Here is a 144,179-nt window from a genome sequence, read left to right on the forward strand (position 1 = left end):
AAGGTCTCTTTTTAAACATTGACAAGACCAAATTTATGGTATTCTCCCCAAATAAAAAACTGCGAGTACACGCCGACCATTTAAATTCTTTGTGCACCGGCGAAATAACTCGTGTAACCTCTTTCAAGTACCTAGGGGTATGGATCGACGACCAATTAACCTGGACAAAGCAGATTAAATACGTCTCAAACAAAGTGAAAACTAGAATATGGCTCCTCAGACCTCTACAAAATTATCTGGATATATCTACACTGCGCCTAATCTACAATGCCTGTATAAAACCAGTTTTCGACTACGGAGATATCTTTTACCATAACTCCACCTCAAGCAATATTGCTAGACTAGAATCTCTTTATAAACTCTGTACAAAACTCATAACCAATACCCCAAAATATTCTTCCGCAACCAAGGCTAAAGAATTAGCCCAAATCACCTCCCCAACATTTAACTACAGATCAAATCTTTTAACTCTGATGTATAACATCAAAAATAAAAACGTCCCACAATAAATGCAAGAGTGGTTCCCAGACCCTAAGAAATCTCGCTACAGTAGTGCTCACAGAAATAATTTTTATGTGGAGGTTTTTGACTCTAAATTCCGCGCCAAAAGTGTTAAACATAGAGGCATCAAAGCCTGGAACGACCTACCCACCTCAATAAAAACTCTAAAATCAAAGACTAAATTTAAATCTACCATAAAAGAACTTTTAAGTGCTTGACTTTTTTTTAATTTTTCTTCCTAAATTAATTTTATCTTGACGGACACCTTTGTAAATAAGATTTTTTTCTTAATGGTTGCTCCAATAAAAGCCTTTATTATTATTATTATTATTATCATATTTCGCTCGTCCAACACAACAAAGTTCTTCGGTGGTTGTGCCTTTGCGCATTTCAACTGCCTTTTTCTTAAGTTTCCCCCATTTCTGAGTAATATCTGCGCGTGTTTTTTCCTCTTTCGATAATGTCTCAGATCGGTTCACGAGCAAAAGCACAGCTATACAGTGTTTGCAAAATCCCCCACTACCACGCACTTGGACATGAACAAAGAACAGTAAACTCTGAAAAATGCTTGTTCAACTCCAGAATTACGTGATGTGGCTCTCCAGAAAAAGCTGATGACTGCAATACAAGGGCTTCTATTTTGTGGCCTTTAAGCTTTTCAGATTCTCCAGTCACGCTGCATGAAATGACGTGATTACTCCTTAATTTTTCCTCTCCTTGTTGCAGACAATTAACTCTAGTTCCAATATAGTCTAATATATTCGTTAATGGCAGTCTGACATCAACTACTACAAAAAATAAAAGTACCATTTCCGGCATTAAATAGTTTCAAGGGCCAAGGCTTATTGCTTACCATCTTCAGTATAGAGCAATTTCTTTCCCATATACGGCAACGTCATAACACTCTATCTCTTACCTTAGTGATATCCCCCTCCCCTTCCCTTCCGGGGGCAAATAGTATTCTCTAGTACAAAGTTGCCCCTAACGTAGGGGGATACACAGTTCACTCCCCTCTCAACCGAAATTACTCTATAGAAAGTTGCGTTATTTATTTCGTTGGCCATTAACTCGCTTTACACCGGAAAGTTTACAAATTATTATCAGGTAAAAAATAAATTTTAGGATAGATTTTACTCACGTCAGACGTCACATCGAAGAGTACGCAACAGATATTTTTTGTTTCCTTTAGATCGTAGTTCTACTTTTTCGCCGCTAGGGGAGCTATAGTATCTTTTGGTTGCTAATACTGTAGTTATGTAAAGTCATTCTTCCCGGGCGAGGGAGCCCTTCTCGTTTGCTCTCCCGCTCATCAAACTTCAGATGGTCCTCTATAGCACCGTGCTATGGTGAAGTCCATAATTGTTTGGTAATAAATCCCCAACACAAACCTTGATTGTCTTGACGTGGGACATAAATAGTTAAACGCTAATAGAGTAATGATGAGGGAACTATTTATCGCGTATTTGATTCGGTTTAGTTTACTTGCTCCAAATAATCCGATGTTGGGAAGGATGACGTTACTCTTACCACGATTTGTGGTGGTACACTTCTCTCGAAGTATTATATACTTCTGATTTCATACACAACCAGGGTTCGGTTCAGGCGAAATTTTTATAATGAAAATCCCTGACTTTTCCCTGGCCATTTTAAGGACGCGTTTACCAAAGCCTACTTCATGGTCACACCTGCAGCCCATATTTATCATTGCTCAAAGCATTGTTAAATTTCCCAAACAAAATCCCTGACGCCTCCAGCTTATCCCTGACCATTTAAAGGTGATTACCAAAGCCCACTTCATGGTCACTGCTGTTTAATTTCCCAAACGAAGTCCCTGACCTTCTGTCCCATCAATGGCTTTAGAAAATCCCTGACTTAAGCCCGATTTTCCCCCATTCTACAGAAAAAAAGCGTTCACTCACCTCGCAAATCATGCACCGCTTTTTGCGCCAATCAACCTTGGTCGACTGAGATGGATCTTGAGAAATCTGTTCGGCAAAGAGGGTTTCGAATACGTGTCGAACAAGAGGAGTCGTCGTTGCCAGAGTATTGGAAGCTGGCTTCTTCGTGGGAACTTTGGGTCGCTTATTCTTACTATAACGCAAAGGGAAAAATAAATTCAAAACTAAATTCTCATGTAATAATAACAATAAAAAATTTCGACCATATCCTCCTCTACGCTATTAAGTAATCAGGGTTCATACTTCAACTTTTGGAAAACAAATTTCCCTGAGATTTCCAGGTTTTTCCCGTATATGGAGTATCCTATAAAGCAAGTGTTAACGAATGAGGGGAGGCTATAACACAATCAAAGAACATCCCCGTATCTCTAGTACAACCAGAGTTATGAGCCTCCATAGTATAGTTTAATGTTAATCCTATGGAGGGTATGTTCATGAACATTTTGTTTAATTACTCGGCCCCTTTTTACTCGAATCTCAAGTTTTTAGTATGGTTGGATGGGGGGCAAACGGTATGATTATAGTTTGTGGGTAATCAGCCATAACTGACGTAAATCGCTGAGTATTAAGTGGAAACTATTTTTACAGTATATATCAGACCTCGGGGACTTCCGGAAAATATGTCTCAAAAAAAAAGAAATAAATTTTTTTTTTTTTTTTTTGGTTATAACATTTGGGGGTGACGAGCTAGGGCTTGAGAAGCATTAGAATTCCATAGGGAGGCGATAAACAACAAAATTTTGGAAAAGGTGTAATATTATTTGGGAAGTAAATGAAGACAAACAACAAAATTTTGGAAAAGGTGTAATATTATTTGGGAAGTAGATGAAGATAAACAACAAAATTTTGGAAAAGGTGTAATATTATTTGGGAAGTAGATGAAGATAAAAACAAAATTTTGGAAAAGGTGTAATATTATTTGGGAAGTAGATGAAGATAAACAACAAAATTTTGGAAAAGGTGTAATATTATTTGGCAAGTAGATGAAGATAAAAACAAAATTTTGGAAAAGGTGTTATATTATTTGGGAAGTAGATGAAGATAAAAACAAAATTTTGGAAAAGGTGTAATATTATTTGGGAAGTAGATGAAGATAAAAACAAAATTTTGGAAAAGGTGTAATATTATTTGGTAACCCTTACCCAAAAATAGACCTCCAAGTATTGCCTAAAATTAGTCCAATATAGACCTGCTATTTATTTATATTTCACGTTGACCGTTTACGTAAAAATTACGTGACTTACACTTGATTGTCATTTGTGATAAGAGTCATATTATCACTCGTTATAAACCTGTGTGACACCTGATCACTAATTTTTCACTAGACATACGTGACACATAATCACCCGTTATTGACCCAAGAGACAGCCAACGTGAGTGAAAAATAATCACCCATTATTGACCCAAAAGACATGCGACATACGTGACACATTATCACCCGTTATTGACCCGAGATGTAAAATAATCACCCGTTATTGACCCAAAAGCCACTCGATATGAGTGACAAATAATCACCCGCTATTAACCCAAAAGACACCCGACATGAGTGATACATTATCACCCGTTATTTACTCGAGATGACAAATAATCACCCCTTATTGACCCAAAAGCCACCCGACATGAGTGAAAAATAATCACCCCTTATTGACCCAAAAGCCACCCGACATGAGTGAAAAATAATCACCCGCTATGGACCCAAAGCCACCCGACATGAGTAACAAATAATCACCCGTTATAGACCCAAAGACACCCGACATACGTGACAAATAATCACCCGTTATTGACCCGAGATGTAAAATAATCACCCGAGATTACAGATAATTAATCACCCGTTTTTGACCCTAGATGACAGATAATTAATCACCCGTTATTGACCCTAGATGACAGATAATTAATCACCCGTTATTGACCCAAAAGCCACCCGACTCGAGGTGACAAATAATCACCCGCTATTGACCCAAAAGACGCCCGACATGAGTGACACATTATCACCCGTTATTTACTCGAGATGACAAATAATCACCCGTTATTGACCCGAGATCACAAATAATCACCCGTTATTGACCCAAAAGCCACCCGAGATGAGTGACAAATAATAACTTGCCATGGACCGGAAAGACACACGACATGAATGACAAATAATCGCCCGTTATTGAACCGACGTACGTGACAAATTATCTCTTGCAACAGACCTGGGATACACCTGATAAAAGTGACAAATTTTGGCTTAAGATAGACCTGAGATACACCTTAAATAGTTGATATTATATCACTAATTTATCTGAAATACACCTAATATAAGTGACACGCGAAGGTTCTCCCCCATTCGGCTGTACCCAAAATTCAAAAGTCCCATTCAAATGAAACCCCGCATGTCGGCGGTTTTCGAAAAATATGGACGGTGTCAAGTGGCTGCACTTAACGATAATTGAACATTGCATCGATATCCACGATTGATTTAAGAATCCGAGGACGCAATGATCGATTCATTCAATTACGAGATACTGGCTTATCTATCATTATGGGAAATGTAAAATAAGGCATACTACGAAATTGGTCATCTGTTATTACGCTTAAATGATAATTACAAGTTGGGAAAACCAAAATATTACCTCTCCGAGGAGGACTACTTACAAACTTACTTACCCAGATATGGAAATGTTTCTTTTTTTAAGAACAAATACTGAAGTTAAAATTTATGAAATATTAAAGCAGTATACAAAGCATAGCATATATACTGTAAATCAGACGACATTTTACATCCAATAAGGATATACTTGTACACATTAAAATCATCCGACGGGGGAAAAACGGGAAATGAAGAGCTAAAACTTTGGAGGGATATTACCTTTACGTTTTTGTAAAGGCCCAATTTTCTACTCCTCAACTGTTTGCCCTCTATGTTCAAAGCCATATTCACAACAGGGTTGCCATGTAAACACTATCCTCTCGTTTCACCTCAACGATTTTCTTAGTTTGTCAACATGACTGTTAACGTTACATAACACCAAAGCTTATTTGTGGCTACACACACTGAAAGTAAATGCGCACCATAAAAAGCATGAAAACACGAAGCTATAATCCGATTACGATCAGACCTTTCACTGGTCTGGGCTGCGTCCAGCAGAGCTCCCCAAAATGACAGCGGATTTTGGAAAACGTTTACCGGTGAGATCTGTCGTCCTAGCTTTTCTCCGGTCATCGGTGTTTTAAAAATTACGCTAGCGCAATAAAGCGTGCAAGGTAGCAAGGCTTAACAAAAATTGTATGATAACATATTTAAAGAGATAAATAATAACAACTTTTATAATTAAAATTAGAAAGTAACATGTCTCTTAAAATTCTCGCGTGATCAACTGGTTTCACGCCAATTAAATAGCTATAGTCCCATCAGAATCAGCAAGAGCTATTTGTATTAATTCCTCCATGTTTTTTCGCCAAGCTGAGAACTACGCGTTTTACGTCACGTTTTCCAAAAACCCGACTATTTTCTTTGAAGACCGCGCTGGCTCAGCGCTAAGCACCGTGACGTCAAATTCAAAAACAAAATCCCGTCCTGTAGGACACTACTAACAGCGCTGAGCTCTGCTGAACGCGGCCCAGATATCCACCATGATTATAAAGTTTAAGCCTAATTATTTAAAAGTGTATTAACTTTCGGCTCACTCTGAACCGTTAATGTCTCTGCATTACAGAAACGAAAACCAAGCGTTTACTTTTTGGTTCACTAGGCCTATTGACAAATAAAAGTTCAATTGACCAATATCGTTGCATTCTTCTTGAAATCACTATAGAAAGGATTATGCTATAAACAGATGAAGTATAGCTTAAGTAATATATAAACATCCATTTCAAATAACAATATTAAAAAACATCCTTGGAATATCAAAATGAAACAGCTACAAATGTTCTAAATGCATCGTAATTACGAAAAAGATTTCCACATATTCACTTTATATTATGGAAAAAGTGAATATTAAGGTTCTGTAGGATTTCTTAACAAAGCGAACTGCTAACTCGGCGCACTAGTGTGACAACGGACAGACACACACAGACAAAAAAATAGACTGCCTTTTAACTCTTTCCGTTTTAATTTTGAGTTGAGAAACAAGATTATCTTAAATATTAAAATAAATATAATTAATATTAAATATTTTCTTCGTTAGTTGTTCGCCTTATTGAGCGTTACATCGTCTTGATAAAGAACAATTAAACATTCTTGAGAGACTTGACTAATATTGGCGTTTAAAATGAAGCATACGCCGGTTGCTTCACTTTATTCAAATAGGTAGTATATAAGGATTTCGAATCGCAGCTATGGATAAGAACAGCGCAATTGCGTGAACCTTTGGTGGAAGCCCCGCCATTGGGAGGCCGGACGTTTCTCGTAACCCTGGCCGATCGCCGCGTATGTCTTAACCTTGAGGATGATGATGGAGTAGAAGCCAGGTGTGCAGACTGGTGTCCATGTGGGATGGACAAAAACAATGACCAGAAGATGGTGGTGTAGAAGCCAGGTGTACAGACTGGTGTCCTTGTGGGATGGACAAAAACAAAGACCAGAAGATGGTGGTGTAAAAGCCAGGTGTACAGACTGGTGTCCATGTGGGGTGGACAAAAACAAAGACCAGAAGATGGTGGTGTAGAAGCCAGGTGTACAGACTGGTGTCCATGTGGGATGGACAAAAACAAAGACCAGAAGATGGTGGTGTTAGAAGCCAGTAAGTACAGACTGGTGTCTATGTGGGATAGACAAAAGCAACGCCCAGAAGGTGGTGGTGTTAGAAACCAGTGAATACAGATTGGTGTTCATGTGGAATGGACAATTGACGAGTCAGATGAAATAATAGTGGCCTGTTGAATTGTGGATAGCCTCAAGTTTTGAATTTTCCGGGAACTGTGAATGCGGTCCGGAAATGGCGAACACATTTGCTTCGATTCGGAAACTGCGAACGCGGTCCCCTGGGGTGTAAGTCAATAACAACAGCCTGACACACACACACACACACAGACATGCCTGTCGATTTTAGAACCTCTCCGTGACATACGTCACTCGGAGAGGTAAAAATGAAAAAAATATATTTATTTCTCAGCTAACAAACTTAATGAAAAAGACTTCTGATCTTATCTTTCATTTTTATTCAAAATCTTTATTATAATACGAATTAAAGGAAGCACTATCATACCAAGATAGGGCCGAATAAATGACACAAATGATATCACCTGTTATTGATCTGAGATAAACCTGAGATAAATGATAATGTATCACTCGCTATTGATCTAAGTGAGATCACTCGTTAGTGATCTAAGATACACCCGACATAAATGAAAATTTGTCACTCGTTAGTGATCTGAGATACACCCGACATAAATGAAAATTTGTCTCTCGTTAGTGATCTGAGATACACCCGACATAAATGAAAATTTGTCACTCGTTAGTGATCTGAGATACACCCGACATTTGTCACTCGTTAGTGATCTGAGATACACCCGACATAAATGAAAATTTGTCACTCGTTAGTGATCTGAGATACACCCGACATAAATGAAAATTTGTCACTCGTTAGTGATCTGAGATACACCCGACATTTGTCACTCGTTAGTGATCTGAGATACACCCGACATAAATGAAAATTTGTCACTCGTTAGTGATCTGAGATACACCCGACATAAATGAAAATTTGTCACTCGTTAGTGATCTGAGATACACCCGACATAAATGAAAATTTGTCACTCGTTAGTGATCTGAGATACACCCGACATAAATGAAAATTTGCCACTCGTTAGTGATCTAAGATACACCCGACATAAATGAAAATTTGTCACTCGTTAGTGATCTGAGATACACCCGACATAAATGAAAATTTGTCACTCGTTAGTGATCTAAGATACACCCGACATAAATGAAAATTTGTCACTCGTTAGTGATCTAAGATACACCCGACATAAACAGGGGCGTTCCGAAGGCCCTAGGTTTTGGGGGGGAGCCCACCTAATTTTGCCAACTACAAACCAAAAATTTCCCAAGCGACACGTAGTAATGTAGTATCATGTTACTCTGTTTCGTAAAATAGTTTTGAAATGAAAATCACTGACTAAATTTATGAAATTTCCCCGACCAAATTTTTAAATTTCCTTGACTAAATTTATCAACTTTCCCTGACTAAATTTATCAAATTTTCCCGACTAAATTCATCAAATTTCCCCGACTAAATTTATCAAATATCCCCGACTAAAATTTATCAAATATCCCCGACTAAAATTTATCAAATATCCCCGACTAAAATTTATCAAATATCCCCGACTAAAATTTATCAAATATCCCCGACTAAAATTTATCAAATATCCCCGACTAAAATTTATCAAAATTTCCCTGACTAAATTCATCAAGTTTCCCTGATCAAATTCATCAAGTTTCCCTGATCAAATTCATCAAGTTTCCCTGATCAAATTCATCAAGTTTCCCTGATCAAATTCATCAAGTTTCCCTGATCAAATTCATCAAGTTTCCCTGATCAAATTCATCAAGTTTCCCTGATCAAATTCATCAAGTTTCCCTGACCATTTGCAATAACTCACATGGCGAACATATACTTTGAAACTAGTTATTATATAAAATTGTTGAAAATATAGGATAATAATTTACTAGTAAGTGAAAAAGTGACTAATTATTTTGAAAATAGTGAACTGAAAGTAACTAAAAGTTACTAAATGAAGGTACATAAAAGAGCTGGGTCGTGTAAAATCTTACTATGCTTCCAACACTCATTCAAAGCAAATCACTTCACTGATTCCTTAATTCGAACTTCTGTTTGTAATTAAAGACGTTAAAAAAGTGTGTCTTGTAATGAACCACCGTCTATAAGTTGATATAATGAGATCAAATGCTCCCTCGTACAATGAATATTGTAAAATGACTTGAATCATTTTGACAAGAGTCATTATTGTTATAGATATAAGAATTCTATTTTGTTTGAATAAAATCCCATTAAAGTTATATTCGGAGCGAGCGAAGCGAGCTCCGTGATTTTTGGGCTCTGCTCAAATCTCTGATTCCGGTCACTCTGATACTGTTTTCCAGAATTTCAATTTCACTCCAAAATATTTTTCCCTGACATTTCCCTGGCCTTTTAGGTCCATTTTCAATTTCCCTGAGCTTCATTTTGCCAAGTGAGCGTCAATTTGCCAACTCGACAAAATTTTAGGGGGGAGAGCCTCCCCCCCTGTCCCCCCCATGGGATCGCCCCTGGACATAAATGAAAATTTGTCACTCGATAGTGATCTGTGATACACCTGTCAAAACTGATGTTTCACTCCTTATTGATCTGAGATACATCTGACATAATAGATAATTTATCACTCGCTATTCAACTGAGTAACACCAAAGGTTACACCAAACATAAATGTTAAAACATTAATTCGTTTAAGTGTGTGACATAAATCAGTTACTGAATTTCGGGTGAATATCGAATCTCCAATATCCACTATGGTTTATATATGTTGGTGATTCTTGGATGAATCGCGGACCTCACATTAATTCTTGAATGTTTCTGACGAGCGCAGCTAGTATATCTCTGGTGAAAATTGAATGTGTAATATTCACCAACCTCAGTACATAAATGGTAATTTATGAGTCGCTATTGATCTGAAATACACCTGGCATGAATGATAATTGGTCACCCATTATTGATCTGAGATACACCTGACATATATGATAATTTGTCACCCATTATTGATCTGAGATACACCTGACATATATGATAATTTGTCACCCATTATTGAACTGAGATAAACCTGGCATAAATGATAATTTGTCACCCATTATTTATCTGAGATGCACTTGACATAAATGATAATTTGTCACCCATTATTTATCTGAGATGCACTTGACATAAATGATATTTTGTCACCCATTATTTATCTGAGATGAACTTGACATAAATGAAAATGTATCACTTTCTATTAATATGAGATACAAGTGATAATTTATCACTCGCTGTAGATCTGAGATACACCAGACATAAATGATAAACCATTAATCCACGTATATGCAGTTGGTGAATTTCGGGTGAATATCGAATCTTCAATATTCGCTACGTTTCATAAGTTACTGTTGGTGGTCCTTGGATGAATGGCGGACTGTACATTAATTCATGAATGTTTGTGATGTGCGCGGCTGGTGTAATTCGGGTAATTATTGAATGTCCAATATTCAACAAGGTGTACATAAACCCAGTGAAGTGTTACTTGTTGTCAGATATTCATCCGACACGCGCTCACTGAGTTCTTAACAAACAGTATCGACAGAGCCCCGAAGTGATTTCTGGATGTTATTCACCTGATATTGCTATCAGGAACCCTCATTTCATAAAGACTTTGCCTTGAACGTGACCGATATCCATGGGTGTATATTAGTGATGCGAGTGTCACCCATGAATCACCTTGAGTATGAAAAGTCATCTAACGTGACACTTTAATGAGCTGGTATTCACTAATGAAATACTTCTCAAACACAAGTGATAATCATTGACACGTTGTGTCACGACATATTCACTTGTACTTGGGAACAATCACGTGAAATTCATGTAATATCTACCTATTTATCATGCAATATTAGTAAGGGGCTTCTTAATCTCTTTAATACACTTACTAATTAGGCTCAATTCACATGAAATCCTTCGCTCGAGGTTCGAAACTTAGAGCAGACAGATGGTCATGTGAGGTTTACGTAATTTTTCTAGACTTAAACGCGCCTCTAGAGGAAAATCGTGGCGATTTAGAAGGTCCAGAAAAAAAATTGGGGCCCGCATGGGCCTTGTGTATCTCGTTGGTAGTGATCTTACTATTATTATTAGGCTGTATTACTAAGCCTTTGATAGTGCCTCACCAGGCATCGCTTAACCCTGAATCTATAACGTACCTCGCTCACTTTATGACAAGCTCCAGTTTGTAACCAGTGACAAACTTATGGAATGAACATATCTTATAAACTTATGATATAATCCTATTCATTTCTTACAGGTCCTAGAACTTCTATTTCTGTTAAGCAAATCGAAGGGGGACTCCGTGACAGTTAAAACAACTATTATGAATTTACTACCCCTATTGTAAGTATATGTGAAGATTGGGTCTTAGGGATTCTTGGGGGTTCTGATACCAAGAAGTGATATCTAGTTTATTAGGGAGAAGGTATGAGATGCCTAAGTATTCGCGCGTCATAGTCCCAGTCCCACTTTCAAAATACCAAGGGGGGGGGGCTATACGTAAAAGGAGGCCGGGCTATTTCGCCAACCTCTCCTCAGTCGGAAAATACGTAATATTCGTCATCGCGTCGCGCTAATAAAATAGATATCACTTCTTGCTGATACTAAATATGCCTAAAAGTTGAAAATGTGAAAATGAAATAATCATTAAAAAATTTAATTTTGGCATCAGCCGCTAAATATATAATTAAAGCAAGTCGCGGTTGAGGTTTAGTTTAAAGAAATGCCACTAGGTGGCTCTCACTCTTTTATAGTCGAGGATTGGAGGTCAGTTAGCTCGCGCGGGTAGCGTAGCGGTCCTATAATTCCTATAAAATTCTATATTTTTGAACCTGTCGTCTATTATTCTGTAATTTTATGAAAGGTCCTATAATTTTTACTTTGTCTGTGCTAAGCATTTGACAGCCCGTCACTAGGCGTCGCTTTACCCTGAATCTATCACCTACGTCATTTCATGACAAGCTCCAGTTTGTAGCCAGTTACAAACTTTTGGAATGAACATAACTTAAGTTGTTAATAATTGGTACCCTAGAAGGAGCAATTTAGGAAATACTCTTGTATTTCTAATTATTTTGCAGACACGCGAGTTCCTTCTGCGCATCTTAAAAAAATGCACTCGTACGTTTTTGGAACAATTTTTAAATGTTACTTATCGAGACGCCAACTTCAAAGTCTTAAAAACGTGGCTGCTAAAAGGTTTAACGGAAGCCTTTGATGACAAGTTGCCACTCCTCGCTATTCAAGTTATTAATAAAGTTATTAAGGTATTTATAACATACAGAATAGCATTCTCAAATTAAAAATAAATAAATAAATAGCCCAAATGGCATTTATAAGGGTTTCAGGAGGGGTTTTTACCCAGATTAACTTGAAACTAATATAGTAAACGCGAAATTGGATTTTCTTCAATTTTTGGATTACTTGAATTTATTTCGCTTTTAAAATTTCCCGAAATGTGTCAAATTACTCATTAACTTTAGATATATTTTTCACTTTTAAACACTTAGAAATAAGTTTAGAATTCAATTCATTATTTGAACAACTTATAAGGCCATCTTTCAATATAAGTTTTTTTTTAAAATACTATTTGTAAAAATCTATCAGCTGACATTTCGTAAGTTTTATGATACCCTAATTTAAATGTTCGCAAGTTGATATTGCTTCTTTTTTTAGAGAATTCACGCATTGGAGAGCACTAACGAGGAAAGGGATTTTGCATTTCCCTAGCATAACTTGTATTACTATGGGTTTTTTTAGGCAGAATAATTAGTATGTGATTTTCAGAATATTAAAAAATAAAAACCATAAATCCATCAAAACTACTTAGTAATTTATTTATACTTATTTCTTTTCAAAATAAACTTCAAAACAAAGTGGCGTAGTGAAATAAAATGATTTTTTTTTTGATATTCATATATATATTTATTTATATATGTGTATGCATTGCTTTGTTTGGTTAACCACCTTTTATAGGCCTCTGTGGTTGTCAGTAACTTTGGATACGAGATAATTATTATTAACAAAACCGCCTCGTAATACCCAAATTCCTGATTGGGTATACATAAAACAAGAGCTACCGTGATATTTTTGAAGTTTGAAATGCAGTCTGTGCAGACGAATTTTAATTTGAAGTTGCTATTGGTCATGGCATTAACCAATAACAGGCTGATACCCATATAAATCCCGCCTTTCAAGATTTTTGGGTAGAGCCATCTAGTGAGCGAAAATCGAGTTACGGGTGGCCCGCGCTTTGCTTTAAATTGAAAATTTCAGGTAACAAAAAAATATACCTTAAATGAACGGCCTTTTTCTGAATATAAATGGAATTAAGTATAATAAGTTAAAAACAGGAAATATATGATCTCTTATTACAAAATAATTAGCATTTAATGCTTGATTTTTTTAAGACTAATTAAATGCTAATTATTTTGCAATGAGAGATATTTAGTTTTCATTTTATATTTAAAAAAGGCCGTACTTTTAAAGGTATAATGTTATGTTACCTGAACTTTTCCTTTAAATGCGATGTTAATTATTTTATTGCATTTAATAGAATAATGGCGTCACCAATGAGATCCTTACCACTATTAAGAAAGTGGGTCTTCTTGAAGTAATCAACGAGATTTTTCTCAACAATAAAATTAACAGTTCAGCGACTGGTGTCTTAAATGTTCAAGTAGAATGTTTAAATTTAGTCGCGGGTAAATATTGAGTTTTATATTTATTTGTACTTTTCATACTATTAAAGGGAGGGTGAAATGAAAAATCAAGTCGGGTGCAAATATCATATCTTCAGACGAGCCCTATATGTGCCCGACCTGCTCTCTACCAGCCTTAAGTGACTCGTTTTTTGCTATTCAAGAACCTACATCTCCGGATCATTCCGCCTTATCGACACAGCCCCCTCGACGTTCGAATTGCATCACTTTCTTCCATGCCAATGTTCGAAGCCTGCGTAACAAGCTGAACGATCTAGCACTTTTGAACTCCTCGCGCTATGATATCATTGGCCACACGGAAACTTGGCTGGACTCTTCGGTTATGGATTCGGAGTTACTACCCCCGGAATACATAACTTTCCGGAAGGATCGTCCTACCAGAGGTGGCGGTGTTTTATTATCGTTGCATGAATCATTACATCCTGTTCCTGTCGAGCTCCCATGCGCATTCCAAACCTCTGACGATGGGATTCCAATCGAAGCGGTATTTGTGACCTTTACTTGCGGCTTTCATTCGGCTGTGGTCGGTTGTGTCTATCGTCCACCAAGACCAAGTTCTTCCCTGGCTTACCTGGTTACGCTTTGCGACCTTTTTGGACACCTCCATGAGACCCTGCCGCCACATGATGTGTTTCATTTGATGGGCGACTTGAACCCGATTTAGCGTTTTTGTCTGTCATTTAATAAAAGATTAAAAATGTGTTTAAGGGCTAAGCGAGGTTAAGTAAAATACAGTTGAAACTGAAAGTGACAGTCTTGTTTGTAATAAATTGTTCAAGAACGCAGACGGTATTTCCTGGATGTTTCACTATGCAAAATGGTCTTATAATTAGAAGAAGAATCGATAAAAAATAACTTTATTTTCCTCTTTATCCTCCCTTTAAGGGCTAGGGTATGTTCAATAAAATATCAAGCAAAAATTCAAGCTGAAAGTGACTGTCCTGTTTGTATAAAATAGTTCAATAAAGCACACGAGCATTCTTCAGTTTGAAACTCGAAGGAAGTCTTGTTATTTGAAAATTTTCCTCCAAATTTTATAAAAAAATTTCAAATTTTAACTAGTTATCAATAATGATATTAATAGTTATCCAAAATTTCTTTAAAAAGGATAATTTTCTTTCCTACACAATAAAAGTCTTAAAACACAAAATGGCCTAATATCCCAATACCTCCCAAAGTTAGTATTTTTGCCATAGAAAATAAACGAAAGGAGTAGCAGACCAGCAGCGCAGAGAGACCAACTTCAAGTGCTTACCGTTCGGGTTCGTTTTAGCTGTTAGCTGTTATTTTCAGTTGTGATCATTGTTACCGGCATTAATTTTTTTTTCCTCATTTATTTGTTAGGGTTTTCCATCGGTAACTTTGAACGTCAGTTGTGAAATACGCCTTTGCCCATGCTTTGGTTGCGGTCGGCTTTATTATTAAGCCTCAACAGAGATAGATTTAATTTTAGTAGTAGGATTGGAGAACGGTTAGTGTTTAATTCAGTCCGACTCATAGCCCAGTATAGAGCCCTCCCTCTAACGAGTGATGAAAAGTTAAAATTTTCTGATTGCTCACTTAAGCTACGTTTTGCTGACGTAGTTGACGGGATCGGCGAAAAATACGTTATTCCTTTTTACCTTTGTTGCTTTGACACGCCTCTCCTTTCATACCCTTCCTTTCCGTGGAATTTGAATTCTCTATTCCCACTTCTAAAACTAAATCTATCCCTGGTCTCACATTTGCAGTAAACGCGGGAGGCTATAGCCCAACCTCAGGCTCCGTTTAGAGAAGCTCAATCGCGTAGCGAAAATTCCTAGCATAGAAGCCATCTCCTCTGAAGTTGTTTCTTATATGGAATAGTCGAATATGTCTATTTGAAGGGATCTCGTGAAGCGCATATGCCATCATGAATGAGTTTTTCACTGGGCTGCAATGAGTCGGGCTGAAGGCCCAAACGTAATTAATGTGAGTTCTAAATATTATGATATCATGGCCCAAATAACAAAATTTTCAAATCGATTCTCTCCTTCAAAAGACGCAGGTTTTCTCTTAAAGGGAGGGGAAAAGGAAATTTAAGTGATTTATTATTGATTCTTCTACTAATCCTGAGACCAGTATGCATAATGAAAAATTCAGGAAATACCTCCCATTTATTTTAATATTCAAATTAGGCTAAGATTTTAAGAATAGTTTCAAAAAAGGAACACCGACCAATCGCGTAACGCCGTGCCTTTTTGTTAACAAAATTCTCGTGGCACGCTCCATGTCTCGCGCCACAATTGTCACATCGCGCAAATTTTTTCAAGTCTCGCGATAAATTTATTCAACACGCAGCGTGCCAAGAGAAAATTGTTCATAAAAAGGCAGGGCGCTACGCGATTGGTCGGAGGTCCTTATTTAAAATTATTCATGAAATTTCAAACTAATCGTAGTTTAAAAATCGTTCGGTGTTATTTCTTGGATGTTTCACTGTCTTATGGAAAAATCAATAAAAAATTACTTTATTTTCCACTTCACCATCCCTTTAATCAACGTCTGATTTGTTTCGAAGTATTGCGCCACAAGACCAATCATATATATACGCATAAGGTGCCATAACATATAACAAGCATTATTACGACAAAGATACGATACTCGATTATGAATTATCGCCAATCTAACCAAAGTTGCCAGATTTTGAATAAAGGCTGATTACTCGTGACCTATTCATCCGAATTGAATTTGGTGAAAACTTTTCAAATATGAATCGACCCCAAGGAATCCGAAAATCGCATTTATATCCTCGAGAATCCAATATTGATAAGTTTGAGATTTCTGGTTTCCGGTATAAGTATGCAAAGGACAACTGTGGTACGGGTAAAATATGAAAGAGGAATGCAAAACTTTTATAACGCGCTTTATTCCAGAGCGCTAGCTCTAATAGTTTTTGAAATATAGTAAAATATGTGCGAAAAACGCAACGCGCAAAGACTTCTTTAACAGTCTGTACTTGAACTTGAAAGGGTTTGGTGAAAAGGAGGTCGTCGACCAAATCGCGCGACTCCGGTTCTTTGGTGACGAAGGTAATTTCGTCGTAGGCGTACGGGAAGGAAAAGTCCACGAAGCGACCGCGTTCCGGAGTCGGGGTCACCGTTGAAATGCCCACGTCAACCTCCTATTCAGCGTTTAAAGCGATATGCGTGGTCATAAAGGGAGGTGGGGGACATCTATCTAAGTCATCTTACGTTTCGGGCCACCATTCCTATCAGTCCCGAGCACTGGTTTCCCGGCATGTTTTGGTCGCAGAAACCCCACTGTCCGTTGGACGACGTTGAAAGCCGGTACCTGCGTTATAAACATAAGTTTTCGTTAAGTGTTCAAAGTTAGCGAGTGAGCGACTAGTCAAATGCTCTGAAATTGCGTCCGTCCACCTATTACGCGGAATGACTAGTCCCTCGGATAACGGAGCTTATATCCTCACTGGAATCGCAATTTTCGCGACAGAGCTTCGAGGATTTGAAAATCTCTCCCTTTCAGGCCGACTACCGTCGAATTGCCTTCCGTTGAAAGGACGTGGCGCAGTTTGAAGGCGTTGTGCTTCATTCGGGGATAGTACTGTAACGGCCAGATTTTGTCCATTCTCTGTCAACATATTTATCACATATGTATCCTTGCTGTACCCCTTTTTACTTTTCGACCAAGCCTCTATATAAGGCGGGCTGGCGCTGTTGGTGGCCAAGAGACCCCAAAACCTGTTTGTAAAAAGGGAAATCCCCTTAAAGTAGAGGGGCTAGTTTTTCTCGCTTGAGAAAGGCAGTTCTTGTTTAGTAAAGAAGCAGTGCAGTTCGCTTCTTCTTTAACTCCTCAATGGAGATACTTTAAATTCAATCTTTTGCCAATAAACTTAAGTTTTGTTTTATTTTACAAACGAGGACTCATTTTTGTAGTTAGTACCTATAACCCCCATGTCCGCGACAGTTAACCACGCGCACGGCTACAGTACCTAATTATAGTCTTACCTTGCGAGAAATTGGACAGATTCGATTACTTAATTGACTTACATCGATAGCGGCTACCGACAGAGTCAGATTGTGACATCGACCCTTCATTTGTTAAAACCTAAGTTTGATTCGACAATCGGAGCTACTGCTTTATTATCGGAATAAAGTTTACTCTGTAGGCACGCGTTAAGTAGCATGACGTGCCACTTAAAGCACTCACAGAAACAATAAGCCAAACGATTAAAAATAACCTGAATCGTCGAAAAGCTTTTAGTCGTTTGCCAGAGGATTAACGTTTCTAGCTATAAACTCTAGTTTAAAGGAGGGCGAACTTTGTATTTGTAGGCGGATCTAGAGGAGCGCACCTTGCCTTTTTCAAGTGGGATGCAGCGTAGTAAACAGAAAAATACATTTCTATTAAATTTTCCAATCAATTTTTTATTCTTTTCGAGATGTTTTCCAGCATTTACAACACGCGATTATCGCGCAAGTTTTGTCCCAAAATATTTTTATCGGAAAACGACCCTTCCCCCCCCCCATAGGAATTTTGAGGCAAACAAATACGAAAGCCTCCTTTTATTAAGAAGGCTGCAATTTAAACGCTGTTATAGTCTTTGTAAGTTTCTTCTTCGCATCTGCCATGATATAAATCCACGCTTAAGTTGTTCGGTCTATTTATGGGCGTGCCCGATATTAAAATTAACTTACTCGCAAGTATCGGTGTTGAATAGGGAACCGCTGGAACATTCTTTGTTGTTTTTTGCAGTCGCATCTGCATTCTCGGTAATTCGGTCTCATTTTCGGTCCACACATGCACTCTTAAAATCAAAGGTGTGATTTAGCACCTTTTGTCTTAATTTTGACGGGTCCAAAAACAGCACCATTAATGTGGTTAAATAACGCCTCTGAAAGCTTTAAATGGCCCATTTTCAACACTTTGCGTCTTAAAAATATTTCCCCCGACACATTTATTACACCTTTTAAAGCTTAATCTTACACCTTTTAATTACCATATTTTTAAAATATCTTCTTAAAGTGTCTGTATGTTATTCTAATATTCTTCAAAAGGCGTCAATTTTTTCTTGAAGTGAGAAATAGTGCAGAAAAGGTGTGATTTAGCACCTTTCGTCTTAATTTAAAGTTGTTAAACAACACCTCTGAAAGTGTTAAATGGACCATTTTTAGCACTGCATCTTAAAAATATTTCCCACTGACACATTTATTACACCTCATTGAGATATTTCTTACACCTTTTAAAACAATATTTTTAAAAATTGTTCTTGAAGTGCTTGTACTTTGTATGTTCTTCCAAAATTCTTCAAATGGCGTGAATTTGAACTACCGAAGTGGGAAATAATGCAGAAAAGGCGTGTAATATTGTAAGGAAGGCTGTATTACACAGCGTGATTTTAATACCGTTTGACACCTTTACCACATCGTGCTACTCTCAGTAAAGATGCTATATATACTTTTCACTGTACACACACAATATTTTAGTGTTTTTACCACCTATAAAAGTAGTTTTTATGGGTAAACATTTCACACAGACCGAAACCAAAATTGGGAGTTCTCATTCGAAAACACTCCCGCAATTTAGGCGGTTTCGAAAAGTGGTAAATAGTCTCAAACGAAAGTGTTCATGGCTAAAATTTCTCTGTTAACAACAGAGTTGCAACGTGCCACATTATCTAACGATTTGAAGTCTTATCTAAATATAAGAGAAAGGTGAAATAAGCCATAATCCATAACATATCCGTTGTTATTATTGTAACATGATGTTTAAAAAGAAAAATTTATATTTAAATTATGGTAAATAAACATGTTCCAGTAAATTGTTGAGATATTTATGGATTTTTAATGAAAAATTTGTCTGTAGTTCAAATTTACATCCGCAGAATCACGAAATTTTAGTGCAGAAGAAACTTTGTTATTATATGGGTTTTCTAAACTATTAATTCAACCGATAACCAATACGCAGAGTGTGGGCGTTGTGAACACTTAACGATAAATTAGCCTTGTTTGATTGAATTAAAAATGTTAAACCCGGGACGCAATGCGTCAAAACAATTAATGATTATAGAACTTTAATTATGGGTAATGTCAAATAAGGTGGACTTCGAAACTCTTCATTAGATATTAAGCTGAAAGGATTTAAACACACTTATTTGAACAATGGGTGTCGAAAATAAGAATGGAAATTGTTCAACAGAGGTGCAGTTTAACACCTTTTCAACTCGTCTTTCGTACTAAAAGATAATTGTTACTCTTTTATGTGTGTTGTGCAATTCCTTACAGGATGTGTCTCAGCACCTTGGCGAGCTTAAAATAACACTTTTAAGCGTGTCGCATAACAACTTTAAGAGTGTCGCGTAACGCCTTAAAGAGTGTCGCATAACGCCTTAAAGAGTGTCGCGTAACGCCTTAAAGAGTGTCGCGTAACGCCTTAAAGAGTGTCGCGTAACGCCTTAAAGAGTGTCGCGTAACGCCTTAAAGAGTGTCGCGTAACGCCTTAAAGAGTGTCGCGTGACGCCTTAAAGAGTGTCGCGTGACGCCTTAAAGAGTGTCGCGTGACGCCTTAAAGAGTGTCGCGTGACGCCTTAAAGAGTGTCGCGTGACGCCTTAAAGAGTGTCGCGTGACGCCTTAAAGAGTGTCGCGTGACGCCTTAAAGAGTGTCGCGTGACGCCTTAAAGAGTGTCGCGTGACGCCTTAAAGAGTGTCGCGTGACGCTTTTAAGAGTGTCGCTTGACGCTCTTAAGAGTGTCACGTGACGCTTTTAAGAGTGTCGCGTAATGCTTTTAAAAGTGTCACATAACACATTTAGCAGGTTTTATAAAGCTAATACCACCTGATCACCAATTCCTTTTCCTTAGCTACTTTTTACTCAGGGATAAAAATATTTTCTTAAGAAAATATCATCTTTAAAAAATGCTGTTATATTTACTTTAATACGAACAATTACGTCTTTTTCCTTGCATTTATAATCTTTGGATTGACTTCAAAATTAAAAGATATATAGAAACGGAAGACCTCATATAAAAAACAAGTTATTGATTTTCAATCCCGCAGTATTATTATTTAATTTCCATGTTTAATTTCAAACGGTGTTTTAAAGGTTTTTATTACCGAATTTACACCAAATTATCTGGAAAAACTCAAGGTGATGAAACTCTATTTTGGGTGTTTTTAATTTGCAAAACATTTGTTTTCTTAAATTACACTCTTTTGAAACTTCCATTTCGCTAAATATTAATTATCCACAAAACTATTTCATAATCATAAGTCAATGAAAAAATGCGAAATTGTTCTCTCGCCGCTCCCGCGTTATTGTATGGTACTGTATGAGACAGTTTAACTATAGCAATTAAAAATTTACAGAATTGTGCTAAAAAATACCAGTTTATAAAATTTAAAGTCTGAGATCTACCCTTATAACACCCTTTCCGAAGAAAAAGGAGTAATTCCAGATAGATTTTACACCTTTATTAACTAAGCTTTTTTTCGTAGATAATGGTCACCTTTAAAATACCAATATAACACCGTTTTTGTTATTCATGTGAAAATGTTAGGTGTTATATAGGTGTTTTTAAAAAGTACACCATTTTCACTCCAAAGAAACACTCAATTTTTTTTGTGTGTGCTAGGATTAATCTTGCAGGCGCATTTACAAGTGTTCTTGTTAAAAATCTGAGAGAGACGACAACGGGAACTAATTAGCTAAAATACTCGCGAGAAAAGGTTAGGACTAGACCAATTACTTCGAACTCTTTACAGTTGGCTTCGCTGAGAGCGCAAACGCAATCGCATTTCTTGTGTTTTTCTACTTCGATGACACTGCATTCGTCTTGCATGTTTTGGGTGGGACTTATCCCACCCAAAACATGCAAGACGAAGTTGAAAAACACAAGAAAAGCGATTGCGTTTGCGCTCTCAGCGAAGCCAACTGTAAAGAGTTCGAAGTAATTGGTCTAGTCCTAACCTTTTCTCGCGAGTATTTTAGCTAATTAGTTCCCGGTGTCGTCTCTCTCAGATTTTTAACAAGAACACTTGTAAATGCGCCTGCAAGATTAATCCTAGCATGTGCGGAACGAAAATGAGACCGAATTACCGAGAATGCAGATGCGACTGCAAAAACAACAAAGAATGTTCCAGCGGTTCCCTATTCAACACCGATACTTGCGAGTAAGTTAATTTTAATATCGGGCACGCCCATAAATAGACCGAACAACTTAAGCGTGGATTTATATCATGGCAGATGCGAAGAAGAAACTTACAAAGACTATAACAGCGTTTAAATTGCAGCCTTCTTAATAAAAGGAGGCTTTCGTATTTGTTTGCCTCAAAATTCCTATGGGGGGGGGGAAGGGTCCTTTTCCGATAAAAATATTTTGGGACAAAACTTGCGCGAGAATCGCGTGTTGTAAATGCTGGAAAACGTCTCGAAAAGAATAAAAAATTGATTGGAAAATTTAATAGAAATGTATTTTTCTGTTTACTACGCTGCATCCCACGGGAAAAAGGCAAGGTGCGCTCCTCTAGATCCGCCTACAAATACAAAGTTCGCCCTCCTTTAAACTAGAGTTTATAGCTAGAAACGTTAATCCTCTGGCAAACGACTTAAAGCTTTTTGACGATTCAGGTTATTTTTAATCGTTTGGCTTATTGTTTCTGTGAGTGCTTTAAGTGGCACGTCAGGCTACTTAACGCGTGCCTACAGAGTAAACCTTATTCCGATAATAAAGCAGTAGCTCCGATTGTCGAATCAAACTTAGGTTTTAACAAATGAAGGGTCGATGTCACAATCTGACTCTGTCGGTAGCCGCTATCGATGTAAGTCAATTAAGTAATCGAATCTGTCCAATTTCTCGCATGGTAAGACTATAATTAGGTACTGTAGCCGTGCGCGTGGTTAACTGTCGCGGACATGGGGGTTATAGGTACTAACTACAAAAATGAGTCCTCGTTTGTAAAATAAAACAAAACTTAAGTTTATTGGCAAAAGATTGAATTTAAAGTATCTCCATTGAGGAGTTAAAGAAGAAGCGAACTGCACTGCTTCTTTACTAAACAAGAACTGCCTTTCTCAAGCGAGAAAAACTAGCCCCTCTACTTTAAGGGGATTTCCCTTTTTACAAACAGGTTTTGGGGTCTCTTGGCCACCAACAGCGCCAGCCCGCCTTATATAGAGGCTTGGTCGAAAAGTAAAAAGGGGTACAGCAAGGATACATATGTGATAAATATGTTGACAGAGAATGGACAAATTCTGGCCGTTACAGTACTATCCCCGAATGAAGCACAACGCCTTCAAACTGCGCCACGTCCTTTCAACGGAAGGCAATTCGACGGTAGTCGGCCTGAAAGGGAGAGATTTTCAAATCCTCGAAGCTCTGTCGCGAAAATTGCGATTCCAGTGAGGATATAAGCTCCGTTATCCGAGGGACTAGTCATTCCGCGTAATAGGTGGACGGACGCAATTTTAGAGCATTTGACTAGTCGCTCACTCGCTAACTTTGAACACTTAACGAAAACTTATGTTTATAACGCAGGTACCGGCTTTCAACGTCGTCCAACGGACAGTGGGGTTTCTGCGACCAAAACATGCCGGGAAACCAGTGCTCGGGACTGATAGGAATGGTGGCCCGAAACGTAAGATGACTTAGATAGATGTCCCCCACCTCCCTTTATGACCACGCATATCGCTTTAAACGCTGAATAGGAGGTTGACGTGGGCATTTCAACGGTGACCCCGACTCCGGAACGCGGTCGCTTCGTGGACTTTTCCTTCCCGTACGCCTACGACGAAATTACCTTCGTCACCAAAGAACCGGAGTCGCGCGATTTGGTCGACGACCTCCTTTTCACCAAACCCTTTCAAGTTCAAGTACAGACTGTTAAAGAAGTCTTTGCGCGTTGCGTTTTTCGCACATATTTTACTATATTTCAAAAACTATTAGAGCTAGCGCTCTGGAATAAAGCGCGTTATAAAAGTTTTGCATTCCTCTTTCATATTTTACCCGTACCACAGTTGTCCTTTGCATACTTATACCGGAAACCAGAAATCTCAAACTTATCAATATTGGATTCTCGAGGATATAAATGCGATTTTCGGATTCCTTGGGGTCGATTCATATTTGAAAAGTTTTCACCAAATTCAATTCGGATGAATAGGTCACGAGTAATCAGCCTTTATTCAAAATCTGGCAACTTTGGTTAGATTGGCGATAATTCATAATCGAGTATCGTATCTTTGTCGTAATAATGCTTGTTATATGTTATGGCACCTTATGCGTATATATATGATTGGTCTTGTGGCGCAATACTTCGAAACAAATCAGACGTTGATTAATGGGATGGTGAAGTGGAAAATAAAGTAATTTTTTATTGATTTTTCCATAAGACAGTGAAACATCCAAGAAATAACACCGAACGATTTTTAAACTACGATTAGTTTGAAATTTCATGAATAATTTTAAATAAGGACCTCCGACCAATCGCGTAGCGCCCTGCCTTTTTATGAACAATTTTCTCTTGGCACGCTGCGTGTTGAATAAATTTATCGCGAGACTTGAAAAAATTTGCGCGATGTGACAATTGTGGCGCGAGACATGGAGCGTGCCACGAGAATTTTGTTAACAAAAAGGCACGGCGTTACGCGATTGGTCGGTGTTCCTTTTTTGAAACTATTCTTAAAATCTTAGCCTAATTTGAATATTAAAATAAATGGGAGGTATTTCCTGAATTTTTCATTATGCATACTGGTCTCAGGATTAGTAGAAGAATCAATAATAAATCACTTAAATTTCCTTTTCCCCTCCCTTTAAGAGAAAACCTGCGTCTTTTGAAGGAGAGAATCGATTTGAAAATTTTGTTATTTGGGCCATGATATCATAATATTTAGAACTCACATTAATTACGTTTGGGCCTTCAGCCCGACTCATTGCAGCCCAGTGAAAAACTCATTCATGATGGCATATGCGCTTCACGAGATCCCTTCAAATAGACATATTCGACTATTCCATATAAGAAACAACTTCAGAGGAGATGGCTTCTATGCTAGGAATTTTCGCTACGCGATTGAGCTTCTCTAAACGGAGCCTGAGGTTGGGCTATAGCCTCCCGCGTTTACTGCAAATGTGAGACCAGGGATAGATTTAGTTTTAGAAGTGGGAATAGAGAATTCAAATTCCACGGAAAGGAAGGGTATGAAAGGAGAGGCGTGTCAAAGCAACAAAGGTAAAAAGGAATAACGTATTTTTCGCCGATCCCGTCAACAACGTCAGCAAAACGTAGCTTAAGTGAGCAATCAGAAAATTTTAACTTTTCATCACTCGTTAGAGGGAGGGCTCTATACTGGGCTATGAGTCGGACTCAGTGGCGGATTACCCAACAGGCGCATGAGGCTCGTGCCTAGGGCCTCGAAATCGTTGGGGGCCTCGAAATCGTTGGGTTAATTATACTCAAAAACCAAAATATAATTTTTATTGTCTCTAAATAAGTGAATTATAAAATAACCACTGTTACACTGAAGGCAAATTTTAAAAACATATAAAAAATCCTATTTTGATCCTGGAGACAGCGTTCGGCGGGGTCTGTTCGTTACCGCTTCTTTCCAGCTCCAAGCTGAGCAAGCTCGCGTCATAGCCGACTTCGGCAGTCTGCTAGTATAGTAGTATTTAAAGGCGCGTTTGTTCACTTAGTTCAGTTCTCGTACAGATTGTACGCCCTGGTCCCTGGACTGTATTTTAGCAAAATTTGAATTGGACATAAGATGACAAGAACATTTCAGTCGGGTGCTGAGAAACGAAAACGGATTAGAGAGAGAGAGAAATGTGCAATGCAACAAAAACATTCTTTAGCTACATTTCTAACACCTCGATCTCTAAATCCAAATTCCGAAGACAGCTCTTGTCGAACACAATCAAATTGTGATCGTGTAGACAGCGTCAAAAGAACTGCTGTGAACTTCAAGGAGAGCAAAATGAGCAGGAAGGGCAAGAAACAATTAGTCAAATTTTATTCACGGACTTCATTCTTGTACACGATGTCAAAAAAATCTTTGAGATGACCCCAAAGACTTTTTAGCAAACCACCGTTTATTGTTTACGTTTGTGAATAAAAAACAATGCTGACAGTCATGACGCAAACGTAAAAACTAAACGGTGGTTTGCTATAAAGTAACGCGATGTTGTTGATAACGTCACAGTATCACTTCGAACGAACGTGTGGTAGTACAGTATGGCGTATACCAATGCAGAATTTGCAGACATGCATCTCATGTATGGACTGGCGCAGGGCAATTCAGTGGAAGCACAGCGGCGATACCAGGAACAATTTCCGCAACGACGCATACCAAATCGTCGTACGTTCGAGGCTGTTGACAGGCGCTTGAGGGACATCGGACAAGTACAACCCAACAACGTTCGAGAGCGAGACATTCCAGAAGACATGGAGGAAGTCGAGGAAGACGTCCTTGCCATGTTCGATGAGGACCCCTCGACAAGTACCAGACAAGTTGGACGACAATTACACACTCTTAAAATCAAAGGTGTGATTTAGCACCTTTTGTCTTAATTTTGACGGGTCCAAAAACAGCACCATTAATGTGGTTAAATAACGCCTCTGAAAGCTTTAAATGGCCCATTTTCAACACTTTGCGTCTTAAAAATATTTCCCCCGACACATTTATTACACCTTTTAAAGCTTAATCTTACACCTTTTAATTACCATATTTTTAAAATATCTTCTTAAAGTGTCTGTATGTTATTCTAATATTCTTCAAAAGGCGTCAATTTTTTCTTGAAGTGAGAAATAGTGCAGAAAAGGTGTGATTTAGCACCTTTCGTCTTAATTTAAAGTTGTTAAACAACACCTCTGAAAGTGTTAAATGGACCATTTTTAGCACTGCATCTTAAAAATATTTCCCACTGACACATTTATTACACCTCATTGAGATATTTCTTACACCTTTTAAAACAATATTTTTAAAAATTGTTCTTGAAGTGCTTGTACTTTGTATGTTCTTCCAAAATTCTTCAAATGGCGTGAATTTGAACTACCGAAGTGGGAAATAATGCAGAAAAGGCGTGTAATATTGTAAGGAAGGCTGTATTACACAGCGTGATTTTAATACCGTTTGACACCTTTACCACATCGTGCTACTCTCAGTAAAGATGCTATATATACTTTTCACTGTACACACACAATATTTTAGTGTTTTTACCACCTATAAAAGTAGTTTTTATGGGTAAACATTTCACACAGACCGAAACCAAAATTGGGAGTTCTCATTCGAAAACACTCCCGCAATTTAGGCGGTTTCGAAAAGTGGTAAATAGTCTCAAACGAAAGTGTTCATGGCTAAAATTTCTCTGTTAACAACAGAGTTGCAACGTGCCACATTATCTAACGATTTGAAGTCTTATCTAAATATAAGAGAAAGGTGAAATAAGCCATAATCCATAACATATCCGTTGTTATTATTGTAACATGATGTTTAAAAAGAAAAATTTATATTTAAATTATGGTAAATAAACATGTTCCAGTAAATTGTTGAGATATTTATGGATTTTTAATGAAAAATTTGTCTGTAGTTCAAATTTACATCCGCAGAATCACGAAATTTTAGTGCAGAAGAAACTTTGTTATTATATGGGTTTTCTAAACTATTAATTCAACCGATAACCAATACGCAGAGTGTGGGCGTTGTGAACACTTAACGATAAATTAGCCTTGTTTGATTGAATTAAAAATGTTAAACCCGGGACGCAATGCGTCAAAACAATTAATGATTATAGAACTTTAATTATGGGTAATGTCAAATAAGGTGGACTTCGAAACTCTTCATTAGATATTAAGCTGAAAGGATTTAAACACACTTATTTGAACAATGGGTGTCGAAAATAAGAATGGAAATTGTTCAACAGTTTAACACCTTTTCAACTCGTCTTTCGTACTAAAAGATAATTGTTACTCTTTTATGTGTGTTGTGCAATTCCTTACAGGATGTGTCTCAGCACCTTGGCGAGCTTAAAATAACACTTTTAAGCGTGTCGCATAACAACTTTAAGAGTGTCGCGTAACGCCTTAAAGAGTGTCGCGTAACGCCTTAAAGAGTGTCGCGTAACGCCTTAAAGAGTGTCGCGTAACGCCTTAAAGAGTGTCGCGTAACGCCTTAAAGAGTGTCGCGTAACGCCTTAAAGAGTGTCGCGTAACGCCTTAAAGAGTGTCGCGTGACGCCTTAAAGAGTGTCGCGTGACGCCTTAAAGAGTGTCGCGTGACGCCTTAAAGAGTGTCGCGTGACGCCTTAAAGAGTGTCGCGTGACGCCTTAAAGAGTGTCGCGTGACGCCTTAAAGAGTGTCGCGTGACGCCTTAAAGAGTGTCGCGTGACGCCTTAAAGAGTGTCGCGTGACGCCTTAAAGAGTGTCGCGTGACGCTTTTAAGAGTGTCGCTTGACGCTCTTAAGAGTGTCACGTGACGCTTTTAAGAGTGTCGCGTAATGCTTTTAAAAGTGTCACATAACACATTTAGCAGGTTTTATAAAGCTAATACCACCTGATCACCAATTCCTTTTCCTTAGCTACTTTTTACTCAGGGATAAAAATATTTTCTTAAGAAAATATCATCTTTAAACAAGTTGGGAAAACCAAAATATTACCTCTCCGTGTCAAGAAGATTATATAAACTTAAAGTATCCAATGAAAACGTTATTATGTTTCTGAGTTGGGGTTTCCCATTTTTGTTGTTGTTTTGAAAAATATATCGCAATGCACGGGCCTTGATAGATATAGGAGGCAATGAATGAAATATATCACAATGCACGGGCCTTGATAGATATAAGAGGCAATGAAGGAAATATATCGCATGCACGGGCCTTGGTAGATATAGGAGGCAATGATAATCTCTCTCTTTGCACCAGAGGTTTATCTTTAATATTTAAATAAATATAATTATTTTTAATTATTTTAATCTTCAATAATTAACATTAATAATAGTTAAATCGTTTAAAATAAAGTTATACCTATTATCTTCTCAAACTTTGCTAATATTGACGTTTAAAGTTAAGGGTACCCCTCTTGCCCGCTTTTTTCAAATTTGGGGTATATATACGATTCGTTTCCATTATAATAGTAAGGAAAAAGCGCAATTGCGAAAACCTTTGGTGGCGATCCCACCTTAGGGAGGCTAGACGTTTCTCGTAACCCTAGCTGATCGCCGCGTATATCCTAAAACCAAACGATGATAATGGAGTAGAAGCCAATGATACAGATTGGTGTCTATGTGGAATAGACGGAAGACCAGTGGATGGTGGTGTTAGAAGGCAGTGTAAGTGCAGACGGGTGTCAATGTGGGATTGACAAAGAACAGAAGATGGTGGTGATTAGAAGCCAGTATGTACAGACTGGTGTCCACGTGGAATGGACGAAGACCAGAAGATGGTGGTAATTAGCAGCCAGTAAGAACAGACTAGTGTCCGTGTGGTATGGACAAAGACCAGAAGATTGGTGGTGTGAGAACTCAAGTAGAGGAGCCATTTCGGTGACTGTGAAAGCAGTTCGGAAATGGCGAACACGTTTGCTCCGATACGCAAACTGCGAACGCGGTCACGTGGGTGTAACAACGGACAGACAGACAGACACACAGACAGACACACACACAGACAGACACACACACAGACACGGCCGTTACAGAACCTCTCCTGGACTACGTCACACGGAGAGGTAAAAATGCTGTTATATTTACTTTAATACGAACAATTACGTCTTTTTCCTTGCATTTATAATCTTTGGATTGACTTCAAAATTAAAAGATATATAGAAACGGAAGACCTCATATAAAAAACAAGTTATTGATTTTCAATCCCGCAGTATTATTATTTAATTTCCATGTTTAATTTCAAACGGTGTTTTAAAGGTTTTTATTACCGAATTTACACCAAATTATCTGGAAAAACTCAAGGTGATGAAACTCTATTGTGGGTGTTTTTAATTTGCAAAACATTTGTTTTCTTAAATTACACTCTTTTGAAACTTCCATTTCGCTAAATATTAATTATCCACAAAACTATTTCATAATCATAAGTCAATGAAAAAATGCGAAATTGTTCTCTCGCCGCTCCCGCGTTATTGTATGGTACTGTATGAGACAGTTTAACTATAGCAATTAAAAATTTACAGAATTGTGCTAAAAAATACCAGTTTATAAAATTTAAAGTCTGAGATCTACCCTTATAACACCCTTTCCGAAGAAAAAGGAGTAATTCCAGATAGATTTTACACCTTTATTAACTAAGCTTTTTTTCGTAGATAATGGTCACCTTTAAAATACCAATATAACACCGTTTTTGTTATTCATGTGAAAATGTTAGGTGTTATATAGGTGTTTTTAAAAAGTACACCATTTTCACTCCAAAGAAACACTCAATTTTTTTTGTGTGCATGTTAATCACGTTTTGGTCTGGCGAATTCTCCGCGGACATCAGTTTCACCCGTATTATATTCAAAACGTGCAAGCTCTTAACCCGGCAGATTATCCAAGACGCATCGACTTTTGCGAGTGGTTTTTGGCCAGAGTAGAGGACAATCAATTTCCACGGGTCCTTTTAGTAACCGACGAGGCACATTTTTCCCGGGATGGAATTCTGAACTATCACAACCACCACGAATGGCGCCAATTAAACCCACACGCAACTAGTGTTAGAAGTCACCAACAGCAAATTTCTTTAAACGTATGGTGCGGCATTGTCGGTAATCATTTACTAGGTCCGCATTTTCTTCCACCCAGACTAAATGGTGAAGCATATCTCACGTTCTTAAGAGACACTTTACCTGAACTACTCGAGGACATACCGTTAGCATTACTTCGTGACATGTGGTTTATGCACGACGGGGCACCCCCACATTTCAGCCGTGCAGTTAGAGAACATCTTAATGCTACGTTTAATTTGAGGTGGATTGGGCGTGGAGGACCAGTTGCGTGGCCAGCCAGATCTCCGGATTTAAATCCGTGCGATTTCTATCTTTGGGGTCATCTCAAAGACATCGTGTACAAGAATGAAGTCCGTGATGAGGAAGACTTGCGAAGACGAATTATTGAAGGTTGTCAAACAATCAGGAACATGCCAGGAATCTTCCAACATGTCCAAGAATCTTTCGAAAGACGGGTTCATGTTTGTCTTAACGCCGGTGGTGGACATTTTGAACAATACCTGTAACGTCCATGTTAACTTGTTAAGAATAAAAGTAATACCAACCGAAAGGTACCATGATACTTTGAATTTACTTTACTAGAGTAGGCATACTTCTACTCATTTAATACACTTCTGCCAGGTGAAAGTTCAATAACGATGTTAGAGGGAAACTATTGAAATTGTCTCATTATTTCTAAACAAGTTGATAAGGCTGAATTTGTTTTAGTCTACATTTTCGAATATTTTCTTGTTTTAAGGGCCAATGTTTGGGGGGCCATATCTTCGTTGCAAATTCTTGTACACCCCATGTTCTTTGACACTTTCCACTCAGTTTGACCCAAAGAACACGCCCCTTGATTTATGGCAGACTTATCAGAAACACCCTGTATGTGTATTTTTCTTCATCCACTCGACGATGGAATATTCTGATAGATAGTTTTCCGGATACGAATACCAAAAATAAGAATGTGAAGAGAGTAAGCGACACTAGATGGTCAGCTAGAGCAGACGCCGTTTCAGCCTTAAGATTAAATTATAAAAAATAAAGGAATCATTAATTAAAATTAGCACAAGCGAAACAGAGAAACCAATTGGTAAATTAGAGGCCAAAAAGTTAGCCAAAATATTTGATGAATATGAAATAGCCTTAAAAACTGTGTTGTGGGACAAACTGTTGCAGCGAATAAATACTGCAAGCAAATCTTTACAAGACGTGCAGTCGAATTTACTCCATGGGGCAAATCTACACAAATCTCTATCTGATTTTATAAAGGATGTAAGAGACAAATTTAAAGATATTGAGAATGAAGCAAATTTACTAACAGAAAATAGAAACTACAAAGATAGTGATGGCAGAATAAGGAAAAGAAAATTACAGTTTGGAGAAACATCCACTAATGACACGCGTTTAGTTGGTAGGCAATCTTTTAGAGTTAAAATTCATAATGTAATTTGTGATGTACTTATATCTGAGATTATCAGGAGAACCACAGTTTACAGTGATGTTTTGAATGATTTTCAAGTCTTTTTCAATGAGAAAATGAATAGAGATGAAGTTAATGAATGTGTCGATAGGCTATCGTTGAAATACAGCAATGATATCGACATTAAATATTTTAAAGATGAAGTCCTACATTTCATCAAATATGCTAAGGAAGCAAACGTATCCGATCCTGTCGAAATGTATAAATTATTAATTGACGGACTTCAGTCTACATTTCCTAACGTAGAAACTATTTTGAGAATATTTTTGACAATGCCTATCTGCAATGCAAGCGGTGAACGGTCATTCTCCGTACTTAAACGGGTTAAGAATTATTTACGAAATTCATTAAGTCAGTTACGTTTGAACAATTTGTCAATCATGTTCATAGAAAATGATGCTGTTCAACTTTTAGATTATGAATCTCTTATTGATAAGTTCGCAAGAATGAAGGCAAGAAAAGTTCCACTTTAAACGAGCACCACTCATTTAAAGTGGGGCAATGTACATAAAACATTACTAAAATTATAATGCAGAAATTGTACTTGAGTTTTTTTTCTTTTCAGTAGGAATTGTATTTTTTTCTAATACCTGAAAATATTTTTTGCATTTCCTTATTCTAATTTTCTGTTCATTTCAAAAATAAAAAAAAAAACGTTGTGATACATCGTTTCTTTTAATATACTATCCCATTCTTAGCAAAAGTAAATAGATATCAAAAAATTAATAGCTTTAAGTCAATCATACCTTCCCGCCTGCATGCTATGTAAAATGAGTATCGAGTATCACGTGGCTTGCTTGTAACCAATAGGATGTTCGCATGACGTCATAGAAGCGACAAGAGATATTGGAAAGCAGTACAAATTACTGAGCATCATGGGAGTAAATTTAGGGCAATATCATTGGTAGCCGCGCTTACGTGATGGAAAATTGCGCCGTAGTAGTGCGGGTAATTGCTGAATTATGGTAAATTATATTAAAATACTAAAGTCTAAAACTGTAATTAGTTTCATAATGCCGCGTAATAAACGATTTTAGTTTCGCCTTCGGTATCGACCCAGTGCAATTTTTATCTGAAACCTACGAATAATACCGCATACTCTTCCATCATGTTGCAAACAAAAGTTTTCAAACGTCCTTGGCTCTCCCAACATTGTAGTATTGTTTTACGTTCATCTTTTTGTTTCACGAATTCGTCATAATCATATTCCTTATCCATTTTTCATTTTACTATTTTATCACATTCATAGGCAATCACATGTAGTCTTCACAGATTTTGTACTAGGCCTAGGCTATACTGTTACAGTCTCACAGCAGACAGCTGATTGAAATTACCTTTAGAACGCATGCGCGTCGATTAAACCTTCAACAACCCGCACTACTTTGTCTGAGCGGCGCGACACTTGATACGTTAGGTACATGTCAAGTGGTTCGCTAGGTGCTATGCCATTTGTGCGCTGCCGCGGAATAGGAGCGGGAATCTCAACTTTCATAACGCGCCCATGCCGGGGAGATATTAACTTCTTGTTTATAATCTATTTACTTCTGTTCTTAGCCAATTGGGGGCCTCAAGATCAGGTTGCGCCTGGGGCCACACAAAATCATGATCCGCCACTGGTCGGACTGAATTAAACACTAACCGTTCTCCAATCCTACTACTAAAATTAAATCTATCTCTGTTGAGGCTTAATAATAAAGCCGACCGCAACCAAAGCATGGGCAAAGGCGTATTTCACAACTGACGTTCAAAGTTACCGATGGAAAACCCTAACAAATAAATGAGGAAAAAAAATGAATGCCGGTAAGAATGATCACAACTGAAAATAACAGCTAACAGCTAAAACGAACCCGAACGGTAAGCACTTGAAGTTGGTCTCTCTGCGCTGCTGGTCTGCTACTCCTTTCGTTTATTTTCTATGGTAAAAATACTAACTTTGGGAGGTATTGGGATATTAGGCCATTTTGTGTTTTAAGACTTTTATTGTGTAGGAAAGAAAATTATCCTTTTTAAAGAAATTTTGGATAACCATTAATATCATTATTGATAACTAGTTAAAAGTTGAAAAATATTTATAAAATTTGGAGGAAAATTTTCAAATAACAAGACTTCCTTCGAGTTTCAAACTGAAGAATGCTCGTGTGCTTTATTGAACTATTTTATACAAACAGGACAGTCACTTTCAGCTTGAATTTTTGCTTGATATTTTATTGAACATACCCTAGCCCTTAAAGGGAGGATAAAGAGGAAAATAAAGTTATTTTTTATCGATTCTTCTTCTAATTATAAGACCATTTTGCATAGTGAAACATCCAGGAAATACCGTCTGCGTTCTTGAACAATTTATTACAAACAAGACTGTCACTTTCAGTTTCAATTGTATTTTACTTAACCTCGCTTAGCCCTTAAACACATTTTTAATCTTTTATTAAATGACAGACAAAAACGCTAAATCGGGTTCAAGTCGCCCATCAAAAGAAACACATCATGTGGCGTAACCAGGTAAGCCAGGGAAGAACTTGGTGGACGATAGACACAACCGACCACGGCCGAACGAAAGCCGCAAGTAAAGGTCACAAATACCGCTTCGATTGGAATCCCATCGTCAGAGGTTTGGAATGCGCATGGGAGCTCGACAGGAACAGGATGTAATGATTCATGTAACGATAATAAAACACCGCCACCTCTGGTAGGACGATCCTTCCGGAAAGTTATGTATTCCGGGGGTAGTAACTCCGAATCCATAACCGAAGAGTCCAGCCAAGTTTCCGTGTGGCCAATGATATCATAGCGCGAGGAGTTCAAAAGTGCTAGATCGTTCAGCTTGTTACGCAGGCTTCGAACATTGGCATGGAAGAAAGTGATGCAATTCGAACGTCGAGGGGGCTGTGTCGATAAGGCGGAATGATCCGGAGATGTAGGTTCTTGAATAGCAAAAAACGAGTCACTTAAGGCTGGTAGAGAGCAGGTCGGGCACATATAGGGCTCGTCTGAAGATATGATATTTGCACCCGACTTGATTTTTCATTTCACCCTCCCTTTAATAGTATGAAAAGTACAAATAAATATAAAACTCAATATTTACCCGCGACTAAATTTAAACATTCTACTTGAACATTTAAGACACCAGTCGCTGAACTGTTAATTTTATTGTTGAGAAAAATCTCGTTGATTACTTCAAGAAGACCCACTTTCTTAATAGTGGTAAGGATCTCATTGGTGACGCCATTATTCTATTAAATGCAATAAAATAATTAACATCGCATTTAAAGGAAAAGTTCAGGTAACATAACATTATACCTTTAAAAGTACGGCCTTTTTTAAATATAAAATGAAAACTAAATATCTCTCATTGCAAAATAATTAGCATTTAATTAGTCTTAAAAAAATCAAGCATTAAATGCTAATTATTTTGTAATAAGAGATCATATATTTCCTGTTTTTAACTTATTATACTTAATTCCATTTATATTCAGAAAAAGGCCGTTCATTTAAGGTATATTGTTTTGTTACCTGAAATTTTCAATTTAAAGCAAAGCGCGGGCCACCCGTAACTCGATTTTCGCTCACTAGATGGCTCTACCCAAAAATCTTGAAAGGCGGGATTTATATGGGTATCAGCCTGTTATTGGTTAATGCCATGACCAATAGCAACTTCAAATTAAAATTCGTCTGCACAGACTGCATTTCAAACTTCAAAAATATCGCGGTAGCTCTTGTTTTATGTATACCCAATCTGGAATTTGGGTATTCCCTTACAAAAAAGTGTAAGGAATTTAGGTAACTTTCTGGTAACAAATAGGTAACAATTAGGTAACCGTGGATTTTTGTAGAAACTTTTAGGTAACTGAAGTCAACACAAATTGTTACCCATTTTTCGGGTAACTATGAGATAACAAACAGGAAACCAAATGTTACTATGGGTAAAAGAGAGCCACTTTTAGGCAACAACTTGTTGACCTTCATACCGAAGGTCGAAATGAGGAAACTATTAAGTCACAATATGTTTTGTAATTTTCATGGGCCGAAAACAGCAAACTATGAGGACACAAGTTGTTTACTACTTTTCATTGGTCAAAAAACCGAGAACTCTGTGGTCACAATTTGTTTACTTAATTTATTTTAAAAACTATCAGTAAACTTTTGAGCTAGCTGACTCGTCTACTTTTTGAGGGAACCGAAAGACAAAATCAAAATTAAACATATTTCCGTATCTTATTTAATAAAAAAAATTGCCGAACCCTTTCACCTAACATGCAAACTAACGCATTGCACCGTGTTCTAAGGCTAATTACGCAGACGAGGTAGGCCTAGTTACCCGAAAGATAACTAGTGGGTAACATCTTGAAAACAAGTTTTAAGCAAATGTTACCTAATAGGGAACGTGTAGGTAACTCTCATTTAAAAAGTTCGGTAACTTTCAGTCAACATGGCGAAAAAATGTTAGCTAACGGTTCGGTACGTGTTACGCAGCAGTTTAGCGAACATGACCTTCGAAAAAGTATATCATAAAATGGGCAACAATCAGGTAACGTTTGAGGAACTATTTGTGACCTAAATTTTTGTAAGGGTTATTACGAGGCGGTTTTGTTGTGTTTATACTGATTTAATTAGTAGTATTATAAGAGATATTGGTATCCTTACGAAGGCAAGTTTGGGCTGTTAGAAAAATTTACAACTGTTTTCAAAGATGTGTGAGTAAACTATACGTATTTAATAATTATCTCGTATCCAAAGTTACTGACAACCACAGAGGCCTATAAAAGGTGGTTAACCAAACAAAGCAATGCATACACATATATAAATAAATATATATATAAATATCAAAAAAAAAATCATTTTATTTCACTACGCCACTTTGTTTTGAAGTTTATTTTGAAAAGAAATAAGTATAAATAAATTACTAAGTAGTTTTGATGGATTTATGGTTTTTATTTTTTAATATTCTGAAAATCACATACTAATTATTCTGCCTAAAAAACCCATAGTAATACAAGTTATGCTAGGGAAATGCAAAATCCCTTTCCTCGTTAGTGTTCTCCAACGCGTGAATTCTCTAAAAAAAGAAGCAATATCAACTTGCGAACATTTAAATTAGGGTATCATAAAACTTACGAAATGTCAGCTGATAGATTTTTGCAAATAGTATTTTAAAAAAAAAACTTATATTGAAAGATGGCCTTATAAGTTGTTCAAATAATGAATTGAATTCTAAACTTATTTCTAAGTGTTTAAAAGTGAAAAATATATCTAAAGTTAATGAGTAATTTGACACATTTCCGGAAATTTTAAAAGCGAAATAAATTCAAGTAATCCAAAAATTGAAGAAAATCCAATTTCGCGTTTACTATATTAGTTTCAAGTTAATCTGGGTAAAAACCCCTCCTGAAACCCTTATAAATGCCATTTGGGCTATTTATTTATTTATTTATTTTTAATTTGAGAATGTTATTCTGTATGTTATAAATACCTTAATAACTTCATTAGTAACTTGAATAGCGAGGAGTGGCAACTTGTCATCAAAGGCTTCCGTTAAACCTTTTAGCAGCCACGTTTTTAAGACTTTGAAGTTGGCGTCTCGATAAGTAACATTTAAAAATTGTTCCAAAAACGTACGAGTGCATTTTTTTAAGATGCGCAGAAGGAACTCGCGTGTCTGCAAAATAATTAGAAATACAAGAGTATTTCCTAAATTGCTCCTTCTAGGGTACCAATTATTAACAACATAAGTTCATAAGTTACGTTCATTCCATAAGTTTGTAACTGGCTACAAACTGGAGCTTGTCATGAAATGACGTAGGTGATAGATTCAGGGTAAAGCGACGCCTAGTGACGGGCTGTCAAATGCTTAGCACAGACAAAATAATAAGATGGAAGTCTGCAAAATTAACCACCGAGTGTAGTTAATCAATTCTCTCGAATTAGCTCCAGCTGTGAGTGTCTCTGTAGCATTACGAACTTGTTTTGTATAGGAAGTGTAATACTTATGGAACATATCTTATAAACTTAGTGTTGAACACCCTCCCTTTAGCATTCTGTAATTAAACTTACAGCAGTTGCATTGCAATCTGATTCATCGAGCTTCGCTGTTAAACTGAATATTTTATCCAATGAGAAACTATAAAATTCAAATTTGTAATTAGCATTAACCAGGCTTTTAAGGGGAATTTGACGAAATGGCCAGACAACCATTTTCGTAATTGATTTAAACTATTAAAATCACACAAGAAAACTTGAAAAATGCATCCGTTAATTATGTATAAAATTTATTAAGTTTAAGACGTGCTAAAGCAAATTTTGGCTGTGGTTTAGTTTAAACAAATGCGACTAGATGCTACCATAGTCAAGGGGTGGAGTTAACAGGCTCGCTATGGTTAGGAAAGGATAGTTTTAGCTCCGCCCTCGACATTAACGAGTTTTGATTGGTTCCTGCCTTTGGCATGTAGAAGATTAGTTAACGTGTTTCGGTTAAGACTATTTAACAATAAACAGAGATGGACTACAATGGAGAACCCTCTTATTAAGCTTATATGATACTTCTTTGAGCTTGTTAGCTATAAAACATTCGAAAACCTATGCAATATACAAAATTTACCGTAAACCCCCCCCCCCCCCAAAAAGTCAAAAACCCCTATGTGTTTAAATAAAAAAATTGAAACCTTCCCCTTGTTTGTTTCATATTGAAAATTTTTCGACTCAAAGCATAGCCATAACATAAGGCTTATGAGTGGAATAGTTTCGGGGAGTGGAATAGTAGGGGCGACGACAGGCGATGCCATTAGAAGAACCTGGGTTTTACCTTATAATTTTTCCAGGACATCTGTGCTTAATGGTCCTGGGTTACGGGCGCCAAAGGAGGGGACATTTGCTTAAAGCCTAACGCGCATTATTGATTAAAAGTAGTTGAGAGTTCTGTAGAATTCTCTTTCAGGGTTCGTACGAAATTTTGACATTGAAAATCCCTGATTTTTCCAGCTTATCCCTGACCATTTTAAGTATGTGTTTACCAGAGCCCACTTCATCACACCCGCCTCATATTGCTCGAAGCATGGTTTGATATACCGAATGAAATCCCTGACTTTTTAGGAAAACATTTTAAACTTTCCCAGGCTCCGTACGAACCCTGTCTTTATAAAGAATAAATTTATCTTATGTTTTGGGTCATTTACAATAAAGGCTAAAGGGAAACTAGATTTGCCACATTAGTGGTGAAAAAGAATTCTATATAGCCATATGAGAGCATCCTGACGTCAGCATGATGTGATTGGGACTAAGGAACTTTTAATAAGTTAACAATCTTGCAAATAAATTAAATATTTTGTATTACTAATCTACTAGCTGTTCCATTTAAATAGTAATAGCAAAAATGGCCAGCACATTTCCTAGTTAATCATAATACTTTAAGTTATACTCACACTTTTTCATCAATTCCATTCCTTAACTCGTTATTTTCAAGGAAATATTTACAGAAAAACAAACGAGCTTCCTTAATCTCAGCATTCCTGACGCCAATTGTTTTTTCCAGCAATGTTAAACTTGTTTGAAAGAATTCACTTTTTATCGGCAAAGCCCGCGATATGAACTAAATACCACAAAACTTGTTGTAGTAGAGTAAGTGAACAGTCTAAACTGTCACGTGGTAATAGTAATACCATAAGATATGTTCCATAAGTATGACCAGAAGTAAGATAAGGGACTAGAAGTATCGAGTTTACTAAAATTCTTCACTCGGCGAAAGTGAATATTCTTGATAACACACCAAGGGTTGGCCCTCTGGTAGCGGTTTCGGAATTTTCCCTCTCCAAAACGTGAGACGCTCGCGCGGCGGAAGACGGCCGAACTAGATTCAAGCACCCGCGTCCGTGTTCCGCGGCTTAAGGTTGAGGGGAAGGGGGTAGGAAATTTTGTTGAAACTCGACCCAATTTCTTTTCTCTCTAATGTAGGCGCTATGAAAGCGGCATAAACTCCTCAAATTTGTTCATTAGTGCTATTACCAATGCTACTTTAGCAATTTACTTCTAGTCCCTTATCTTACTTCTGGTATGACACTACCTATACTTCGTAATGCTACTGAGAGACTTACAGCTTGAGCTAGTTCGAGAATTGATTAACTACACTCGGTGCTTAATTTTGCAGCATATCTTATTATTATTGAGTCTGTACTAAGCCTTTGACAGCGCCTCGCCAGGCGGCGCTCTACCCTGAATCTATGACCTACGTCACTCACTTCATGACAAGCTCCAATTTCATCAAACGTATTATTTTTCCTACAAAATTTTTTATCTAAATTTAAATTCCTTATAGGATTTTAAAATTTTACTATAATTAAGTAAAAATTATAGGACCTTTCATAAAATTACAGAATAATAGACGACAGGTTCAAAAATATAGAATTTTATGGCAATTATAGGACCGCTACGCTCAAGGTCTGTATACCGCTTCGCATTATTAGGTCGGAGCATCCTTCAGGGGTGGTAAGCGGGAGATTCTCCTTTTTGTAGTAGGGGGGCTCTAGTAATTTTTTCCCTTACTATGACGTCTTACGTGGGCGAGAAACAAGTATCTGCGGTAGCTGCGTCCAGAGAGAAAACGTCTCTCTTGTCTCTACTTTGAAAATTGTATACCCCTTTCTTCTTCACCCCTACCGAACTTTCAACGGTTTAGGTAGGGCGAGGCCGATTATCCGTTATAAATTCAAATCTTAGGCGGTAACGGCGCGTTGCGCTTCGCCTTTAGTGGCTTTCAGACTAATTATTTCTGAAAGGTAAATATTATTTACGTCATGAACTTTTAATAGTAAGGTTTAACAAATCTACAAACTATTATAAGAATGAATTATTGCCATCACCTTTCAAAACAAACCAAAGCTGACGATGATAAAATTAAAATTAAAAAGTTACTACTTAATTGAAATAAAATTTGTTACAATTTTAAATGTAGGTCTATTATGGGTACATTATAATTATTCTAAATAACGGTAAACATTATTAAATATAGCAATTTTGAATGCAAAAAGACCCTCGTGTTTACACGTATATAAAAGCCTTTAACGCCGTTCTCCTTTTTCCGGACATACAAACTTTATATCTCATATAAGACAGCTCGCGTATTCTTTGGCGCCCACGTATGACATCAATGAAAAAAGCTAGACGAGAGAGGTAGCTAGAACGGTAAACCGTAAAATCCCAACACCGAATACGCCCGCCTTGCGCTACGCTACCCGCGCGAGCTAACTGACCTCCAATCCTCGACTATAAAAGAGTGAGAGCCACCTAGTGGCATTTCTTTAAACTAAACCTCAACCGCGACTTGCTTTAATTATATATTTAGCGGCTGATGCCAAAATTAAATTTTTTAATGATAATTGCATTTTCACATTTTCAACTTTTAGGCAAGTTTAGTATCAGCAAGAAGTGATATCTATTTTCTTAGCGCGACGCGATGACGAATATTACGTATTTTCCGACTGAGGAGAGGTTGGCGAAATAGCCCGGCCTCCTTTTACGTATAGCCCCCCCCCCCTTGGTATTTTGAAAGTGGGACTGGGACTATGACGCGCGAATACTTAGGCATCTTATACCTTCTCCCTAATAAACTAGATATCACTTCTTGGTATCAGAACCCCCAAGAATCCCTAAGACCCAATCTTCACATATACTTACAATAGGGGTAGTAAATTCATAATAGTTGTTTTAACTGTCACGGAGTCCCCCTTCGATTTGCTTAACAGAAATAGAAGTTCTAGGACCTGTAAGAAATGAATAGGATTATAGGATAAGTTTATAAGATATGTTCATCCATAAGTTTGTCACTGGTTACAAACTGGAGCTTGTCATAAAGTGAGCGAGGTAGGTTATAGATTCAGGGTTAAGCGACGCCTGGTGAGGCACTATCAAAGGCTTAGTAATACAGACTAAATAATAGTAAGATCACTACCAACGAGATACACAAGGCCCATGCGGGCCCCAATTTTTTTTTCTGGACCTTCTAAATCGCCACGATTTTCCTCTAGAGGCGCGTTTAAGTCTAGAAAAATTACGTAAACCTCACATGACCATCTGTCTGCTCTAAGTTTCGAACCTCGAGCGAAGGATTTCATGTGAATTGAGCCTAATTAGTAAGTGTATTAAAGAGATTAAGAAGCGCGCCATCTATCAACCACACGAGTCAAATATATATGGGTGAGTGACTCCCCCTTCGAAGTGAGCGTGCATGGGCCTTGTATATTTCGTTGGTAGTGGTAAGATGGACTGCAAAATTAACCGAGTTTAGTCTGCAATTCTCGCTTGTCGTTCTCGAACTAGCTCGAGCCGAAAGTCTCTAGCATTAAGAGACTTATGGATGGAACATATCTTATAAACTTATGTTACATACAATATTCTCGATTACAGAGAAAACAGTAAACATTGACTTAGGAAGTTAGGAACTATATATAGAAAAAAGTCAAAACTAACAGGCACTTTCGCCAAGGAATCCTCCTTTTTAACATTGGCATTGAAGTAGGCGCAGATTGGTGGAAGAATTTTATACGTTTCAGTCAAATCTTCCAGTAAAAACGGGTTTTGTGCTGAAATGAAACATTCGATCATATCACAAATTGTCTTAAGAGATAGTTTGCAAACAATTTGAAAATAATCGGATTTTAAGAGTCTGTCTAAAATACCAGAAGAGAAAATTGCAACCTGAAAGCCTCATACTAAGAGATAGTCAAATCTGGGACTCTTAAAGGGTCAGTAAACTAGACGGCGGACCATTGAAATTTTTTTTAAGTCGTTATTGACGTCACAACCCCAGGGGCTAAGAAAAACGAAAGCCCTTAAGGCATTTTCCTATTTTGGTGTTATTCAACCTTATCCGGCAGGTGATACAATTCAGGGTTCATACAACTTTTGGAAAAAAAATTTCCCTGAATTTTCCAGTATATGAAGTATCCCATGGAGCAAATGTTAACGAAGGAGGGGGGGGAAATAGGACTATTACATAATCAAAGGACATTCCCGTATCTCTTATATAACCAGAGTTATGAGCCTCCAAAAATGAGTGTAATGTTAATCCTATGGAACATTTATTATTCGGCCCCTGTTTGACGCAAATTTCCCTGATTTCCCTGAATTTTTCCAAAAATTGGAAATTTCCCTGAGGTTTTTGTCAACTATTTATTTCCCTGATTTTTCCAGGTTTGTATAAACCCTGACAATTGGGCCTATGATATTGCTACCAACGCCGATTATAGGAACCGCAGCGGGGGTCTCGGACTCTCGGGAGTGGGGAAGGACTGGGAAAACGCCGGAGCTCACAACCAATCGCGAGAGAGATTAGCCGGATGTGAGGAACCCCTTTACAATCACAAAATCATTCCTGTTTGACATGTTTTACATCAATGATTGTTGAGATTGGGGAAATCGTTTGCCTTTTTCCAAAAGATTCAAACAATTCGCTGACTGCTTTACAATACCAAACATTTCCTATATTAAAATATCCTGACAGGTCTTGGGCTGAATATTATTTATTCAGCATATTAAGAATTACAAGACGGCTCAAGGGCTCGTAATAGTAGCCATATCGTACGAGTGAATAGCCCCTCTATACCCTACCCTAATGAGTAGATAACCCCTCTATACGTTACCCTAATGAGTGAATAGCGCTATCTTTTTCAATGCTTAAATGATTTACCGTGCATAAAATCAGAGTGAATAGCCCCTCGATTCCCTACTCTAAACAGTGATTAAATTATAACCGTATAAATTTACTTATGCTGTAATTCTAATATTCCGGCGAATCGAAGAACAGATAGTTTTTAGTGATAATCCCCTCGATCAGTTTGCAACATAGACTTATGCCGATGCACACTTATCGCATCTTATAAATTTCTAACAAGGACTTATGCCCAGAAACTTTTGAAAGCGAAAGTTTAGTTATAGTGATTACGCATTTTAGTGATTATCCCCTCGAATTGCCTTTAGCAATGCTAAAATGATCAAACGCATAACGCTCATTTAAAACTATGTTAGCTCTATCTAAACCCACATTTGAATTAACCGCCAAAACGTTCCAGTCAAACATAACATAGATGACGATAGCTACCGAACGAGAACGAAACACATGAGGAGCGCGGTAGGAAACGGGGAAAATCGTTATCTATTTAATTAGCACATACATAAAAAGAAAATAAATATAAAAACCCCAAACATACAAATTCATAACTCATAAGTATCCGACCCCACAGATAAAAATTCAAAAGCTTCCGACCCCACAGATTAAGAGGTACCCCACCCCACATCAACCCGACATTTTAGAGATAAGAATAAATAATAAAAAACTCGAGGTTTCTATCAACTCTCTATGGTTCAGTTGGTAGAATGTCTGCTTATTGCGCCAGCGACCCGGGTTCGATTCCCGGGTCTGACCTGGGACCCTATTCTCTAACTACATTTGGATCGTTCCTAATCCAAATGATTTGGATTTGGGGTCGGCTCATCCCCAAATGACACTAATCCGTATTCTGTAACTCCAAATCCCTTTTCATTTGGTTCAAACCCTATCCAAACATTTGGCAAGCCAAATGGCCGGCCAAATCGTCATTTGGATAGCTCTTTTCCCCATTTTCACCCCGTTTGCGGCCGCCATTTTTTTTAAAGGGGAAAAAATTTGAGAGTGGGTTCTTTTTCGTGGTCATTTTCATATTTTTTGAGGATTTGTTTATGGATGGATTTTAAATATAATATAAAGTAGGTTTCAAGCTTTAATATGAGCCTAATATCATAATTTTCCACCTTTTTATTGTCCCACAATCTATTTCTAAACTTGGCCCTTTTTTTAAGGCGGTGAAATTGCGCTAAGCCTTGGCTTACTGTTAATTTTTGCCATTTAAATGTTTGCCTCTCGTTGCCCGTTACTTCGCCTTCTCTTATCGTCGTGTTTTTAAAGTTTAGACTTTGAAAGTAGTGCTTTGTTTTCTTAAATTTAACTTAATTGTATAAGATTTCAATATTATAATTGCGTTAAACGTCGGTATTTACGAATTCAAGGGACGCGCCTTGCATTTGAATTTCGTTCCCTCGAAACCACCCCCTTTAAGGGGCCGGACTCCGAAGGCTTTTTCTTTATCGTCTGTCAGCCCCCAAAACAGCTGTAGTGAATGTTATTTACTAAAAAAATGTATGCGGTCAGTGTGTTGTTTTTGCATTTTAATGCTTCTAATCGTGGTACGCGTCGAGGTTTACGAATCCAACGTGTGTTGCTAAATGAAAATCAAGGGTGGATACTATATGATCTATGCTTTAAAAGGAATTTGACGGCGAAAGTCAAGCAAAACGGTATTAGGCCTTGCCAAAAGTTGACAGCTATAGCGAGCCTTCCTCCGATAATCACTATCACATGTCAATGATGTAAGAAATTGACCCTCGGATATCCTGTGACTAGGAGATGGTTATAAAGTTACCAACTCTCGATTTTGGAGGTAGATACTGTCTAGTGACACTTAAAGTAACGATTTAATCTTAGAAACAGACTACCATCATAAGCCCAATATCGTAAATTAACCGATGTTGATATCAAAGCTTAACTCAATGAATCTTAAATATCAACATCAAAAATTATCTACTGAAAGAGATATCTACTTATATTCCATTCAAATTTCTCGCAACATTTCAAATTAACGAATAGAAATGTGCAAATGAAGTTCAAACTGATTAATTGGGCAAATTGCTATATTGGTCACCATTACAGATCACAGATAGATTTGCGCCCTTCAGTAGTGTTTATTATGCTTGTGAAATGGTAAGCGAAATCTGTGATTAAAGTTTAAAATAGACATGAGCAAAAACGGCTTTATTCATATCAACTCGATTACCGAATATCTAAATATGACCAAAATTAACAAAATATTCTCTTCATGATTAAAAATCTTGTTTGAAGCAGCAAGCCATCTAATCCTTATTTACCTTCCTCTTTCAGTAGATGATTGATTGATATTTCAGTTTCATTGAGTTTAAAAAAAATTGCTTCCACCATTGGTTAATTTACAATATTGACCAATCGACAATCACAAATTTTACTAACTAAATTAAAAAAAAACCGGTTCAAAACTTTATTAGTTTTGAAACGAGTTAAATTCTAATGTTAAACATATGTACTAGTTAATTCCTCGTAGGTAATTAATTTATTGCCTTAGTGAAATTAATTTTGAATTTTATATACACAAAATAAATGTTTACTTGTAAAATTTAAATGTAAAATGTGTGCATTATTTCCCAATTAATAAAAGATATCCACCTATTTTTCATTCAAATTAATTTCCCACTTAATATTAATTAGGCCTAATAAGCTTAAACTATCAAATTAATTTCCCACTTAATATTAATTAGGCCTAATAAGCTTAAACTATCAAATTAATTTCCCACTTAATATTAATTAGGCCTAATAAGCTTAAACTATCAAATTAAGAGGTTTCTTAATTGTACAAAATTATTACAATCTAACATGCAAAAATCCAAGGCTTAAAAACATTTTACTTTTATATTAAACGCTGCAAAAGAATTGACCAATAAACGCTAAGTAAAATTACGTAATGAAAGAGGAAGTGACGTACATTTGGTTTGGATAAAGGTTTGGCGGGAGATCCAAATGTCGATTTGGATTTGGGTTAGAGAATACGGTTTTAAGCGCCCTATCCAAATGGAGCCGATCCAAACGTTTAGATTTGGATCATCGTCCAAATGATTTAGATTTTTAGAGAATAGGCTCCCAGGTATTTACTGCTATTTTTACATTTAGCATTGAATTTTTTATTTTAAAACATTAGCTATAGTTCGGCCTAGTATTCGCGAATAGTTCGGCCTAGTATTCGCGAATAGTTCGGCCTAGTATTCGCGAATAGTTCGGCCTAGTATTCGCGAATAGTTCGGCCTAGTATTCGCGAATAGTTCGGCCTAGTATTCGCGAATAGTTCGGCCTAGTATTCGCGAATAGTTCGGCCTAGTATTCGCGAATAGTTCGGCCTAGTATTCGCGAATAGTTCGGCCTAGTATTCGCGAATAGTTCGGCCTAGTATTCGCGAATAGTTCGGCCTAGTATTCGCGAATAGTTCGGCCTAGTATTCGCGAATAGTTCGGCCTAGTATTCGCGAATAGTTCGGACTAGTATTCGCGAATAGTTCGGGCTAGTATTCGCGAACACTTAATATTAACTAATAGTACAGTCATTTTAGCCCAAAAATAGAGGGAACCCTGAACAAATTGAAACAAAGCTGAAAATTTCAGATTTTATAGATTTTTGGGCGCTCTTTAACGTGGTGTGGTCTCCCACACTCTCCCATTGGAGGAATGTCCGCCATATTGGAAAATGGCGGACAAAATCGAGAAAAAGTTTAATAACTCCGGTTCTACTTAACCGATTAACACGTAATTAGGCTTCAATTGTAGATCACCTTTAAACACATAATTCACCTCTTAAGATATTTTGTCCTAGAACTAACCGGAAGTTCACAATCTGACTCTGAAGATTAGCCTCATATAAAAATGGGAATTTAAAGCATTTTATGGTTTCTATATTCAGAATACATTTCCAAAATCGAGAAAAAGTTTAATAACTCTGGTTCTACTAACCCGATTAACAAGTTATTAGGCTTCAATTGTAGATTACTTTCAAACACATAATTCATCTTAAGATATGTTGTCCTACAACTAACCGGAAGTTCACAATCCAGCCGGAAAGGTAAGGCAAATTTAATATTTGAGTATTTCGAAACGGTTTCAAGCGAAATAAAGGCAAAGAGGGTTTTAAACCTAAAATATATTATTCCCACTATATTTTTACATCTTTAAGTGACGATGACGTCACGGAAAGGTATTATACTGGACGTGTGTGCGGGGGGTGTCTGTCTGTCTGTGTGTCGGTCACCGCGTCCGCAGTTGGCAATTCGGAGCAAACGTTTTGCTTCTACTCCCAACGTTAGGATCAAGAAGTGCGTGGCGATCGGCTAGGGTTACGAGAAACCTCCAGCCTCCCAGTTGCAGGGCTTCAACCAAAGGTTCATGCAATTGCGGATTTCTTATCATTTATTGTGAATCAATCGCCTTATATACCCTAAATTTCCAAAAATTGTTAAAGAGGCATACTCTAGAATTCAAACGTCAACAATAGCTATGTTTAAAATTATTTTAGGAATTATGTTTCTTAAAACGACTTCAGTAGAATTACGTTAAACTACTGACGACTAAAGTAATTAATATCAATTATATTTTCTTAATTATTTTCTTAATATTATCAGAAGGGGATAATAGAAGAAGGATGACACTCTGTGTCCTCTTAATGCTTTAGTTATGTAACGTCATTCTTCCCAGGCTCACCCTTTTAGTTTGCTTTCCCACTGATCAAACTACAAATGGGCATCGCACCGTAAGGTGAATTCTATAATTGTTTTGCACTAAATCCCCAGCAATCACCCCACAAACCTCGTCTTGACGTGGGACAAAAATGCACAAGTGCGTCTTGCCAAATAATTAAATGCTAATAGAGTAATGATGAGGGAACTATTTATCGCGTATGTGATTCGTTTTAGTAACCTTGCTCTAAATGTTCCGATGTTGGGAAGAGTGATGTTACACTTACCCAGCTTTGTGGTACACTTCTCTCGAAGAGAAGTATTATATACTTCTGATATTATTAATTGCGTCTCGTATCGGAGAGGTTTATTTTGGTTTACCAACTTGTATATTAGTATATTTATCAATATTGGTTAAGCTTAAGTTTAATCATAGTCCTCTACTTGAGGTTGAGCCTCAAAATCTCTATGTTCATTTGAACAAGATACTCCCTTGCATTGTCTACAAATTGAAGAACAGACTGGACCAGTTTTACCGCATTCACATTTCAAATCACTGACTTCCTTGCATTTACGAGGGATCATATGCAGAAGCTCAGCTGGAGCAGGTTGTAGAGTGGTAACGATTGGTTTGAGTTCAGATACTACCTGTCCCCAACCCCATTCTCTAGCATTTAGGCTGCTTCCAAGCCACGTTTGAACTTGGTGATAAACTCTATTTGAATGTTGCTTTGCTGCCGCACTTGTTGGTGGAAGAGAAGCTAATTCAAAAGCTCAATTCCATAATCTTCATTTAAAGTATACACTTGGTTATGTCAACTTTGTTTCACACGATTTAACTCAACTTTAGCCGTATTGACAAGTGTGGGCGAACAATGGTATATATTAAAACATTAAGTTTTATGATGGTAAAAAGGCTGTTTTACCCTCTCCCGTACTATACATTATAGCTCTTGTCAGATAAAAAAACAAAATTTGTCAGTAATAGAAACTATATGTTTAATTTTTGAAACTTATTCTGAAAATAGAAACCATAAATGCTATAAATCCCCATTTTTTATATGAGGCTAATCTTCAGGGTCAGATTGGGAACTTCCGGTTAGTTGTAGGACAAAATATCTTAAGAGGTGAATTATGTGTTTGAATGCGATCTACAATTGAAGCCTAATTACGTGTTCATCGGTTAAGTAGAACCGGAGTTATTAAACGTTCTCTCGATTTTGTCCGCCATTTTCCAATATGGCGGAAATTCCTCCAATGGGAGAGTGTGGGAGACCACACCACGTTAAAGAGCGCCCAAAAATCTATAAAATCTGAAATTTTCAGCTTTGTTTCAATTTGTTCAGGGTTAAAACCTATTTTTCCTGTACTATAAGGAGAAAAACATTTAGAAGCTCCTATATTTCAAAATACCCCTCCTCATTGTTCGCTGAGCATTTCTTTCGTTACCTATGCTTGTTTCATGCAATATGTCGTTATTCGAGAAACAAGATGACCCAGTCATATAGTTTTTACCGCCTTCTAGTGACAAGAATTAGTATTACTATATGCATTATAAGATGACCCCAGCTAATTTAGCATTTCGGGTTTTTTTTTTCATTGTTTGTAAAATAGCATTCCTATTATGAATAAAATCAATCTAGTAATAAACTACAGTAACTTACTCATTAGGTTCATTTTAAACTTAACCTACAGAACTTTATCTTAATTAAATTACAGAATAATATTTTTTAAACTAGGGTCGGTACTGGTAAATGTGAACGATTCTATTTTTTCTTTAACATTTTGTAGCTAATTTTTGGGCGGCTTAAATTCCTTTTAAAAGGGCTCTATTTGTAGATTGAATATTGAGGATTACGATAAAAATGGTATGAACATTGTAGGAATACGTGGATGAAAGATACGAACCTATATACACACCAACTCGGACTAATCAACTTAAGTTGATGCCAATTTTAGGTGTTGCTTAATACAATACCATCGGGGAATAAGCTCTAGGAAGAGTTAAAATAATCCCACGATAACAAACCTTTAATCGTTAGATAGATCACGTTTTTCACTATAAAATTGATATTAATATCTGTGGTTTCGATTCGGAATTCGATTTTAGAGTTGGAAAAAACCAGGTAAAAATTCAATTGTTTCAAGGTTAATTAGAATCCTTTTTAAGCTATTTTACTAAAAAATAAAAGTAAAAGTTATAATATTAACTTTAAAATACATCATTGACCCAAAAAAGACTCAAATTTCGCGCCATTAGTAAGTTTATCAATTTAGCGGTAAGAGGGCGGTAGCTACGACTACTTATTGGGCGGGAAAGCGAGAAAATGAGACAGCTGTTATGCGACGTATCGAAATAAATAGGACTTCTCAACAAATTATTGAACATTTTGACTCGGGTATTGATTTAACTATATTATCCTATTATCACTTATCACATCTGCGTAAACTTTAATCTAGGTGCATGGATTTAGGCCCTACGTAATGGTAGCTCCTTCAGGGTTGCCACGGAATTTTCAGAACCAAATTCCCTGACCTTTTTCTCAGATTTTCCCTGACCTTTTAGGCCGAAAAAGTGAATGTTTACTGCACGTTTCAAGTGGTTATAATTAAATAAACTCTCAACATTAAATTTTCCCATGTATTTGTTGCACCAATACAAATAAGAAACATTTTAACTATAAATAACAGTCTAAGAGAGCATTTACTTTACAAAAACAATTCTAGACATTTTTAAGGATTAATCTAGAGTTTTCTGTGTTGAGAGAGCATGAGGAGAAACTTTCATTACTCTTTCAATAAAGACTTATTCCCAGAAGTTTTACCCACTAAAATCAAATTCCCTGACTTTTCCCTGACCTTTTCGGCCCATTTTTAAATTCCCTGACTTTTCCAGATTTTCCAGGATTTCCAGGTACTGTGGCAACCCTGTCCTTTCCTAGGGCCTTTTTTATTCCTCCCATTTGATTATCATTGTTGTTCACATTTGGGTCCAGTGTTCATTCACTACCTCCTTCAGTATTTAGGGTCAGGGTGTTTACATTTACCAGCGATTGTTCACAATTGGGGTCCTCCGAGGGGATTGGGAAATAGGATATTGTGCAAAATTTAAGAGAGTTAAAAAGCTGAAAACAGCGAATTGTGTATAAAGAATCATATTTCATATCCTGAAAGTTTCTGGTGTCTAACGTTAGCTCCACGGAAGTTATTCAAAGATTTGCAAAAAGTGTCCATAATTACCAGTACCAACCCTATAGTAACTTCCTCAATCGGTTAGTTTTAAACTTAACTAAACTACATCATTATTTGTAAAGTTATCATAAACTATAGTATCATGATAATATTAATTAAAGTATAATATTAATTAAATTAAAGTATAATATTAATTAAATTAAAGTATAATATTAATTAAATTAAAGTAAATTCCTCAATTAACTTACTTGAAACATCATTATTTATAATTATCATTAATCTCACTCGTGAATTTATATTTATTTTAATCTTAATTAAATTACAGAATAATATATATTGAACTATTGTAACTTCCTCAATTTTAATTAAATTAAAGTATAATATTAATTAAATTAAAGTATAATATTTATTAAATTAAAGTATAATATTAATTAATCTACAGTGAATTCCTCAATTAACTTACTTGAAACATCATTATCTACCATTATGATCATTAATCTCACTCGTGAATATATATTTATTTTAATCTTAATTAAATTACAGAATAATATATATTGAACTATTGTAACTTCCTCAATCGGTTAATTTTAAACATCATTATTTATAAAGTTATCATTAATCTCACTTGTAAACGTGGACTGCTCGCTTAACTAAGTAGAGTAGCAGACGAGTTTTCAAGAGACGATATCATTGGTTAACTCATGGTGAACTTTGCCTGCTAATTCGTTTCTCTCTACATTCAAGACTGATAAGGTTTTAGGAAAAGAACTCTAAGCTTCAGACGTGACTTTGAGGCCGACTTAACGTCATATTAACGTGGTAGTGGGCGATTATTTAATTTCTCTCTCTTAGCGCGAAACGCCGCAAACGCGCCTAGACTCGAGATGGATTTCTATCCCAGCTTATATCTCATGAAAGCAAAGGTTTATATAAGCATTCTGTGGCGCAGTTCTAGCGTACCGGGTTTCCGAACCGTAGCGTTGACGTTGGAGCGTTCGAGTCCCGTTGGGGATTTGGAAATTTACGAAATAAAATAATATGAAGCTTAGCTACCCTAGGTCCATCTGTTAGCGTTTTAGAGCATTATTTATGAATTATGAATAAATTTGAATAAATTAACGCGAAAAGGCGGGGTTAAGACGCCCAACCAGCCGTAACATAGGATATAATGGGGGAAAAAAGGGGGTAATATAGGGGGGAAAGGCACTAAAAAAAGGGGGAAATGGGGGGAAAAGAGGGGGGAAAGGGGGAAAAAGTGGGGGTGAAAGGGGTAAAAGTGGGGGTAGTAAATTTTCGGTATAAATGCATTAGTTTTTAGCCATCAATAGATGGCGCTAAAAACTAAAAAAATAAAGAAATATTGCTAATATGGTGTGTTACCACGAACTTTGTTGTGACGTCACATGCTCTTATCTCTTACCAAAAATAAATAGGGGAAAGTGTCGGACTCTCTCCTTCGTCTGTGACATGCATTTGGAGGGGTGAATGCATACTCGCGAAATCTGTTTCATCCCCCTCGCCTATTCACCATGTACCTAAGATAATTTGTGATATTGCGCGTGAAGAAATAGTGCGGTTTTATTTTACATTAGTTGCTTTTGACTGAGGCTAACCGTGACCACAATTTAATTTGATGATGTACATGATTGTATTAATTTAGTTTGCTAATATTGATGTTATTTACTAATATTAAAACCATTTAGCTTATAATGACAACCCAGGGCCTAAGTTCGAACGAAATTCTGAAGGATTTTACCCATGAGTTTTTTGAAATAAATGATGATTTGCGGCATTTTCAATTTATTTTTGGCGTGCTAACGTTTTAAACAAATTTTAACCTCGTTCAAACCCGAAAATAACACTAAAGAAAATAGAACAGAGCGCTAAGGTCCGAGGTTGTGACTCTTCCTTGAGATACGCCTATGCCAAATTGTCCAGTTTGGTGGCGTTCAAATTTGAATGGTTAAACACCTCTCGCGCGCTTGAGCGTCTCGAAATGCATGTCAAGCTAAGGCAAAGCAAAGAGGGTAGAAAGAGGGGAGTAGAAGCTAGCGGCTTTGGCAAGGCATTTTGGGTGTTCTCGCTTTTCCTTTTTATTTATTTGTTATATTTTCCTCCTAATATCCGGTTCACCGTATTTCAACCAATAAGAGGGTAGAGAAAGATGCGCGGGCACACCGGAAGCTTAGAGGTAAACTTTCAAAGCGAGAACACTCCAGCCAAGCCTTCTACTCCCCCTCTTTCTACCCTCTTTGGGCAGAGACAGGAAAATATGGCAGTCCGACACTTTCCCCTATTTATTTTTGCTCTTACCTTATTTTCAGGCGACCATATTGGCAGTCGCGAGACGTCGTCAGCTTGGGTAATACAAATTCGGGACCCAATATTGACGTCACAGTTTTCCCCCCTAGCTTCGTGGTAGCACACTATAACTGTTGTTCTTTTAATTTTCTTATTTTTTTGCTTTGAAGCCACGGAGAAAGGTCTAAAAATGTAGAAACTAAATTTACCGTATTGCCAGGTTTCATTAGCAGCGTTCAGCTTGGTGTACCATAAAGGCGCCTTAGGTTACCGGTTCCGTATAAAAATTAAAATCCGACACTGAACCGAGAACTCGGTAGTGGTTGCTGAACGCACTTACACTTTTCAAACTTTGTCAAGAAAACAAGTAAGCGAATTCAGTTTTGTACTTATTGTCATGGAATATGATTTTAAATGGAAAATTTATTAACGAATAGGATTTTATTTTGCGCTTAAATACTTTTTAGTAGCATTAAAGCACTAACAGCTTATAGTTTCACTTTGAAATATTTTTATAACGTCTTTTTCAAAATATAGAACTTAAGCCTCGGTTAATGAGAGCTGCTTTCTTTGAATCTTTCAAGTTTCAAGGCTGCAGCTAAGGCTTAAGGGAAGTAAAAATAGGGCGGGTTCGCTACTTCGCTGGGGGGAAAAAATTATTAAAAGTACGGTACAGACCCGTAATTAAGATAACCAGGGTTTCAAGAAACTAAGTTCGATTAATTCAAGAAATTAATGTTTAAAGATTATTCCAATGCACCTCTTTTCTTCAGTCTGTTTTTCAGTCCCTTGGATATTTTTTACTATTAAAATAAGCTTCCGTTAATCATTAATGTGAAAATAGTCCTTGAGTAAAACATAGGTTAGTACCATAATAATAAATGTCTTTATTTCAAAATCTAGTTTCCAATATGCATCGCCAATTTACGTTTACCTAAAATACAACGGTAAGAGTTCAACTCTTTTATGGGGATGAAGCTTATCGCGCAAGAGGCCGCCGAGGTGCTAATAGGGCCATAGGGCGACCCGCCCGAGGCCGTGGGGCGGCGATCGGTCGACGACCTGGAAGGCCCTGGGCCGATAGCTCCACCTGAAAGGCCCTGGGCCGATCCCTCCACCTGGAAGGCGACCTGGTAGGCCCAGAGGCCGTGGTATTGGAAGGCCCCGAGGCCGTGGTATCGGGCGTGGTATCATACCACCCCGAGGCCGTGGTATCGGCCGTGCTAGAGGATGTCGGTACGGCCAATCTGTACAATGGAACGGAAGACGAGTCCGTGGTATAAAAATTCATTTATTGCTTAAAGGTTAAAATTTACAATTATATTATACAATTCCGATTAAAGGGGGATCGTTGGAGGCTGCGCAATCTCAAGGCGATGAAATTGAAGGAGAACGAGCTCCAAATTAAAGTAATATTTCCAAATAGAGTGGTAAGACCGAAGTACAATGGTTGTGTTTATGGGGAATTTTTCAGTCTTAAATGTTCTTTGACATTTTGCCATCCAGGTCAGAATAAAAGTCGTTGACGGATGACCCCTTAAATAAATGAATAAATAGGCGTAAATAAATACAGTGGCAAAACTTTCATGGAACATTTTCCACTCACGCACATAGCCCACTGTACTTTGGTTCTACCACCCTTTGGATGGGAGGGGGAAGAAATACTGTAAGTTTCTTAGCAAGTTATCGTGATTGATAACTATGGGTTTGTGTCCATCTCATGTGTTAAATAACTTTATATTCATCTATGTACAGGGTGTTTTTGAAAAGTCTGGCCAAATTTAGGTAGCGTGTTCTTGGAGTCACTCCGAGTGAAAAATTCCAAAGAACCATGTACCTCAATTACGCCATTTCAGAGTTATGAGCTTTCAAAAGTAGCCCAAAAATCAACAAAATTGTGAAACTTGTCATATGGCTTGCTCATCTTGTTTTCGATTAAACGCTCAATTGCATAAGCCAACCGAAAGAAATGAGAGACTAAAGGTTTGGAAACAGAAGGGGGCGATTGTGTGTAGAAGTGTGCTATCGCTAAGAAACATGTTTACATTTCATTAACACAGGTTGTTTTAATGGTCATTAGCACAGGTACTTTTAATTGTTATTAACACAGTACAAGTTAAAAGTCATAATCAATATTTAGCACACCGAAAATAATTTCACCACAAAACAAATCAGTTGTTGTAGCATTCAATCATATACTGGGTACTGAAGATATTTATCCATAGTTTTTGATGTCTTGGCTGGTTAAGTCACGCTATAGGATAGGCAACTCCCTATTTCATGGTTCTTTGGAACACGCTACCTAAATTTGGCCAGACTTTTCAAAAACACCCTGTATATCTCTCGCTGCCATAACATCGTGTGTTAACATCTGCAATAACTAGCTAAAAAGTTACAGAATTTCCCGCAGGTCATGATTCTAATTTTAAATCATTTCCTTACAGGAGCGCCATTTAGATTTGATCATTTTAATTGTTCTTTATCTTAAATATTTATTTAATTTATATCCAATTTTTCTTTCAATAATAAATTTCTTTTTTTTTTGCAAATATTATAAATTGTTTTTAAATATAAAATCTCTCTTATTATCAAAATGTGTCAGACCTTTTCATTCACCCTTTACTGAAACGTGTATCTATTTTACATCATGACTTAAAAGGAAACACCCAAACTTTCAACATCACATCTACAAGAAGTCTGGGAATGTCAAAAGGGATATTTTTTCAGGATATTATTGAGCTATAAACAAGTCAACTCTTCATTTGAACCGTTATCTTTTAAACACAAATTTATCGCGCAATTTTGCATTTTTCGTAAACCCAAGAACTGTTGTTTCCCACTAAAATCAAATTGCCTCGCTAAATTTTTTCAAATTTCGAGGTATTTTTTGGAGTTCAATAACAAAACTCAATGCATATTCCAGGGATTCAATGATACGCGGCAGTCTAATACGCGCACCATGAAACAACCATGAGTCTTCAGCCTCTCTAAACTCCGTCAAGGTCATTTTCCAGGTAATTTCACATCATCTCTAAGGAATGCATACAGCCCCATATCCGTCATTAATTTCTATGAGTGATTTGTGGGCTGGGCTTGAACACTTCCCGTCACGATTAACTAACTGTCATTTCAATGGTCGATGCAACAGCTAGGCAGCGAGATGGATTATTCGCATCATAAATTTCGTCATACATAATGATGAGTCTAGCTATTCCCACAAAATCTCCCTTTTGATGACGTTGCTGACGGAGACGGCGAAAAATACGTTAATCCTTTTTACCTCTGTCGCTATGACCCGTCTCTTCTTTCATGCCCCCCCCTAGGGAAGGGGGTCGTGGACTTTGACGTGCGCCCAATACACCCTGTTCTCTATTCCTGCTTTGAGCGTCGAAAGTTTTGCACGCGCATCCTTCATCCATGGTACTCATTTTGATAAAGACAAAGGACACGGTGGCATAACTTACTTTCCCGGTGAGTCGGTGACTGATATAATTGATCTTCAATCATAATAAACAATCCGAAATTTCACCATACAATTTATTTAAAAACTAAGACCTACAAAGAAGTTTTCTTTCTTTCAAAGCGTTAGTTCTCCGTTTATCTCAAGTTGTAGTGGCCAAAAGAGCCCCATGAAAGTAAATTAGCCAAATTGTTTAAAGGTGGCAATAAACAAGCCTATTTGGAAAAGGTAGCAAATCTTTACAGTTCAAACCTATCCAATTTAGTGGAATTTAGTAATATTTTGTAAAAGCGGTTAATGTTTTCCGTTGATAATAACAAAATCATGGTGATACTATGGGACTAACTAACGCTTAGAAATTCATTTTATCCCTAACCTGGATACATAATTTATTTAAGAACTAAGTATTTAACACTTTAAAGGTTGTACCGTTGTTTTTAACATAATCATAAATAAGGTGAGACCTAAGAAGATCTGTGTGTGTAGTGGTTGTAGAAGTGACAATCGCCAAGCGCAGAAACAGTACATGAAAGATGTAGAGTTTATCGCCTTTTCACAACCTAAGTGTAATTATGAAATTTGGACAGAATTGATAGGTTGGAAAGAATACCCAGTCTCAATTGGAAATATATATATATATATATGACTGCTTTTAAGGCTTTTTGCTAACCCCCCCCCCTTCCCCTTTTAAAAATTGAATCACTTTTCCGGTTCGCATCAAATTCTCGCTAGGGTGCGTTGTCACCAAACATTTCTCAGATATTCAGGCTTGCGTTAGTTAGTTCCATGGTTTCAGAGAAAAGACTGGTGGCGCCCCTACACGCGGCGAAGGTAATCTAAAAATACGTTTTCAAAAATGCAGAAATTGCAACTTGGATTTCCCGCGCTTTATTTAATAACTCCTTCGCTCGTCAACAGAAGGCGCCACCCCATCACATACGCCAAGGAGAAGAAGCGAAAAATCCCTCACAAAAACGTTCAAGCGCCGCCTTCCCCAATAGTTTAGGCTTAAATAGTATGTTATAATGTCTATGGTTTTGGAGCGTTTTCATAAAATCAATCAAGCGAGAAGTTATGGAAACAAGTTAGATCATTTATTGTTTGGAAAAATAAAACCAATATTAATTTTTACAAAAGTTTAAAATTTAATTAAAAATGGAACTGTAAATTTAAGGCCTTCCTGAACTGGCCTATAACTAGGTTCTTGGAGGAAAGCGTGGGCCAATGTTTGAAATAACTCAAAAATTTTGGCTTTAGGAATTTTAATTTAAAATCTAATTTATCATTTTGGCTTTAAGAGTTTTAATTTAAAATCTAATTTAACATTTTGGCTTTAAGAGTTTTAATTTAAAATCTAATTTAACATTTTGGCTTTAAGAGTTTTAATTTAAAATCTAATTTAACATTTTGGCTTTAAGAGTTTTAATTTAAAATTCAATTTAAAATCTAATTTAAAATCTAATCTAAAATCTAAATTTAAAATCTAAATTTAAAATCTAAATTTAAAATCTAATTTAAAATCTAATTTAAAATCTAATTTAAAATCTAATTTAAAATCTAATTTAAAATCTAATTTAAAATCTAATTTAAAATCTAATTTAAAATCTAATTTAAAATCTAATTTAAAATCGTTCCGTGCATTCCGTTGAACACAGAGTTGACCACGTCTTTGCGCAACTCGTTATAAACGTCCAAATTGCTTTCCACGTCGGAGAAGACGCGATCTGACAGAGTTTTATTGTCAAAAACGAGTCCCTCCCTCGCTTACCATCCAAGCCACGCTTACCAAAAACATACTGCGTCCTGGGAATGAGGCAATCGTTGGAATCCAGTTGATAAATCTCATTGCGCGGATTTACTTTCCAATCAACGGAAACGTTGCTGTTTTCTCCCTACGCAAACTTTAATAGTTAAAGGGGGGTTCCACGATCTAACTAGGTCGGACTGTTAGGAGTTGACGCTTAAAACATGAATGGCTGAATGCGCGACTCTCATTTGGTTAGAAAGAAACTAAAATAACAAAATTGGGAGCTTTCAGTTGGAGGAGGAGCAGAGTCTCGTGACAAAATTTACGCTGCCATATTGGTGGGTTTAAAGCGAGAACGAAGCTGAGATCACCCAATATGGCTACCAGAACAGCGGTAAGACTTGGGAGTGTGTGACGTACTACCAACGCCTACGTTATCAGGGTAAAAACGGCTAAATTTTAGCTCGCACATTCAAAATACAGTTTTATCAATAAATATCATTTATTCAAGGTTAATTATAGGATAATTTGTTAAAGCTATGATGCGTAAATTAATTAAAATATATATTTTCCATGTTTTTCTATATTTTACCCTTCATATTATAGGTTAGTTTAGGTTGGGTTATGTTATATTTTTAGATATATCGTGGCTAGGAAGAAGGAACTGGTGGGGTTTTTATGGCTATGAAAATATCGATTAAAATAGTTTCCGCGACTTAAATGTAATTAATTATCATATAATTAACATCAAGAAATTAATTGGAAAAACTGTATTTTGATTAGTGGTCTGAGATAAAACTTGATAATAACAAAAACAGGCGCGCATTTAGCAGCACATCATAAAACCTTTCTGAATTTAGCACGCGTTGTATTGAAGACGAAGAACACTAACTTACCTTTCTATTATCAAGACAGGATTGCGGTCGTCCTTCTACCAAGGCTTCTACTCGCTATTAAACTCATGCAGAGGCTGCAGCAGAGCACCCAAAATAAATCTTCGCTTTGACGACGCCATAATTAAACTTAACTTTATTAATTAAATATTCGGCAAAAATATTTTTATAGTAAATTTCACACGTCAAATCGATAACTAAACTCTATCACGACCGGTTTGCCGTTTTTATATTCAATCGCCTCCGAATGCGCGTGGCTTCAAAGAGAGTATAGGGGAGGAGTGGAAAGAGGGGCAAAACTTGTCTCGCTTTTCTACCGCGCATCTTCAATGCGCAGTACCGAGGCATTTCCGTTTGAGACATTAAATGGTATCGTAGGTGGCGCTATTGAGCCGGAAACTCCCTCGTACCGCTAGCCTTGCCGCTAGTATAATTTAAGCGAGACATAACTATTTACGCTTGTGGAGCGGGGGAGCTTCCACTCCTCCCTTATATTCTCTGTGGTGGCTTTCGCGAATCTTATTGGTCAACAAATTTTCAATCTTTATAAATGCAGGGATGGAAATAACCTGCGAGGGAAATAAGGCCGTGGTGCAGGGCAAATGATTAATGATCAGTGGCCAATGTCCCGTGTATTGTGCTTATTTCCGGTCCGGAAGCTGCGTGATCGAGTGGACCGTGCCGGTGTACAGTCTGTCTGCTTCTATCATTTTTCCTTGAAGGAGAGAGACTCCCTTATTGCCGGGAGTGTGGCGCACTCCTGTAAGCCAAGCTACTGGGCGGCAAAGTTTGAGGGAATACGACACATGTCGGCGATCCTACCCTGTAGGTGCCGACTGCCCCGTGTCCGCCGGAGGTGACTTGACCCCCACACCCCGCCCGTCACCTCCCAAGTAAACCTCATTTCCTTCCCCTGCTTACACTCCTACTGAAACCTGAATAATCACATCCTTGCCGCGGTCCATAGACCCTATCGCATTGAAACCTCAAAAAAAAAAAAAAAAAAAAGACTCCCTTATCCCTGATTTTTCTGTTTTCATTTTCTCTCTTTTTTGGCAGTCTGAGTCTGAGCACGTGGTCCGAGTCTGCCGTCTGCATCTGTCAGTGACAGTCACCAGCGCAACTTCATTTTTCAGCGAATTATCGTTTGACATTTTTGATTATTACTTCTTTTTTGCGCGTGTATTTATTAATTTTCAGACACAATTTTAGTAGCCATCGGTTTCTTTAAAAATTTAAATCAAGAATAAAATCTTGATCAGATTTTTCAAAAACTTTTACACTAAGCCTTGGATTTCTTGAAGTTCTTTAAACTTAGTTCTAGTTGCAGTTTGTACGCCAGTGTTTCCGACTTTGAAAACATGGCAGTTAAAGGCGCTACCCTTCGTGGATTCTATGGAGATTTTGGATTTTGTTGGCTGCAAACGTCATAAAGTAAAAACCAGACCTTTTTTGCGAAACTGAACTCAATCTCATAGCGCTTTTAATATTTGCAGACGATACATGATTTTAGAACAGCTTATTCTATTAAATTTGCTCCTGGTTTGTTCAAAATTCGAGCTCAGCTATATTTAATATTTTTACTAAAATTAAACGTGTAATTTAGATTATTACGTTTATCGAGGGAAAGTTTTGGAGCCACTTTTATTTGAAAATCCTAACCCAAACCACCCCATGTATAAAGAATGGGTGAAGTCTGTGGGTTTAGAGTAAGAAAATAATCCTTTTACTATTGAAAATAAACGTAATAACTCGTCTTATTTGTAAAATTCTTTGATTTAGCGACAGTTTAAATTTTGATGACCTAATTAGTTTTGTAAACTTCTTCAAACTAGTGGCAAAAGCGATTGGTCCAATTTTATTGGTAAGAAGGGAAAATTTTTATAATTTAATATTAATTGCAAATCTGGGGAAATTCTATTTAAGTTGTTTAAATGCGCGTCCACCGAGTGCGAGAAAGTAGAGACTCGGTGGGTCGAGCTTATTTCGAAATGCCAAAGCGTAAAGAAGTTTCATTTGGACAAAGCCTCGCAATTAATTAGAGATGACGCTTTATATGGGATCACAAGGTAAGGCGCAAAGTATCATAATTATAAATAATTGTGATTAAAGCTAAGGTTTTAAAGGAAATATTCAACAATATCCCGTGAAAAAGAGATTGAAACAGCCTATATCCTCTGCACTCGCGTTTGTAAGTTCATTTCTCCCAATGTTTCGTTTAATTTTTTATGTATCATGAACATTTTTCAGTTTTTGATGAAAATTTAAAATGTAGCGATTTAACACCGCAACAAATGGTAATTATAATACGCTTTTTGTTTTTTTTTAAATAATGGCGTAACAATTTTACATTTGGTATTAGACATTGAAAGAGCGAGGTAATAATTCTTTCAAGGCGAGAAATTATGATACGGCTATTAAAACTTACTCAAAACTCATTGGAGAAAAGTAAGCGAGCGGTCCTATTCTATACTAATACAGGGTTGCCACGGGTCAGGGAAAAGTCAGGAAATTTGAAAATGGGCTAAAAAGGTCACGGAAAAGTCAGGGAATTTTAAAAAATTCAGCAAAGTCAGGAATTTGATTTTAGTTGGTAAAATTTCTGGGGATAAGTCTATTGAAAATGTAATGAAATTTGGTTCTGAAAATTCCGTGGCAACCCTGTAATAGAGCTAATCAATAACTGACTAATTAAGTGTTAAATGTTTTTAGCCAATATTGCGATATAATTGATAGCAATCGAGCTGAAGCTTATCTTCGACTAGGGAAATATGGGGAAGCCGAACTGGATGCTACGAGGGCCATTATTTTAAATCCACACATGTGCAAGGTAAATCGAGTGTCGATGGGCACAAACTAATGTTTAGGTGCGCGAGTCCAATTGCGAATATTGGGAAACTGGACCCGCCGAGTCCTCGAAAAATTGTTAATCGGGTCCTATACGAGCTCAATTTTTTTTTAATTAGTCTAATTTAAAAATAATCCCTTCGAAAAGGTGGCAAAATATTTAGAACTATCATAAGTCAGTGTGTAGAAGCCTACGATTCTAGTTCTAGGTTTAGTTAAAGTACCAACGTGGAATAGAACGCGTACGGCGCGTGACAATTGAAGCCTTTGCTAACATAGTGTAACTGCGCCTGCACTGATAAGCGACAACGCAGCCACGGACTGTTATCGCGCGTGTCAACTAAAGCGTTGCGTAGTGACATAGCTTACTAGATCATGCCTGCTAAATGCATGATCGAGTGGTCTATGGTACTTACTGAAAGACGTCGTAATCGTATAGCTTGCTTTGGTTGACCCCTCGCGAAGAAATTATGTGTCCGACAAAAATTAAGCTAGGCCTAGTTTAAAGAAAAAAGAAGACTCGCATAGGGGAAAAATGAACTCGTTGAGTAGTGTTACTGAGCTACTACTAAGTACTCAGACTCGGACTCGCGTGTGAATGATGCGAGTACTCGCGCAAGCCTAGTACAAACCAATCTGAGATTGGTATCAGTCACCGATATTACAATTTTGGGGCGAGAAAGGCATAACCTGATTGGCTTGATTTTGCCATGCTCAGAACCTGTTTTACCCCAATAGTCAGACTAATCCAACGACAGAGGGTACTACAGTCAACTTTGTTAATCAGGTGATCCTATCCCTCAGATGGAGACTAAATCAAGCCAACTTGTTTATTTGTTGGTTGGGTCTATTGGTTCGAGCTTAATATCAGATTTTTACGTTGCAGTGACATCTGCTGGTAATCGTCATTATTTTTTTTTTCTTTCTTTAGGCTTACAAAAAACTAGCATTAGCCTATGAAGGGCAAAGAAAGTTGGATCAGGTCTTTGTCACTGTGGGAGAAAGTGAAGAACTTTGTCCCGATTTAGAAACATGCCCTTATCATGTGGATATTCTTCTTTATTCACGTACTCTTCGCGAAAAATGTAATTTTGGTTTCTTTATTAGAACTGTTCACGAGCCGCCAGGTTCTACTTAAATTTGGATATTTAAAATTTTTCAGTCATGTCTTCCGGTAGAAGTTTCCCCGAGAACGATGAAGTATCTAAAAATATCCCGTCTTCCATGCCTGAATTAATAGACGATTCGGACGAACATGAAGGAAAGCCAGCGCTTCCCGGAGATAAATCGCTAGCACTTCTTAAGCTAGCTCTGGAAGATATCTCGAAAGATAAATCCCAAGCGGTCCTGGAAGATAAAGCCCAAGCGGTCGTGGAAGATAAAGCCCAAGCGGTCGCGGAAGATAAAGCCCAAGCGGTTCAAGAAGATAAAGCCCAAGCGGTTCAAGAAGATAAAGCCCAAGAGGTTCTAGAACATAAAGCCCAAGCGCTTCAAGAAGATAAAGCCCAAGCGCTTCAAGAAGATAAAGCCCAAGCGCTTCAAGAAGATAAAGCCCAAGCGGTTCTAGAAGATAAAGCCCAAGAGGTTCTAGAACATAAAGCCCAAGCGGTTTTAGAAGATAAAGCCCAATCGCTTCAAGAAGATAAATCCCAAGCGCTTCAAGAAGATAAATCCCAAGCGCTTCAAGAAGATAAAGCCCAAGCGGTCCTGGAAGATAAATGCCGAGCGGTCCTGGAAGATAAATCCCAAGCGGTCCTGAAAGGTGAATCCCAAGCGGTCCTGGAAGATAAAGCCCGAGCGGTCCTGAAAGGTGAATCCCGAGCGGTCCTGGAAGATAAAGCCCGAGCGGTCCTGGAAGATAAAGCCCGAGCGGTCCTGGAAGATAAAGCCCAAGCGGTCCTGGAAGATAAAGCCCAAGCGGTCCTGAAAGGTGAATACCAAGCGGTCCTGAAAGGTGAATCCCAAGCGGTCCTGGAAGGTGAAGCCCAAGCGGTCCTGAAAGAAAAGTCATTAGAAAATGCCCAACCACTTGAAGCTTTGTTGCTAAAGAATGTCCAAGCGTTTGAAAAAGCCCAAATTGTTCTTGAAGTGGGAGAGTGTAAAGAAGATGAAGAACAAGATGTTCCTTGCAATAACAATGCAGTGACGTTATTGAAATCATTCAGAAACAAAACTAAACGAGGATCAGAGTTCTTATTGGCTAATAACGAATGTAGCGCCGTGGAAGAGTACGAAGAAGCTCTAATTATCGCAGACTCATTGGTTAGTTAAACTTCTTATTTATTTAAGTTAATTTCTTTAAATTAAACCTTAAAGGAATAGCGACGTGATTTAAAAATTATCTCAAATCTAAAGAAAACCTTTCTTTTTTGAGAGTTTAAACTCTTCTGATTCCAAAAATATGCTTGATTAATATTTAAATATGAAGGAAAACACAGAAAAAACACTTTGAAAACTTGAAATTTGGGGGGTAAAAGCAAATTTGCGGAGAAGATTTTTGGCGGGTTTTTCTCCTTGCTACGTCACTCACGGCATCTCACGGAAAAGCCAAGAGCGCGCGCCCGAGACTCCCGAGTCTACTAATGCTGCGCGAATCTGAATAAAATAGGCTTAACACTTAGGCTGAGACACTTATAGGCGTCACGTGAGCGACATCTAGAGTGAAAGTTTCTCCTTACTACGTCATCAAGCGAAACAAAATTTTAACTAGGCCTTTTCCAAATACTCTACTTTGATTGCAATTTTATAAATTGCTACGAAACCAAATAAAAAAGTAAACATATCATAATAAACTAGATTTTTCAAGGATTTTTTTCGTATTTTAAGTTTGTGGGTGACGAAAATTATGTCACTAACACTTTAATTTATTTTTTGAAACTTAGGAATATTTTCTTTACGAAAAAGATTTGCTTACTTTAAAATATGCCCTTGGAATTTCTCACGCTGCTGGAGATTTTCAAGTAATAAACTTAATTAGCCTTATTCCTGATCAGCGCCATCTACCCATAGCGGTGACTTTGAGAACTACAGTAATCGGCAAGCCAACCAGATGCCGCTAAAATCTGGTGATGTCACTGACGGGCACTCTCGGCCGGGGTCTTACCAAAAATGACGTCACCAGATTTTAGCGACATCTGATTGGCTTGCCGCTTACAGTAGTTCTCAAAGTCACCGCTATGGGTAGATGGCGCTGATCAGGAATAAGGCTAATTAATTTAATTCTTATATTATTAATAATTATTAATATAGAGTTTAGAAAAAGCTCTTCATTACTTTGAAGATATTGAAAAAAACCATAATCACCATGAATTTCCAGCTGTATTTTACGCCACCGGATTGGTTCTTATCAAATTGTTTCGGTAAGTATTTTAAAAATATTTATTAGGTCAAGGGGGGGGGGAAGGGTAATTTAAGAAAATTGGCCAAAAGGGAAAAATGTGAGGGGGGGGGGAAGGGTAATTTAAGAAAATTGGCCAAAAGGGAAGAATGTGAGGGGGGGGAGGGTAATTTAAAAAAATTGGCCAAAAGGGAAAAATGTGAGGGGGGGAGGGTAATTTAAAAAAATTGGCCAAAAGGGAAAAATGTGAGGGGGGGAGGGTAATTTAAGAAAATTGGCCAAAAGGGAAAAATGTGAGGGGGGGAAGGGTAATTTAAGAAAATTGGCCAAAAGGGAAGAATGTGAGGGGGGGGAGGGTAATTTAAAAAAATTGGCCAAAAGGGAAAAATGTGAGGGGGGGAGGGTAATTTAAAAAAATTGGCCAAAAGGGAAAAATGTGAGGGGGGGAGGGTAATTTAAGAAAATTGGCCAAAAGGGAAAAATGTGAGGGGGGAAGGGTAATTTAAGAAAATTGGCCAAAAGGGAAAAATGTGAGGGGGGGGAGGGTAATTTAAAAAAATTGGCCAAAAGGGAAAAATGTGAGGGGGGGAGGGTAATTTAAGAAAATTGGCCAAAAGGGAAAAATGTGGGGGGGGAGGGTAATTTAAGAAAATTGGCCAAAAGGGAAAAATGTGAGGGGGGGAGGGTAATTTAAAAAAATTGGCCAAAAGGGAAAAATGTGAGGGGGGGAGGGTAATTTAAAAAAATTGGCCAAAAGGGAAAAATGTGAGGGGGGGAGGGTAATTTAAAAAAATTGGCCAAAAGGGAAAAATGTGAGGGGGGGAGGGTAATTTAAGAAAATTGGCCAAAAGGGAAAAATGTGAGGGGGGGAGGGTAATTTAAAAAAATTGGCCAAAAGGGAAAAATGTGAGGGGGGGGAGGGTAATTTAAAAAAATTGGCCAAAAGGGAAAAATGTGAGGGGGGGAGGGTAATTTAAGAAAATTGGCCAAAAGGGAAAAATGTGGGGGGGGGGGAGGGTAATTTAAAAAAATTGGCCAAAAGGGAAAAATGTGAGGGGGGGAGGGTAATTTAAAAAAATTGGCCAAAAGGGAAAAATGTGAGGGGGGGAGGGTAATTTAAGAAAATTGGCCAAAAGGGAAAAATGTGAGGGGGGGAGGGTAATTTAAAAAAATTGGCCAAAAGGGAAAAATGTGAGGGGGGGAGGGTAATTTAAAAAAATTGGCCAAAAGGGAAAAATGTGAGGGGGGGAGGGTAATTTAAAAAAATTGGCCAAAAGGGAAAAATGTGAGGGGGGGAGGGTAATTTAAAAAAATTGGCCAAAAGGGAAAAATGTGAGGGGGGAAGGGTAATTTAAGAAAATTGGCCAAAAGGGAAAAATGTGAGGGGGGAGGGTAATTTAAAAAAATTGGCCAAAAGGGAAAAATGTGAGGGGGGGAGGGTAATTTAAAAAAATTGGCCAAAAGGGAAAAATGTGAGGGGGGGGAGGGTAATTTAAAAAAATTGGCCAAAAGGGAAAAATGTGAGGGGGGGGAGGGTAATTTAAAAAAATTGGCCAAAAGGGAAAAATGTGAGGGGGGGGAGGGTAATTTAAAAAAATTGGCCAAAAGGGAAAAATGTGAGGGGGGGAGGGTAATTTAAGAAAATTGGCCAAAAGGGAAAAATGTGAGGGGGGGAGGGTAATTTAAAAAAATTGGCCAAAAGGGAAAAATGTGAGGGGGGAGGGTAATTTAAAAAAATTGGCCAAAAGGGAAAAATGTGAGGGGGGGAGGGTAATTTAAGAAAATTGGCCAAAAGGGAAAAATGTGGGGGGGGGGGAGGGTAATTTAAAAAAATTGGCCAAAAGGGAAAAATGTGAGGGGGGGAGGGTAATTTAAAAAAATTGGCCAAAAGGGAAAAATGTGAGGGGGGGAGGGTAATTTAAGAAAATTGGCCAAAAGGGAAAAATGTGAGGGGGGGAGGGTAATTTAAAAAAATTGGCCAAAAGGGAAAAATGTGAGGGGGGGAGGGTAATTTAAAAAAATTGGCCAAAAGGGAAAAATGTGAGGGGGGGAGGGTAATTTAAAAAAATTGGCCAAAAGGGAAAAATGTGAGGGGGGGGGGGAGGGTAATTTAAAAAAATTGGCCAAAAGGGAAAAATGTGAGGGGGGAAGGGTAATTTAAGAAAATTGGCCAAAAGGGAAAAATGTGAGGGGGGAGGGTAATTTAAAAAAATTGGCCAAAAGGGAAAAATGTGAGGGGGGGAGGGTAATTTAAAAAAATTGGCCAAAAGGGAAAAATGTGAGGGGGGGGAGGGTAATTTAAAAAAATTGGCCAAAAGGGAAAAATGTGAGGGGGGGGAGGGTAATTTAAAAAAATTGGCCAAAAGGGAAAAATGTGAGGGGGGGAGGGTAATTTAAAAAAATTGGCCAAAAGGGAAAAATGTGAAGGAATTTCAAAACAGGAAGAAAACGTTATAGAGTTATCTCAAATCCTTTGTGTGACGTCACCCATGCTATTTGCTTTTAAAACCAAAGCGGTACTAAACATGGCCGCCCACTGCTAAAGCTAAGCCTGTGACGTTTAACCTTGGAACTGACGTCACGAATGAGATAGCTCTATTGAATTTAATAGACAAAAATTAATGATTTTAAAAATAGGCGTAATTTTTTCAGATTTTAGAAATGGCCTATTGTCTTAGGGATTTTAAAAATGGCCTAATTTGTTTGGGATTTTAAAAATGCCCTAATTTGTTTGGGATTTTAAAAATGGCGTAATTTTTTTCAGATTTTAGAAATGGCCTAATATGTAAGGGATTTTAAAAGTTGGCCTGATATGTAAGGGATTTTAAAAGTTGGCCTGATATGTAAGGGATTTTAAAAGTTGGCCTGATATGTAAGGGATTTTAAAAGTTGGCCTGATATGCAAGGGATTTTAAAAGTTGGCCTGATATGCAAGGGATTTTAAAAGTTGGCCTGATATGTAAGGCATTTTAAAAGTTGGCCTGATATGTAAGGGATTTTAAAAGTTGGCCTGATATGTAAGGGATTTTAAAAGTTGGCCTGATATGTAAGGGATTTTAAAAGTTGGCCTGATATGTAAGGGATTTTAAAAGTTGGCCTGATATGTAAGGGATTTTAAAAGTTGGCCTGATATGCAAGGGATTTTAAAAGTTGGCCTGATATGCAAGGGATTTTAAAAGTTGGCCTGATATGCAAGGGATTTTAAAAGTTGGCCTGATATGTAAGGGATTTTAAAAGTTGGCCTGATATGTAAGGGATTTTAAAAGTTGGCCTGATATGTAAGGGATTTTAAAAGTTGGCCTGATATGTAAGGGATTTTAAAAGTTGGCCTGATATGTAAGGGATTTTAAAAGTTGGCCTGATATGTAAGGGATTTTAAAAGTTGGCCTGATATGTAAGGGATTTTAAAAATGGCCTATCGTGTTAGGGATTTTAAAAGTAGGCCTATCGTGTTAGGGATTTTAAAAGTAGGCCTATCGTGTTAGGGATTTTAAAAGTAGGCCTATCGTGTTAGGGATTTTAAAAGTAGGCCTATCGTGTTAGGGATTTTAAAAGTAGGCCTATCGTGTTAGGGATTTTAAAAGTAGGCCTATCGTGTTAGGGATTTTAAAAGTAGGCCTATCAAGTTTATTTTCCCCAGCAATAGACGAAGTCGCCCATCCGTTAGATATTTTAAAAGTAGGCCAAAGATGTTACCAGATTTTAAAAATAGGCCTAAAATTATAAGGGATTTTTAAAACAGGGCAAATAGGTAAGGAATGATAAAAGTGGGCCTTGAATGTCTGGGGATTATTAAAGGGAATGCGAATTTACAATTTCCAATCAAATATTTTACCACGAAAGTGGTATTATGTTACACTTTCAAGTCTCTACTTTCATAGTATCAAGTTTTTAATATAATTGAACCAAAGTTTCTATTTTTAAAATCCATTTAAAAATCTCGAAAACTCTTTTTCGATAAATCAACAATTTGGTCTTGTCGAGCTTGTTCGCCAGTTTTATGACATCACTATGACGCGAGGAAAAAAAGCGCGGGAAACCTATACGCGTCTCGATCTTCTCGCCAGTCTAAACTCTGGGTCTGAGAGTGGCACCATCTCACGTGAAAAATATATCCGTGACGTCAGCCTACGGGAAACGTTTTAGCCTTTCTTAAAAAGAGGATTTCAAATCATTTGATACGAAGCATTTTCAAATGCATATTGCCAAATAACCAGAAATCGGAGAATTAAAAGCTTGATATTTTTGAATTCACAGAAATTAATTCTATCTTTTGTTGCATAAATCGGAGGTTTTTCAAACAAAGCTTCTCATTCGCTTTAAAATGGCCCATGACATTAACATCATTTGGTGTATGTAAAACGAGGGGGTAATTACTTATTTAATCTGGTGTACACTCGTTGAGTAATCCCGAATAAAATTCAGTAATCCAAGATAATTTTAATAATCTCAAGAAAAATCTGCAATTTCAAAATAATCTCCTTAATACTAAAAATTTAGGTTAATACCGTATTAATCTCCCTTAATACTTGAAAATTGCCGTTAATCCCAAGAAAAACCACAATATTTCGTGAATCCCAGAAAAATTTTGATAATCCTTACTATTTTTATAATCATAAATTAATAGCAAATAATCCCCCTTAATCCATGAAAAATGTCGTTAATCCCAAATAAAACCGATGGATTCTTATTTTAATACCAGTGAATCCCTCCCAAAAATCGTAATACCGGTCAATCCCTCCCAAAAAACGTAATACCGGTGAATCCCTCCCAAAAATCGTAATACCGGTCAATCCCTCCCAAAAAACGTAATACCGGTGAATCCCTCCCAAAAAACGTAATACCTGTGAATCGCTGTGAATCTCTCTTTAAAAACGTAATAAACCCGTGAATCCCTCCCAAAAAACGTAATACCTGTGAATCGCTGTGAATCTCTCTTTAAAAACGTAATAAACCCCTGAATCCCTCCCAAAAAAGCGTAATATCAGTGAATCCCTCCCAAAAAGCGTAATACCAGTCAATCCCTCCCAAAAAACGTAATACCGGTGAATCCCTCCCAAAAAACGTAATACCTGTGAATCGCTGTGAATCTCTCTTTAAAAACGTAATAAACCCGTGAATCCCTCCCAAAAAACGTAATACCTGTGAATCGCTGTGAATCTCTCTTTAAAAACGTAATAAACCCGTGAATCCCTCCCAAAAAACGTAATACCTGTGAATCGCTGTGAATCTCTCTTTAAAAACGTAATAAACCCATGAATCCCTCCCAAAAAAGCGTAATACCAGTGAATCCCTCCCAAAAAGCGTAATACCGGTCAATCCCTCCCAAAAAACGTAATACCGGTGAATCCCTCCCAAAAAACGTAATACCTGTGAATCGCTGTGAATCTCTCTTTAAAAACGTAATAAACCCGTGAATCCCTCCCAAAAAACGTAATACCTGTGAATCGCTGTGAATCTCTCTTTAAAAACGTAATAAACCCATGAATCCCTCCCAAAAAAGCGTAATACCAGTGAATCCCTCCCAAAAAGCGTAATACCAGTGAATCCCAGCTTGAAAATTTAATCCGATTTAATCTTACATAAACCTTATTAATCCTAATGAATATTCGAATTAAAAGTGTAATCCCATTTAATCTTGCCTAATATCAAATTAACCGCCAAGAGATTACTTCGTCATTATTAATCCCACTTTTTGTTGAATAATCCCAATATTTTTTTTAATACTTTGAAATATTTAATCTGGTGTACACCTTTTCAGGGAGTTATTTCCCCCTCGATGTAAAATGTCTCTGTCTGGGAAAACCTTGAAAAAGCAGCTAGGAATTTGAAAGTGGAATTATCAGGAAACCCTCTAATCTAATTTTTAACGTGTATTTTTAATTTCTCAGTTTTGACGAAGCGCTTCTACCTCTAAAACATTGCCAGGAACTGATTAAAAACGTTTCAGTCTTAAAGCAATACGATTGGCCTGGAACGGAAAAAGTTCTTGACGAAACAATCAAGGAGAGACTCGAGGTTAGTTCTCATTTCTAGGTATAAATATATTTCTACGCTTGCTTGGAATAGTTATAATGGTATTTGGCACGCTTTAGGAAAAAAACGAATCAATAAATAAACCATTATAGTATTCTATCGTAAAAATAAACACGGGGAAAAGTTAAATAGAAAGTCGCGCGTTACCACCAAACAAACATTTTATAGCTTCGTTTTCAAATATGGCCACAGGAATGAGTAAGACTTTGACATTAGCCAGGGTTAGTTTCAATTTAATTATTTATTATCATTTTAATTAGGGTTTTAGGTAATGCACGTCGCGTCTTAGGGGAAGGGCAAATTGCTGCACTTACCAAGTAAAAGGCACATTCCAATTAGCCTTATTCCTGATCAGCGCCACCTACCCATAGTGGCGACTTTGAGAACTACTGTAAACGGCAAGCCAATCAGATGTCGCTAAAATCTGGTGACGTCATTTTTGGTAAGACCCCGAGAGTGCCCGTCAGTGACATCACCAGATTTTAGCGACATCTGATTGGCTTGCCGCTTACAGTAGTTCTCAAAGTCGCCGCTATGGGTAGGTGGCGCTGATCAGGAATAAGGCTAATTAAGGCATTGTTATTATTCTATGATTTATTTAGGTTATTCTAATTTTAGTTTCACAATTCATTGTTTGTATTGTATGTTCATGTACGTTGTGGGAGTTAATTAGTGCCTGAATTCTAGTTTATTAAGGTCACTTGAAATATCAATTTGAAGCACTGTTTTAATTAGAGTTGCTACGCGTCAGGGAATTTGAAAATTGACCAAAAGGTCGGGGAATATTAAGAATTTCAACAAAGTCAGGGAATTTGATTAAAGTTTGTTAAAATGTCCGCGTTTATGTGACGTTTTAAACGCCGTTTTAGCGAGATCACATTTGACCAGACACTGAAATCGAGGAGTGTGAAATCTGCTGTGTTTTACGTTAAATATTAATATTCGATTTAATCGAATTTGTTGAAGTGTTCTCTTTTTCTTATTGTAACCTTCCGTAGTAATTAGGGAACCTCCTGAGTTTCTACTCCAGGGGTGTAAGGTTACATGGAGGATTAACACCCTGTGTTACCTCTGACCTTTCCCCGTACTATATAAGCATCGACTGCTTATCATATTAAGTCAGTCATTCTCCACTACTAGAATGTAGTAATATGCTCGAGCGTAGGACGTCTTGCCCTGGTATTGGACTTCATCCATTAATAGTAATTATGTTAAATTCTTTAGTTGTATAATGCAAGTTGGCATTTAATTATTATTTAATTAGTTAGTTTAATAAAGTATGATTGAAGCTAAGGAACAGTGTAGTTTATTCTTAGTTATAGCCAAGGCTTTTATGGCCACGTGCGAATGGTGCGACTTTAGTAATATCGCAAGCGTGGTTACATTATATTTAGAGCAATAACAATTTGGCCTAAAAATATCAGGGAAAATCTTATAAAAGGGTTAGGGAAAAGCTGGAAAGTCAGGGAATTTGAATGTGAAAATATCAATTCAAAGTGCTGTTTAATGGTATGGTCGAGTGCGTTGGGGTCGATGAATAGAGTCTGTATTTTATCTGGTGTATCAAGGTCTTGAAGTGCTTTATAAACTGGACTTTGTATCTGGTAGTATTTAGATACGCAAAGGCCACAATCGAGATAGGTTAGATTAGGTTTCATTTAAAGGAATACCGAACTGATTTAAAATTATCTCAAATCTAAAGCAAACCTTACTTTTTTGAGAGTTTAAACTCTTCTGGTTCCAAAAATATACTTAATAAATATTTAAATATGAGGGAAAACACAGAAAAACACTTCGAAAACTTAAAATTTGGGGGCAAAAGCAAATTTGCGGAGAAGATTTTTGGCGGGTTTTTCTCCTTGCTACGTCACTCAAGGCATCTCGCGGAAAAGCCAAGCGCGAGCGCCCGAGACTCTCTAGTCTACTAATGCCGCGCGAATCTGAATAAAATAGGCTTAACGCGGCGCTGAGACACTAACAAGTATCACGTGAGCGACATCTAAAGTTAAAATTTCTCCTTACTACGTCATCAAACGAAACAAAATTTAGCAATTTTATAAACCAAATACAAAAGTAAACATATCATAATAAACTAGATTTTTCAAGGATTTTTTCCCATTTTAAGTTTGTGGATGACGAAAATTATGGCAGTAACTCTTTAATGCGTAATTTCATTGCGGTCATAGTGCCTTAATTTTTATAAATTCGATTTGTGGTGAGCCCTAATTTGTATAATTTAGCGGCTAATGTAACTTTATCTAAAACTGTTAATACTATCTAAAGTATGTAGATATAAAAACGAAAAGTACACTTCGCGTTAATTGAAATTTGCTCGCGCCATGTAATATGAGAAGCCCTCCTTTATCCCAGAATAGTGTTGACCCCCTCAGCCGCGTATGATTACCTTCCAGACCTACCATAGGGAAAAAGCAGTGAATATAACAATAATAATCTAGGCTTTGTCTATGAAGGGATTTCCACACTAAGCCTGTGGCTTGTTTACAGGTGGGTCCCTTTACATTGCATAGAGGGGTGGTGGCTAGCCCCTATGCCACAGCTAACCTACAGCGCCCTATACTAACTATTACCGTTAACCTCTGCAACTTTTTGATGGAAAGGAGAAACCGGGTGAGACCGCGGAGGAAAACTCCTTTTAACAAGCGGGGAGAGAACTTGCAAACTCTACGCGGAAGGATTTCTTCCCAGATTCTCACCCGGTGCCACAGTCTGGGATCGAACCCGGGATCCTCTTGCTGCGAGGCGAAAGAGCTAACCGCTACGCCACCCCCACTATAGGCTCGTAAAATAGCAGATGCTAGCTATAGTACCAAAAATTATCGTTTGGATCGCTAACTTCTATAAATCTATGACATAAAGGTCTTCCCTAATTGGTTAATTCCTGTAGGCGGTTGAGCGGAGGGTAGTTTGCTTCTCAGTTTACATATCGTCTACAGTCAAAGGCAGGGAATTGTTAATGAGTTGTACTTTTTGTTTTTATATCTATATACTTTTGATACTATTGGGCCAGGCAATCTGGTTTCCGTTTTAAAGGGATGTACAATCCGTTATGTATGGGCGGGGCCTATATCAAACTTATCTTCCATCAAATATAGCTCTACTGAGCATGCGTGAAGTTCGTAGCATTATCAGTGCATTATCTACCGTAGAAACAGACGTTCAAGCAGACGACAGCCTAATCACTACTCCAGGAAATAGTAACACTACTACTAAAAAATATACATAACGGATTGTACATCCCTTTAACCCAAAAAATCTTTTTGTCGCGTCGACTCGATTGCCATTCAATAATCCTAAATAATTTCTTTATAGGAAGAGCTTTCCGAGCTAATATATAAGTGTCGTTACGCTCCGAAACCTGACGCGGTTTGTCGTTTAAATTCTTGTCCCTACACTAGAAACATCTATTACACTGAGCCCAATATCAGAGGTTGCTACCAATTGTTTTGCACTGGAAATTGCCACGTGGAATATCATTTTCAATGTTGGAGGCGTGTTCGAGACGAAATGGGCAAAACTGAAAAAGTAAGGGAAACGTCAGACGATGTCGACCAACATCAAACTTTTCTCTTTTAAAAAAACAAAATATTAATTTTCGCAGGATTTTTTGGATAATTCTTGCCCTACACCCGACTGCGAAAACGTAGTTTACCTAATCCAAATTATTTCCAAAAATGGCGAAATTCAAAATACCGTAATTAATCTATATCTAACCACAAACTTCACCAAGGCTTAACTGGCAAGGCCTAGTGACGTTTCATTTAAAATATGATCTCTAACGAGATATTTGCATATATAAATCGAGGGGCTAGCCACTTACAAAATATGGTGTACAAGCCTTAAGAAATATATTTCAATATTTCGAGAAATATCGTAATATTGAGAAATATCGGAAATACTGGGAAATAATGAGAAATATCGGAAATATTAGTAAATAATGAGAAATATCGGAAATATTAAGAAATAATGAGAAATATCGGAAATATTGGAAATACGAAGGAATAATGGAAATATTGGAAATTTAAGGGAAATATCGTGAAAATATTGGAAATTTAAGGGAAATATCGTGAAAATACTGGAAATTTTAGGAGAAATATCGGCAAATAAAGAAATACAAAAATAATAGAAATAAATCGGAAATATTAGAAATACGAAGGAATAATCGAAATATTGGAAATTTAAGGGAAATATAGTGAAAATATTGGATATTTTAGGAGAAATATCGGGAAATAAAGAAATACAAAAATAATAGAAATAAATCGGAAATATTTGGAAATAAGAAATCTGGTGTACATTTTTTGGGGAAGTGAATAGCCCCTCGATATAAATGGTCTAACCACTAACTTCACCAAGGCTTAACTGGCAAGGCCTAGTGACGTTTCATTTAAAATACGATCTCTAACGAGATATTTGTATATATAAATGGTCTAACCACTAACTTCACCAAGGCTTAACTGGCAAGGCCTAGTGACGTTTCATTTAAAATATGATTTCTTACGAGATATATATTTATATACTCGAACCTTTTCGAGCACTCTCACATGGTTAATATTATCTAAGGCTTAGTGACATATTTCATATTTGTTTTTTTTTTTAGTTTGAAAGCGCTATTCATGGTAAGCATAAACAGAAAGTAGCCAAGCATCGCAAATCAAAGTTGGAGAGGAAGACGGAGACTCGAAGTATTAAGAAGCGTAAAAAACTCGAGAAAGTAAAAAAGCCGTTGAAGGATGGTGAGAAAGAAGCTCAATATGATCCCGAAGATGAGGATGAAGATGATCAACATAACCCTAACGACACTGAGTGGAAAGATGTTCCAACGGAGACCACTGCTGAAAAGGAAAATATTCCCCTTAACAGCGAACAACCAAATCAAATCATTTATGATTGTAAGTTTACTATTTTTCGTTTTTACCTTGCTGTGCGGGCTCACCTCAATTTCATAAGCCTGCGAGCTCGATTTGAGGTTCTGCCTAAAAGTGTGCGTAAGTTTGAGCCCGAGCTGAGCTCGGTTAATATTTGTAAAATAAAATGTGTGTGAGCTGAGCCCGTGTCAAAGTAATCGTGAGCCCGAGCCGGCGTGAGCTGAGCCCGTGTCAAAATAATCGTGAGCCCGAGCCGGCGTGAGCTGAGCCCGTGTCAAAATAATCGTGAGCCCGAGCCGGCGTGAGATGAGCCCGTGTCAAAGTAATCGTGAGCCCGAGCCGGCGTGAGCTGAGCCCGTGTCAAAGTAATCGTGAGCCCGAGCCGGCGTGAGCTGAGCCCGTGTCAAAATAATCGTGAGCCCGAGCCGGCGTGAGCTGAGCCCGTGTCAAAATAATCGTGAGCCCGAGCCGGCGTAGCTGAGCCCGTGTCAAAGTAATCGTGAGCCCGAGCCGGCGTGAGCTGAGCCCGTGTCAAAGTAATCGTGAGCCCGAGCCGGCGTGAGCTGAGCCCGTGTCAAAGTAATCGTGAGCCCGAGCCGGCGTGAGCTGAGCCCGTGTCAAAGTAATCGTGAGCCCGAGCCGGCGTGAGCTGAGCCCGTGTCAAAGTAATCGTGAGCCCGAGCCGGCGTGAGCTGAGCCCGTGTCAAAGTAATCGTGAGCCCGAGCCGGCGTGAGCTGAGCCCGTGTCAAAGTAATCGTGAGCCCGAGCCGGCGTGAGCTGAGCCCGTGTCAAAATAATCGTGAGCCCGAGCCGGCGTGAGCTGAGCCCGTGTCAAAATAATCGTGAGCCCGAGCCGGCGTGAGCTGAGCCCGTGTCAAAGTAATCGTGAGCCCGAGCCGGCGTGAGCTGAGCCCGTGTCAAAGTAATCGTGAGCCCGAGCCGGCGTGAGCTGAGCCCGTGTCAAAGTAATCGTGAGCCCGAGCCGGCGTGAGCTGAGCCCGTGTCAAAGTAATTGTGAGCCCGAGCCGGCGTGAGCTGAGCCCGTGTCAAAGTAATCGTGAGCCCGAGCCGGCGTGAGCTGAGCCCGTGTCAAAGTAATCGTGAGCCCGAGCCGGCGTGAGCTGAGCCCGTGTCAAAGTAATCGTGAGCCCGAGCCGGCGTGAGCTGAGCCCGTGTCAAAGTAATCGTGAGCCCGAGCCGGCGTGAGCTGAGCCCGTGTCAAAGTAATCGTGAGCCCGAGCCGGCGTGAGCTGAGCCCGTGTCAAAGTAATCGTGAGCCCGAGCCGGCGTGAGCTGAGCCCGTGTCAAAGTAATCGTGAGCCCGAGCCGGCGTGAGCTGAGCCCGTGTCAAAGTAATCGTGAGCCCGAGCCGGCGTGAGCTGAGCCCGTGTCAAAGTAATCGTGAGCCCGAGCCGGCGTGAGCTGAGCCCGTGTCAAAGTAATCGTGAGCCCGAGCCGGCGTGAGCTGAGCCCGTGTCAAAGTAATCGTGAGCCCGAGCCGGCGTGAGCTGAGCCCGTGTCAAAGTAATCGTGAGCCCGAGCCGGCGTGAGCTGAGCCCGTGTCAAAGTAATCGTGAGCCCGAGCCGGCGTGAGCTGAGCCCGTGTCAAAGTAATCGTGAGCCCGAGCCGGCGTGAGCTGAGCCCGTGTCAAAGTAATCGTGAGCCCGAGCCGGCGTGAGCTGAGCCCGTGTCAAAATAATCGTGAGCTCGGGCTCGCAAAATATCCATAATCTGTTGATCCCGTGACCGGTTTCACGAAATTTTCGTTATCTGTTGAGACAGAGCCTGGGCTCACTAAAACTTGTATTATTAAATTAGAGGCGTGCGGTTAACCGTTTCAATCGAATACCGAACCGAATTATTCGATCCGGTATTCGATAAGCCCATTTTCACTATTCGATACGAATATCGAATGCCGACCTGACTTTTCGGTTAAAATTGGACCAAATTTCACGTGTCCTATGACGTCAAAAATTGAAATCCCGCCTAAAATTGGGCGCCGCCATCTTTAAAATCCGCAAAACCGATTTATGTTGCCTAGAGATGGCGCTATATCTACATCCGTTTTGGTCCAATAAATTGGGGGAATGAAGAGGGGGATAAAGGAATAATTCGGAAAATGTAGTTGGCGACAGTACTACATGGGAAACACGGTTAGTGAACAATCCCTAGCGTTAGTTAATCCATGCTCTTCATAAAGAAACGCAAGCTGAGCTGAGCTTTATCCTTGGCGCTCAGCTATGCGCAGCCCACTGATGAAATATGTTAGCTAATTCCTGAAATTAGCGCCCAATTTAGATGCATTAGTATTACCGTAAGTTTATAAGATAATAATTCCGGGTTCGTACGGAACCTGGATAAGTTAGGGATATGGAAAATAGGGAATAAGTCGGGGATTTGAAACTTTTCCCTAAAACGTCAGGGATATGTCAGGGATTTCGTTTTGTATATTAACAGGGTTCATACAAACCTGGAAAAATCAGGGAAATTTAGAATTTTTAGTAAAAATCGGGGAAATTTAGAATTTTTAGTAAAAATCGGGGAAATTTAGAATTTTTAGTAAAATTCAGGGAAATTTAGAATTTTTAGTAAAATTCAGGGAAATTTGCGTGAAACAGGGGCCGAGTAATTAAACAAAATGTTCATAAAAATACCCTCCATAGGGTTAACATTACACCGAACTTTGGAGGCTCATAACTCTGGTTATATTTGAGGTACGGGGATGTTCTTTGATTATGTAATAGTTAAATTTGCCCCCCCCCTCCTTCGTTAATATTGGCTCCATAGGATACTCCATATACGGGAAAAACCTGGAAAATTCAGGGAAGTATATGGGGGAAAAACTTGGAAATTTCAGGGAAGTTTGTTTTCTAAAAGTTGTATGAACCCTGATTAAGCTATGCTTCGAGCAATACTAAATATGAGACATTTGTGATGAAGTGGCTCTGGCAAACACCTTAAAATAGTCTCATAACCCGGAAAAGTCGGGGATTTTCAATGTAAAAATTTCGTACGAACTCTGGATATGTTCCTTCCACAAGTATTTTTCAAGGTTTTCCCAAACATTTTCCTGTACTTTCCCCTGATACACCAAATGATGTTAAAGCAAAGCGCGGGTCTAGTGGATCCCCTACCAGTTGACTTTCCTCCTGAACTCCGCGTTTAGCTTGGCGAAGGCATTTGTGGGCGGGATTTATAAGTGCACTTATAAGTCCCGCCTACAAATGACTCGTGCCTTCACCAAGCCATAACTGGAGCTCGTAAGGAAAGTCACCTTGTAGGGGATCCACTGGACACGCACTTTGCTTTGAAGCAAGTTTTTGCTGTGGTTTAGTTTAAACAAATGCCATTATGCTCCCATAGTCGAGGGGTGGAGTTGACTGCCATGCATGCTTAAAGCAAAGCGCGGGTCGAGTGGATCCCCTACAAGTTGACTTTCCTTACGAACTCCAGTTTTGGCTTGGCGAAGGCAGGAGGCATTTGTGGGCGGGATTTATAAGTGCCCATATAAATCCCGCCCACTAGCCTTTGCCAAGCCAAAACGGGAGTACGGGAGGAAAGTCGCCTTGTAGGGGACCCGATGGACCCGCGCTTTGCTTTAAGCATGGATTAACTAACGCTTAGGGATTGTTCATTCACTGCGTTTCCTATGTAATACCAAAAGCAGGGTTCATACAAACCTGGAAAACAGGGAAAACCTGGAAAAATCAGGGAAATAAATAGCTGACAAAAACCTCAGGGAAATTTATAATTTTTAGTAAAATTCAGGGAAATCAGGGAAATTTGCGTCAAACAGGAGCAGAGTTATTAAAGGAAAGCGCGGATCCAGCGGATCCCCTACAAGTTGACTTTCCTTACGAACTCCAATTTTGGCTTGGCAAAGGCAGGAGGCATTTGTTGCGGGATTTATAAGTGCACTTACAAATCCCGCCAACTAGCCTTTGCCAAGCCAAAACTGGAGTACAGGGGGAAAGTGGCCTTGTAGGGGACCCGCTGGACCCGCGCTTTGGTTTAAAGGGCTCCTTCGGACCCTTAGACACATGGCCCCGCGGATTTCCGAGCCCCCCTACCTAGCCAGAGAGAGGGAGAGTACTGAGGAAGATCGTCTATGAAGAGGGGATGGAAATCCGCGGGGCCATGTGTCTAAGGGTCCGAAGGAGCCCTTTAAGCAAAATGTTCATAAACAGTCCCTCCATAGGATTAACATTACACTAAACTTTGGAGACTCATAACTGTACGGTTCTACTAGAGATACCTGAATATACTTTGATTATGTAGTAGTCCTATTTGCCCCCCCCCCTCACTCCTTCGTTAACATTTGCTCCATAGGATACTCCATATACGGGAAAAACCTGGAAAACTCGGGGAAGTATATGGGGAAAACCTGGAAAACTCGGGGAAGTATATGGGGAAAAACCTGGAAAACTCGGGGAAGTATATGGGGAAAAAACCTGGAAATCTCAGCGAAATTTGTTTTCCAAAAATTGTATGAGCCCTGCAAAAGTATATAGTGTCGACCCCCTGAGCTGCGTATGATTACCTTCCCGACTGTGGCATAGGGAACAAGCCGTGAGTAGGCGTAGCACATGCTAGCTCTAGTACTAATAAATAACGTTTGGATCGCGAGCATCATGTACTCTTCTATAAACCTATGACGTCAAGAAGCTCTTCCCTATATGGTTAGTTCGTGTAGGCTGTTGAGCAGAGGGTAAATTGCTGTTCAGTACATGTCGTCTACAGCCAAAGGCAGGGAATTGTTATTGAAGTGTACAATTTAACTAAATTAACTCTAGTTCACGGAACTCTAGGCCTTAGTTTCAAATACTTGTGAAATTGATAGGCTACAGCCTACTACGCGTATTTGAAACTAAAGAACTAAAGCCAAGAGGTCCGTGTACTCGATCTAAAAAACTCGCGTATATTTTAAACCCTGAAAGTTTTTCGTCTCTTGCCAACTGATGCAGTAAAAGAGTATATACAGAATAAGCTGTCGTTCGGGATAGGGAGTTGCCTATCCTATAGCTTGAAATCAAATCTCCTAACGGCCCAACGGGCATTCTTTATCCATGGGCAAAGGTTAAGGTTTTCTCAGTCGAATGTCTCATTTGTCTGTATTTTGTTCGGGACTCAATATGTTAGAACTAGAAAATGAAGAGCTCGTTCGTTTAGCCTAACGATTAGCGGAGTTTAAACTTAACTTTGACGCGAGACCGTGGATGAAGGATGCGCGTGAAAAACATTCGTCGCTCTACAGGATGTGCAACTCCCTATACTAAAAAGTAGACAAGTCGATACTAGCGCCGCCTGGCTACCAGCGCTGGAAACTAGCCTCGCGTGAAAAATAAAAAGTACTGGACATAAGTAAAATAAAAAAAAACACGGGCTACGGTAGATTTTTCCTTCACGTCGTCTGTCGTCTGCAAGAAGCAAATGGTGGTTTTATTTTCTTATGTCCAATAAATTTTAGTTTTCACGCGAGGGTAGCCAGGCGGCGCTAGTATCGACTTGTCTAAATTTTAGTACAGGGAGTTGCACATCCTATAGAGCGTCGAATGTTTTTAACGCGTATCCTTCATCCATGCCGCGACTAGATTACTCTGTTCTCCATTCCTACCTCTAAAATTACATCTATCCCTGATAATACAAAGACCAAATGTGGATGAGAGGGAAAGTATGACAATGGCCATAGAGCCTGTGTTAAAAAACGCGGACATCAAAGTTTCGCCAATAACTATTTAGTTTACTAGTGCCTGATGGACTTGCAAACTCGCGACTGAAAGTAGTTCCGACATTTATGCTCCTTGGTCTAACCATAGCCCACTCGATCACGCGCATCACGACGCAAGCTGCTCGCGCTATAGCTAAATTACCGAGATTTGTTTTAAACGTATCTAGTTTTATGTGCTCTTCTATTGCTTCGATAACCTTACTTAAATCCATATTATACCTTCAAATACCTTTTGAAACATTACCAGCTACTCTGTCCTGACTACAAACACAAATCGAGTTAGTTCTAGCATACACAATAGCAGACGACGGTAACCGCGTAACCGCGAATTAACACAAGACCTATTTTAAGGGAGTGAACAGGGCAACAGGCCCAGTATAGCTACGCCAATAAAACGGTCAACTACGGCGAAACTCTGATGACTCGCCACTTTTGACCATTTTCATCCACTTTTGGTGACAAGTATGTTTAGAACGATTTTTTTTTTCGAAACTCAAGATAAAAATTTCGTTTCCGCATAAACACAACCTATTTCCAATTTTTTTTTGGAATAGAATTATTCGTTTTAAGTTTTAAGCTTTGTACGATAATTTAAAACCCTTAAACACTTCTCACTAAAATTTCAAGAGATTCAAACCAGTGAAACCGATGAAAACATACTCATGGCTACATTACGTTTTAAAATTTTGTAACTTTGGAAAAACTTAAAATGCCTATTTTGCACATCTCTTAAAAATTTCAAGAAATATTTTAGAATTTGGGGAAAAAAAGGAGTCTTAAATTAATATTGATTTTTGGCGTGATCGAGTGGACCGCGGGTAGACTGTAGTAAACCATGGCTAACTCGATCACGCGCACCACGACACTAGATGCTAGCGTGGTCGAGTGGGCTATGAGTTAGAGTTTCAGTTTGTGTTTCAAATTCAAATGGGCTTCGAGCCATGCGTTGAGCATGAATTTTTGTATCTGTTGGGCTTCATTAATGTTACAGTACAGCACATAACGTATTAAGATGGATATAAATATTTAAAAAGTGGCTTATATTTTCGAAATTAACGTAAGTTTATCAAGAAATGCATGCGTGCCTAAATTATAAATCAGTTAATCAGCGCAAAGGCCTAATAGGAAGGCAAACGTACGTTATATGAAACGTATTTACGCGTATTTCCTTGGAATTTTCTTTGTTTCGTGATATTTTAGTAAACGCCGAGCCCACGTACGTCTTCAAGAAAGAAGATATTGTAGAGGGTGATAGTGTACGTACGAAACCATAATTATATTTATTCGTCGCCAAGGCTTAAGGTAAAGTTTGTTGTCTTTACTTATTACTTTTAGGCGAGTAGTAAACAAGCGCCAAAAACTCGCGAAAAGAAGTGTAAACCAAGGAAAGCTGTCCTAAGCATTGACGAATTTTGTAAAGACGCCATTTTATGTAGTGCCCCGTAAGCTTTATCGTCATTACTTAATTTACCTCGCGTTAAATTACTCGCGTATCGTAGAAACCCTTACTTGGAACGCATTCAACATTTACAAATTACTAATGAACTAATGGAGAATATTGACATTATATCGGAGAATAATGGTTCTGAAAACCATACGACTCGTCAAAAGCTAAATAATGATCATCCAGTTCATATTGAAAATAATGACTCGCAAATGACTTTAAACAACTCGTCTATTTCTAAGGATGAAGCTATTGAAACTGTTCCTACCTTTGAAAATACAAAAACTGATCTTTGTAAAAATATGTACAACGATTCATGGAAGCCAAAACCTAACGAAGCTTCGCCAACTCTTGTTTTGCCAACCGAGCCAAGCAGCGAATATGAAACTATAAGACAATTATCGGAAAATATGGACGATCAGGGTATAAGTTCGACTAACTCTCTCATTGCACGAAAGATTCGATTACTAGAAATAATTAGAGAAAAAACATCCGAATTAACTTACAATTTTAACGCCGCAGCGTTCCAACTTCAAGTGACTCTCTTTGCGTTGCCCGAAGAGTTACAACTGAATTTGGTGGCCGGAATCTTTAATAATTTCTCGAATAATTCGAAATTCTGGGAAAAATTGAGTGAGATTGTGGATTTCAATCAAATACTACAATCGGTGAGTTAGTTAATCCATTATTAGAAACAGTTCCCACAGGTCAGGGAAAATTTTTGTAATGCTCCAAAAAGGTCAGGGATTTTTTAATAGTTTTAAGTTTCTAACAATCTTGGGGATTTTTTTTTTTTTTTTTTTTACTGGATAAATTTTCTTGGGTTTAATTTTTTGCAATTTTGAATGTTCCAGCTAGGGATGTCAACTTTCTAGGAAAAAAACGGTTTTCGGTTAACCGATTAATTTTAATGGCCGGTTTAACCAATCCTAATAACTGAAAAAAATAAAAACCGGGTTTTTCAAAACCTTTAAATATCTTTAATTATAGAAAATAATTACGAAAGTTCCGCTACCTCTGAAAACATTTTGTTCGATCTCGCCCTTTTTAATAGCTTAATTTAGTCGCTTTTTGCTAACTATTTTTATATAAATTAGTCACTAATTCAACTAAAATTGAGCCCTGATAAATACATTTAAGGTAGGGCTGTGCGGGTACTCGAAAATGACGGGTACTCGACTTCTGGTTTTCCTAGGACTCGAACGGGTACCCGGGTCCTGGTCCAAGGCCTAAAATTACCCGTTTAGGGCTTTTCGAGTCCATTTTTTTTTACCAACTTAATAGGCAACTTTATCAGCTACTGATAAAAATGTTTTCATATTTAAAAAAGTTAAAATTACTATTAATGTTTAGTTTTGAAACAGTTAGAAAAAAAACAGAATGTTTTAAGAGTAAATTTGACGAATTTTGGGCTCGGGTTAAGAATTTTGGACTCGAAACCATGTTTTTTTGGACTCGAAAATGGACTCGAAACCATGTTTTAAGGACTCGATGGACTCGACGAGTCCTGCAAAATTGGACTCGAGGGCTCGACGAGTCCACTTTTCCAGGACTCGGACTCGAAACCAAAAAATGAGGACTCGCACACCTCTAATTTAAGGTCCTCTTAACATTGACAACTTTTGAGTCTTTACTTGTCCAAAAAGATTAGGAAAAACCTGGCAAACTCAGCTAGGAATATAAATGATTTCAAATTGTGGCTGACAAGTTAACCCTGTTGTATTTATTTAAGAGTTTTCTCTGATAGGGTTCGCGAGATCCGGAAACCTCCGATATTTTCTCTTTAAGAAGGGTGATTAAAAATCTCAATGATGACATGAAGAACCTAAGGGACGCTAACGTTAAGCAGAAATATACTTTTTCTCTCGATAAAAATAAAATGGAAGAAGAAATTCAAGACTGGCAATTGAAATTTAACGTTAGTTAATCGTACGGGGTGAGATTTTTGTCGGGTCGGGCTCCGGGTCGGGTTGCGAAAAAAAAACCCGGAAAATCGGGTCGGGTCGGGTCGGGGTTTTCCTTTTTAATAATGTAAATGTAATTAACATATTTTAAAGAATTATACATGATAGTAGCTATGTACTATGTAATGTAAGGACTAAGGAATTTATTTTCAGTAATTTAGTTCCAAGTTATCACTGCTTTAGTGAATCTAATAGTAGGCGAATCTGCCATATCATTGCTATCTGATAGAACGTCGTGGAAGGGATTGGGATTGGGGTAACGAATTGTCCCAGAACAGGCGCATCTTCCATCTGCAAAGTTTCCAAATTGTCTTTGTCCTATGTCTTGGGCAGTGGCTGAAAGGGTTTCTGGTACTCGTGAAACTCTTCTACCTTTTTTTCAATTTTGAAATCAATTTCTCGCAACTTAACACACAATTAATACATTGACGTTTGACGGACGACCATGAAATTGCCGAACTATATCAGTTTTCTAATGAAAAAAATTAAATATTCAAGCTCGCTCTAATCAGATTCGAGTTCCTATCTAATGCATCACAAAGCGCGACCGTCAATAATAACTTACCCTCTACTACGGACCCACCCCGATTTTCTTAAAACCCGACTTCAAAATTGAATGGCCGGGTCGGGTCGGGTCGGGTTGGGAAAAAACCGGGGATCCCCGACATCCCGGGTCGGGTTCGGGTTCCCCGTACGATCACTATAATAAAAAAAAGCAATTTAGCTTATCTGTTTTATGATTTTATAATCCTTAATTTGATTTTAATTAGAACTTGGTGCTTGAAATGAAAGGCTTGAAAATAAGCCATGATTCGGAGTTGAAACGCTTGAACCACGAAAAACAGATGATGCAAGAACAAATCAACAATTTAATGAAAGAAAATGAGGGCGTTAATGAAGTTCAAAACACGTATGCGTGATTTAAATTTATTTTAATATGGTTAGTTTAATTTAATTTAATTTAATTTAATTTAATTTCAACAGGGTTGAAAAGTTATTAGAGAAGATGAGCGAAACCGAGAAAGAATTGATCGAACTAAGGAGAGCCAATGAAAACGCTGGTTTAACGAACGAAACTCTTCTAGAACAAGTGATTGGTTGCGAAGAGACGATTAAGAAAGTTTCAGTAAGAATAGGAACTTAGTTTAATCATTTCTTAAGTAGAAAAATTAATATCAAAATTAACTCGCAGGAAAGTCTTATTAACGAACGCAAAAACATGGAAATCTTGATTTTTAAAATTGCGGAAGAAAGAATATCGGAAAATATCCAGAGGATTACGAAACAAATGGAACATTGTGCCAAATCTGCCAATAGCCTCGAGTAAGTCTTCGTTAATTAGCCTTATTCCTGATCAGCGCCACCTACCCATAGCGGTGACTTTGAGAACTACTGTAAGCGGCAAGCCAATCAGATGTCGCTAAAATCTGGTGACGTCACTGACTGGCACTCTCGGCCGGGGTCTTACCAAAAATGACGAGTCACCAGATTTTAGCGACATCTGATTGGCTTGCCGCTTACAGTAGTTCTCAAAGTCGCCGCTATGGGTAGATGGCGCTGATCAGGAATAAGACCGCTAATTTAGACACTTTTGCGAATGGTTATTTAACACTTAACTTTGTCGTAGTTACTTTCGACTTGATAATATGAAAAAGTTACAATTGGAACATTTGAAAAGAATTGAGTCGCAGCGTAACAGCTTTTTGGTTTGTAATTCAACTTTGTTTTTTTTTTTGCTAAAGCCGTCACTGATTGCTAAGTGGCAAATAAAAGCCGCGTCAAACTTGATTAATTTTAATTTTAATTAGGATAAAATGAACGAATGTTTAAACAAATTAAACCTAGACGAACGTAACTTTAAGATCGATGACATCCCCGCAATTCCAATTGTGCCTCCGATACTCTATTCTAAGCCACCGGGATTTCATAATGTAAGTTAAGTTTTAACGTTATTTATTAATAAGTTTCGGTTATTTTATCAGTTTTGTGTTTTTTAGACTAATATTAATACAGGGGCAATGCAAGGTCTACTGCCATGCATGATGAATAATCGACCACCGTTATTTCCTGATCCTCCCCCCATTGTCAATCGATTCACGTTTCCAACATTACCGCCACCGAAGGGAAATGGCGCTTTTGCTAATAATACGATGCCTCTTCCTCATTTTGAACCGCCTGGAATTCGGCCATCTCAGTTGTCATCTTCATCGTCAGCATCATCAACGTCTTTGTCAGTTAGTCCAGGACCTTCGAGACCTAGTTCTTCCACTTCCAGTTTGTACGATCAATTGTCCCCCATACATTTGCCTTCGCAATTCGTCGCGAGTGTAAGTTCTCGCGTTTAAATATTCTCACTCTCGGCGGAGTCTAGTGGCCCTATTCCCAGGGTTCATACAAACCTGGAAAACCCAGGGAAATAAATAGTTGCAGGGCCCCCACAGGTCCTATAATTCCTATAAAATCCTATATTTTTAAAACTGTCGTATAAAATCCTATAATTTTGGTTAAAATCCCCAAAAAATCCTATAAAATCCTATAATTTTGAAATTTGGGCGAATTCTAAGCAAACTATCGGTTAAACCAGGATTCGGGTCTAAAAAATATCATGAAATGGGGATGGTTTCCCTCGTATTGTAGCTTAACTAGTTAAAAATAGCTGGGTATATTATGGTTCTGATAACAAAACGTTCAGTGTGCACCACCATTTTGTCACAGCCCTAAGTTTTTAGTATGGTTGGATGGGGGGCAAATAGGACTATAACATACTCAAAGGGCATACCCGTATCTCTCGTTGAACTAGAGTTGTGAGCCTCCAAAGTTTAGTGTAATGCTATCCTATTACTCGGCCTTTGTTTGCAGTACTGGTTCTTTAAAAAAAAAAGAAAAATTAATATTTTAGTGTCCTATATAATCCTATAATTTTGGAGAAACGTCCTATAAAATCCTATATTTTCATGAAAAAAGTCCTATAATTCCTATAAATATTTTCAAAATTCGGCTGGGGGCCCTGATAGTTGACAAAAAACTCGGAAATTTAGAATATTTAGTAAAATTCAGGGAAATTTGTGATGCGTGTGTTCTTTAACTTCGGAGGCTCATAACCCTGGTTCTATTAGAGGTACGGGGATATCCTTCGAGTGTTTTATAGTTCTATTTGACCCCTTTTCAAGGTTACTAAAAATTTCGAGGCCGGGTAATTAAGCAAAATGTTGGTTAACATAACCTCCCTAGGATTAACATGGGCTTATATGCATTATGACACTTACGGTAGTGTCTCACTTGTTGTTATTATGTTACTTAATATTGGTTCTATTTTAGTTTATTGAAAGTCCTTTGAGTATTTTATAGTCCTATTTGTCCCCTTTCCAACGATACTAAAAGCTTGGCGTTACAACAAACAGGGTCTAAATAACTCAGACCACATGAAATTCCAGGAAAAACCTGGCAATCTCAGGGAAATGGCTTTTCCAAAAGTTGTATGGACCCTGATTCCTGTAGTTTTGGATCTATTAATCAATAATTTCTTGTATAATCCACTCTTTTATGTCTTTAGCCTAAACATGTAGCGTCTAAATGCGAAACATCTTCCAAAGCTCAATCCCAAAGTGCCAAGGGCAAAAGTAGCTTTGATAAAATAGTACAAATGATTAAACATAAGCTGCCATATTTGAGCGAGTAAGTGAAATGAGCCAGACGATAAAGGCGTGGCGCGATAAAGGCGTGGCGTTGCTAATTAACATTTTTCTAACGATTGACAGGAACGAAATTAACGCGTACATTAAGGAGTATCGCGCTACAGGAGAAAGATTTACGGGTAAACTGAATGAGGATATAGCCAAGACGTTGACGGAGTATATTTTAAGTGTTGAAAGCGCTGTAAGCCTTGGTTTAACTTTAATTAGAGTTAGCTTAGTAACGGGAGAATTAATCGAACATTTTTGAATTAAAGAGTCCACTAGGTTTTGACGCCAAGCACAAGACCAAACCCATTCTAAAAGATATGTCGAGTGTGATTCCGCCAGTATGTTCCTCCGAACCAACTTTCGCGAAAATGTGGAAAATCAACGATAAACCCAGAGGAAACTTTAAGACCAAAGACTGTACCATATGTTTTGAACCTATAACGAAAGGTAGCGCTTATCAAGCCGAGTGCGGTCATAATTGTTTTCACGAAACGGTAAACTTTGACTTGATTTTAAACCTCTTAACGTTAATATTAATTTCTTGGTCAATTTATGAAAGTGTGTTCGCCCTTGGTTGATGGAAAACAGTTCCTGCCCGATTTGCAGAAAATATCTGCTTTTGCCTGAAGAATTTCCTAAACTTTAAATGTTAACAGTTACGCTTAAGCAACTTGTAAAGGGAAATTATTTTTCAAACAATAAAAATATTAAATGTTCCAGTTATGTGTCTTACGGTCTTTTTTTAATAAATTAACTTCAAGGATACGACTTTACATGTTGGGTAGAGATTTTGAAACTTGAGGCCTGTTAATTTGGAAAGTAACAACGCGATTTACTATGCTCATGCGATCTTATAGGGTTTTCCATTGTGGTATTCCGAGTGCTCCGATAAAATATTGGTCTTTCAATGGGAAAAAACCGGGGCTCTAAGACGGACACGCGTCGCCCCCCCCCCCCGTTTGCTCCCGTATCCCGCGTATTTTCACACCTGGTGAATTGAGGAGCGAACGGAGGAGCGAATAGCCCGTCATGAGCAGTTCGCTCATCCGTTCGCCTAGTCTGACATAGTTTTGGCCATTCGCTCACCCCGTTCGCCCGGAATAGTTTCCAAACTATTTTTACGAGCGAATAGGTCAGCTTTTCCCGTATAAAATGTGGGTGGGTAGGAGGCCTTTTTATTCGCTGCTCAGCTCTTACCTATTATCGCCCAAATATCTATTTTCTAGCGACCAAAGAAGATTTTTTTTGTTCTTTCATCCTACTTGGCCTTATCTTTAAGCAAGACCAAGACGTTCACCTGGCGGAATGCTTTCTCTCGAAATTGTGTCGTTCTTCTGAATATAAGGACCCACCATTTGCAATAAACTCTCAAATGTTGTCGGAGTCATTCTCAACCACTTCTTATAATTGGCTCTATCATTCATTCGTAATTTCTGCAATAGGTTATAAATACTGAATTGGTTACGACGTTTAATCAAATCCCATACAGTCCTTTTGATTTTTTTCTTGGCTTGTGGATTAAGTTCATCCTCTAGCTACAAAAATCCTACCCAATGTATTGCAAGCACCTTCTTTCTATCATTCTATCATCCATTGGAAATGATGAAAAAAGACAAACCAGCCAAAATGTCTGATTTTCCCGCCAATATAGCACCCCCTACAGCTATCATTTTTGAGAGTTCGCCCCTCAATTTGCCTAGTGTGACAGCTCTTCGCTCCTTCATTCGCTTGGACCTATTCGCTTACTTATTCGCGCCTTCAGTTCGCTCCTCCGTTCGCTCCAGTGGCGCCGCTAGAAACTTTTGCGGGGTAAGCGGTATTTTGTGAATGGGCCCCTACCCTATAATAAAAGGCGTTGCTACCACATAAATTTAATCGTTATTATTTATTTAAAGTAATATTTGTGATTAAATCGGTTTAATACATAAATGATAATATTCAATTTTTAGATTTGGCAAATTCATCAACAACAGTTGTGGGATTGTTCCTTAAAATCTTACAGATTTCTCTGTTCATTGATAGCAGAGCTAGATTTGATAGCCTACTTTCCTTCATTGCAGTTCGCGAGTAGACTTTTATTCGGTTTAGTGCACTGAAACTTCTTTCACAAGAGGCACTCGACACCGGAATATACAAAACTAGATCGAAGTATTTCAATAAGTTTAAAAACTGGTCCTTTGTTTTAATTAAGTAATTGTAGCATTCGTCAAGAGAAGATAGTTGATGATTCTTAACAATGTTTTTAACTAAAAGTAGTTCAGATTTTAAAGAAATCAAATCAAATTCAAATCTTTCAAAAACCTTGCAAAAATTATTCACGTCTTCATCTCTTAGAAAATTGGCATTCTTAGGCTCAGAGGCCGATAAAAACTTGTATAGACTAGCATTATTTGTTAACCTTCTCATTAATTCATGGTTAAATTTATCCAAAACTTCATAGAATATTAATTTTAATTTTTCTTTTACTGTTAAATAATCATCTGACCTATTTCCTAGAGTACTGTAAACTAAACTGCCCGCAAAGAAGGTTTATTTTCCAACGAAATTAGTTAAGAATTTTAGAGATGAATTTCAAAGGGCCAGATATATTGCAATTATGCTTTACATATAATTATCTCAAAATATTTTTACCCAAATTGTTTAGCTAAAGTTTTCATAGATAGATATCAACTTGATGGTTAAAAAAATTAAAAACGTTTCACGAAGGCTTGTCCCGTAGCTGAGGCTCAGCAAGCGCTGAAATGGAATGTTATATTTACCTATTTTTTTATTTTTATTTATTTTTTTTTTGCTTTCAATAATCCGTGAGGTGTTTATGTAAAGGATAAAATAGATTAAAAGTAAAATAAAAGTAATTAAAATCGTTATGTTTAGATTTACAGGGAATCTAAGCTGGCAGTCGGAATTTTTGCTTAATTCTCTTATGGCATGTTTTATCTTTATTTCGAGCGTAATTAGAGTCCAAAATAAATATTTTTGAAAAAACATTGTAGAGGAAATTAGGTTAAACGCGTTTCTGATACCCGAAAAACTCTCAGTGAATATACATTATTAAATTTAACAACGACGTCTGTATCTACTGCTTGGCCGTTAAAGCCTCCAAAACCCACTTAGTACCCCATACAATTGCACAAGGTTTAAAACTTTCTGCCGTTTACGGATGTTTTTAAGTCGATTAAATGTCTGACTTTTAAAGCAATTTCACACTGCGTGCGAGAACTTCCCTCTCTATAAGGGGTGTAGTTCAGCATATAAGAACTACACTTCCTGTATTGGGATATGGTTCTGCATGTAAGGACTATCCTCGTTTCAAGTGGCTAAATTAATTTACCCACTTCTCTATATATTTCCCACGAAAATTCCAAAGATGTTTCCCAAGAACATTCCAAAGATATTTCCCAAGAAAATTCCAAAGATATTTCTCAAGAAAATTGCAATGATATTTCCCAAGAAAATTCCAAAGATATTTCCCAAGAAAATTCCAAAGATATTTCCCAAGAAAATTCCAAAGATATTTCCCAAGAAACTTCCAAAGACATTTCCCAAGAAAATTCCAAAGATATTTCCAAAGAAAATTCCAAAGATATTTCCAAAGTAATTTCCAAAGAAAAAGAGGCCAATATTCCCCAATTTCCTAAAGAACGCCGTAAGGATTTCCAAAGAAAAAGAGGCCAATATTCCCCAATTTCCCAAAGAACGCCGTAAGGATTTCCAAAGAAAAAGAGGCCAATATTCCCCAATTTCCTAAAGAACGCCGTAAGGATTTCCAAAGAAATTTCCCAAGGAATTTTCTTAAGAGTTCTTAAGAAGATTTTTGTAAGGGATTACTTCGACGTGAGTTTTCAACACTTCTCTGTTTCTATTCACGCGATCACGGTGATGGTCATCAATTTTGCATGCAATTGAACCGTTATTTTTCGCTTGAACGTAATCTAAATGTTTTTCACGAGCTTCTTGGTGAACCGATTTTTCGGACAGAAAGTGATCTTTTAACACTTTGCTAAAATTCCCCCAATCACTGAATCCTGAGTCTAGCATTGTATCAGCAGATTTAAAGAAATGACGACAGCAAAAGCAATATGCTTTGTTCAATTTCACGGAATACTCCAACATATCATATTTATACCAAAAGGTACTGAAGCTTCTATTTTCTGCGTTTCTTGGGTAATCTGATAAAACAGGTCGAACAGGCAGAGAATCTTGGTCCAAGCTTATGTCCAAGTTTTCTTTTGTACTAGTTGATGCCCTCAGCGTGTTATGATCCGAAGTTATTTGGTTTTTGATTGTACTTGAAAGCTCTTCCGTCAAAATGATTTCGTTGCTGGAGCAAGCGGCTGCGGCAGCCTCAGGCTCCGCTAATTCTACTTCAGATGCCGCGGCAACATTTTGCTTCTCAGTCGATGAACTTATGTCTTGCAAAGCAGCGGCCGAATGGCACAAGAAACGATTCATCGACTGTTTCTGGTTCTCTATAAGTTTTCTATTTTTCTTAATTTTTTCCCGTTTTTTGGCACCCGATTCATGTTTTTTCTTTAAAACCACGTTCATTTTTCAATAAGTTAAATTTTAGACGTATTAAGTTAGAAAATAACTTTATAACAAATTTATCAGCGAAAGATTCAGAAGACCTACTGTCCCGTTTGAAAAACACTTACGAACTGACCCACTCAATGGGCATTGCCTCATTGGTATTTTCAATTTCGAAATAAGAAGTAACAGTAGAGAGTTTAAGTTGCAATACGTGTACGCTTCTACAGTGCATTGGACAAATGCACTGTAGAAGCCTACAAGTAGTGCAGCATAAACTCTCTAATAATAATCCTCGAGTCAGCGCCGTCAGGTTAACGATCCTTATCAGTACACAAAAAAGTAACACAATAGAGCTGGTCGAAGTGAGAAGTGCTCGGTTTAGTTACCTCTTTCGCTTCCAAAAAATTCCTACAAGTGAAAGTATTTTCGCCTCTCACTTCTAGGTCCCCATCCCCTAAGCGCATTCTTTACTAACCTAACCCCATCCCATTATGATAGCGATGGTCTACAAAAGTAACAAAAGCCGGCCAAACCTGTAATAGCCACCGCGGTATTCCACCTGCGACTCAGGACTAAATTTTTGAATATTTTCAGTAAAATCGTATTTTTGTAAATGAGGCCCTTCCTCCAAAATTAGGCCCCCTTCAAAATTTGAAGTAAGCAGTCGCTTACCGCGATTACCTCTGGCCGCGCCACTGGTTCGCTCCTCAATTCGCCAGGTGTGAACCAGGCTTTAGGGCTGACACTGGTTTTTCTTTTTATAAGTAATAGGCCTAACTTAAACCGGACCCTCTTTTAGCCCTAGAGGTATTAGTTACGAATTAGAGGCTCGGTACGAAAATACCTTAGTAAGGAATCAATGGCCGAAAGATTAGATTAGAATTAGATCCACTTCAATTAAATATGATGATGCCTCGTTTGATGATACTGCTATCTGGTGGAGTGACACTAAAAATAAATTACATTGTCAATGTTTTATTTTAAAATAAGTTTAGATTATTCTAAATATTGTATTAGTAATTATACTAAAATTTATTTATTTAATTGTATTTAGTTTTAAATATTATAGATGGCAGTATTAAAGGTCGGCATAATGATCTTAATAGAGTCAACAGTCAACACAAGTTGTTTACACTCAAGTACAAGTTCACTCGCGCACACTTCTGTTGCGTGATTAACACGGCACGCACTAAATTAAAGGGAATATAAGTTAAATGAAAAACTATTTTTTTACAATAGGGCTCTATAATGGGAAAAATAAAACAAATAGAAAATTTTATCGGCCAGGGCCCTACAAACTTAAAGGGAGTATAAAGTAAATCGAAAAGTCTTAGAATTAGAAAATATTTTCCAAAACTGTGCATTTTTTAAAAGTAAATAAAAAGATATATGGACCTTTTCCATGCCTAACAAGAGCAGGAGTATGCGAACGATGTGGATTTATTATATGCTTGAGCACCTTGTTGTTCCCACTCCCTGTTTAAACCTCCTTGATTTTATACGACATCCATATTGTAAACCATCCATACTTGTTGGAAAACTTTATTCTAGAACACTCACTCTGATTTTCAACACTCCTTGCTTATTTTCAAAAGTACCAAGTGAAAATACTTAGACCGCGATATAGAAGTACGCGTGTTTGTAACAAATGTCCTTTCAAAGCGTACATTTTATTTATACTTATTATATTACCCTACGATCAAGTGGGGAGTATTAGGCTAAACTTCACATTGACGTGTCCGAGACACTTAAGCATTCGCTCAACGCCAAGAAGTGTTTCCGCACCTGTTTCTTTGTTAGAAATTCTCTAAAGAACCTTTTGACTTAAAACCGATACTTTTGCGATTAATATTGTATTACCATTGTCCAGCCCTGGCCTTAAAAAAAGAAACACTTACCATAGTTACTTTGAAAACACAGTATTCTACTCAAATCGGGAACGTTAGAAGCTAAGCTTACAAGATATCCGGAACATGAAGAAGACTTAACAATTGTTCAAATTATTTTGGCCCCGTAGTTTTGATTTTAATTATAGCAACTGCGTAATGCTGTTTTGCAGCGAGAAAGCCATCAGAGTTGCCACAAAAGTATAATTTCATAGTTTGATTATAATTACCGAGTGAAATAATTGTTCAATTCTTTTCAGAACAATTGGAGTTCGGACTTTGAAATTGACGTTTACAATCGACCAGTTATACTGTCTGATTTGGATTTTATTCTATTGAAAACTAGCGCTGCAATTTTGAACTTCAGGTAATTAGGCGATCTTAAAGGGGCTAACCGGAGCTGTTGGGGTGAGGGGGCAGTGCCGTCTTATCCATTGGGCCCGTTGGGCACTGGCCCAGGGGCCCCTTAAGAACAGGGGCCCCATAATTGCCAAATAATACTCATTTTACATTTCTTGTCATAAGAAAACCACTAGAAAATGTAAACTACTTTCCATCGGTCATTCAGTCTTTTCAATGAAAAATTTGGCCTTCGAACTTGAAAAATGTAAAACTAAAAATCTGAGACCTATAAGGTAGTCACCCATTGCCTAGGCTTTTACATTATCCCCCCTCCCCATGGCCTCACTTCACAACCGCATATTGGCTTATTTACTTAGTTTGAATTCTTCACCCTAAAACAGATTCAGTCTATACTGTAATTTTGCCCATGCGCAGAGAGAAAACCTGGAATTTTCTCGCTCATTCCGGCTGTTAGGTGGCGCGTGAGGTACAAGTCTATTTCTTTCTCTGCTGAAAGAAGACAACTCTGTTTAAAATATAATGCCTGTCATGAATAAAATTATGGCTGAGATGTTAGACAAACTATAAATAGAGATTATTAGTGATCAATTCAAAAATGAAACTTAATACTTTGAGCGGTGCCCAGAAGATAAAACGAGCTGTGCAGGAGAAAGAGAAAGCTAACAAATTTCCCAAGGTAACATCATGGTTCCATTAATATATTATGAGAAGTGCTGAGCCTGGTAAAATTACTCTTTCAACAATATCACCGACGCCCTCAACGACTACCACAGTTCCAACCGACATTGCAATGGAGTCATCACTTGTTCCTACAACTGATCTAGATGAGGATATTCCACCAGTGGAAGTGCCTAAATGTGAAACGAAAACATCTTCCTTCCAGGAAACAGATGCAGGGCTATGGGTAATCAGCAATCCTAACACAGTTGAGTGCTGGATTCGAAATGGGCCGACATCTTGTCAGAACCATGAAAGCGACCTTTCACACGCATACAGTTGGAGAAAGTATTAGAATTCCAAGACAAGATATTTGTCAATAATGTGATCAAACGTAAATTACGTAATGGCGATCCAAAAAATGATCGACTTCGATCCAATTGTTAAGGAATTTTCAAGGAAGAAAGTGCGCAAATGTTTCTGACTTCGCGTTGACTATTAAATTTGTAGACTTTTGTTTCAAGGAAAAAAATAATATTTTTATTTCTCGATTAATTTTATTTGTATAGGGGATTAGGGGGCCCAATATACTGCACTGCCCAGGGGCCCATATAACACTGAAGACGGCCCTGTGAGGGGGGGGGGGTCAAACTGTTGGTTAGCATAGTGCTTACCCGCCCACCGCGACGGTGGCGCCATTCCTTATGGCCAAAGAGCTGGGTGTTTTCCCCCTGAACTAAGGGCAGACTGCCTCGGGAGAGGTCCGGTTAGCCCCTTTAACTAACTCTTGTAATAAGAGTACATTTGTTTATTGATTTATTTTGACAGCGTTGTACTATCTTCACCATCGGACAGAGAACATGGCCAAGTTTCGAATGGTTTGTGGACAGGATTGATTGGAATGCTTGTTAGAAATGTAAGTCTATAATCGTTTATAACTAAATATAACGTTCACAGAAAGCCCCGCCCATAACGGTCATCGCATTATGATCGTTTTATAGGAATCGGACATAGCAATTGACACCATGATGATAAGTCCATCGAGGTATTCGGTTGTGCCATTTTCCAGCGCTTACCTTCACGACTCCATCGCGTTTGCTCTTGGTGAGCACAACCAGACTAGCTCGAATGGATGGTTCTTTGTCAATAGTTTATCAGTTGGGGTGAGTACTTCCTCTGAGAAATGTATTTCCTCGCTTCGGTAGAAGGCTCACTTCCTTTCCAGGAATGGCTCGTGACTCTCCTGGCTGTTTCGATTTTCTTTTCGACGTTCATCTTGGCTTTAAAGTATCTTTCCATAACCGAACCACGTCCTGGAAAAATTTTCGCGTACTTGTGTAGAGTTATTCTGAAACAAGGTAAGTGATTTGGTTTGAGTGTTATAAATGGGGGTAGGCAACCCTCAGTGTCGAGACATACAAGGGGGTTGATCCATAGCCGTCTCCGCGCGCTCTCTGGACCTAAAGCGCTTAGAGCGCAATGCCGAAAAAGCGATATGGTAGGCAGAGTTTTACCCCCGTGTCTATCCCCCTTAGTTACATCAAAGAGGCTTATTAGTAGCTACAGGAAAACATAGAAACGACACAGCGAAAACTAGGGGATAAATGGTAAAGGACACTTGGACTACCTGTTCTTAGATCTCCAGTTTCGACCAAGGTGGGCCGTTAACGCGCATCAAGTTACCATAGTTACGAGCATCACGTGACCATGCGATTTGCAAACAACAACAAGTGCACCACCTAGAACCAGAGGGAATGAGAGCTAGCATAGAAGGAAATGAAACCGCAAGCGCAATGAGGCAGTTCCTACTAGTCATTCTCCTAGACTTATATAAAGATTTCCAGTTTCTCGTCTATTTTTTTTTTCTTTCTTTTTAGCCATATCGTAGTATACGATAGGCTCTTAGTTTGACCCGAGCCGTCCGTAGTAGTAGTAGTGGCCGGGGTTGTCGCTTCGTTATCGTCAGATTTTAGCTTAAAAGGAACTTTATATTACCACAACCCACCCATAGGGGTTACAGGGCTCGGTTAGAGATTTAATTTTAATTAAAATCTTTTCAGGTCAGACCCGGGAATCGAACCCGGGTCGCTGGCGTAGTAAACATCCACTCTACCAACGAACCATAGAGACTTGATTGAAACTCCGAGTTTTTTATTATTTATTCTTATCTCTAAAATGTCGGGGTGATGTGGGGTGGGGTACCCATAGATATATTAAAAGGGTAGATACACAATTCAATGGGAGGTCGACGCGGAAGGGGCAACGAGCAGACAGCCGCTATTTTCTGGGGGTAGCCGTATAAAACGCCATCTATCGGGGACAAATTAGCGGCCAAAATTGGAACTATCATAAGGATGAGTGGCACTCTATGTTAACTCCCTATAGGGCATAATAAGTCAAACCATAGCCCACTTGATCACGCTGGCTGCACGCGCTATAGAAGCCCGCTCAATCGACCCTAAAAATGAGAATAACATAGGTTCGGTCTAAAATTCAAACCCGTCTGGTTTTAACATGGGCCTCTATGGGAGGGAACCAGTTTTTTCAACGTTTTTGACAATATTAGTGCATCTACTGGTTCAAATCTCTTGAATTTTTAATGAGACGTGTATTGAAAGGTTTGATATTATCCTGTAAAATTTAAAGTCTTCAGCTATAATAGTTTTTTTATAAAAAATGAAAATCATCACATAGTAGAGAAATAAATCCTTCAATTTCTCTACAATGTGATGATTTTTATTTTTTATAAAAAAAACTATTATAGCTGAAGACTTTAAATTTTACAGGATAATATCAAACCTTTCAATACACATCAAGAGATTTGAACCAGTAGATGCACTAATATTGTCAAAAACGTTGAAAAAATTGGTCCCCTCCCATAGAGGCCCATGTTAAAACCAGACGGGTTTGAAAGTTTAGACCGAACCTATGTGACGCGCCGTATTCGCGAGTTAACATGTAAAAAAATCGTTTGGACGGGCTTCTAGAGCGCGTGCAGCCAGCGTGCGTGATCTAGTGGGCTATGGTTTTACTATATCTATGGGGGTACCTCTTAATCTGTGGGGTCGGAAACTTTTGAATTTTTATCTGTGGAGTCGGATACTTATGAATTTGTATGTTTGGGGTTTTTATATTTATTTTCTTTTTATGTATGTGCTAATTAAATAGATAACGATTTTCCCCGTTTTTCGTTCTCGTTCGGTAGCTATCGTCATCTATGTTATGTTTGACTGGAACGTTTTGGCGGTTAATTCAAAAATGGGTTTAGATAGAGCTAACATAGTGTTAAATGAGCGTTATGCGTTTGATCATTTTAGCATTGCTAAAGGTAATTCGAGGGGATAATCACTAAAATGCGTAATCACTATAACTAAACTTTCTCTTTCAAACGTTTCTGGGCATAAGTCCTTGTTAGAAACTTATAAGATGCGATAAGTGTGCATCGGCATAAGTCTATGTCGTAAACTCATCGAGGGGATTATCACTAAAAACTTATAAGATGCGATAAGTGTGCATCGGCATAAGTCTATGTCGTAAACTCATCGAGGGGATTATCACTAAAAACTATCTGTTCTTCGATTCGCCGGAATATTAGAATTACAGCATAAGTAAATTTATACGGTTATAATTTAATCACTGTTTAGAGTAGGGAATCGAGGGGCTATTCACTCTGATTTTATGCACGGTAAATCATTTAAGCATTGAAAAAGGTAGCGCTATTCACTCATTAGGGTAACGTATAGAGGGGTTATCTACTCATTAGGGTAGGGTATAGAGGGGCTATTCACTCGTACGATATGGCTACTATTACGAGCCCTTGGGCCGTCTTGTTTGATGGTTACAATCACAAGAGGAGTTTTTCTCAACAGATTTCAATTTGGAAGGCCTTCGACGTTGTAATAGTTCAAACGCGTTTGCGATGTCCTTAGTAGACATGGTGTTTCTTTCGTGGATAATCTGTTTCATGTTTTGGAATATCATTTACGGATGCGTTCTGCAAGCCGTCACAAGCGTTTCGTCAAACGACAGACCAATAAACACACTAAATGAACTAATTGACGCGGTGTTCCAGGGCCATTATGTTCTAGGTGCCCGTAAAGGCTCGGCGGAAGAGTCCATCATTCGTGTCATTTTGAGAAAGGTGATATTAGTAATAAAACAAGTTGGGAAAACCAAAATATTACCTCTCCGTGTCAAGAAGTCAATGCGCTCCATAACAAGAATAAAACTTCAAAGCTATAACCCGATTACGATTAGCCCTTTCTTTGTGATCTAATTTCTACCATGATGCTTTCTTCTATTATAAAATTTAAACCTGATTATTTAAACGTGTATTTAACTTTCGGCTCACTCTGAACCGTTAATGTCCTTCATTACAGACACGAACATCAAAACCCAAAGTTTACTACACCTCAGGTCACAATTATTTACTCTTTGGTTCACTACGCCTATAGCGGATAATACTTGATTTACCCGACAGAGTCCAGACCTTAGCCTTCTTCACGAAATCATTAGATCAAGGATTATTCTATATACAGATGTAGTATAGCTCAAGTAATATATAAACAGCCATTTCAAATAATAATATTAAAAACTATCCTTGGAATATCTAAATGAAACAGAGCTTTAAAGCTACAAAACTACAAAATGCATCATAATTACGAAAAATATTTCCACATATTCACTTTATATTATGGATAAAGGGAATATTATAGTTCTGTAGGATGACTTTACACATCAAAACAAAACGAACGTATTACTCCTACGTAAAATATTAATAGACAGGCAAGGATTCATACCATTAAAGAAGGAGCGCAATATTATCCATATTTTCAATTCATATACAGAGAAAAGAAATTATTATGTTTCTGAGAGGAGCTTCCCATTTTGGTTGTTGTTTTGAAAAATATATCGCAATGCACGGGCCTTGATAAATATAGGAGGCAATGAAGGAAATATATCGCATTCACGGGCCTTGGTAGATATTGGAGGCAATGATTTAATCTCTCTCTCTTTGCACGAGAGGTTTATCTTTAATATTTAAATAAATATAATTATTTTTAATTATTTTAATCTTCAATAATTAACATTAATAATAGTTACATCGTTTAAAATAAAGTTATACCTATTATTATCTCATACTTTGCTAATATTGACGTTTAAAGTGAAAAGTACCCCTCCTGCCCGCTTCCTTCAGATTTTGGGGTATATATACTATTCGTTTCCATTATAATAGTAAGGAAAAAGCGCAATTGCGAAAACCTTTGGTGGCGATCCCACCTTAGGGAGGCTAGACGTTTCTCGTAACCCTAGCTGATCGCCGCGTATATCCTAAAACCAAACGATGATAATGGAGTAGAAGCCAATGATACAGATTGGTGTCTATGTGGAATAGACGGAAGACCAGTGGATGGTGGTGTTAGTAGCCAGTGTAAGTGCAGACTGGTGTCAATGTGGGATTGACAAAGAACAGAAGATGGTGGTGATTAGAAGCCAGTATGTACAGACTGGTGCCCAAGTCGAATGGACGAAGACCAAGAAGATGGTGGTGATTAGAAGCCAGTAAGAACAGACTGGTGTCCAAGTGGAATGGACAAAGACCAGAAGATGGTGGTATGAGAACTCAAGTAGAGGAGCCATTTCCGTGACTGTGAAAGCAGTTCGGAAATGGCGAACACGTTTGCTCCGATACGCAAACTGCGAACGCGGTCACGTGGGTGTAACAACAGACAGACACACAGACACACAGACACACAGACACACAGACACACAGACAGACACACAGACAGACACACAGACACGGCCGTTACAGAACCTCTCCTGGACTACGTCACACGGAGAGGTAATAGTTCCGCTTGAGTCCTGTGTTGAGATATCATACCCCAAATGTTCTCCCATCCAATTAATACTAAATACTTGAGCTTTTTTCTTTGCAGAAGTTATCATCACTTCGAAACTCAGTGCAGTCGTTAGATTTAGACGTTGATGTATTTCACAAGATTTTGAACGAGAAATTGGCTTTCGCTACTACGGAAAAGCTTATCCGGGTAGCAATTCTAGAAAGGAACTTAATTGGTCAAGTCCGAGTCCTGCCCGAAAAGATATTACAGAAAATGACCGCTGTTGCTTTTAAGCCTGGTTTTTCATCAACTTGCATTTCATCTTTTAACAAATTGTAAGTGCGTGTTTATTATGAACTCCTGGTATAATCTATACTCTATACCAAAAGTACATAGATAGAAAAAGAAAGTATACTTCATTGAAGCTTTCTCGCGCCCCCCCCCCGGTTACCCATAGAATAGTGTTCACCCCCTCTGCGTATGATGACCTTCACGGCCGTAACACGCGTGAACAGGCTTAATATAATAGCCGATGCCAGTTCTAGTTATCGATTATCCGTATCATCTATAGGATTGCAAATCTTCGTTCGTCGGGGCTACTTTCGAAATGGGAGTCGGACATGATGCAGAGCTACTCGAATATAGAAAACACGTTGAAATCAGAATTTGATTCGTCTTTAAGTTTGATTACCATTAAAGAACTTCAAGATATATTTCTCATTTTAGTCATCGTATCCGCCGTGGCTTGTTTTATTCTGGCGCTTGAGAAACTTTACAAATACACGGAGACGATCTTCGAAGAGAGTATGAATGACTTTTTACACTCTATTAAATTTTAATTTCCAATTACTAGAAAACAATTAATAATTTCTAGTACTGGGTATTGCAAAAACGGTTTCAGGAACGAAGTAGAGGGCGATTTTGACTCGAAAATGTTCTAAGATATTTTGCCCTAAGGGCCACCCTAAAAGACAAGTCAAAACACTCCAATCATAATATGTAAACGGTGTTCCTTAGGGTAAAAGTCATCTTAGAACATTTTCAACTCAAAATTGCTCATAGAACAAACTGTACTTCGGTTCTACCACCCTTTGAGGAACACCCTGTATAATAAAACTCACTCTGATCATAAATTCTCCTTGTTTATGTATTTTTTTAAAACTATCACCGATATTTAAAGCCCTCTAGCAGACCCACACTTATGCATTATAGGGTTATGGTGTAACTATTGTAAGAACTTGATCAATAAAGTTACCAAAGTGCTTTATCAATTAAACATGTTTATTTCATTATCAAAAAAATTTCAAAATACTGATTCGAATAATGACACCAGTACATAATGAAAGATATTTTTAATTTCGGCAAAAGCCAGCTTTACACTGAAGTTCAGCGGAGCATGGGCAAATTGCGCGGTATGCTCCAATAACATTCAATTTATCGTTGGTTCCCGGTCGGATTGCCAATTGGATGTCCTCGGGTTTAGCACCAGGACGACAAGGGGAGTTCAGTTGTCCTTCTTTTTGGCAAGTTGGTAGAACGTATCTATAACAAAACAAAAGCAAAAACCATTTTTCAATGTGCTAAGGTTGTACGGCACCCAACAATGATCTAAAGCTATATAGTGTACAATTTAAGGTGCTATTTCTGGTTTAGCACACATTTTTATCTTTTCTTAAATCGTAGAAAATAGTAAAAACATAAAGAAAATGTGTCTTTAGCCTTTATTCTTTACCAAAGTAATTATCGCGATTGAAAGGCTAACAGTAATTAAGTTTGAAGTTTGAATCAGTACTTGATCAACTTGACTCACAGAGGGCCTTACAACATTGTAAGCTGTAGTTTAAGCTGAGAGAGGGGGGTTAGTAATTTTCTGCAACCCCAATAGTGAAAAGTATCTATAGCTTTACTGGGATGCTGCGACTAGTTTAGCTGGGACGTTTATTTCTAATAACCGACTTATAATGGGCAAATATTTAATTAATACGAGTATTTTATTGTAAATATTAGTTGTAGGATATTTGTGAAAATCGCAACAAGAACGGTGTATTGTTTTAAAACGCACCTGGTCTGAGTATAAACGCAGCATTCTCCTTCGTGGCAATCACCAGGGACGCTACAGGTTCCATTGTTATGGTGACAAGTGACAACCTACACAATTTTCAAAATAAAGCCAATTTTAATTTTTACATCCTCAACAGATTATTTTGGAATTTAAACAAAGTTAAATATTGTCCAAGTCAAAAGAATGCTTTAGAATGCCTTGATACGTGACGCAAAAGGTCATCATCCGAGGGGTAACTCAATATCTCTAGGTTTTCCTAGTTGCACTTTGCGCGATTCCTTTTCGGCATCGTTCTAAATGATTTTAACTTTTTAAGTGACTTTGTGAGTTATTTGCCTCTCATGCCTGGCTAATCACCACTTCAATTCAAGTTACTTCATCTAAAATTGCATTCGGAGGGTTTTCAACCCGAATTTGTCAAACGAGTGATTTCGGGACAAATTTGCAAATCCCACCTTGCAGTCAACAATGAACCAAAGACCATATTGGTCCGTGATTCTAAAGCATTCAGGACGAACGTTTGTTTGCAAGCCTCAGACATTCGGTATCCAGAGAGTACCTAGCTATTCCTAATGGCGAGTATCAGGTTTGAAGGGGAGCACGCAACAGTTTAGCGCTCGCCATTCCTCCTTAACGCAACTGAATCAAAGTAATAAACAAAACCTCTGTGGCAATAAAACCATTTTAGGAACCAGCTTCCTCCAGGATAAAACGATACCTCGTCGCCAAAGTTATTAAACAACAATCGGTAGCCCATTGCTCGCCATAGAGCGGAAGAGCCGGACTTGACAAATAGCAAATGTCTGGCGCCGAATTGAAACCGATAAATATAGAAAAACACATACCTGAAGAGCTACGAGAACAGCGAAAACGAATAGACACGACTTCATTGTATTTGGAGTTAAAGGTTTATGATGCATTTTCAACGCGAAGTAGTTGCTTTTATATCAAACTTGTATCACAACCTGTTTTTCAATTATACGCCTGTCAAGAAGCTGCCAGAAAAATTTATTTTATTTTTATATTATAATTTCGGGAATTGCGATTGTATAATGAAGCGTCACTTCATCTCTAAAGCTTTTTGTTGAACAAATTTTTAACGCGCTTCGCTTTTGTCTGAGTGGCACTTACAAAAACCTGTCTAGCCTTTCGTGCAAGTGATTTTCGGCAGGATATAACAAGAGGTAGCTGGTGCAACATTTTAAAAACCCAGCACCTATGGGTCAGTAGAGCGCACAAGGTGCAAGGCGCAGCGAGATAGATCATTCGCTTAATGATTAGTCTACACTGAGGTCTACCTTTTCCCACAAAATCCGTCTAGGCCCTCATGTACTGATAGTCATATCTTATTCAGAAAGTTGTTTATTTGGATGATTATTCTTCATGCACAGTCACAAATAACTCGCAATTCGTTAATTTCCGAATTTAACCAAACTGCCTGGTTGAATCAGTAACACTAAGAGAAGGTTGATCAGAAGTAGTTTGTTCACGAGTTCATCTCAAGGTTGACAACAAGGTTTGAAATAAAACGAACTTTGACCCACGAATGTACCTTGGCCACATGTCTTTGACCCACGAATCTACCTGGGCCACATGCCTGTGACCTATTTCAAATAGCTGCCTTCTTTGAAGTCCCGAAAATTGTTATCGACATCCATCAAATTAGAAACTGTAAGCCATTTTCGATTTGTGGTTTAATTACAATAAATTGCGTAATATTACGAGAGAGTGAATATTTGCAAAATTTTCCTTATGAGATTCTATAGCAAACACTTCGACTAAATTCTCAGTATAGTGAGAGTGGTTCTTATTATTATTATTATCAAGTTATCAACCATGACCTTCATACGCGTAGTTTCAGAATAAGAGGATAGATATCATTTACACCAGGAGGCCATAGGCTACTTGGCGGGCAAAGCGAAGTACCAAGTAGCCTGGCGTCCTGGTGTAAAGGGTATCAATCCTTCGCCGGTTTTCGGGGTCGGGGTCACTAATTATCAGTCAGACAGTCAGAACTTTTCCTTATGCTCGCTTAAAGGCCGACTTCCAGCGTAGATCTCGAGCGAGCTGAAAACCGAGCATCGAGACTAACTTTGCTAGAAACACATTGTACGGCTTTCAGTTTGCTAGAACGCTTCCAACTGTTACCACAGCGGGGATTCGAAAATCGGCACGGTCGCTCCATTGTTAGTCTCAATGCTCGGTTTTCAGTTCGCTCGAGATCTACGCTGGAAGTCGGCCTTTAATATAGATATAGATATCACCAGCTTGTAATACGCGTCTTTCTTGCTCAGGCTATTATAGTTACGAGATCATAACATCTTCGAAGAAAATCTTCTCGCGTGCTAGAAGACATCAATAGATAGTTCAGGCGCCTCTACCGCTTCATGAGTCGCGCCCATTCCTTCAATAATATTCAATTGCAGTTTAGAGATTTATCAATTATGGACAAATGGGTCGGTCATTGATAAAAAGTTAGATTTACGGAAATGTTAACGGTTCATAGTGTTCAGATTCGGAGGTTAAGTAATTTGGGCTGGTTTATTAGCCCAGCTTATCAGTCAGTCAGGCTGGACTTTTACTTATATAGGTAAGTCCAAGCAAATAATACTATGTTAGATTTTTAGCCACATCGTATAATGTATATCTACCATGGGGCTCTTAGTTTGTCACGCGATGGAAGACGGCGCCGACGTCGTGCTGGTCGTCGTAGTGGCTGCTTCGCCATTTGGGTTGTGGTTTGGGAACAGAATGTCATAAGAATCTGGCGTTTGTGGTATTTGCGCGCATACTCTCAAGTATGGGACGTACCCGGATTGATTTCCTCGTGTTGGGAAATTAGAGCCCGCTCGTTTATATACACGCAATTACAAACGCGCTTATAAAATATGTAACAAGAGCGTGGGAATGACGCCGCTTTATTATGGGAGTGACCATCTTGTTAAGTTAGCTATATTCGCAGAAATCATGAACAGATTCAGTCTTCACCATTTCAAAAACACGATTAGTGTTATACCTTTACCCGTTAGCCGCTACCTGTTCGCTCTAATTTCAACTAGGATACGTTTCATCCTCAGCTTCGTTCAGGGAGTTTTGAGTAAATACTTGATAAAGCCCCGCTAACGACGTAAAAAACATACTACGAAGAAGTATGTCGTAAAGTTGCAACACGAAAATTTCTCTTAAAGGCTGACTTCCATCGAAAAGAGTTCTAGCGAACTGAAAACCGGGCATCGAGTTTAACAATGGAGCGACCGTGCCGATTTTCGAAGCCCCGCAATAGAGGGGAAAGCAAAAATTCGAGTGGAAATAAATTTAAAAGGATTTCTATTGTTCATCTTCAGTTCGCTAGAACCACATTGCAGGGCTTTCCGTTAGCGAGAACCCTTCCAACTTGTGACCCAGCAGGGCTTCGAAAATCGGCACGGTCGCTCATTGTTAGTATCGATGCTCGGTTTTCAGTTCGCTAGAACCAGAAAGACACTACCAGTAGGATAAACAATAGCAGACGAACCTTCGAAGAAAATAGTTTCTTGTATTCATCCGCGGTTTCCCGCCAAAAAAAGCGGATATTCAGTGGCGCGAAAAAACCGATAAAGTGACGTCTCGCGAAATAGCTAAGAATACGTACTTCCCCTATTTTCTTCTGCCTATATTTTATAAAGTGCCCTACAATTTCACAAATCGTCCAATAAAGTCCTATATTTTTGTGATTTCAAAGTAATTGTTTATGATCCCAGCTGTATGATGTTTTAAACGCAGAATTAGTGATATCTCATTTCGTGAGACCAAAAAATCGCGGACCTCGCTTCGCTCGCTCAGGAAGTTTTATCTTCAATTCTCAAAATTTGAATTTATACGATTTTTAAGGTTTTTATGTGAAATGATAAGAATTACTTTGCATTCTGAGCTGAACTCCAAATTAACGCAATTGAATTTCGTGTCTGACCTTTCATTTAAATATCTAAGCCCAAAGATTGAAGTCAATTATAGCACAGACCTTTAAAATATATTCAATTATAAAAAAGAGTTTTGAAAATCTGTCATCTCTCAAAACATCTCTTCCTACCCGACCCTTTTAAATTGCTTGATTTAGTCATTATCATTCACTTTTAAGTCTCTTTTTGCTTACAGTTTCATTTAATTAATAGTCACTGCAAATCTAAATCTGTCTGCGTGAGACCTTCAGTATTTGTTTAGATCTAGGTGCGATGTAACGCTTATTTATAGTGTTTTACGCTCTCAATAAAATAAAATTATCCACACTCTAAATCAAATCATTTATGAGTCCTGTATAACCCTATAATTTGATTAATCTGGTCCTGTATAATCCTATAATTTGATTAATCTGGTGTTGTATAATAGTATAATTTGATTAATCTGGTCCGAATAATCCATTAATTTGATTAATCTGGTGTTGTATAATAGTATAATTTGATTAATCTGGTGTTGTGTAATACTATAATTTAATTAATCTGGTCCTGTATAATCCTATAATTTGATTAATCTGGTCCGAATAATCCTTTAATTTGATTAATCTGGTGTTGTATAATACTATAATTTGATTAATCTGGTCCTGTATAATCCTATAATTTGATTAATCTGGTTCTGTATAATACTATAATTTGATTAATCTGGTCCTGTATAATCCTATAATTTGATTAATCTGGTCCTGTATAATCCTTTAATTTGATTAATCTGGTCTTTATAATATTATAATTTGATTAATCTGGTCCTGTATAATCCTACAATTTGATTAATCTTGTCCTGTATAATCCTATGATTTGATTAAGCTGGTCCTGTATAATCCTAAAATTTGATTAATCTGGTCCTGCAGTATCCTACAATTTGATTAATCTGGTCCTGTATAATCCTTTAATTTGATTAATCTGGTCTTTATAATATTATAATTTGATTAATATGGTCCTGTATAATCCTACAATTTGATTAATCTTGTCCTGTATAATCCTATGATTTGATTAAGCTGGTCCTGTATAATCCTAAAATTTGATTAATCTGGTCCTGCAGTATCCTACAATTTGATTAATCTGGTCCTATATAATGCTATAATTTTGCGAAGAGAATCCTATGGTATTAAAAATTTTCTAAAAGAGTTGAGGGCCTGCATTGCAGTTTAGTATGTGCGAGAAATCTTAGTCGAGACCGCGGCGACAAGGCGCATTGCTATAAATTATGAAAGGGGAAAGTAGTAACGTTCGTGATGCTCTCATACTCTTTAAAGCTCGACACTTAAGAAGGGGCCCTTATTGTGGGGCCTCGGGCGGGCCCAACAAACGCCGTTACGCCACTGTTCCCTTACAAAAATCTTCTTAAGAGTTCTAAAGGAATTTCTTTGGAACCCTACGGAGCCCTTGGGATAATTTTCTAAAGAAACTATTTCCAAAGACTTCCTTGGAATTTCCTAAAGAATTCTTGAGACAAATTTCGAAAGAATGTCTTGGGATTATTTTCTAAAGAAATTCATTAGAAATTCTAAAGATAAATTTCCAAAGAATGTCGTGGGATTATTTTCTAAAGAAATTCTTTAGGCATTCTAGAGATAAATTTCCAAAGAACTTCTTGGGATTATTTTCCAATGAAATTCTTTAGGAATTCTTGAGATCAATTTCCAAACAAAGTCTAGGGTTAATTTCCCAAAGAAATTCGTTATGAATTATTGAGATAAATGTCCAATGAAGCTCTAGGGTTTATTTTCCTAAGAAATTCTTTAAGAATTCTAGAGATAAATTTCCAAAGAAGATCTAGGGTTTATTTTCCAATGAAATTCGTTTGGAATTCAAGAGATAAATTTCAAAAGAAGGTCTAGGGTTTATTTTCCAACGAAATTAGTTTAGAATTTTAGAGATGAATTTCAAAGGGCCAGATATATTGCAATTATGCTTTACATATAATTATCTCAAAACATTTTTACCCAAATTGTTTAGCTTAAGTTTTCCTAGATAGACATTAACTTGATGGTTAAAAAATTTAAAAACGTTTCACGAAGGCTTGTCCCGTAGCTATAAGACTCAGCAAGCGCTGAAATGGAATGTTATATTTACCTATTGTTTTCTTTTTCTATCTTTTTTTGCCTTTAATAATCCGTGAGGTGTTTTTGTAAAGGATGAAATAGATTAAAAGTAAAATAAGAGTAATTAAAATCGTTATGTTTAGATTTACAGGGAATCTAAGCTGTCAGTCGGAATTTTTGCTTAATTCTCTTATGGCATGTTTTATCTTTATTTCGAGCGTAATTAGAGTCCAAAATAAATGTTTTTTAAAAAACATTGTAGAGAAAATTAGGTTAAACGCGTTTCTGATACTCGAAAAACTCTCAGTGAATATACATTATTAAATTTAACAACAACGTCTGTATCTACTGCTTGGCCATTAAAGCCTCCAAAACCCACTTAGTACCCCATACAATTGGACAGGTTTAAAGCTTCCTGCCGTTTACGGATGTTTTTAAGTCGATTAAATGTCTGACTTTATAAGCAATTTCACACTGCATGCGAGAACTTCCCTCGCTATAAGGGGTGTAGTTCAGCATATAAGAACTACACTCCCTGTATTGGGATATGGTTTTCCATGTGAGAACTATCCTCGTTTCAAGTGACTAAATGAATTAACCCATAATCTTCCCTATATATTTCTCAAGAAAATTCCATAGACATTTCCCACGAAAATTCCAAAGACATTTCCCAAGTAAATTCCAAAGACATTTCCCAAGAAAATTTCAAAGATATTTCCCAAGTAAATTCCAAAGACATTTCCCAAGTAAATTCCAAAGATATTTCCCAAGAAAATTCCAAAGATATTTCCCAAGAAAATTCCAAAGATATTTCCCAAGAAAACTCCAAAGATATTTCCCAAGAAAATTACAAAGATATTTCCCAAGAAAATTCCAAAGATATTTCCAAAGTAATTTCCAAAGAAAAAGGGGCCAATATTCCCCAATTTTCTAAAGAACGCCTTAAGGATTTCCAAAGAAATTTCCCAAGGAATTTTCTTAAGAGTTCTTAAGAAGATTTTTGTAAGGGTTTATAACCAGGATTGTAATCTTTCTTAATTTTTTTCAATCTGTCCTTCAAAAATGCCCCAACAGCTTCCGCCGCCTTTTGTATAGTCTTTTGAAACTTGCGAAAAAACGGATAAAGAATAGGCGAAAAGTCTCCGGGGGAAATGGTCATACTCTCGTGGAAAAGATCAAACTCTTTCATCGTTATTTGACGCTCTGCTTCGGTTAACTCGTCCAATCTAAAGTTTTAGTAATAATAGATTAAACCCACGATATTCGGCAAGTTTCGTTTCCTGGTTTTACCAAAAAGCAGTTTGAGATATGATGTTAAAGATGAAATTCTGCAATCTAGGCTTTGGATTAAAGGCGACTTTTTCGGACAACATATCAGCTATCATTTCTTCAGCATTCCGTTGAACTATAGTAGCTAAGACCTCAAGAGTCCGCGAACTTTCTATAAAAATTTACTTCGTAAGATCGGAGCCTCCGAGATGCGTGTGGCGTAGCGAGAATATTTTTTTAACCAATTTAGTTCGCCGTGGTTCTACGCTTGGGGGCGCTTATATTACTGTAAAATAAACAAAGTTCAACCCCGTGACCCTGTCGGCTGCTTAGGTATTGAGCCAAGGTCGCGAATTTTAAGTATACGTTTTTATTACTCTTACTGAATTATTTTAATTAAAAAAATTTATTTTTGTTGTCATCAATACAATCTAACCGAAAGATTCAATAAAAAGTGAATGGCCCCAAAAACATTTAAGTTAATTTAAGGATGAAACTTTTCTCTATTATGAAAATTTTATGACTGACCCCTGAAATATCAACGATAATTTAAGGAAGACCCCTGTCACAACGGTAATATAAGCGCCACCTCGTACACATATATGGTGAAAATATTTTCCTTAACATAAAATTTGACATGCATGGGCCTAGTTCATCTCGGAGGCTCCGGTAAGATTCGCGCCTGTAACGATGGATAAATGTATACCGTACCTAACAGCGGTGTGTCCAACCTTTCTGCAAACTTCCCATTGTTTCGTATTCCCTTGAAACGATATTGCAACAGTGTGGTACTTGTTGTGACGCACTTAATATGAAAATATGTAAACTCGTTTTAGCGTATATGAGTTGATCAGCACCGAGAAATTATAGAGATGACGCGGGGAATTATATTAAGGTCTCCGCGGCTTCAAGATCAAAGTTAGGGATATGGGCGGTACTTTAGTAAGCTCGCCACGCTTGGGCCATGTCAATAAAAGCAAAGGTTTATAAGATATGTTCTACAGTATAAGAAACGTGAGATAGATTTTCGTAAAGCCACGCCTGGTTTTGGCGCTGCCAAAGGTTTATTACAGACTAAATAGGAAGATGGAGTGCAAAATTAACCGAGTGCAGTCAATTCTCGCTTGTCGTTCTCGAACTAGCTCGAGCTGCAAGTCTCTAGCATTACCAGAAGTAAGATGAGACTAGAAGTAAAGAGCTCTAGCATTGGTAGTAGATCCTGGCACTAGTGAACAAATTTGAGGATTCTATGCCGCTTCCATCGCGCCTACACTAGAGAGAAAAAAATTGGTCGAGTTCCAAAAAATTTCCTACCCCTTCCCCTCAACCTAAAGCCGCGGAACACGGACGCGGGTGCTTGAATCTAGTTCGGCCGTCTACCGCCACGAGCGTCTCACGTTTTGAAGGGAAATTTCAGAAACCGCTACCAGAGGGCCAACCGTTGGTGTGTTATCAAGAATATTCACTTTCGCCAAGTGAAGAATTTGGTTAGCTCAGTACTTCTAGTCTCATCTTACTTCTGATGACGAATTTTACATCACAAATAATTTCGAAAAGGTACAGACCAGGTCAATCTAATGATCCACGCAATTAATAGACGGTGAGACTAAAAATAACTCACCCCTTCTTCCGCATTTCAAGGCATACCGGAAATAGTCGGCTTCTATTGCGTCTGTTTATGGAATGCAGCGTCCTTGTGAAACCCCCCTGAAGGTCGTTCCTCAAATTTCAACCCGTCTATCACCAGAGGAATGCACGTAGTATCGCCTCTATCGCATCGGCTTCTTTTAAGTCTAGGAAGCCTCGATCTGGCAAACCGCATCCAGAAGCGCCCTTTCACGACTTCAAAGGGTCAAAGGAGCCGCGCATTCCCTTCTAACAAAAAGCACTGCAAAAAGTTAGAAACCCCATGGAGAATACTTATTATCGTATTTCTGTCTCAGTTGACCGCAAAACTCTATTTGAAGATAGGAAATTAGCCTTACGCTTAGAGACAAATGTGTCGGGACTTTTTTTAAATGCATACCCTATATATTTTTAATATAAATATAATATAAGATACATTTTTGAATGTCTGACTGACTAATAATCAATGTGCAGCCCAAACCGCTGTAAGTAGAAGGCTGAAATTTTGCAGAGACGTTACTCCCCTTACAAAAATCTTCTTAAGAACTCTTAAGAAAATTCCTTGGGAAATTTCTTTGGAAATCCTTAAGGCGTTCTTTAGGAAATTGGGGAATATTGGCCTCTTTTTCTTTGGAAATTACTTTGGAAATATCTTTGGAATTTTCTTGGGAAATATCTTTGGAATTTTCTTGGGAAATATCTTTGGAATTTTCTTGGGAAATATCTTTGGAATTTTCTTGGGAAATATTTTTGGAACTTTCTTGGGAAATATCTTTGGAATTTTCTTGGGAAATATCTTTGGAATGTTCTTGAGAAATATCTTTGGAATTTTCTTGGGAAACATCTTTGCAATTTTCTTGGGAAATATCTTTGGAATTTTCTTGGGAAATATCTTTGGAATTTTCTTGGGAAATATCTTTGGAATTTTCTTGGGAAATATCTTTGGAATTTTCTTGGGAAATATCTTTGGAATTTTCTTGGGAAATATCTTTGGAATTCTCTTGGGAAATATCTTTTGAATGTTCTTGGGAAATATCTTTGGAATTTTATTGGGAAATATATAGAGAAGTTGGTAAATTAATTTAGCCACTTGAAACGAGGATAGTCCTTACATGCAGAACCATATCCCAATACAGGAAGTGTAGTTCTTATATGCTGAACTACACCCCTTATAGAGAGGGAAGTTCTCGCACGCAGTGTGAAATTGCTTTAAAAGTCAGACATTTAATCGACTTAAAAACATCCGTAAACGGCAGAAAGTTTTAAACCTTGTGCAATTGTATGGGGTACTAAGTGGGTTTTGGAGGCTTTAACGGCCAAGCAGTAGATACAGACGTCGTTGTTAAATTTAATAATGTATATTCACTGAGAGTTTTTCGAGTATCAGAAACGCGTTTAACCTAATTTCCTCTACAATGTTTTTTGAAAAATATTTATTTTGGACTCTAATTACGCTCGAAATAAAGATAAAACATGCCATAAGAGAATTAAGCAAAAATTCCGACTGCCAGCTTAGATTCCCTGTAAATCTAAACATAACGATTTTAATTACTCTTACTTTACTTTACTTTTAATCTATTTTATCCTTTACATAAACACCTCACGGATTATTGAAGGCAAAAAAAATATAATAAAAAAATAGGTAAATATAACATTCCATTTCAGCGCTTGCCTAGCCTTAGCTACGGGACAAGCCTTCGTGAAACGTTTTTAATTTTTTTAACCATCAAGTTAATGTCTATCTAGGAAAACTTTAGCTAAACAATTTGGGTAAAAATATTTTGAGATAATTATATGTAAAGCATAATTGCAATATATCTGGCCCTTTGAAATTCATCTCTAAAATTCTTAACTAATTTCGTTGGAAAATAAACCTTCTTTGGAAATTAATCTCTTGAGTTCCAAACGAATTTCGTTGGAAAATAAACCTTCTTTGGAAATTAATCTCTTGAATTCCAAACGAATTTCGTTGGAAGATAAACCCTAGATCTTCTCTGGAAAACCAACCCTAGAGCTTCATTGGACATTTATCTCAATAATTCATAACGAATTTCTTTTGGAAATAAACCATGGACCTTCTTTGGAAATTGATCTCAAGAATTCTAAAGAATTTCGTTGGAAAATATTCCCTAGACATTCTTTGGAAATTTATCTCAAGAATTTCTAAAGAACTTCTTTGGAAAACAACCCTAGACCTACTTTGGAAATTTATCCCTAGAATTCCTAAAGAATTTCTTTAGAAAATAATACCAAGAAATTCTTTGGAAATTTATCTCTAGAATTCCTAAAGAATTTCTTTAGAAAGTAATCCCAAGACATTCTTTGGAAATTTATCTCTAGAATTCCTAAAGAATTTCTTTCGAAAAAAATCCCAAGACCCTCTTAGGAAATTTATCTCTAGAATTCCTAAAGAATTTCTTTAGAAATTAATCCCAAGACATTCTTTGGAAATTTATCTCTAGAATTCCTAAAGAATTTCTTTAGAAAATAGTCCCTAGACCTTCTTAGGAAATTCATCTTTAGAATTCCTAAAGAATTTCTTTAGAAAATAGTCCCAAGACATTCTTTGGAAATTTATCTCCAGAATTCCTTAAGAATTTCTTTAGAAAATAATCCCTAGACCTTCTTAGGAAATTTATCTCTAGAATACCTAAAGAATTTCTTTAGAAAATAATCCCAAGACATTCTTTGGAAATTTATCTCTAGAATTCCTAAAGAACGTCTTCAGAAAATAATCCCAAGACATTCTTTGGAAATTTATCTCTAGAATTCCAAAAGAATTTCTTTAGAATATAATCCCAAGAGATTCTTTGGAAATTTATCTCAAGAATTCTTTAGGAAATTCCATGGAAGTCTTTGGAAATAGTTTCTTTAGAAAATGATCCCAAGGGCTCCGTAGGGTTCCAAAGAAATTCCTTTAGAACTCTTAAGAAGATTTTTGTAAGGGTCTAAATTAAAGGTTTTTCTAATCCGCGGCCATCTTAAAAAATGGCGGACAGAAATGTAAAATCACATTCTTGAGGGAAACGGTGGACCTTAGGGCAAAATTTCATAGTACATTTTCGACTATAAATCGCCCCATAATTTCTTACAAACCTTTGAGATGCGCCCAGAATAATTTTGTGGGTTCATAAAATGGCCATGGTTTAATTTTTGTAAACACGTACAGTATGCCAAGGACAAACTAACGAGCCATCGTGGCTAAATTGAGAAAGGAATTTCAATTATTAGGTATGAAGTCTTAATTAAATGAAACCATGAATTTAAGGTCAACTACACTTGTCAAATGAATAATGTTCACGTAAATTCGTTTTTATACAAATGTTCAGGGTTAAAAACGTCCAATAACGCTTTCAGATCTAAAACAACACTATACTTTTCCACCCACCTATATAACCTTATAATAGTCAATATAATTACTAATAATTTTCAATCGTATCATCTAACTTTGGTTACGTGGGCTTATACTTTTTTAACGTGGGCTGAAGTATATAATTTTGGATAAAAAGGGGGCATTCGGATCTATTACGTTTTGAGTGTAATTTACTCCAGTTCTTCGAACATGCACTTTAAAAGATTGGATGATAATTTGATAAAGTAGATCTGGAAGATCTTGTTAAAATATATCACCCCATTTCTCGGTAAACATTACGAATGAAACGAAGAAGTATTAGGAGATGACAACGTCCAGTATAAAATGCATAATGCATGTATACTTTTGGTGGGTTAAATCGTACGCGGCGTGCCCGTTTTCTTGGCACGTTAAGTCTGTGGGTGCTCTTCGTTAGACTGTGTAGGCGTGGGCGCCTGCCTATAGGGTTGTCTCGTTCCGCATAGAGGAAATATAACAGAGGTGTCTCAAGTTTTTAAAAGTCTCTTACCAAAATTTTGGTTTTATTAAAGGTAAGAATATGATTTGAACCAAGTGGCACAGTTAAATTTTATAAACAGAACAATAGATGAAGGTATCAACTTTGGCATGTGCCCAATAAGAAAACTGTACTATCCCGAACGTTTGGTTTTCACCCTCAATTGCCTGATTTATTATTAAATTTAAAGGGACTGAAATGAAGGCATCGGAAGGTGGGTGAAAATTATTTGAAATTCGTCATAATCACGTGATTAAGGACATACGTGGTTCAAAGAAACATGCTTCGTTTAATCGGGGAATTCTCGAGAAAAACCAGGACTAAGTCCCACTCCACGTGGAGTCTGAATATCGGTGTCACGAGGGGCCTGTGACGTATCTCTAATAATTTCTCCCCATCCGCCGATGCCTTCTTTTACAGTCCCTTTAATTACGAGCTTTGTCAATTTCGATCAGAGAAAAGAGTTATTTCAAAAAGACTAATGTGACGTCACTCATGCTCATACTACTCGTTCACAGAGAAAAAACTGTACCAAACATGACTGCCAACTACCAAAGCAATGCCTACGTAATTATTATTGATTACGTAGGCATTGACCAAAGACAGACCCATTATGTTTGGCATAGGCGGTGACGTCACATCTGATAGCATCTCTATAGCGCTTTCGTTTTCTAAAAATACCATATAAGAGAGCGGTGCTTGTCCACAAAATCCGTTCCCTCGTCATTCCTCTATGTTCACCCCATCTTTTTGCCTCTTTTACTTATTCCTTCGATCCGTTTCTGTCGCTAGTTCGACCCCCTCATTCTACGGCCCTTAAAGGCCGACTTCCATCGAAAAGAGTTCTAGCGAACTGAAAACCAAGCGACCGTGCCGATTTTCGAAGCCCCGCTGGGTCAAAAGTTGGAAGGGTTCTAGCTAACTGAAAGCCGTGCAATGTGGTTCTAACGAACTGAAGATGAACAATAGAAATCCTTTTAAATTTATTTCCCCTCGAATTTTTGCTTTCCCCTGAAGGAAATTCTCTATCGCGTATCTTCAGTTCGCTAGAACCACATTGCACGGCTTTCAGTTAGTTTAGCTAGAACCCTTCAAAAAGACTAATGTGACGTCACTCATGCTCATACTACTCGTTCACAGAGAAAAAACTGTACCAAACATGACTGCCAACTACCAAAGCAATGCCTACGTAATTATTATTGATTACGTAGGCATTGACCAAAGACAGACCCATTATGTTTGGCATAGGCGGTGACGTCACATCTGATAGCATCTCTATAGCGCTTTCGTTTTCTAAAAATACCATATAAGAGAGCGGTGCTTGTCCACAAAATCCGTTCCCTCGTCATTCCTCTATGTTCACCCCATCTTTTTGCCTCTTTTACTTATTCCTTCGATCCGTTTCTGTCGCTAGTTCGACCCCCTCATTCTACGGCCCTTAAAGGCCGACTTCCATCGAAAAGAGTTCTAGCGAACTGAAAACCAAGCGACCGTGCCGATTTTCGAAGCCCCGCTGGGTCAAAAGTTGGAAGGGTTCTAGCTAACTGAAAGCCGTGCAATGTGGTTCTAACGAACTGAAGATGAACAATAGAAATCCTTTTAAATTTATTTCCCCTCGAATTTTTGCTTTCCCCTGAAGGAAATTCTCTATCGCGTATCTTCAGTTCGCTAGAACCACATTGCACGGCTTTCAGTTAGTTTAGCTAGAACCCTTCCATCTTTTTCCCCAGCGGGGATTCGAAAATTGGCACGGTCGCTCCATTGTTAGACTCGATGCTCGGTTTTCAGTTCGCTAGAACTCTTTTCAATGGAAGTCGGCCTTTAAACTTAAATCCACGTTCGCCAAACTCCACGCGTTGGTTGCGCGGATTCTGTATATTTTATTAGCCGACAGTTCATAATTACACTCCCTCACGTCTTAACCATGGCCCTTGTGTCTATGACGATGAAAGTTCATTAGAGCTATAATAATTTGTTAAATTTCACGATTCGGTACGTTAAAAATAAACAATTTATGACATTTTCACATGTTCATGTTATAATATTTAACTGTGTTGTTATTACGGTGACTTGCAATTAAGCTATTACGACTTAATATTTTTTATACAACTACTACTAAGATTGTATTCAAGTTGTAATTATTTCTTGTTCTATATGTAAATCAACTTTCATTCATTATTTCAAATGTTTGATCAATCACTACACACTTAACGTTATTCAATAGAGAGACATTTGTGTGAATGGTGAACCGTAGAACGGTCTTTCATAATAAGACAAAGAATTCTATTCATCAGTTGCTTTTCTAACATATACTTCAGTACAGTACAGACTGTTTGGAAAAATTTCTAGAATTATAAAGGATCGACCCAGAGAAAACATTCTTTAAAAATCTTACTCAGTCTAGAGCATTTTGACAATTCGCCAATTAACAAATAGAGCATTAGTAGTCACACAATATAACACGACGTAAATTTTTTTAGACTGTCAATCTCCACTAACGGCTTTTGTTCAATTGATTGATGTTCGCTTAACCACTAACCTAAGACCCTAGTGTTTCCCCATACTGTGGTAAGTTCGCTTAGTTTGACCAAAAGGGAGTCGCCCTTACAAAAGGTCAGTAATATTAAACATAATAACATCAATATTCAGATAAAATACACCACCTTGAACTCTTGAAAATTTGTAAGTAACTAAGGTAGTATCTAATTTAAAAGATGGAACTTGTTTTATCTAGGTAAGACATTAATCTCAAAATCCGCGGGCAAATTAAAGAAGGGGTTGTTTTCACTCTGCATTTCATTGGCGAGAAAGAAAACCTTAGAAATTAATTATAATTCTAAATTGAACACTTATCATACTTAAATTTTAAAATAAATGCGAATAAAACAACCTGGCCAAGGCTTAACGGTCTTCATTTAGCACACTATCACGCTTGTAGCTCAGCAAACAGCGTGATCAAGTGGGCTATGTTTTAAGGAAATGGTCGACTTTCATTCGCTCCAGCGAGATGACGTCGAGGGCAACATTTTCACTATAAGCTCCTCCTCTTTTATAAAACGAACTATTTCGTCCAGTACGACACTACCTAACCGCTGAGGATGCTGGGAGGACTACGGTACAGTAGGTGGGGGTACGCTATAGAGCTATTTCAGTGGGGGAAAAATTTCGTCTGCTACGAAAATTGGGCCTGCCTTTGAGTATAGGGCGGACATTTTGTGAGGGTTTTCTCTATGGGCAAATAGCATTGGTGACGTAGCCATTACACCCTCTGAAATTGCTCTATAGGTATGGGGGTTTCCACCCTCTACTTCAAGCTAAAAGCGCCACCAAGAGAGATAACACGGCGAACTAAATTAGTTGAAAAAATATTCTCGCTTCGCGATAGGCACGGGCTTAGATACATTGCGGAGGCTCCGCTCCAAGGTTCACGGTGTTCGAGATGCAAACCAATGTTGTAAGGTCAGCCGCCCTAATTTGGAACACTTTTCTTAAAATCGTCATAACTTAAGTTTGAGAGCTTCAAATGACTATTTTAAGGGCTCATTTGGAAGATTGCAATTCCCTCTATCCATAAAACACGGCCTTAAAACTCTATCATAAAATCCAGAGAAGATACAAGCGTAATTAGAAAACCTCATATATTGCATAACTAGCTGTTAGCCGCGGCGTCGCTCGCGTGTAAAAAGAACTTCCATCAAAAAGTTATAGAGAATGGGTAGATTTTACTGATTCGACTAATATTTTCGTAGAACCCTAGGAGCGAAGGCACTCGGCGTTGCCCGTCAGCCCCTAGGGATGCATTTTTTATTACTTTCCACGCGGACATTATTCCATAAAGAAGGGTTTTTAAGTTTTTGGCCGCCATTTAAAAAGATGGCAACAAATCGAACCCGAAGGATCATTCAGCCCGTCTATAGCTTAAAGGAAACCAGTGCACTAAAAATTTGTGAAATCAGTTGAAACGCGCGGACTTTGTTGCGTAGAGAAGATTTTTTTTACATTTCTGGGCGCGCGCCATTTATTAAGATGGCGGCGGATTGGAAAAATCTTTCTTAGTTCGTGCCTACTACTTATGAGTAACGTTCCTGCAAATTTTCAGCCTTCTAGGGCAAGCGGTTTGGGCTGGGCGTTGATTATCAATCAGTCTTTGATTTATATAGATATATATTAATTGTTTTTCCAAAATGAAGGGAAAAACTTAATCAGGGTTCATACAACTTTTGGAAAACAAATTTCCCTGAGATTTCCACGTTTTTCCCATATACTTCCCTGAGTTTTCCAGGTTTTTCCCGTATATGGAACATCCTATGGAGCCAATGTTAACGAAGGAAGGGGGGGGGGAAATAGGACTATAACATACTCAAGGGACATCCCCGTATCTCTAGTAGAACCAGAGTTATGAGCCTCCAAAGTTGGGTGTAATGTTAATCCTATCACGAACATTTTGCTTAATTACTCGGCCCCTTTTTACTCGATCCCCAAGTTTTTATTATGGTTGGGTGGGGGCAAATAGGGTTAAAACATACTCAAAGGACATCCCCGTATCTCTAATATAACCGGAGTTATGAGCCTCCAAAGTTGGGTGTAATGTTAATCCTATGGAGGGGATGTTCACGAACATTTTGCTTAAGTACTCGGCCCCTGTTTGACGCATATTTCCCTGATTTCCCTGAATTTTAGTAAAAATTCTAAATTTCCCTGAGTTTTCCCCTCCGGTTTTTGTCAACTATTTATTTCCCTGATTTTTCCAGGTTTTCCCTGTTTTCCAGGTTTGTATGAACCCTGTTAATGTGTTGGTCTGCTTGTTCACTTCAGTAACTTATTTGGTACTGAAAAATCTGACTTTACAAAGAGCTTGAGAAAGTGTTCCAAGATAGGGCTATTGACCATCGCGTGCTATGACATTAAAATGAAATATCTTACATCAGGATCCACATCGTTGCTTAGTTGCTCGAGCTCGTCGGCGGAAAGTTTAGTCAGGAGCTCATCGACGTCCATATTCTCGTATTCAGCCAGCTCCTTGCCATAGAGCATCTGATTTGCTTCGGTCGATGAGGAGCTCACGACCTTATTGGTCGTAATCTTGTACTTCCTCGTCATAGTGACCTAAAATGGGGTTGAAAAGTTAAAAAAACGAACGCGAAAATATAAAACCATGAAGTATGTTAAAAATGCCTTCGTTGCAATTTAATTAAGAACGTTAAGTTGCAAATTAATTAACACTTAGTAGACTACACGTACGTAACTCACCGGCTTCGAGGATCCAGCCAGCATTTAAAACAGTAACGAAATATATAGCACCATAAGAAAATAAAATATAGCTCCCTATAAGTATGAAACGTAGTACATTTTCATACTACAGCATTTGCTCCCAAGTTTGGCGCCCTTACGCTTTTACGCCCCGTGGGGAGAAGTTTCGGTACTAAGAGTAAAAGGGGGGCGAAACCGCCTCCGCCACCTAAGGTGTCCGCGAAAGGCACGATGGGCCGGGGATACTCCTTACCTCGTACAAGTGTAGGCGCTAGCCTCGTTCGTCACAGTCTCGCGCCATCTATTAATTTATTATGATAATTTTGACATGTACTTAATCAGTTATAATTATCATAATAATAACTTCTAGGCCTTTAACTATTTAATTTAATTACAATATAAAATTTGATAATTTTCTAAACAAATATTTCATCTTTTTAACGCCAAAAACTCTTAATAGGTGGCCTTAGAAACTTTTTACAAATTTCAATGGAAGAAAATGCTGTTTACATGGCTTAAATGGAGAGTTTCATACTTATAGGGAGCTATATATTATTTTCTTATGATAATACACGCAAATTTGGTATTCTTTTTATTAAAATGTTAAACAAATAAAACCATGCGCCTATTTTCGTGTCATGCTGACGTTAGGTTTTGTACAAGGTGATTTAAAAAGAGATACTGAAATCATTCATCAAGAATTTCTAGTAAAGTTTTGTAGCGACTGTTCTGACGGTAATTTGTAGGTCAAAGTCTGCTAGTAAAAATACTTGATAGAAAATGAATTAAGAATCCCTTTAACAGCGACTTTTTCGAGAAAAAATAAATAATCATGCTTAACAAGGGGATTTAATGTTTCATTCGACTTTTGACAGTGGTTTTTTTAAAAAAATTTTCTTATGGGTAATCGTGACGCTTTTTTCTCACACAACAACGACTACCTGATACTTACTGTGTAATTCATTTTGAGTTTTTTGAAATTTTGATCACCCGTGCTTGGCACTGTCAAAGTTTTTACTTAACGGGGCAGTATTGTTTTAAAACTGAAAGGGAATGAAATTAATTAGGCCTAATACACGAGAATCAGAAAACAATTCCAAGCCTAAACCCAAAATGGTAAGCTTGATGCCAATATTTAGTTAGTTCTATTGTCACACGGAAAAGGCTTCGAACTTCGAAGTTTTACCGGAAGTAAGATGAGACTAGAAGTGAAGAGCTCTAGCATTGATAGTAGATCCTGGCACTAGTGAACAAATTTGAGGATTTTATCAGAGAGAATTTAGAAGGGGAGTGGAAGGCCCCCCCCCTTTGACTCTATTAAACGTGATGACGCCCAAACAAGATGTCGCGTTGAGCTTTTTGGGGTAGGCGAGTTTCCGGTCACGTGTTCTAAAATCTCTCTGTTACAAACGCATCATACCGGAAATCGACCTGCCTAGATAACGTTTGGCAGACGACGTTGCGCTACATTCCAAACCCCCCTTCCACTCCCCGCCTAAATTCTCTCTGATTTTATTCGCCGCTTCCCACGCGCCTACACTAGAGAGAAAAAAATTGGTCGAGTTCGAAAAACATTTCCCACCCCTTCCCCTCAACCTAAAGCCGAGGAACACGGACGCGGCTCCTTGAATCTAGTTCGGCCGTCTACCGCCGCAAGCGTCTCACCTATTGGAGGGACAATTCAGAAACCGCTACCAGAGGGCCAACCGTTGGTGTGTTATCAAGAATATTCACTTTCGCCAAGTGAAGAATTTGGTTAGCTCAGTACTTCTGGTCTCATCTCACTTCTGATTTTATTTTACCAAACCGTAATTTACATTCTATAATTTGCGGTTTACTTAATCCTAACGGACTCGAGTGAATTTGTCAGATTTTGGAATTTTAAACATTTGAAAGTTTTCTTTCTGACGCGAGTCCACTAAATTTCGCTGGGGACTGCAGTTGGTCAACGCTTATCTCGCCTTGCTTGTAAGGACAGCAAATTTCTAAATGAATTAAGTTTAACAACAAAGCGAATTCTTTTAGCTCTATTTTTCGCTCTGGTCCTCATTATATATTCGTCGTATAAATTCGTACACAATTTTAAAGGGTATGCGAATTTACAATATCATATCATATTTTACCACGAAAGTGGTATTATATTACACTTTCAAGTCTCTACTTTCAAAAATATCAAGTTTTTAATATAATAGAACCAAAGTTTCTAATTTTTAAAATCCATTGAAAAATCACGAAAACTCAGTTTCCATATCAATAATTTTGTCTTGTCGAGCTTGTTCGCCCGTTTGATGACATCACAATGACGTCAGGGAAAAAAGCGCGGGAATCCTATTCGTGTCTCGAGCTTCTCGCCAGTCTAAACTCTGGGTCTGATAGCGGAGAGAGTGGCATCATCTCGCGTGAAAAATATATGTGACGTCAGCCAACAGGGAAACGTTTTAGCCTTTCTTAAAAAGTGGATTTCAAGTAATTTCATATGAAGCATTTTCAAATGCATATTGCGGTCAAATAAGCAGAAATCGGAGACTTAAAAGCTTGATATTTTTGAATTCACAGAAATTAATTCTATCTTTTGTTATATAAATCGGAGGTTTTTCAAACGAAGAATCTCATACCCTTTAAACAATTAACCCAGACCAGAATCTTTTAAATCACAAGTGACAGAGTCGCAAGAGACACTTCCTGAATCTTCATTGCAGTGTTGTTTCTCGGAAGGTCCTCCTTGACTCTGTCACTTCCACTCTTAATGTAGGGTTAATTGTTGACGTAGTCGCAACAAGAACACAAAGCGTTGATCAACTACAACCGCAGTCATCAGTTAAATAAAGCGGACTCGGTAAATGAAGAAAACCTTACAGGATGAGCTTTTAAGTGTTTAAATATGTGTAAAATGCTTTCCTTCTCGATTTCTCCGCGAATTAAAGACTAGTTTTCACTGGACTAAAAAACATCAGTAGTGGTTTTTTTCAAGCAGCAATGAATAGTTGATTTCATAAAAGATGAGGAGCTTACAGAGAAGTTGCTGCCCTCGACGTCATTTTCTACGTCATCTCGCTATAGAGCGAATGAAAGTCGACCATTTCCATAAAGTACAGCCCACTTAGTCACGTTGTTCGTTCGAGCTACAAGCGTGATCGAGTGGACTAAACTTAAAGTGTATACCGTTAAGCCTTGGCTAGGTAGTTTTATTTTAAAATTTAAGTAGGATAGTGAATGTAAATCAGTGCTCAATTTAGTATTATAACTAATTTATAAGGCTTGATGTGGCGAGTTCCAAAAATTCCATGGGCAAGGCTTAGACTAATCAAAGGGAATGGCCCCTAAATATTTTTGGCAACGGAAATGCTACCCTGCAATACATCTAGGCCATGTGACTTAGAGACGAAGCAACATTCTAACAAGATGGCCAAGAGCATACGCTTTTATTTTATAAAATCAACTATACATTAACGCCACGTTTTCCACCTTAACGTTTAACTTACTAATCGCTTGATTATAATTAACCTGTTACTAGTGTTATATCAGTAAATCTTAAAATAGAACACCACTAAGGCGGAACTTACACAGCGTTTTACGTCAAGATCTTTAGTAAACGTCAGCGGGTTCAGGGACCTATCATCTTTCACTTTTTGCGCGAAGTTTTTGCTCAGTGAAAACTAGGCTTTAGGCAATAATTGGCGTGGAAATATTTGGCTTAATAATAGACCATTTCCAATGTAAAAAAGGGTGTTGGCAACCCTCAGTATCGCGAGACATTAGACAGTAGAAAAAAAACCCCTAGAGGGTGACGCGCTCTGTTGATACTTAAGTGTACAGCGAATAAGCGGCGTTTAGACCAGTAAAAATGGCCTCATCATAAGTTCATAGATCAGAAGAAAAAGTGTATTTCGTTCAGTGCCCAGCCTTTGAAAAATAAGAAGTAAACAACCCTTTTCTCAACCCGTACACGAACAGTCCAATGAGAAAAGAGCTTTGAGGTTGTTAAAGGGACTGTAAAGAAGGCATGGGCGGGTGGGTAAAAATTATTTGAATTACGTCAGAGGCACCACGTGACCAAGGAGAGGCGTGGGTGGTTCAAAGAAGCTTAGTTCGTTTTATTTCAAAACTACCACTTCATGGAATTGGCGCTGCAATCTCGCGAAAAACAAGGACTAGATGTTAACTAGTCCCACTCCATGAGGAGTCTTTGTATCTTGGCATCACGTGATGTCTGTGACGTATTTCAAATAATTTTTACCCACCCGCCGATGCCTTCTTTGCAGTCCCTTTAAATCTTGGCACTACTACCGCTACTTTGGGAGCCAATTCACGAGTGCCCCCTGTGCTACGGTATATAGAGTAATGGCCGAGGGGTCGGACGTTTGTCAAAATCCCGTACACTTCGTTTGAAATCTGTTTAAAATCTCTCTCGAAAATCTCGAAATCCCGAAATCTCACGTCAAAATCTAAAAATCTAAAAATCTCACGTGAAAATCTGAAAATTTTAAAATCTCACGTCAAAATCTAGAAATCCCAAAATCCCTACCTTAAAATCTGAAAATCCCGAAATCTCACATTAAAATCTAGAAATCCCGAAATCCCTACCTTAAAATCTGAAAATCCCGAAATTTTCATCTAAAATCCCGAAATCTTCATCTAAAATCCCGAAATCTCACATTAAAATCTAGAAATCCCGAAATCTTCACCTAAAATCCCGAAATCTCATCCTAAAATATCAAAATCAGAAAATCTCCTCAAAATCAGAAAATCTCCTCAAAATCTGAAAATCTCCTTCAAAATCTGAAAATCTTGTTCCAAAGCCCGAAATCTCCTTCAAAATCTGAAAAAGCTGAACAAAATCCCGAAATCTTCTTCGAAATCTGAAAATCTCCTTTAAAATCCCGAAATCTTAAAATCTTGGACTAGATTTCCAGATTTCTAAAATCTGAGTCAGAATCTCAAAATATGGGGCAAAATCTTGAAATCTCAAAATCCCGTACACTAAAATGCCGAACGTCCGACCCCTCGGTAATGGCAGTACTACGTACGCAAACGTCATACCCTTCTATCTCTTAGTTTAGTGTCATCCCCCTACTGGGAGCGCACAGTATCCACTCTTACAAGAACGCGCGGAGGGATACACACAGTCTACGCCCCTCTCTACCGCCACTAGTCTATAGTGACGGTAATCATACGCAGAGGGGGTCGGGACTATTCTGATGCTAAAGGGGTGTTTCTCATATTACAAGGCGCGCGAGCAAGCTTCAGTGAAGTTTACTTTTTGTCTTTATCTATGTACTTTTGATCTCACTTCGCAACGAATATGGCTGTATCAGGGATAGATTTAATTTTAGAAGTAGGAATGGAGAACAGAGTTATCTGTGCGCGCGTCTAAGTCTCGGACCCCCTTCCACGGGACAAAGGGGTAAGAGAGAAGAGGCGGGTCATAGCAACAGCGGTAAAGAGGAACTACGTATTTTTCGCCGTCCCCATCAGCAACGTCATCAAAACGTAGTTTAAGTGATGAGCCAATAAGATAATTTAAACTTTTCGTTACGTGTTGGAGGGAGGGGCTCTATACTGGGTGGTCTATGAGTCGCACTCCAGTAAATACTAACCGTTCTCCATTCCTACTTGTAAAATTAAATTTATCCCTGGCTGTTTAGATAATCTTACCCGCAAGTAATACAGTATGTAAGTCAGGTTAGAGTATAGAAAAAAAATCTAGTCTCCAGAAAATTGCAATAAAAACAAAATCCAAAAGCTGCTTGTTTTAGGCTTACGCATCAAGCGTGTTACAAAGTTAAAAAGCGAAAAATTTAGGCTAAGCGTTAATTATTCCAATTTTAAAGATTGCTGCCAATTGACGATAAGCCTACCAATAATTGTCGCCAATTTTAAATAGAGAAGCAATCAGTACACCCGGACTTTTTTTTTTGATTGGTTTCTATTGTAAATCCACAGTAGGCTCGTCGCAAGTGTAAAGCGAAAATGTCTAAAATAGAAAAAAACAAGATGGCCCAAGGGCTGGGCCTTAATAGTAGCCACATCGATATCTACTTAATTAGCACATAAATAAAAAGAAAATAAATATAAACACCAAAAGACACAAATTCAGAAGTAGAGATGGGCCGATACCGATCCCATATCGGTATCGGTACCGATATTTGACTTTAACCGATATATCGGTATCGGTTAAAAATGAACCGATATTTGACTTTAACCGATATATCGGTATCGGTTAAAAATGAACCGATATTTGACTTTAACCGATATATCGGTATCGGTTAAAAATGAACCGATATTTCTACCCGATATTTTTTAAGGAAAAATATCGGTTCATTTTCAACCAATACCGATATATCGTTTAAATTCAAATATCGGTACCGATACCGATATGGGATCGGTATCGGCCCATCTCTACAATCTATATTATAGCATCTATTTTCTTATTGATATCGGTTAATATATCGGTATCGGTTTAATATCGGTTTATTCGAAGGATCGGGTAAAATATCGGTATCGGTACGTATCGGTTTCCCAAGTATCGAATGATATTGGTATCGGTTAAAACTGGTATCGGCCCATCTCTATTCAGAAGTATCCGACCCCACAAATAAATAGGAACCTCCCTCATTCCCGACCCTTTAGAGATATATTAAAGGAAGAAAACTCGCTAGTTCTTTAAAGCACTCATGGTTCAGTGGTAAAGTGTCATACTGCTGCGCGAGCGACCCGGGTTCGAATCACGGCTGCGACCATGAAAAATTTCAATTAAAATAAAGTCTCTAACCGAGCTCAGTTACCCCTATGGATGGGTTGAGGTACTATCGAGTTCCTTTTAAGCTAAAATCTGACGATAACGAAGCGACAACCCCGGCCACTACCACTACTACTACTACTACTACTACGGCTCGGGTCAAACTAAAAGCCTCATCGTATACTACGATGAGGCTAAAAAAGCACTTAAAATTATACGTCGGCTCTCAAAATGATTCTTTTTATCAAACATGAAAATTCAAACATTTTTGCTGCCTGATACCGAGTCTCTTTTGGCACTTGAAATAATGTTTTTTTTTTTTTTTTTTTTTTTTTAATTCGGGTACTGAAAGTTCCGTTTTAAAAATTCAGGTACTGGAATTTTCAGACTTTCGATAACATCATAAGGACATTAACTCTCTCTAAGGGCCCAAGATTCTATGTTACGGTTGAAATGTATGTATGTCCGATTTGGTCAGCCATCCGTCTCATCTCAAGTGGTATAATAATTGTATAGCCTAAACAGAGGCCGAGCGCATTCGCTGCAGAGTAACCCGGCATTGAACATTTTAAATATTTCTCACGACAGCTCTTCGTGATTTTTACTAAGCGCGAATTTACCTCTTGTGTCTGAGAGAGCTGGGGGGTTCTGGAAATTCTCTTACTTATTTTTTCCCCTCAGTCCTTCCTCTCTCGCCTACCCGCCTGTTTTAGTTTGATTCCCAACCGCTTGGGAGCGTTATCTCAGAGCTCGCCTCTAGACCACGACCGGCTTAGGATATTGGTCGTGGCTGATTTTGAAAATTATTTTTCTCTCCCGCGAATTTCACGAAAAATTCGGAAGGAGCCCCTATACAAAATCTACGTCACATCTAGCAGAACTAGATGTTTTTGCTAATAGATGCGCTTGGGCCCTTAGAGAGAGATAATCTCCTTATGATAACATTTATCTTCCGAAGTCTAAAGCAACATTAGCGACGTCATTTGCGTATTCCATTTAATTCTCTAGGGCCGAGGGGTCGGTCATTCGAGAAATCCCGTACACTACCCGCGAAATCCAACTTAAAAAATCCGAAATCAATAACGAAAACACAAAATCAGTAAAGAAATCATAAAATAAGTAAAAACAAGTTGACCCAGGGGTTAGGTGAAAATAGTAGCCACATCGTCTTCTATTTAATTAGCACTTAAAAATAAAATAAATATAAAGAACCAAAAGATACAAATTAATTCAAAAGTATCCGACCCCACAGATAAAAATTAAAAAGTATCCGTCCCCACAGATGAAGAGGTACCACCCCCGACACTTTAGAGATAAACTAAACGATGAAAAAACTGACCTCCTACTAAGTCTCTTTGATTCAGTGGTAGCGTGTCTTACTGCTGCGTCAGCGACCCGGGTTCAATTCCCGGGTGCGATGTGAAAATTTTTTAAATAAAATAAAATCTCTAACCGAGATCAGTTACCCCTATAGAGCTATTTCAGTGGGGGAAAAATTTCGTCTGCTACGAAAATTGGGCCTGCCTTTGAGTGTAGGGCGGCCATTTTATGAGGGTTTTCTCTATAGAGTGCTGTCAGAAGCGCCGGTGTTACGTCACCCATGCTGTTTTCCCATAAAGAAAAAACGGTAACTGTCATGGCCGCCCATTGCTAAAGGCAGACTCGTGACGTTTAACCTTGGATCTGACGTCACAACTGACAGCACTCTATGGGCAAATAGCATTGGTGACGTAGCCATTACCCCCTCTGAAATAGCTCTATTGGTGGGTTAAGGTACTATAGAGTTCCTTTTAAGCTAAAATCTGACGATAACGAAGCGAAAACTTCGGCCACAACAACAACTACTACTACTACTACTACGGCTCGGGTCAAACTAAGAGCCTCATCGTATACTACGATGTGGCTAAAAATCACAAAATCTGTTTTTTCCAAAACGTCCGACCCCTCGTCTAGGGCGCTCCGGGTGTGCTCTGAAAAATTTTGAGGCTTCCTTTGGTAGATCTAAATGAACTCGCGCTCGGATTTCCGTTATCCATTTACCCGAGAACTGATCTGTATAAAAAGATCGCTCAGTGCCAATGGCCAAAGTCGGAACAGAGAGAATTTAATAGGGGAGTGGAAGCCCCCCTCTTTGACTCTATTAAACGTGATGACGCCCAAACAAGATGTCGCGTTGAGCTTTTTGGGGTAGGCGAGTTTCCGGTCACGTGTTCTAAAATCTCTCTGTTACAAACGCATCATACCGGAAATCGACCTGCCTAGATAACGTTTAGCAGACGACGTTGCGCTACATTCCAAACTACCCCTTCCACTCCCCTTCTAAATTCTCTCTGGTCGGAAATAGAAAATTGGGACACGTGTCCAGTGTCCCCCCCCACCCACCTTTTGAACGAAATATTTATGGAGTATGCAAAAATAGTGTCGCATCTTCATAGTCGCGCTATCAAAACTTGGGAAAATGTATTGGTCAATATGTCCAGTGACCCCCTTAGTTTTTAAAAGAATTATGGGGCATTTTAAAATTTTGTTGTAGTGACGTATCGGCAGGAAAAAAACTCAAATAAAAAGTGGATGAGAGGAAAAGTATGAAAATGGCCAAAAGTCGCGAGTCATCAGAGTTTCGCCGTAGTTGACCGTTTTATTGGCGTAGCTATACTGGGCCTGTTCACTCCCTTAAAATAGGTCTTGTGTTAGTTCGCGGTTACGCTGTTACCGTCGTCTGCTATTGTGTATGCTAGAACTTCCTCGATTCTCGATTTGTGTTTGTAGTCAGAACAGAGTAGCTGGTAATGTTGTAATGTTTTAAAAGGTATTTGAAGGTATAATATGGATTTAAGTAAGGTTATCGAAGCAATAAAAGAGCACATAAAACTAGATACGTTTAAAACAAATCTCGGTAATTTATCTATAGCGCGAGCAGCTTGCATCGTGATGCGCGTAACCAAGTGGGCTATGGTTAAACCAAGGAGCATAAATGTCTGAACTACTTTCAGTCGCGAGTTTGCAAGTTCATCAGTCACTAGTAAACTAAATAGTTATTGGCGAAACTTTGATGTCCGCGTTTTTTAACACAGGCTCTATGGCCATTGTCATACTTTCCCTCTCATCCACATTTGCTAATATTAATTCAGCTCCGGAAATAATACTAAAATAAACAGAGGAATCTGTCTGGGAACGATCGTGGCGTTCTCGGTCGGATTTTATGTTCTCATAAAGCCAGTCGCGGGCGATCTCAGAGGGGGTAAATGGAATACGCCCTATGACGCGCCCTCAAATCGCTACGCGTCAATAGAAAATGCGTAAATTCAACTTTCAAATAACTTAATTTTGTTATTATTAAACTACAATTCATAACAAGACCTTAAGTCAGGTTCAGCTTGTGGCGTTAAACAAGCCAAGGTCAATGATTGAGTGACAACGAAAAGACGCAAAAAGTGATCTTTGGTTACCAAGAAATAAAAGATAAAAAATTGCCGAGCTGGCAACTTGCCTGTCTTTAAAACTTCCCAAAATTAGTATATCACACTTTGTAATTCTTATTCAGTGGCCAAAAATACACCATCGACTTTATCAAGAAATTAAAGGCGCCTCTAGTCCATGTACCATGTACGCACGTATTGATTCGCATTGGGCGGAGGGCCTAAAACGCTGTCAGCTAAGGTCAGGGTTCATACAACTTCTGGAAAAAAATTTCCCTGAGATTTCCAGGTTTTCCCCATATACTTCCCTGAATTTTCCAGGCTTTTTTTTTCCGTATATGGAGTATGCCATGGAGCAAATGTTAACGATTGAGGGGGGTGGAGGTATTCGAAATTTCCCTGAATTTTACTAAAAATTCGAAATTTCCCTGAATTTTACTAAAAATTCGAGATTTCCCTGAATTTTACTAAAAATTCGAAATTTCCCTGAATTTTACTAAAAATTCGAAATTTCCCTGAATTTTACTAAAAATTCGAAATTTCCCTGAATTTTACTAAAAATTCGAAATTTCCCTGAATTTTACTAAAAATTCGAAATTTCCCTAAATTTTCCCTGAGGTTTTAGTGAACTATTTATTTCCCTGATTTTTCCCGGTTTTCCAGGTTTGTATGAACCCAGTAAGGTATAATTCAGTGTTTCCCAAAGTCTTCCAAGTTGCGAAATATTTGACACATTTATTTGCGTGTAAATGTTTATTTTATTTCAGAGACCATAATATTGATCTACCACGTAGCAAGCACGTTCTTGCAAGCACATATTATGCAAATTTTGGATTTTGGCGTCACGTGTTGCCTGTGACGTATTTCATTTAATTTTAACCCACAAGCCGATGCCTTCTTTACGTTCCCTTTAAAGGGAGGGTGAAGAGGAAAATCAAGTGATTTTTTATCGATTCTTCTACTATTTATAAGACCATTCTGCATAGTGAAACATCCAGGAAATACAGTCTCCGAATGATTTTAAAATTCAAAATTAGGTTCAGAATTTATGGATAATTTGAAATAAGGACCTCCGACCAATCGCGTAACGACCTGCCTTCCTGTTGAAAAAATTTCCGTTGTACGCTCTACATCTCGCGCCACGATTGTCACATCTCGCGCCACGATTGTCACATCTCGAGCAACTTTTATTAAATCTCGTGACAAATTGCATTGGACACGGAGCGTGCCACGAGAATTTTGTTAACAAGAAGGCAGGGCGTTACGCGATTGGTCGGAGGTCCTTATTTAAAACTAGCTGTTACCCGCGGCGTCGCTCGCGTGTGATAAGAATTTCCATCAAAATGATATAAAGAATTGGTAGATTTTACTGAGTAATATAATTGTAGCACCCTGGGAGCGAAGGCACTCGGCGTTGCCCGTCAGCCCCTAGGGATGCATTTTTTCGATTACTTTTCACGCGGACATTATTCCATAAAGGGTTTTTAAGTTTTTGACCGGCATTTAAAATGATGGCAACAAATCCAACCCGAAAGACCATTCAGCCCGTCTATAGGTTGCCAGGTTACTAAATATTTGTGAAATCGGTTGAAACGCGCGGACTTTGTTGCATAGAGAAGGTTTTTTTTACATTTCTGGGCGCCATTTTTTAAGATGGCGTCGGATTGGGGGGAAATCTTTCTTAGTACGCGCCTACTACTTATGAGTAACGTTCCTGCAAATTTTCAGCCTTCTAGGGTAAGCGGTTTGGGCTGGGCGTTCATTATCAGTCAGTCAGTCAGTCAGGACTTTGATTTATATAGATATAGATTACCCTTAAAATGTGAACCTAATTTTGAATTTTAAAATCATTCGGAGATATTTCCTGGATGTTTCACTACGGAGACTGGTCCTTTAATTAGTGGAAGAATCGATAAAAAAATCACTTGATTTTCCACTTCACCCTCCCTTGAAAAAATGACACTAAACACTCTCCTGGACTACGCGGTGGCTAGAGAGTGCCAAAAATCAACCATGGACAGCCTGACAATTATATTGTTCGTAAATAAATAGCAATACTACTGGCGAAAGAAATAGGTAAACTAAAATGCCTTTGACTTGAAAAGTAGTTACAAATTATCACCTAATAAGATAATGAGTAATTTTAGGGCCGCAATTACTCGACTCATGGCATTCAATATTTACACAAGTTTAATGTCCTTTGAGAATGCTAAACTTCGCCAGGTGCACTTGCAGGGTTCATACAACTTTTGGAAAACCAATTTCCCTGAGATTTCCAGGTTTTTCCCGTATATAGAGTATCCCATGGAGCAAAGGTTAACGAAGGAGGGGGGTCAAATATGACTATAACATACTCAAAGGACATTCCCATATCTCTAATGTAACCAGAGTATAGTGTAATGTTAATCCTATGGAGGGAATGTTCACGAACACTTTGCTTAATTACTCGGCCCCTTTTAACTCGAATCTAAGGTTTTTAGTATGGTTGGATGGGGGCAAATATGACTATTACAAACTCAAAGAACATCCCCATATCTCTAATGTAACTAAGGTTATAAGCCTCCAACGTATAGTGTAATGTTAATCCTATGGAGGGTATTAATTACTCGGCCCCTGTTTGACGCAAATTTCCCTGAATTTTACTAAAAATTCTAAATTTCCCTGAGGTTTTTGTCAACTATTTATTTCCCTGATTTTTGCAGGTTTGCGCGAACCCTGTAGGGTCCTTGCGTAGCTATTTCTAAACTAATCTAGGCGGGTTTTGTGGGAGGAGCTAGACTATTACGTATGACTAATTACGTATGACGAATTTTACCTCGCGAATAATAACAGAAAACTCCAAACTAAAATAATTCGTGTTAATTATGGACAATTTATTCACTACTCCTTAACATTGGTCGAGAGAGCCTGGAGATGGGGGGAGTACAGTTTTAAGTTGCGCCAACTAAGCTACTTTTGGCAATAGACAAGTCAGGACTGTTACCGGCTGCGTTCACTAACCCTCAAAAGGAGGAGGGGGGGGGGAGTCTCAGTCGCGAACATTTTTTTTTTTTTTTTGACAACATTACATCAGGAACTGTTGAAGACATTTTTTTATATGTTGTAGCCCGATGGCAGACGTAAAAGAGCATAGATCTAACGACAGGGTTGGGGCGAAATTTTTCAATTGAAAATCCCTGACTTTTCTAGATTATCCCAAGTATCAAATTTTGCCAATATTCCCGACCATTTTAAGATCTTTACCAGAGTCCACTTCGTCACACCTGAGCCGAATTTAGCATTGCTGGAAGCATGGTTTGATATACCAAACGGGGTCCCTGACTTTTTAGAACAAAACTTTAAATCCCTGACTTATCCCAGACTTTTTAGGACAAAACTTTAAATCCCTGACTTATCCCTGACTTTTAGAACCAAACTTTAAATCCCTGACTTATCCCTGACTTTTTAGAACAAAACTTTAAATGCCTGACATATCCTAAATCCCTGACATATCCCTGACTTTTTAGAACAAAACTTTAAATGCCTGAAATATCCTAAATCCCTGACATATCCCTTACTTTTTAGAACAAAACTTTAAATCCCTGACTTATCCCTGGCGTCTTAGGACAAAACTTTAAATCCCTGACTTTTTAGAACAAAACTTTAAATCCCTGACTTATCCCTGGCGTTTTAGGACAAAACTTTAAATCCCTGGCGTTTTAGGACAAAACTTTAAATCCCTGGCGTTTTAGGACAAAACTTCAAATCCCTGACTTTTTAGAACAAAACTTTAAATCCCTGACTTATCCCTGGCGTTTTAGGACAAAACTTTAAATCCCTGACTTTTTAGAACAAAACTTTAAATCCCTGACTTATCCCTGGCGTTTTAGGACAAAACTTTAAATCCCTGACTTTTTAGAACAAAACTTTAAATCCCTGACTTTTTCAGGACAAAACTTTAAGTCCCCGACTTTTTTAGGACAAAACTTTAAATCCCCGACTTTTTTAGGACAAAACTTTAAATCCCCGACTTTTTTAGGACAAAACTTTAAATCTCTGACTTTTTTAGGACAAAACTTTAAATCCCTGACTTTTTAGGGCAAAACTTTAAATCCCTGACTTTTTAGGACAAAACTTTAAATCTTTGACTTTTTTAGGACAAAACTTTAAATCCCTGACTTTTTTAGGACAAAACTTTAAATCTCTGACTTTTTTAGGACAAAACTTTAAATCCCTGACTTTTTTAAGACAAAACTTTAAATCCCTGACTTTTTTAGGGCAAAACTTTAAATCCCTGACTTTTTTAGGACAAAACTTTAAATCCCTGACTTTTTTAGGACAAAACTTTAAATCCCCGACTTTTTAGGACAAAACTTTAAATCCCCGACTTTTTAGGACAAAACTTTAAATCCCCGACTTTTTAGGACAAAACTTTAAATCCCCGACTTTTTAGGACAAAACTTTAAATCCCCGACTTTTTTAGGACAAAACTTTAAATCCCCGACTTTTTTAGGACAAAACTTTAAATCCCCGACTTTTTTAGGACGAAACTTTAAATCCCTGACTTTTTTAGGACAAAACTTTAAATCCCTGACTTTTTAGGACAAAACTTTAAATCCCTGACTTTTTAGGACAAAACTTTAAATCTTTGACTTTTTTAGGACAAAACTTTAAATCCCTGACTTTTTTAGGACAAAACTTTAAATCTCTGACTTTTTTAGGACAAAACTTTAAATCCCTGACTTTTTTAAGACAAAACTTTAAATCCCTGACTTTTTTAGGGCAAAACTTTAAATCCCTGACTTTTTTAGGACAAAACTTTAAATCCCTGACTTTTTTAGGACAAAACTTTAAATCCCCGACTTTTTAGGACAAAACTTTAAATCCCCGACTTTTTAGGACAAAACTTTAAATCCCCGACTTTTTAGGACAAAACTTTAAATCCCCGACTTTTTAGGACAAAACTTTAAATCCCCGACTTTTTAGGACAAAACTTTAAATCCCCGACCTTTTAGGACAAAACTTTAAATCCCTGACTTTTTTGAACAAAACTTTAAATCCCCGACTTTTTTAGGACAAAACTTTAAATCCCTGACTTTTTTAGGACAAAACTTTAAATCCCTGACTTTTTTAGGACAAAACTTTAAATCCCCGACTTTTTAGGACAAAACTTTAAATCCCCGACTTTTTAGGACAAAACTTTAAATCCCCGACTTTTTAGGACAAAACTTTAAATCCCCGACTTTTTAGGACAAAACTTTAAATCCCCGACTTTTTAGGACAAAACTTTAAATCCCCGACTTTTTAGGGAAAACTTTAAATCCCCGACTTTTTAGGACAAAACTTTAAATCCCCGACTTTTTAGAACAAAACTTTAAATCCCCGACTTTTTAGGACAAAACTTTAAATCCCCGACTTTTTAGGACAAAACTTTAAATCCCTGACTTTTTAGAACAAAACTTTAAATCCCTGACTTATCCCTGGCGTTTTAGGACAAAACTTTAAATCCCTGGCGTTTTAGGACAAAACTTTAAATCCCTGGCGTTTTAGGACAAAACTTCAAATCCCTGACTTTTTAGAACAAAACTTTAAATCCCTGACTTATCCCTGGCGTTTTAGGACAAAACTTTAAATCCCTGACTTTTTAGAACAAAACTTTAAATCCCTGACTTATCCCTGGCGTTTTAGGACAAAACTTTAAATCCCTGACTTTTTAGAACAAAACTTTAAATCCCTGACTTTTTCAGGACAAAACTTTAAGTCCCCGACTTTTTTAGGACAAAACTTTAAATCCCCGACTTTTTTAGGACAAAACTTTAAATCCCCGACTTTTTTAGGACAAAACTTTAAATCTCTGACTTTTTTAGGACAAAACTTTAAATCCCTGACTTTTTAGGGCAAAACTTTAAATCCCTGACTTTTTAGGACAAAACTTTAAATCTTTGACTTTTTTAGGACAAAACTTTAAATCCCTGACTTTTTTAGGACAAAACTTTAAATCTCTGACTTTTTTAGGACAAAACTTTAAATCCCTGACTTTTTTAAGACAAAACTTTAAATCCCTGACTTTTTTAGGGCAAAACTTTAAATCCCTGACTTTTTTAGGACAAAACTTTAAATCCCTGACTTTTTTAGGACAAAACTTTAAATCCCCGACTTTTTAGGACAAAACTTTAAATCCCCGACTTTTTAGGACAAAACTTTAAATCCCCGACTTTTTAGGACAAAACTTTAAATCCCCGACTTTTTAGGACAAAACTTTAAATCCCCGACTTTTTTAGGACAAAACTTTAAATCCCCGACTTTTTTAGGACAAAACTTTAAATCCCCGACTTTTTTAGGACGAAACTTTAAATCCCTGACTTTTTTAGGACAAAACTTTAAATCCCTGACTTTTTAGGACAAAACTTTAAATCCCTGACTTTTTAGGACAAAACTTTAAATCTTTGACTTTTTTAGGACAAAACTTTAAATCCCTGACTTTTTTAGGACAAAACTTTAAATCTCTGACTTTTTTAGGACAAAACTTTAAATCCCTGACTTTTTTAAGACAAAACTTTAAATCCCTGACTTTTTTAGGGCAAAACTTTAAATCCCTGACTTTTTTAGGACAAAACTTTAAATCCCTGACTTTTTTAGGACAAAACTTTAAATCCCCGACTTTTTAGGACAAAACTTTAAATCCCCGACTTTTTAGGACAAAACTTTAAATCCCCGACTTTTTAGGACAAAACTTTAAATCCCCGACTTTTTAGGACAAAACTTTAAATCCCCGACTTTTTAGGACAAAACTTTAAATCCCCGACCTTTTAGGACAAAACTTTAAATCCCTGACTTTTTTGAACAAAACTTTAAATCCCCGACTTTTTTAGGACAAAACTTTAAATCCCTGACTTTTTTAGGACAAAACTTTAAATCCCTGACTTTTTTAGGACAAAACTTTAAATCCCCGACTTTTTAGGACAAAACTTTAAATCCCCGACTTTTTAGGACAAAACTTTAAATCCCCGACTTTTTAGGACAAAACTTTAAATCCCCGACTTTTTAGGACAAAACTTTAAATCCCCGACTTTTTAGGACAAAACTTTAAATCCCCGACTTTTTAGGGAAAACTTTAAATCCCCGACTTTTTAGGACAAAACTTTAAATCCCCGACTTTTTAGAACAAAACTTTAAATCCCCGACTTTTTAGGACAAAACTTTAAATCCCCGACTTTTTAGGACAAAACTTTAAATCCCCGACTTTTTAGGACAAAACTTTAAATCCCCGAATTTTTAGGACAAAACTTTAAATCCCTGACTTTTTAGAACAAAACTTTAAATCCCTGACTTTTTAGAACAAAACTTTAAATCCCCGACTATTTTAGGACAAAACTTTAAATCCCTGACTTTTTTAGGACAAAACTTTAAATCTCTGACTTTTTAGGACAAAACTTTAAATCCCTGACTTTTTTAAGACAAAACTTTAAATCCCTGACTTTTTTAGGACAAAACTTTAAATCCCTGACTTTTTAGAACAAAACTTTAAATCCCTGACTTTTTAGAACAAAACTTTAAATCCCTGACTTTTTAGAACAAAACTTTAAATCCCCGACTTTTTTAGGACAAAACTTTAAATCCCCGACTTTTTTAGGACAAAACTTTAAATCCCTGACTTTTTTAGGACAAAACTTTAAATCCCTGACTTTTTTAGGACAAAACTTTAAATCCCTGACTTTTTTAGGACAAAACTTTAAATCCCCGACTTTTTAGGACAAAACTTTAAATCCCCGACTTTTTAGGACAAAACTTTAAATCCCTGACTTTTTAGAACAAAACTTTAAATCCCTGACTTTTTAGAACAAAACTTTAAATCCCCGACTATTTTAGGACAAAACTTTAAATCCCTGACTTTTTTAGGAGAAAACTTTAAATCCCCGACTTTTTCAGGACAAAACTTTAAATCCCTGACTTTTTTAGTACAAAACTTTAAATCCCTGACTTTTTTAGGACAAAACTTTAAATCTCTGACTTTTTAGGACAAAACTTTAAATCCCTGACTTTTTTAAGACAAAACTTTAAATCCCTGACTTTTTTAGGACACAACTTTAAATCCCTGACTTTTTAGAACAAAACTTTAAATCCCTGACTTTTTAGAACAAAACTTTAAATCCCTGACTTTTTAGAACAAAACTTTAAATCCCCGACTTTTTTAGGACAAAACTTTAAATCCCCGACTTTTTTAGGACAAAACTTTAAATCCCTGACTTTTTCAGGACAAAACTTTAAATCCCCGACTTTTTTAGGACAAAACTTTAAATCCCTGACTTTTTTAGGACAAAACTTTAAATCCCTGACTTACCCCTGATTTTTTAGGACAAAACTTTAAATCCCTGAGTTATCCCTGGCGTTTTAGGACAAAACTTTAAATCCCTGACTTTTTTAGGACAAAACTTTAAATCCCTGACTTTTTTAGGACAAAACTTTAAATCCCTGACTTTTTTAGGACAAAACTTTAAATCCCTGACTTTTTTAGGACAAAACTTTAAATCCCTGACTTTTTTAAGACAAAACTTTAAATCCCCGACTTTTTAGGACAAAACTTTAAATCCCCGACTTTTTAGGACAAAACTTTAAATCCCTGACTTTTTAGAACAAAACTTTAAATCCCTGACTTTTTAGAACAAAACTTTAAATCCCCGACTATTTTAGGACAAAACTTTAAATCCCTGACTTTTTAGAACAAAACTTTAAATCCCCGACTTTTTTAGGACAAAACTTTAAATCCCCGACTTTTTTAGGACAAAACTTTAAATCCCTGACTTTTTTAGGACAAAACTTTAAATCCCTGACTTTTTTAGGACAAAACTTTAAATCCCTGACTTTTTTAGGACAAAACTTTAAATCCCCGACTTTTTAGGACAAAACTTTAAATCCCCGACTTTTTAGGACAAAACTTTAAATCCCTGACTTTTTAGAACAAAACTTTAAATCCCTGACTTTTTAGAACAAAACTTTAAATCCCCGACTATTTTAGGACAAAACTTTAAATCCCTGACTTTTTTAGGAGAAAACTTTAAATCCCTGACTTTTTTAGGACAAAACTTTAAATCCCTGACTTTTTTAGGACAAAACTTTAAATCCCTGACTTTTTTAGGACAAAACTTTAAATCCCTGACTTTTTTAGGACAAAACTTTAAATCTCTGACTTTTTAGGACAAAACTTTAAATCCCTGACTTTTTTAAGACAAAACTTTAAATCCCTGACTTTTTTAGGACAAAACTTTAAATCCCTGACTTTTTAGAACAAAACTTTAAATCCCTGACTTTTTAGAACAAAACTTTAAATCCCTGACTTTTTAGAACAAAACTTTAAATCCCCGACTTTTTTAGGACAAAACTTTAAATCCCCGACTTTTTTAGGACAAAACTTTAAATCCCTGACTTTTTCAGGACAAAACTTTAAATCCCTGACTTTTTTAGGACAAAACTTTAAATCCCTGACTTACCCCTGATTTTTTAGGACAAAACTTTAAATCCCTGAGTTATCCCTGGCGTTTTAGGACAAAACTTTAAATCCCTGACTTTTTTAGGACAAAACTTTAAATCCCTGACTTTTTTAGGACAAAACTTTAAATCCCTGACTTTTTTAGGACAAAACTTTAAATCCCTGACTTTTTTAGGACAAAACTTTAAATCCCTGACTTTTTTAAGACAAAACTTTAAATCCCTGACTTTTTTAGGACAAAACTTTAAATCCCTGACTTTTTAGAACAAAACTTTAAATCCCCGACTTTTTTAGGACAAAACTTTAAATCCCCGAATTTTTTAGGACAAAACTTTAAATCCCCGACTTTTTTAGGACAAAACTTTAAATCCCTGACTTTTTTAGGACAAAACTTTAAATCCCTGACTTTTTTAGGACAAAACTTTAAATCCCTGGCTTTTTTAAGACAAAACTTTAAATCCCTGACTTTTTTAGGACAAAACTTTAAATCCCTGACTTTTTTAAGACAAAACTTTAAATCCCTGACTTTTTTAGGACAAAACTTTAAATCCCTGACTTTTTAGAACAAAACTTTAAATCCCTGACTTTTTAGAACAAAACTTTAAATCCCTGACTTTTTAGAACAAAACTTTAAATCCCCGACTTTTTTAGGACAAAACTTTAAATCCCCGACTTTTTTAGGACAAAACTTTAAATCCCTGACTTTTTTAGGACAAAACTTTAAATCCCTGACTTTTTTAGGACAAAACTTTAAATCCCTGACTTTTTTAGGACAAAACTTTAAATCCCCGACTTTTTAGGACAAAACTTTAAATCCCCGACTTTTTAGGACAAAACTTTAAATCCCTGACTTTTTAGAACAAAACTTTAAATCCCTGACTTTTTAGAACAAAACTTTAAATCCCCGACTATTTTAGGACAAAACTTTAAATCCCTGACTTTTTTAGGAGAAAACTTTAAATCCCCGACTTTTTCAGGACAAAACTTTAAATCCCTGACTTTTTTAGTACAAAACTTTAAATCCCTGACTTTTTTAGGACAAAACTTTAAATCTCTGACTTTTTAGGACAAAACTTTAAATCCCTGACTTTTTTAAGACAAAACTTTAAATCCCTGACTTTTTTAGGACACAACTTTAAATCCCTGACTTTTTAGAACAAAACTTTAAATCCCTGACTTTTTAGAACAAAACTTTAAATCCCTGACTTTTTAGAACAAAACTTTAAATCCCCGACTTTTTTAGGACAAAACTTTAAATC

At 37.6% G+C, this 144,179-nt stretch overlaps 3 protein-coding genes and 2 long non-coding RNA genes across 12 annotated transcripts; 3 read left to right on the forward strand and 2 right to left on the reverse strand.

Moving 5' to 3' along the window:
* Positions 1 to 12,176: 12,176 nt before the first annotated feature.
* On the forward strand, positions 12,177 to 14,940 carry LOC149668149 (uncharacterized). The gene is made up of 4 exons (XM_089841241.1): positions 12,177 to 12,189; positions 12,233 to 12,486; positions 13,776 to 13,923; positions 14,085 to 14,940. The coding sequence occupies exons 1-4, from the start codon at positions 12,177 to 12,179 to the stop codon at positions 14,603 to 14,605; spliced, it is 936 nt and encodes a 311-aa protein (XP_089697367.1). The 3' UTR covers positions 14,606 to 14,940.
* Positions 14,941 to 34,184: 19,244 nt separating this feature from the next.
* Positions 34,185 to 42,983, reverse strand: LOC149668150 (uncharacterized). 3 transcript variants are annotated; one of them, XM_089841017.1, is made up of 5 exons: positions 42,527 to 42,705; positions 41,735 to 41,820; positions 38,123 to 38,189; positions 37,542 to 37,727; positions 35,492 to 35,584 (listed from the first exon to the last, which is right to left on the reverse strand). In XM_089841017.1, exons 1-5 carry the CDS (start codon positions 42,659 to 42,661, stop codon positions 35,528 to 35,530), a joined length of 531 nt encoding a protein of 176 aa, XP_089697143.1. In that variant the 5' UTR covers positions 42,662 to 42,705; the 3' UTR covers positions 35,492 to 35,527. The 3 variants fall into 3 exon arrangements, with proteins under 3 accessions (XP_089697142.1, XP_089697143.1, XP_089697144.1); XM_089841018.1 differs by lacking the exon at positions 41,735 to 41,820 and adding an exon at positions 39,487 to 39,624 and having other exon boundaries at positions 42,527 to 42,655; XM_089841016.1 differs by lacking the exons at positions 35,492 to 35,584; positions 37,542 to 37,727; positions 38,123 to 38,189; positions 41,735 to 41,820 and adding exons at positions 34,185 to 34,995; positions 35,157 to 35,304 and having other exon boundaries at positions 42,527 to 42,983.
* A 17,515-nt stretch (positions 42,984 to 60,498) lies between these two features.
* Positions 60,499 to 90,632, forward strand: LOC149668151 (uncharacterized). Of its 4 annotated transcripts, none has more exons than XM_089841021.1 (33): positions 60,499 to 60,680; positions 61,049 to 61,423; positions 61,486 to 61,531; positions 61,596 to 61,698; positions 61,772 to 61,853; positions 61,916 to 62,058; positions 62,116 to 62,180; positions 62,240 to 62,286; positions 62,352 to 62,437; positions 62,702 to 62,819; positions 63,768 to 63,921; positions 63,999 to 65,098; positions 65,719 to 65,796; positions 66,086 to 66,195; positions 72,065 to 72,191; positions 75,540 to 75,752; positions 75,829 to 75,921; positions 76,825 to 77,116; positions 84,023 to 84,078; positions 84,158 to 84,264; positions 84,322 to 84,689; positions 84,789 to 84,934; positions 86,014 to 86,184; positions 87,001 to 87,140; positions 87,215 to 87,356; positions 87,423 to 87,553; positions 87,858 to 87,936; positions 88,039 to 88,161; positions 88,228 to 88,557; positions 89,784 to 89,905; positions 89,989 to 90,106; positions 90,180 to 90,407; positions 90,473 to 90,632. In XM_089841021.1, the coding sequence occupies exons 2-33, from the start codon at positions 61,385 to 61,387 to the stop codon at positions 90,557 to 90,559; spliced, it is 5,244 nt and encodes a 1,747-aa protein (XP_089697147.1). In that variant the 5' UTR covers positions 60,499 to 60,680; positions 61,049 to 61,384; the 3' UTR covers positions 90,560 to 90,632. The 4 variants fall into 4 exon arrangements, with proteins under 4 accessions (XP_089697147.1, XP_089697148.1, XP_089697150.1 ...); XM_089841022.1 differs by having other exon boundaries at positions 60,499 to 60,675; XM_089841024.1 differs by lacking the exon at positions 60,499 to 60,680 and having other exon boundaries at positions 61,003 to 61,423; positions 88,354 to 88,557.
* Positions 90,633 to 97,196: 6,564 nt separating this feature from the next.
* On the forward strand, positions 97,197 to 97,721 carry LOC149668152 (uncharacterized). The gene is made up of 2 exons (XR_016368139.1): positions 97,197 to 97,368; positions 97,466 to 97,721. It is a non-coding gene; the product is annotated as an uncharacterized LOC149668152 (long non-coding RNA).
* Positions 97,722 to 122,909: 25,188 nt separating this feature from the next.
* LOC149668153 (uncharacterized) lies at positions 122,910 to 130,354 on the reverse strand. 3 transcript variants are annotated; one of them, XR_016367977.1, is made up of 3 exons: positions 129,155 to 130,354; positions 124,249 to 124,339; positions 122,910 to 123,152 (listed from the first exon to the last, which is right to left on the reverse strand). It is a non-coding gene; the product is annotated as an uncharacterized LOC149668153 (long non-coding RNA). The 3 variants fall into 3 exon arrangements; XR_016367979.1 differs by lacking the exon at positions 124,249 to 124,339; XR_016367978.1 differs by lacking the exon at positions 129,155 to 130,354 and having other exon boundaries at positions 124,249 to 124,851.
* Between the last annotated feature and the right edge of the window lie 13,825 nt (positions 130,355 to 144,179).

Source organism: Phalangium opilio, unplaced genomic scaffold, assembly GCF_054372755.1.
Source record: "Phalangium opilio isolate 3A_F unplaced genomic scaffold, DU_Popi_V2 ptg000056l_1, whole genome shotgun sequence".
Lineage (NCBI taxonomy): Eukaryota > Metazoa > Arthropoda > Arachnida > Opiliones > Phalangiidae > Phalangium > Phalangium opilio.

Coding starts and splice junctions, on each gene's coding strand:
- LOC149668149 (XM_089841241.1), top strand. Junction 12,487..13,775: donor TTATTAATAAAGTTATTAAG/GTATTTATAACA, acceptor TGCATTTAATAG/AATAATGGCGTCACCAATGA. Junction 13,924..14,084: donor ATGTTTAAATTTAGTCGCGG/GTAAATATTGAG, acceptor TTGCTATTCAAG/AACCTACATCTCCGGATCAT.
- LOC149668150 (XM_089841016.1), bottom strand. CDS start 42,661: ATGATCGAATGTTTCATTTCAGCACAAAACCCGTTTTTACTGGAAGAT. Junction 35,305..42,526: donor ATTCCTTGGCGAAAGTGCCT/GTTAGTTTTGAC, acceptor TGCATTTAATAG/AATAATGGCGTCACCAATGA. Junction 34,996..35,156: donor ATGTTTAAATTTAGTCGCGG/GTAAATATTGAG, acceptor TTGCTATTCAAG/AACCTACATCTCCGGATCAT.
- LOC149668151 (XM_089841021.1), top strand. CDS start 61,385: ATGGAGATTTTGGATTTTGTTGGCTGCAAACGTCATAAA. Junction 87,357..87,422: donor AGACGATTAAGAAAGTTTCA/GTAAGAATAGGA, acceptor ATTAACTCGCAG/GAAAGTCTTATTAACGAACG. Junction 89,906..89,988: donor AAGCTGCCATATTTGAGCGA/GTAAGTGAAATG, acceptor AACGATTGACAG/GAACGAAATTAACGCGTACA.